The sequence below is a fragment of the Salvelinus fontinalis genome, chromosome 14, assembly GCF_029448725.1.
Source record: "Salvelinus fontinalis isolate EN_2023a chromosome 14, ASM2944872v1, whole genome shotgun sequence".
NCBI classification, from domain to species: Eukaryota; Metazoa; Chordata; class Actinopteri; order Salmoniformes; family Salmonidae; genus Salvelinus; species Salvelinus fontinalis.
In genome coordinates, this window is record NC_074678.1 from 35,582,383 (window position 1) to 35,726,561 (window position 144,179).

A 144,179-nucleotide genomic window follows, 5' to 3' on the forward strand; every position below is an offset into this window, starting at 1 on the left:
GATGTTTCTACAAATTGATTGGAGTCCACCTGTGGTAAATTTATTTCATTGGACATGATTTGGAAAGGCACACACCTGTCTATAAGGTCCCACAGTTGACAGTACATGTCAGAGCAAAAACCAAGCCATGAGGTCAAAGGAATTGTCCGTAGAGCTCCGAGACAGGATTGTGTCGAGATACAAATCTGAGGAAGGGTACAAAAACATGTTTGCTACACTCAAGGTTCCCAAGAACACAGTGGCCTCTATTCTGAAATGAAGAATTTGGGAACTATCAAAAGACTCTTCCCGTTTGCTTAGTTTGGACGTGCGGCCAGCTACGAAGGGCCTTGGTCAGGGAGGTGACCAAGAACCCAAATCGTCACTCTAGAAGAGTGCCAGAGTTCCTCTGTGGAGATGGGAGAACCTTCCAGAAGGACAACCATCTCTGCAGCCCTCCACCAATGAGGCCTTTATGATAGTGGCCAGACAGAAGCCACCCCTCAGTAAAAGGCATGACAGCCAGCATAGTTTGCCAAAAGGCACCTAGAGGACTCTCAGACCATGAGAAAAAATACATTTCTCTGGTCTGATGAAACCAAGATTGAACTCTTTGGGCTGAATGACATGTGCCACATCTGGAAGAAACTAGGCACCGCTCATCACCTGGCCAATACCATCCCTACGGTGAAGCATGGTGTTGGCAACATGCTGTGGGGATGTTTTTTGGCAGCAGGAACTGGGAGACTAGTCAGGATCGAGGAAAAGATGAACGGCGCAAAGTACAGAGAGAGTCTTGATGAAAATCCTGAGCGCTCTGGAGCAGGTTTCAGACTGTTTCAGCAGTCTGTGTGGTCCCTGGATCCTCAGGAAGCCCAGGCCATCTGTAATGAGCTGGTGGCCCAGACTGGAGACCTGCAGAAAGAAGTCACCTGTCTCAGGAACCTGCTTCAACAAGGACCTGAGCCCTAGGACCATGCCTCAGGACTACCTGGCATGATGACTCCTTGCTGTCCCCAGTCCACTTGCGGCTATGGAACCCTGACCTGTTCACCGGATGTGCTACCTGTCCCAGACCTGCTGTTTTCACCTCCCTAGAGACAGCAGGAGCGGTAGAGATGCTCTCAATGATCGGCTATGAAAAGCCAACTGACATTTACTCCTGAGGTGCTGACCTGTTGCACCCTCGACAACTAGTGTGATTATTATTACTTGACCATGCTGGTCATTTATGAACATTTGAACATCTTGGCCATGTTCTGTTATAATCTCCACCCGGCACAGCCAGAAGAGGACTGGCCACCCCTCATAGCCTGGTTCCTCTCTAGGTTTCTTCATAGGTTATGGCCTTTCTAGGGAGTTTTTCCTAGCCACCGTGCTTCTACACCTACATTGCTTGCTGTTTGGGGTTTTAGGCTGGGTTTCTGTACAGCACTTTTGAGATATCAGCTGATCTAAGAAGGGTTAAATAAATACATTTGATTTGATGACTGTGGGGAACGTTCACCTTCCAACAGGATAACGACCCTAAGCACACAGCCAAAACAACGCAGGAGTGGCTTCGGGACAAGTCTCAATGTCCTTCAGTGGCCCAGCCAGAGCGCGGACTTGAACCCGATTGAACATCTCAGGAGAGACCTGAGAATAGCTGTGGAGCGACGCTCCCCACCCAACCTTACAGAGCTTGAGAGGATCTGGAGAGAAGAATGGGAGAAACTACCCAAATACAGGTGTGCCAAGCTTGTTGCGTCATACCAAAGAAGACTCGAGGCTGTAATCGCTGCCAAAGGTGCTTCAACAAAGTACTGAGTAAAGGTTCTGAATACTTATGTAAATGTGATTGTTTTTTATTTTTAAAACATTTGAAAACCTGTTTTTGCTTTGTCATTATGGGGTATTGTGTGTAGATTTATGGGAATAAAAAAATTAATAATCCATTTTAGAACAAGGCTGTAACGCAACAGAATGGGGAAAAAGTCAAGGAGTCTGAATACTTACCGAATGCACTCTAAAATAAATGTATCTTTCATCTCTGTGTTTCATAATTGTCTTTAAATTCACACGAGACTGAATGTATCTTACCAGAGAAAGCATCCGAGCGAGCGAAACAACGCCCCTCTTCCTTTGTATGTGTAGGCCATCTAATTCTGTCTGGTCAAAAAGAGTATGACAATGTTGCCGCCCATAGCATTGAATTAAAGAAAAGCCAGCATCCATTTGGCCTCCCTTGATGAAAAAAAAGTTCAATAATAGCCAATCTGCCAGCTCAACTGTGAATGGTCCTGGCTCACCAAAACAAAAAAGTGTCAAGTCAAGCCAGTTTGGATTTGACTTTACATCGAGAGCAATAAGTCATTGACAGAAACTTGAATTGTTGCATCTCGTTGTTGTCGTCCTCATTGCCCATGAAATTAAGTTAGGCTAGCGAGCAAGCATTTTAGCCCGGTAGCTTAGCACAACAAAAAATACAATTGTTTACTGTACGACAGTCAAAGACCGTTTCGTCAACATGAGAGGAGGATGGCATTGGCGGTTTTCTACAAGTAGGGTGAGTCAACATGTTGTTTTTTCTATTTGAACACACACACAAATCAGAACCACGGACAGCCACATCATATTTAGCTTACGTTGATAGGACTAAATTGTTATCTTTTAGTTGTCACTGTATTAGACTAAAGCATAGGTGATTTGATGTTGAAGTTGAAATGGTGCTGGAAGAGTGGAGGCAGCTCCTGTTTGGGACTTGCGGTAACTCTCAGGGGTTCTAAATCAATAGTTGTTTAGTAGTCGGAAACCCTAACTTGCTTGACCATGCTGTAGGTCATGTAACTGTTTGTTAAATGCGATATGCTTTGTGGACTTCAGACAGAGATTTTTCTCCGGTTTTATGATGAAAAAGGTGTGGTTGAATTTATTCTGCCACTGTGTCCTCTTATTGTCTCGGCCTTAGGCCTATATATCACGGTGGCAAGGCATGTGAACTAACAGGTTACAGAACAAACAATGCAATTATCACAACACATATGGCTGTAATATGGCTTTGCTTCCCTTCCCCAGTGATTTTACTCACGCACTGCTACCGGAGAGGTCTCGAGATGGCTATGCATATTCATTACATGAGGCTAGTAGCATAGCATCTCTCCATTGAATACAGGCGGTTGACGTCAACAACCCTCATCGAATATATATATAAAAAAAACAGATTACAATAATGAGATGTATCCACTAATCCAAATAAAGGATAGGCGGGAGCTAGACAGACCATTCCACTTTGTGGACAACGACTCCCATTGTTAGGGTGGAGAGACATGCATCTTGTCAGTATATCCATAATCTTTGGCCCAGTTTTCCCTCTCGCACCGCCCGCCCCTCTGATCTTATTTTGGGTTTCAGGGGACATGCTTGAATTAATCAATTTGTTTATAGGTAACCATGGAAATCATACCCTGACTGGGAAACTCATATTCCATTAACCTCCCATCACAAAGAAAATACCAATGCATCCATTGGACATTAAAATATTGATTTAGTAAAATACTTAAAGTAAACAAAAACTACATAAAATGACTCATGATGTTTAAAACATTTCCTTAATTTTAAACAAAAGTATCTTAACTAAAAATAAAGCATTATGATAAAGAGTGGTAACACATATTTTGCTTTTTTTTCTTCTCATTTTGGATTAAATAATAAACTTTCAAGTCAGAAAATGCAATGGAAAAAAAGGTGCACACATGAAATATGTATACAGATTTGACACATCGTACATAGTAAGTTCCACTTTGTTAAACCCACTGATTGCGTAACAGGCTGCCTGTAAACGAATAAGACACTGGAATGATGTACCGACTTCGTAGTAACACTTCAGCTTTCCTTCTATGGGGAACACTGACTTCAAGACACTGACGCTCAGTATTTACACATTAATAAATTAAGGTTGTGATCCTTCGATTTCTCTTCATCTTCAAAGTTCAAGCTTGCGAAGACTCATTCTGCTGAAGGAATCTCTGGGGGGGGGGGGAGCACATAGTGTAAAAGTTAGTGAAATATGGGGAAGCCATACCGGATTGGACATGTATATCTATATAACCTTCCACCCTGTAGAGACCCAGTGCAGACAGGTTTACAGAGAAGGTTCCAATCACAGAATACCAAACTACCTGGTCAAGCTGTCCGTTTGCTGCATGTAACAGAAGCACAAGCAAAATATCATATTTATGTGTGTGGGGGTGGGGGAGGTGCATGAACAGTCAGAGAGAACACATGCAATATGACAAAATGCATATCATGAGAAAAAAGCTGCACACTGCTGGTGATAGTATCACTGCTCTTTACGTATCAGCCTCAAGGCCTTCGTCAGAGCTTTTGTATGCACATCACAAGAACACTCCAAAAGAGACATTATGTTCCTACTCGTCTGCACATGCCCACTCACCTGTGAGAGTTGACCTGCAGCACGGGTTTATAAAGCTGGGGTATCTTTCTGCAGATGAGTGGTTGTAGCGCCTCCTTCAGGCGATGGTAGTTCCTCTCCAACTCCCTCTGGTACTCCTTCTGGTCTGGACCAATCAGACTCTTATTTTTACGCAGGGCATCTTCACACCTGGTGATGGAGGAGAGGCGTGAGCACTGCACTTCAACATGCCTTGCACATAAGTCTAAAGGAACTTGGTACAAGCAATTTTGTATGATTATTTAAAATTTGACATTCATTCATGACCAGGAAATTGCGAGTCCATAATCGTACATTAAAAACACTGACTGTAAAGTAACAGTGTAATTTACCTCTTGGTGAAGTCTTTGAAGCAGAGGCGTAGTTTGTTGTGGTGTCTGTAGAGTTTAGGATCACTGGGGATCTCTGACAGGAACACCTGGGCCACCTCCAGAGGTCCCTGGTTGACGGTAGTCCCCACTGACCCCTGCAGCACCATCTGCAGCATCTTGGCATCAGATGGGTCCTGGTGGGTAGCGAAGGCCAGCTCTCCGGTCTTCTTCTGCATATCCTCTATGGCCACCTCGATGGGCATAGAGATGATCTGACACAGGGCCAGAGAGAGGAGATCAGACTATTAGACAACTGATTACATACAATGTATAGTAACTAAGAAGTGTATGTGTGTGCTGTGTGTCTTATGAATGTGTGTCTGTATGTTGATTCCTCTAAAAAGAGAGTAGTTTGGCCTACGGATGATCCGTCTAGGAGTCAGGTTGTAGAGGTCATGCAGTAATGGTGTGTTGCCTGTGGCGCTGCACGCCAGTCAGGTGAAACCCCCAGGGCCTCACCTCCTCTTTGTGGATGATGTTGATGCGGGTCTTGATGTAGGGAAAGGCGTGGGATGTGGTCAGGATGGTTTTGCGTTTGAACTGATCGTGCAGATCCCCATGCGCCCGCCCGTCCAGTGTGAACGGCGTGCAGTAGACAAACCGCCGCAGGTTGTAGTTCTTGTCAAAGTACGTGATGCGGTCCTTCATCTCGTATGTGTCGAAGTACGGCTCCACATACGTGATCTGGACATAAGCCTGGACACACAGCAGTGACAACTGGTTAATAACCTAATAACCAAAAAGGCTGTTTATTTGACCATGCTTTGATTCAATTTGTATTCAATTAAGGGATCATTTGGAATCACATCTTTACCCACACGCTCTCTCCCCCGCCCCATCCAAAACACACACCTTATTCGGGTCCTGTTTGCACTTGTCCACAGGATTGGAGTCCTTAATGACTTCCACCTGGTCTTCTCCATAGCGTTCGCCATAAAACCCCTAAGAGATCAAACACACAGAACACAAAGTCAACACAGCACACACGGAGTGCTCCACCGTTTCACAGAGAAGAGATCATTCCTAAAGACGCACTCCTCCAAACTGCCATTTACCTCGAGTCGGTGAGAGATCTCAGCCAGCTTGGTGATGGCAGGCTCTTTGTATACAAACTCCTGCTCGTCCAAGTCCCCGAATTTAGAACCGTACAATCCGACTCTGAAGTACGTACCAAACATTCTCTTCCCATCCTGTCAGACAGAAAATATGTTTTACTCTGTTCAGATATAATACGAGCACATTCATAGTACATGAAACATGTTGCTTAAACACAGCATTTTACACAGAAAGTCATTGGAACTGTAAGGATGAAGCACGGTAGTAACTCTGGTGACAGAGTTTGATTATGTCAGAGCCAGCTTATTGATACATTATAGTTGGAATCCATCCAACTCAGGGAAACCATAGAGTTCAAGTTCAACCATAGAATTTAAAGTTCTCTCATCAGCAAACACTTCAATTGCAACACCAAATATAAACAGAGACATACGACCTACAGCATACATATACTGATGTAAATGTTTGAATAGATCAACAACCTTCAGGAGGTACTATTTATAACCATGTTGACAAGTGATGTTATTTCTGATCAGATTGGAGTATGTGCAATGACCCATAAACTGTGTGTGTGTGTGTGAAACTGTGTGTGTGAGTGTTACTGTCTAAGGTCCCCATGGCCCAGAGCCCATCTGATGCACCTCTCACAAAGGCTCATGGGTAATCCTGACTCTGCACTAGAATAACTCAACCCATGATGCATCAGGATGGAACCAGGTGTTGTTTAACCAAAGAGTACAGATTTCGCTGAGAAATGGTTTATAATATAGAGAGTCGGCATAGACAGAGACTGGTGCTGAAAATGGGCATTCAAGAGGTAGAACCAGAACAGAAGCTCAGCTTGTAAACATGGAGTTCATCCATATTATCCACGTGAGAGCGACATAGAATAGCAGAGGCAGGTTGAGCTCAATGCCTGGAGGTGTCCTAAGAGAGACGAGAGCAGCTAAGGCAGAAACCTGACAATGTCACCGTTTAGAAGGCCAGAGATGGCGATGACGGACAGAGAAGTGGACAAAGAGCCAGGGAAAAAGGAACAGGAGTCCCGTGTCTAGCAGACAGAGCTCTGCCATTCAGGATCAGGAAGGAGTGCAGCCGTGGAAACAGGTGTGTGAAGAGAAGGGGGAGGATATATATGGCATCAAGTGGACTGAGCTAAACCAGGTCAACACAAGGCTGAAGGGTTCAGGCTCCCAATACTGCTCTTATTGCACAATTATTTACACAGCCTTACAGTAGCATAACACACTATATAGGTATACAGTACACAGTGAAATACAATGTCTTTTTTGTTGATCAGTTGCGCTGCCATTTGGCTCTGCTCTCGTCAGTGCATTGTTCATCGTAATACATTCCCCTTTCAAAAGTAACAGAAATTAAGTAACCCTCAGACTAGGAACTTACCACAACACACAATAAGTAAAGTGGGAAGGAAGGGTCGGCATGGCAACCGGGGAAATCAAAAGGAGAAAACAGAAGACATTTTAATCAGGATTCAGGTACTTCACTAGAGAAACTAACAAAACAAACATAAACCAAAACAAATAGAAATAACAGCAACAACCAACGGAAAAACACATCATTCCTTTTGACTTTGAGAAAGAACACAAACTCAAGAGACAAACTCAACGTGGAAGAGCCAACACATGCAACGAAGAGAAACAAGAGAAAGAGAGAGAGCGAAGGCAGACGTAGTGAAGTGGTGAGTTCCACAGCCCCTAGAAACACACTATTCATGGGGCTTGTACTCCCAGTGCTTTAGTTTCCTCAGTGAAGAATAAGAAGGAGTGCTCTGTCCTTATCATGCAACAGACCAGGTTAATACCAGTTAACAGAAGACCAGCAGTATGAATGAGAGAACTCAGGGGTCGATTTAGTTAGTCTTTTTCAAATAAAAGGGAGAAAAAAATGTACTAATCAAAATTAGGGTGGGACAAATTAAACAATCCAGATTAATTTGATTTGCACCCTCCTGAAGAAATGGACTGGATCCTCGAATGTCGATCCAGTCCGAACTGCATACGGTAATAGTTTGTGATTTTGTGGTTCATTTGTTTGTGTGAGTGTGTATTGAGAGAACAACCTGGGGAGTGTATCTTTTGCATGAATATTTGACTAAAATCGAACCCTGTGGCTGGAGATGAGATGAGCGAGCAGATGACCAGTTTGTCGTTGATGAGAGAGATGGTCTGAAAAGGCAGGTGTGCAGACAGGTGAATCATTCATTCACCAACACTTGTCATTAGTGTCACACTGGGGCTCCCATGCATGGCCTGCCAAAACAGTCACGTTAAAACAACCTCCTCTTCCACAGAAAGAGAGAAAGAGAAGGATGAGGAGGAGTAAGGGGGGTGCTGTCCGTAACATGGCATCAGCAGTCCCACAGTTGGTTGAATGGACGGAGGGACAGCATCCAGTCCAGGCAGGTAGATGTTAATGGATGGTACAGTTTAAAGTAACAGCCGAGAGCAACAACGCCCAGGACTAGCAGATAACTCATATGAAGTAGCCAAGCAGGAACCATGACTTAGTGACCGACCTACCTCCCAGCCAGTGCTCTGTGGTGACAAAGAGAACACAGGACAATAAAAAGAACACACGTTTAGTCACGTTGGTACAGTGCAGCCCCCCCCCCCCCGGCCACTAGAGGAACAACACCTCATGGCCAACAGCACACAGCCAGGAGATGTGGCTAGATAGAGTACAGCTACAGACCAACAGTTGCATGTCACGTGGCGTTGGGGACAACTGTGGCATTTTAGCTAACCTAATTCTCATACTCCCTCTAGCCTAAAACTCAGCCAGGCGAGTCTCAGGTCTTTAATATCATATCCCTGTGGGACAGGCCATACTGTACTGCTATAGTCACCCCATGCAGACTGTATTTAAATGAAAAGGCACTTTAAAAGCTATCCATAGAACAGGGAAGGCAGGTTCTCTTCCTGAATTCCCAGGGGGAAATAAAAGTTCCATTGGGAAAAACAGCAAATAATTGTTTTCATAAAAACATTTAATGCAAAGCAGTTCAGGTCATTGGTAGTTGTGTGTTTATGTGTGTATATGAACAGTGTGTGGGTTTAAATGAGTGTATAAGTGTGTGGCGTGAATTCATGTTTGTCTGTGGGTGTATGAGACCTCTATAAATAATAAGTTGTGTGTGTGAGAGTACGAATGTATGCGAGTGGGCTTTGTGACTGTGTGTCTGTCTGGAAGTGTACATATTTGGCATGTTCTTTTCAGCATGCCACCCACAGACAATGGGTTTCTGCTCCTAACACACACACACACGCTACAGTAGTCACAGAACATGACAAAGTCCTGTTCCTCTGTCTGAAACACACTGTCCCAGAACCCCAGATAGACACATGGCATCCAGGATAGACAGGCAGTCCTACACAACCTCCACATTGAGGTAGGGCACGTAACAATGTCCGGTGTCGGTCTGTTCTCTATACCTACAGTATGTACAGGAGATGGATAAAGCAGGTGGAATTACCTGGTGTACAATTTTGCCAAAGGCTTCCTGTAGTTTACCATGTATGGTGGCCAGCTTCTTGGCGTCCCGGCTGGCCTCGTGAATGGGGATCAGTACCTTGTACACCTCATTCACCGCCTCGTACATACCAGCCTGGGGGGAGGGGGGTTGGCTTATTCACACTGCACAGCTTTAAAGTTAAATAATATACTGAGGTTGGTGGAGTTGAGGTTAAACATTTCACTGGGATTGAAAGAAGTGTGTGAATTTGTCATAGCATGTTTGTGATGTGATTCAAATGTAGGTTTAATAATCTGCCCATCCATAATCATCACAGCTACTCACCATGGAGAAGGAGGAAGCAGCCTGGTCCAGCAGTCCCACCAGGCCAGCCTCAGTGAAGTATTTCCCAGAGCAGATACCCTCTTCATCAGGAGACACCACGTCATCAGACACTGCTGACTCCTCAAGCACGTTGGAAGAGATGTTCTGATGCAGAGAGACAAGTTAGACATGATCACTCATTATTTACACATAATACCGTAATGGGTTCATCATGGTATTAATGTTCCTTACAACATTTCACTCTGTATATTCAATTCATTCGTTGAGTCAGTTGTGATGGCACTCAGCTAGGATGAAACCTGCAGTGCTACATCTCTCCAGGTGAAGGTTAAAGGATGACTGCCGGGTCCAAACAAAAATACCCACATCTACACAATCCTAAAAGAGTCCTCTCCCTTGGCCTGACCTGGAAGGTGACACAGCCGACCGGCAGGTACTTGCGGTCCTCCAGCATGCTGAGGTATTCTGCCACCAGGGCGGCGCTGTGCACCAAACACTGGGCTGCCTCTGCGTGATTGGTCCTCTCAGAGTGTTTACCCGCCATGTTCTGCAGCCACGTCAGTCGCAGGTCTGGAGACGTCTGGTAACCCTTAGCGATCCTGGACACAGAAACACACTCAAGGAAAGTTCACTGTGTGCGTGTGTGTGTGTGTGTGTGGTTCATACCTGTACATGAGGTCTATGAGCATCTCTGGGTCCTCCTGGTGCTCCTTCATCTTGACTGTATCAGACAGGATCATGTGGAGGTTGAACACCAGATCCTGAACCTGGAATACAGATTAAGACGAAGCATGATTAATAAGATGGCAGCATCTCACATGATTGGATAAGGTACTTCCTGTCGTATCATCCATTTTCTGGGAGGTCTGACAAACTTTCATTGTTTTCATGGAGTTGTAGACTGAACAAGTAGTGCTTCAATAAATTGAACAAGTAGTCCTAATGTTCTGTACTACAATAACAAAAGGTCAGTAATCTATTGGTATCCAGTATATCTGCGTAGTGGTACCTGATCAGGGAAGGTGGTCTCCCTGAGTTCCAGATCTTCCTCTCCGTAGGTCAGGATGGTCTTCAGGGAACGTCGGAGGAACTCCTCGTTGAAGTTCTGAGACGTTCCCACCAGGGAGGACAGGGACATGGTCACCTGCATCTTGACACGCGCAAAATTCTACGGAAGGGACAGTAGGAGTGAGAACATTGAACAGGTACATTCACCTGTCCTGAAAAGAAGGAACCTGTGAGGAGAATCAATAGTTATAATGAAAATAGGAGCGTAGCTGGCTCTATGTAGACAGTCCTCTATGTATGCAGCTGGCTCTATGTATGCAGCTGGCTCTATGTATGCAGCTGGCTCTATGTATGCAGCTGGCTCTATGTATGCAGCTGGCTCTATGTAGACAGCTGGCTCTATGTAGACAGCTGGCTCTATGTAGACAGCTGGCTCTATGTAGACAGCTGGCTCTATGTAGACAGTCCTCTATGTAGACAGTCCTCTATGTAGACAGTCCTCTATGTGTGCAGCTGGCTCTATGTAGACAGTCCTCTATGTATGCAGCTGGCTCTATGTAGACAGTCCTCTATGTATGCAGCTGGCTCTATGTAGACAGTCCTCTATGTATGCAGCTGGCTCTATGTAGACAGTCCTCTATGTATGCAGCTGGCTCTATGTAAACAGTCCTCTATGTATGCAGCTGGCTCTATGTAGACAGTCCTCTATGTATGCAGCTGGCTCTATGTAGACAGTCCTCTATGTATGCAGCTGGCTCTATGTAGACAGTCCTCTATGTATGCAGCTGGCTCTATGTAGACAGTCCTCTATGTATGCAGCTGGCTCTATGTAGACAGTCCTCTATGTATGCAGCTGGCTCTATGTAGACAGTCCTCTATGTGTGCAGCTGGCTCTATGTAGACAGTCCTCTATGTATGCAGCTGGCTCTATGTTGACAGTCCTCTATGTATGCAGCTGGCTCTATGTAGACAGTCCTCTATGTATGCAGCTGGCTCTATGTAGACAGTCCTCTATGTATGCAGCTGGCTCTATGTTGACAGTCCTCTATGTATGCAGCTGGCTCTATGTAGACAGTCCTCTATGTATGCAGCTGGCTCTATGTAGACAGTCCTCTATGTATGCAGCTGGCTCTATGTAGACAGTCCTCTATGTGTGCAGCTGGCTCTATGTAGACAGTCCTCTATGTATGCAGCTGGCTCTATGTAGACAGTCCTCTATGTATGCAGCTGGCTCTATGTAGACAGTCCTCTATGTATGCAGCTGGCTCTATGTAGACAGTCCTCTATGTATGCAGCTGGCTCTATGTAGACAGTCCTCTAAGTATCCGTGTTTGCTGTGTGTTGTCCTGATGGTGTACTCACGTTGCCGATCTCAAAGTTCTGCCTCATGAGCAGGTAGAGTGAAGCGGAGGCGTGGGCTCGGATGGTGCCGATACTGCTGCTACAGTTCCTCAGCAGACGCAGACACAGGTCAGCACACTGCTCTGTTTCCTCTTCAAACAGCAGTTCGGGGAACTACACATGCACGCACAGACAAATGTACATAAGTATGACACAGGACAGACAAAGATATAAACAGACATTACAGTATGCAGATATTTTACAAATTGATTTCACAAAATCCCAGGAAAGCGCCACACGTCTAAGGATAAGGTGATTGTACACAGCTACTTATCTGACCTTTGAGACGAGAGCCCTCTGTGTAGCAAAGCAGTGCTGCAGGTAGAGGGCACTCTGGTTACAGGCCATGCTGTGGAGGAGCACCTTCAACACTCCACCCAGGATACTCTCCTTAGACTCTGTCACAGACACCGTCTACACAGACACAGATACACATAAAATAATAAACCAATCAATCAATCTTTATTGTCTCCAGTATGGACATTTTGCCTAAATTGTCTCAAATGTCCAACCTGTCTGTCTGTCTGTGTGTGTGTGTGTGTGTGTAGGTCTTTCTACCTGAACGATGATCTCCAAAGTGTCCAGAATGATCAGGTTTGCCTCGGTTGCCAGGTTACCATCAATAAGTGCTTCGTGCTCCAGCTCCGCTCTGGTTCTGTCACAGGAAACAGGAAGTGATAGATGGTCAGACACTCTCCAAGATGGCAGCCAGCCAGCTCTGTATTCACGAGGTCCCCTTGAATGACACAGCACTCATGCCAGTCAGTCACATTCAAGCCATTGCACACAGAAAGGAGCTCTTCCATGTGCAAAGTACTGTAGGGGGCTTGGGATGGATGGATGGATGGATGGAGGGGTTGAGGAGTAGAATGAGGGTGGTGGTGGGGGGGTTATGATTATGTTGTTACAGTTGTTGATGATGAGGAGTTACACACCTAACAACTAAAGGCTCCTGGGTTTTGGTTCGACTACCTGGGTTGCGTAGGACGCTGTCTCTAAACCTGCACAGTAATCACACGGTTCACCACAGAGTCCACAGTACTCACACGGTTCACCACAGAGTCCACAGTACTCACACGGTTCACCACAGAGTCCACAGTACTCACACGGTTCACCACAGAGTCCACAATACACGGTACTCACACGGTTCACCACAGAGTCCACAGTACACGGTACTCAAACGGTTCACCACAGACTCCACAGTACACGGTACTCACACGGTTCACCACAGAGTCCACAGAACACGGTAGCTACACACTGCATGAAATGGCATAGCTAGCACACAGAGAGGAGAGCAGGGGACCAGGAGCCCAAACGCACCTCCATCCCTTGCCCCACCAGGGTGGGAGAGAGATAGGCAGCAGAGGGGTAAGGCTGGAGAGGGGTTAGGGCCGGGGGGGCACCGGGGGATGTAGAGAAGTATACTTTGACCACTTCTCTGTAGTGTTGTAGTATGTTTCTTAGTTGACTAATGACATCAGTAGTACAAACGGGTCTGTTTCAGAAGAGACTTCATTTTAAAAAGGGAAAGTACACATGCTGTACAATCATCTACCTTTTTCTACTGTGTGAATTGTCACAGATTCTAATCATCAGATGTTTGAGAAGAGAACAACTTGACTAACCCTACCAGCTGCGTCAGAATCACATTGATTTCACCCATCTAACCCCAGAATAGGGAAGACAGACACATCAGTCAAGATCCAAAGGAGAAGCACGGCACACTGGTTAAAAGCACAGCAGGCCCACTGCAGGCACCAGACAGACAAACACCTCAAGCACCGTTACAGGAGAGGTCAGGGTTCGGAGGTAACGGGTCAGGGTTCAGGTCACTGAAGCAGCAGGGAGGAACTCAAAGCACTGCAGCACACTGACTCCAGGTTGACACCATTCAATACAATACAATACCTGAGTGACCTGTGGCTCCTACAGAGACACAGCACAGAGAACATATGGAGGAATGAGTTAACAGCACAAATCAAATCACACAGAGACAGAAGAAAAGGCACAGGTGTCTGACAATCATCAACCAAATACAATAGGAACCATTAGCATGCATTCTACTGTTGTAGAACCAGGACTTCAAAAAAGATGCTCTCTCTCTCTCTCTCTCTCTGTCTCTCTCTCTCTCTCGGTGTGGGCTTGTTCATTTCAATCAGATTCTCGTTTCTTCTAAGTACCCCACTATAAGGCCTGAGTGGATTGTGAGATGGCGACATATGCATTATCTTGGCCAGAAATTATCATCGGTGCATTGTGACGTCTTGACTTTGATTACATGATGCTGACCAATAGCAGCCTAAACACGTAGACTTTCTCAAACACAGTAAAAAGGTAAGCATACTTGTCCATCCTCTCGCTGTTCTGGCGCCAGTGTGTCATGTCTTTCCTCCAGCGCAGGTTCTCCTGGCTGCCGAAGGCACTGCCTGATGGACTCCTCTCTGCAGGAGAGGAGAAAGAGAAAATGGAAGGAGAGGAAGGGAGGGAAAGGGCAAGATAAGTTAAGGGGAGAGAGGTGGAATGGTCATTTTAAGATCATTTTTCCCAAAACGTGTGTGCGCTCCGTGTTACCTAGTGTACCTAGCTGTCCCCTGCTGCGACGGACCATCTCCTGGCGTGCCCCGATGCTCCCCAGTATAGCCTCCTCCAGCTTGACCTTCATGTCCTTGGACTTCTTGAAGGTCAGGCTGTTCATGCGCTCAAAGGCCTTCTTCCCCTGCATGGTGAACACAACATGGGCCTTTTTCCATGACGAGGATAGAGAAAAGTTACAGGGTTACTGCACCACACCACCAAAACAAGAGAGGTAAGATGGATCAGAAATGCCATAAGAGGAGGTGGAACACTGATGTGGAGTAGTACAGAGTGAAGACAGCTCTCATATTTCAAGACCAACTCATAGAACCATTTGAAAGTAGTTTCCATCCAGTCTTATCCAGGGATGAAATAAAGGACTGTCGGTGAGGCAATACACTTGACGTGCTTCTACGGAACTGAGGCATTACACTAGTACTACAAATTATATGAACAAAGTACAACATGAGTCCTTTTGTTGTGCTCCAGGTGCAACGTTACCTTGTACTCGAAGCAGGAGACACATAGGTAGAGCATGTCCAGCAGACGATTGAGCTGGGAGACAGACAGGTCAGAGAACCACTTCTGTAGGACACACTCATCAGCATTCTTCAGAACCCACAACAGACAGATCAACAGGCTGCGGCTGGACTCTGCTGAGAAGGTGCCATGCTGACGACTGGCCTGAGGGGGGGGTGTTGAGAGCGAGAGAAAAAAAAATGTGAACATTTTTTAGAAAATAAAGAGGGAGAACGAGAGAGCCTCAGAAAGAGGAAACAGGGAGAAAGTTGGAACAAGGAGGAAGGGATGAAAGAGAAATAGAGAACAGGAAGTGTAAGTTACCTGTGGGTTGAGCAGGAAGCTGCTGGGACGAGATATCGGAGCGGATGTCCCTGCTATTGCCATGGCAACGGTCTGACTGATCATGCTGTTGCCGTCCTCTCCAGACTCGTCCCCCCCGGCCCCACCCCCCTGAGCCCCGCCGGGACGACCCCACTGGTTATGGGACTCTAGAGGAGAGAAACCAATCAGGATCAACCAGCACAAAACAAATCACTGTTGGGACTAGCACTTTAGACTCGCAGACATTGTTTAATGTTTTTCAATGTGCTTTTCCTGAGAAGCACCTGAACCAGTGTGATGTCCATAGATTTTTAAAACCATTTAATCTTCCTTTAAATACTAACCACACAGACCATTCAAGTCTGGACAAACTCCACATAACTACTGCCTAACCCTGGAGGGTTGGGACTTGGACTATATTTAGTATGTAGACTTGCCTGTGAAGTCGTGAAGCTGGGGAAGTGTTTCCATGACGATGCCGATGAGCGGCAGGTAGAGCATGGCGACGCGGGCCTTGACCTCGGGGTCAGCGTAGCGGGGGTCGGAGTCATGGCTGGACAGCAGGTTATGTACCACACTGACCACCTTCTTATGTAAGCCAAACATCCTACAGCATAGAGAGAGAGCGGGTGGTAGGGAGAGGGAGGGAGGGGGGTTTAAAAGAACCTGTCTCAATAATTGTCCCTTTCAGACAATTTTTGTGAACTCAGTGCGGTTCGTAAAAATGTTGGTGCAGCGTGAACTAGGGCTGTGGCGGTCATGAAAATGTCAGCCGGTTTCACGGTAATTGACCTTTTATTAACGTAGAGACATTTAGTATCTCCTGGCCTCCACACATAGCATACAAGCCACTGATGCAGACCTTTGGAACATCTACATAAATAAATAAAAATTACCAAAAAAAATAACATATAGCCTAGACCATCACAATAAATCCATTATTTATTTTAGACAGGTCTATAGACACATGATATGAAGAGAATGTAGTCTATTTCAGAAGAACAGAAAAGCATAATCTGCGTTGTCCTGATCTGGCTATGCCAAATGGTGGGGCTACACTAGTTCATTTAGCAGACTAGATTTTCTTAGAATTCCATGGCATTATTTTATAGTAAGAACACAATTGAACAAAGCTGAATAAAATAAAGGATATTTTCTCAGAACGATTTGAGGTGCGCACAAGCGACAATTCTGTGATGAGCGGTTAACAAAGAAACACATACTTCAATATGCTTAATTTAGAATTATTTATGTAACTTAAGTTGTGATGCAAATGTTGGGCTATATGGTTAGATAATATGACAAGAACTTGATAATACCTCGAATTTCCCAGCGGCATCCCCTTTGTGTGGCAGTAATGCACCCAAACATTCCCATCTCCCGGCTGCGTTCTCCGAAGCACCTCTCACTCACATGGCTCTCCGTCACATGATCGGGTCTTTCTCACAGGCTACAAGTGAAGATCGACACATCGGGGACGCAACTACGTGCGTCCTTATCCAATTCCGAGGCGCATATTGAAGATATTGGGAGAACTGTACACATTTACTTCTCATCCGCCAACAAGATGTGTAGGCCTAACGAACAGCAAAATCACTAGCCTAAGTCAATCTACTATACCCCATAGTACAAAAGCTGACTCATTCTAGTCGGGGAGAGAAATAAATATTCCAAACATAGTCTGGGACAGTTGTGGGATGCGACAGATCCCAAATTAATACAGCCATTAGCTTAGACCCTTTAGTTTAAAATGTTAAACTATTAGGCTATTTCTATATATTATAAGAACAGCAATGCGCACACGGCAGTAGGCTGTAAGCGCAAATGTTCCATTAGCAGGAAAACACCATTCTCAAAACTGACCACAAATAGGATTATGCATGTCATGCTTTTATTATAAAGGCGCCTTTTTATGGTGAAAATGACCTTCCCCAAACTTCAAACTCAGCTCTACATATGTATGCCAGTTAAACACTACACCAGTTGTAAAGCGGATCAATGCGCTTCATTTTAAGAAGCTATTTGGCCACTTTGGCTTTTTTGTGTTGTTGTGATACAAACATTCTCAAAACATATAGGCCTATGGGCTAGGCTACATGAGGTGTGCGTCTATGATTTGAAAAAGTAGCAAAAAAAAAAGAAGCATGAACTGTTTCTTGCCTTACTGCACACAAGCTGGGCATCAAGTGATATGCTAAGATTGTCACCCACCAGATTATTCTTGATTTAATCTGGTCTTCACATATACTAAATAATATACAGTTGAAGTCGGAAGTTTACATACACTTAGGTTGGAGTCATTAAAACTCATTTTTCAACCACTCCACAAATTTCTTGTTAACAAACTATAGTTTTGGCAAGTCGGTTAGGACATCTACTTTGTGCATGACACTTAAATTTTCCAACAATTGTTTACAGACAGATTTCATGTGGATGCATTTCAGAACAACAGCAAAGGACCTTGTGAAGATGCTGGAGGAAACAGGTACAAAAGTATTTATATCCACAGTAAACGAGTTCTATATCGACATAACCTGAAAGGCCGCTCAGCAAGGAGAAAACACTGCTTAAAAACTGCCATAAAAAAGCCAGACTACGGTTTGCAACTGCACATGGGGGCAAAGATTGTACTTTTTGGAGAAATGTCCTCTGGTCTGATGAAACAAAAATAGAACTGTTTGGCCATAATGACCATCGTTATGTTTGGAGGAAAAAGGGGGAGGCTTGCAAGCTGAAGAACACCATCTCAACCGTGAAGCATGGGGGTGGCAGCATCATGTTGTGGGGGTGCTTTGCTGCAGGAGGGACTGGTGCACTTCACAAAATAGATGGCATCATGAGGAAGGAAAATTATGTGGATACATTGAAGCAACATCTCAAGACATTAGTCAGGAAGTTAAAGCTTGGTTTTCCAAATGGACAATGACCCCAAGCATACTTCCAAAGTTGGGGCAAAATGGCTTAAGGACAACAAAGTCAATGTATTAGAGTGGCCATCACAAAGCTCTGACCTCAATCCTATAGAACATTTGTGGGTAGAACTGAAAAAGTGTGTGTGAGCAAGGAGGCCTACAAACCCTGACTCAGTTACACCAGCTCTGTCAGGAGGAATGGGCCAAAATTCACCCAACTTATTGTGGGAAGCTTGTGGAAGGCTACCCGAAACGTTTGACCCAAATTTAAATTGTTTAAGGCATTACTACCAAATACTAATTGAGTGTATGTAAACTTCTGACCCACTGGGAATGTGATGAAATAAATAAAAGCTGAAATACATCATTCTCTCTATTATTCTTACATTTCACATTCTGTTATACGCTTTTCCCGTGGTTCATTTTCATGCCAGCCAGCCTGTTTTAAAGAGAAGCAATGTGCTTAATATTAGGAAAGTTGAGAAATAAATATTGTAGGCCTAGCCTATAGAAAGCTGATGGGCTCCTCCTCTTTTTAATAGAGGTCATCACTCGGTTCTCTCACACAATTACATAGCCTATAAAAATGTTGCACAACATGAGCTCATGGGCTCTCATGAAGTCTTTGATCCGATTTTCGAATACATTTGCATTGATGTCAGAGTGATAATATAGTTCTGAATACCAGGCAGTTAGCACATTTGGTAGGCTTGGAGAAGCCTAATTAAAGTGACTAAACGATCACATGGAATTTGACTGCCTCCATGACTCGTGAATGCCGGTGTGGCGGTAATACAGTTACTGTAACAGCCCTAGTGTGAACACTCCAAAGGAATTCCGACCCCTCAAAAGAGCCCCTGAAGCCAAACGAACTGAGACCATCTCGAGAGGGGGTCTGAGCTTGAATCGCTTGAATTCTGTGGCCCGGTAACCTTTTGTAGGGCAATGTGAATGCAAATCTCCCCAGGTTCGCTTGTCATTATTCTGGCGCCACACACTAGACTACTGCAACACCGTTTCCCCTGTCATAACCTCTCACATTGGTGCCACAAAAGAGAAAATGATGATGCGCAGGTTCACTGATAAAACATTCTGTTTTTGAATATTGATTAGCGATTGTCAAGGATGCACAGAAAATCCTAAACGTGTGGAGTTTTTAGTTGAGATTATTTGTTTGCATTATGTGATCTATAGAGGCTTGAATAGCGTGAGAAGATAACATGTTTGGTGAGAATCACAACATAGGGTTCAACATCTATTCTAGCTCTTAAAGGGGCTTATATTGTGTGATCAATTTTCAATTACAGCATTATTTAATCTGCAGTTATCCTTCTGCTCTTTATTCTGTGTCCAATAATAATTTACATCTTAATAGTATCTTCTGATTGCAATAATTGTCATCTTTTAGATTCCAAAATGTAGGTAGGCATACAGTATATCTAGCTGTCCGATAACATATTTTGATGAAATGGCTTGTCCTGCACTTTATAAAAACCCACAGTGCATTGAGTGAATGTTGGGAAAAGATCTGGGTTCCTTTCTAAACATAGCAGTGTGAATGCAAAGAGGACTCAGACCACAAATTAGGTGGTGAACTGGCAAAAGAGTTGAGTCCTTATTCCAAGGCAAGAGCCGTGTGAAGACAAAGACAACGGAGCTCTTTTGCTTCTTTAAAAACAAAAAAACAAATTCACTTTAGAGGCCTGAGATTGGTTATTTTAAAGAGGACTACATGTGAAAAAAATGTACTGACCATCAGCCTTGAGAGGGTTGAAAAAGAAAGAGGGGTCAAATGGACCTAACCCGTCTCACACAAACACAGTAACACATTGTACAGACCCCTTGAGAGGGTAGAGAGACAGAAACAGACATGCGGTGCAAATGACAATCTCTCTCTGTCACAAACACATTAACACAGTGTACTGACCCTTCGGCCTCTGGGTCCAGGATGACAGCCAGCTCAGACAGCACCAGTCCAGCCAGGTAGTGCTGCTCTCTGAAGGGGACAGACAGCTCAAACATGTTGGCTATCTTCTGGTCCTGCGCATGGGTGGAGAAGCCTGAGCTCTGTAGAGATGGAAAGAGGTAGGGAGAGAAAGACGAGCAGGGGATGATTCAGAGACATTTTCCACACACCTCGTAATCATCCAGATAGGATGTGGATGTGTGTGTCCAGTGTGTGTGTATCCGGTGAGCTTGTGTGTGTCTAGCATGTATGTACTGTGCATATCTGACCTGCGAGGTTGCGGAGGACACGCTGGGAGATGGCGAGGCGGGGGGCGTGAGCAGGCTGCAGGGCAGGTTAAGGGTGACATAGTGCTCGTGGCTGCAGACAATCCTCAGTAAGTCCAGTCTCAGAGACTCCAGAGTGGGGTTCTGCAGCATGTACAGCTTAGTGGACACCTGGGGACACATGGAATGATGTCTAGAAAACTGCCCAAAACAGGGTTCGATGGAAAGGCACTGTTGAGGCCCTTTACTCCCAAGTGATACCCAATAGTAATGAGCAGGACAGAGTACTGGTGTGGCTAAAATCATGTACACAAAGTCCAAAATCTATCATAGTGGTTTCAACACAAGCCTTTCAAATGAAAGTAGATTCTGCAGGGATGTTGTCATTGAGGTGCTGTTATGTTGGGGTGCTAAAGCAGTTTGTTCCCTCTCCCAGTACCTGTTTCCAGTAGGTCTTTATGAGGGAGAAGACGAAGCCTCGGTCCATGACAGACAGCAGGTCATTCAGGAAGAAGGCCAGGCTGGTGTTAAGACGCTCCACCAGCTCCAGGTCCTGATTGAACAGAAACACAGGGTCAGAGGTCAGGTTTGAGTGTAGAGAGCGCTACCCACTCTGATATACTTAAAACCCGATAAGGTTCATTCAGACCATTCACTGTATTGGAAGTAGCTGTGTGGTTAATGGAATTAAACATGCTGTGTTGATGTCGGCCACATCTTTATTGTCCCTGTGTGTCCCCGTGACAACGTACCTTCTGAAAGCGTGAGACAATGTCCCCAGCAATGGTGCTGACCAGGGCTGTGATGTCATCCATGAAGCGCTCGGGGAAACGGTTCTTCCTGGGCGACTCCAGCCGGTCGGTGAAGTACAGGTGATGGATGATGCTCTTCACCTGGGGGTGAGGTCATCAAGGTGAGACAGGGCCCAACACGTAGTGGTAGTCATGGGTCCTCACTATCTGCCCAAGTTACAAAGTCGGAAGCCCTGCCCAGTCCTACAATCTCTTCTTAAAATCTGATTTTAAACCGAACTCCAATCACACTAACCTTATGCCTTACCCTAAATTTAAATGAAAACCAATAATTTTTTGTTTTCATAAATGTTTCCGATAAAGCCAAATGTTTTACTTTGCAGCTTGGCCATGTAGTGGGAATCGTAGTTATGGTACCAGGATGAAAAGCATGACAGTGAACCCTTGTCACACTATCCTGCCAACCTGAACCATACGGTCTTTACTTATCACATTGTCCTTTCTAACACGGCTCCAGAAACTATGGTGGACATGTAACCAGGCCACAGCGGTACGGCTCGGCAGTGTGAAACTGTGTAGTGTTCTGTCTTACCATGAGCTCGAAGAAGAACCAGGCCTGTTGGAGAGCTCCCTCCCTGACGCTGCCACTGCTCACCACCCACTGTAGAGCCAGTTCCTCATGGAACAACTGAGACACAGAGACACACGGACCAGACAGTCAGACACGCGTAGTACAGCACATCAGACCTGGTTCAACCTGGCCCGGATTTAGTTGGTCACTGCAATGGAACAAAGTGCCAAGCTGAACCAAGAACTCCTTGACCCAGGCAGGTGGTCCTTCTTACAACAGAGCACCGAGAGACATTCCTCTGCATCACAATCTGGCATTATATAAACACTGTACTATGTGCCGAAATACAAAATCATTCTCAATACAGGGGTTCCTAAACCTTATCCCTTGATTTATTTAACCTTTAATTAACTAACTATGATGATATCTATAATATTAGTACTATAGAATGCCTACAATTATAGAGTCAATAGAGTGTTTCAATGAACTCTTGCAGACAGCTTTTGAGCGTAAGACGGTTAGGGAACCCCTGATCTTATTGTACATATGCCATATTTACTCAACAATCCACTTCGTGTGTCTGAGTCTGGTGGTAACAATGAAAATGGAGGCTTCATTCAAATAGAAACATCAAGTGAGTGCCATTTACCTGAACAAGGATAACAGTGCTACAGTTAGTGCCTGGTACCACACACACCTCCTGTGCAATACTGTCAACATCACACTTCAAATCACAGCCAAGAGCCGGGACATCTACACTACATCCAACAACTACCAAATACACAATCCAATCAAGAGGCACACATCCACAGACATACGCATAAACAGGTGAATAAGGTGAGGGGGCTCCGTATGGCTCTTCCCCCGTGAAGACAGTGGCTGGTACCTTTTTGGTGGGTAACCGTCCTGTTAAAGTTTGCAAGAAACTGGTGCTCTCAGTGTGCGAAGACATGCGGTTGCCACAGCGCTCCATGGCCTATGGGTGGGATGGGATGTGACAACAACAACAGGTTATTGAGGGGCTACGGTTATAGCTGTAGCACCTAGCAGAATTACACACACAGTTAACAAACATGAACACAAACAACAATCACACAAACACACAACAGCCCTCATCATATAACCTTAACTACAGTTCCACATAGTTACAGAATGATTGAGTTCCCTCATATTTATCTTTATTCTTACACACATAATCTGATATATATATTTTACACTTATGCCTCTAGATATGCAGTTTGTAGACAGTCTCAACCTGTGGAAAAAAATACCTCTGTGTACAACTTACCTCAAAGTAATGAATTTTACTGAATCTTTGGCCATGACTAGAGCCACAAAATAGCCTTCATGACAACCAATGAGGACAGCCATTGTCACAACACAGGACAAAACCAAAACAGGAAAAGAAGATGACAAAGTGCTCAAGCAGGCAAACACATTAGACAAACACATATACACCCACAGACCCCCAGCAGACCCCCACATACACACTAAGGGCTGGGCGATATGGCCTAAAAAGCAGCTAGATTTGTTCTAATTTATGGACAATTTACAATATCTAGATTTCGCAATTGTTTTCTCTAAAGGAGCTTTGATGCACAATTAATAGGTCAAATACACTGCATTTCAGACAGTCAGCATTAATCTAATGAATTCAGGGCTTCTGAAATTATACCTAATTATACCTATACACATTCCACAACCATAAGACCCACTAATAATTTAATCAAAATAATTTAACCTGTTTTGATGCAATAATCACTGATCTGGGTTTCAAGTCTATGACCTTTTTGTTACAAATGTAACCAGATCCATGCACATTCACTAATTACTTATAGCAGGCATTATAGAAAATGAACACAGGTCTCAAACAAATCTCTCATTAACAATCTCTCAAGCACAAGCCCACGTGTTAGTGACAAGCCAGCTAATTGTTATATTTCAAGTTTAGCCAACATGGATCTATTTACTAGCAAGCTAAAACAGTTGAATTGTTATGAACAAACCTGTGTCTCCAAGTGTTTGAAAAGCACGCTAGCTGTCCACTTTGTTCAGATGTTGAAATCAAGTGGCATAAGTTATTTCTCAGAATGAGAACGAGTTGCCAATTCCTTATGTAATTGTGTTTTATGCTTATTGCACATTTATAAAACACAGACTTGACAGCTATTATAACAGTCTTTGGCTAAAATGCTGCTAGCGGTACAACAAACTGAGCATACATTTTCCAGAATAAATGTTTATTGATCCTCCCATTCCAGTCTTGTCTGCTCTGCACACAATTTGAGTAGTTGAGATATAAAAAGGGTTAACTTCTCTATTACAGTAAATTAATGTCTCAATGTCCATATGACCGATTCGGTTGGACCAAACGTCAAATCCGAATAGCGAGTTGAAACCACTTGACAGAGAGGAAGTGATCTCTCATCTTTGTTGTTGAACGTGGCAGGGGCTTGGTGTGTGTGTATACATTGAAAGGTGCACACACCCTACAGTCATTGCACACAGCACAGAAGGAGCGAAGGAGACGAGACCAAAAAGACAACATGAGACAGACAGACAACCACACACACACACACACACCCCCAAACCCACCCAACACATTCCCAAACCCACCCAACACACCACCACATGCAGCAGTATCCCACATCATGGCGAACCCACGTGGTAAATGAGATTAATAGCAGCAGGAGGTCATGCATGGGTTTAAATGATCATGGTTAAGAAAAGGAAACAAGACAGGGAATGAGAGGATGAAGTCAGCAAATGAAAACTGGGAAATTAAGTTAGTGGTGCTAACCTCTGAACCGCCAATTACATTTTTTTTTTTAAAGGCAAGTATGAGAAGAATTCTTTTTTTAAATTGAGCCACATGTGTAGAGGTGAGTCTTGGCTAGAGGTTCACTGACACACCTCTCCTGCACTGGGGGTGTTACAAAGTGGAGAGAAATGAGGGGCAGCCCTGTGCACTTGTTTGACATGACTTCAAGCGGTTACTGACAACTCTACAACTTCAGTGGGCATAGATTTTTCTTCTCCAACCAACTGGACAGAGAGGTAAAAAATAGAAAGGTGATAAGTGAGAGAACTAAAGATGGCGGTTAAGGGTTCATGGAGGCAGCTGTGACTTCCTAAGTCTGGTGGTGCGTGTAGGTGAGTGGTGGTGGTGGTGGTTAAGAAGGGCAGGGTGCGAGGGGTGGTGGAAATTGGGGTTAAAGAGGGATATGAATGTTTGGGTTAAAGAGGGCAGGGAGTGAGGGGTGGTGGAGGTTGGGGTTAAAGGGGGTAGGGAGTGAGGGGTGGTGAAGGTTGGGGTTAAAGAGGGTAGGGAGTGAGGGGTGGTGAAGGTTGGGGTTAAAGAGGGTAGGGAGTGAGGGGTGGTGAAGGTTGGGGTTAAAGAGGGTAGGGAGTGAGGGGTGGTGAAGGTTGGGGTTAAAGAGGGTAGGGAGTGAGGGGTGGTGAAGGTTGGGGTTAAAGAGGGTAGGGAGTGAGGGGTGGTGAAGGTTGGGGTTAAAGAGGGTAGGGAGTGAGGGGTGGTGAAGGTTGGGGTTAAAGAGGGTAGGGAGTGAGGGGTGGTGGAGGTTGGGGTTAAAGAGGGTAGGTGGAGGTTGGGGTTAGAGGGTAGGGAGTGAGGGGTGGTGAAGGTTGGGGTTAAAGAGGGTAGGGAGTGAGAGGTAGTGGAGGTTGGGGTTAAAGAGGGTAGGGAGTGAGGGGTGGTGGAGGTTGGGGTTAAAGAGGGCAGGTGGAGGTTGGGGTTAAAGAGGGTAGGGGGTGAGGGGTGGTGGAGGTTGGGGTTAAAGAGGGTAGGGAGTGAGGGGTAGTGGAGGTTGGGGTTAAAGAGGGTAGGGAATGAGGGGTATTGGAGGTTGGGGTTAAAGAGGGTAGGGAGTGAGGGGTGGTGGAGGTTGGGGTTAAAGAGGGTAGGGAGTGAGGGGTGGTGGAGGTCGGGGTTAAAGAGGGTAGGTGGTGAAGGTTGGGGTTAAAGAGGGTAGGGGGTGAAGGTTGGGGTTAAAGAGGGTAGGGGGTGAGGGGTGGTGGAGGTTGGGGTTAAAGAGGGTAGAGAGTGAGGGGTGGTGGAGGTTGGGGTTAAAGAGGGTAGGGAGTGAGGGGTGGTGGAGGTTGGTGTTAAAGGAGGTAGGTGGAGGTTGGTGTTAAGAAGGGCAGGGAGTGAGGGGTAGTGGAGGTCGGGGTTAAAGAGGGTAGGGAGTGAGGGGTAGTGGAGGTCGGGGTTAAAGAGGGTAGGTGGAGGTTGGGGTTAAAGAGGGTAGGGAGTGAGGGGTAGTGGAGGTTGGGGTTAAAGAGGGTAGGGAGTGAGGGGTAGTGGAGGTTGGGGTTAAAGAGGGCAGGGAGTGAGAGGTGGTGGAGGTTGGGGTTAAAGAGGGTAGGGAGTGAGGGGTGGTGGAGGTTGGGGTTAAAGAGGGTAGGGAGTGAGGGGTGGTGGAGGTTGGGGTTAAAGAGCGTAGGGAGTGAGGGGTGGTGGAGGTTGGGGTTAAAGAGGGTAGGTGGAGGTTGGGGTTAAAGAGGGTAGGGAGTGAGAGGTAGTGGAGGTTGGGGTTAAAGAGGGCAGGGAGTGAGAGGTAGTGGAGGTTGGGGTTAAAGAGGGTAGGTGGAGGTTGGGATTAAAGAGGGTAGGTGGAGGTTGGGGTTAAAGAGGGCAGGGAGTGAGGGGTAGTGGAGGTTGGTGTTAAAGAGGGTAGGGGGTGGTGGAAGTTGGTGTTAAAGAGGGTAGGGTGTGAGGGTGACAGTGAGTTATTTCTTAAGGGGGTAGAGGAAGGTTCTGTTGTTGTTGAAGCACCTGCATGGTGTCAGTGTCAGAGACAGGGCTGGATCCCCAGGGGGTGCTCTTACACCCCATGGTGTGCACCCAGGAGTTGGAGCGGTCTAGACCCTGAGAGGTCAGGGGGTCGCAGGTCAAAGGGCACAGGGCAGGCAGGAGCAAGGGAACAACGAGCGAGAGGACGGAGCAGCACAGGGGAGGAGAGAACAGCATAGAGGTTTAAAGGTTAAGAGGGTTGAACCGTAAGCAGCAATGAGGAATAATATAGTTAGCTTGTTAAAGAACCCTAATCATTTCATTTACTCCCTGATTCACAAAAACAACAATGCATGAACAGATTAGATAGCATATCCCATCATGACAATCTGCACCCCTCCCTCGGTTCACAGAAAAGAGAGGGCCGGTTTAGTTTAGTATCATCATTCATCAGACAGGGGAAACCATAGAAATATAATTAAAGTAATGACTAGAGCATGTATCCCCATTCAAGTCTATGTGCCATGATGGGTGGTAATTTTATTTCTATGGGCCAGCATCCATTCCAAGCATCACGTTAGACCAGACCATTCAGAAAGACAGGAGTGTCCACTCACTCAGTCATCTGTCAAGTACTTTTGGGGTACCGAATCAACAATTAATTATGAAATGGGGTACCGAATCAATAAGTCATTTGATCAGGGTAACGAATCATTGTAGGATGTATTAGAGAAAGAACTCCATGTTATTAACTCATTTACAAAGTTTATCTGCAATACACTTGGCTACATGGGGCTCCAGACTAACGTTTTCCCCTGGTGTTACTGCTGCCATAAACTTGTTCAGTTGTTGACACTAGCACATGATTTGGTCGCACTCAAAAATATTTTTCCGCAGCATCACACAATAGAAAAAAAATAGGAGTAATCATCTAAGAATGTCTTTCACAGTGTTTTGTGTAGTCAGACTACTGAGATGATATTCAATAAATACATTTTCATCTAACATGAATCATGCATTCCTGCTTGGACAAGATTTTTTGATATGCAACCTAATCCAGTGATTGTCATGATTTTTGGGTTGAGAATTAGGCCATTTTTGTTATATTTACTGTCAAAATAGGGCTCCATGAACTTACCTTCATCTTTATGTGCACTAATATTACATACAGGTTTACTTCAATTTGTGCTATTTCACCATCTGAGAAGTTGGAAACTGAAAAAACATTAGCTAAATCTCTCACTCTATATAACACATACCGCTATTAGCCATTAATTAATCAAACAGTAAATTTAAAGTCCTAAAAAAAAATGACAAACGTTGCATCGGTAGTTAGCCTAGGTATAATAGCGCACTTGCGATGGCCGATGTGCATTTTGCGAACTCCGTATTTCAAAGCCATATCAGATATCTCGATTGCAAAACATTGTGCTTTGAGCTCAATATTGAGTGCTGAGAAAACAAGATTATACCTACAGAAAGCTGAGACCCTCCTCTCTTAGTTGCTTCTAAAGTTGTGTTTTTTTATACAATTGCATTCGGAAATGTTACACAATCAGAACGCATTTTTCAGGGTGCACGAAGGGTAGAGAGAGTGTGGGGGACTCGCTCATTTGGTCTATAGCAGCCGGCCCAAGCACAACAGGCTCGGCGGCAGCGCAGACAGTTTCATTACAACAATCATGAGGATAATGCACTTTCCTGTTAAATCAAATCATGGTTTTATCAGCACAAAAAACATGAATTGAGGTGACCAGGTAGAATGTGCAGCTTGCGCCAGTGCAGTCAATTAAACATTTTACTCCACAGCCAAGACAAAGGGTTGCAAAATGCGACTAAATGGTCTGGAGCCCTGCTACCCCTATTTATTGCTCTCCATATAGTATCATTCAGATTAGATTATTCTCTCATTGAAAGTAGAGGTCTAAACCACAGATGCATAAAGGACTGACTGTACCCCAAAAGTACTGACAAACAGAACATAATGTATGCCAGGTCTGGTCTGTGGGGTGTCTCTTACCTTACTGCCGATGATGGAGCGGACCTCGTCGTCAGGGGACGTGGGTGTTCCGGAGATGTCCGGGTTACTGTTGCTAAGGCTACGGGAGCGGTTGAGGTTTAGGCTAGCTGGTCGCTGGGCTGACCGGGCCATGGTGGCATAGTGGACTGAACCACCCAGCCCTCCAGGACCTGAGACAAAAACACACATGGAACAAAACAATGGAAGACAGGGACACTTGCTGCTCCTGATAAACGCTATTTTCCTAAAGTCACCTGACGTAGCCAATGGTCTTTATGACCTGGATGTAATGAATTTAACAGAAGTAAAACAGATAGAATGTAAACAAGAACAGACAGTGTACCTGGTGAGGGGAAGTTGGGGTCCATGTTGGGCAGTCTGAAGACGTAGTATATATAAGAGGAGAGCAGACTGTTTCTGCCGTGCATGTCCTGACTGGTGTCTAGGTACTTGTGGAGCCGATTCACTATGGAGGCCATCACCTCGAACGAGGCCTGGCCCAGATTCACTATAGACACACAGAGACAGACAGGAACACACATACTTAGGACTAGACGGTACAATACATCGTAGTAAGAGACAGTACAGTCAGTGGCAGCAATCCCTTGCTGTTTAGTAGTTTAGAATACGTAGTGGTAGGGTCACAACACAGTTGAGGGGGATACATTTCTTTCCCTTTAATGTTATTCTTTGGAATTAAATGGAGGGTTATATTATAGTTCACACAAGGCCTAAGTTGTACAGCTAGGCTTAGGTTACGCTAGGCTTAGGTTAAGGGGGATAGTAAACCTATCTGTCCTGCGATGACGGGCGGCCGCACCACCAGCACCACCAGCTTGTCCAATAGGAGGTGGAGGAATCGGACGATGGGCTCCAGCTGGGAGGAGTTTAGTGCTGCGATGCTGGACTTTAGCTCCGCCTCCAGGTTATTCTCCATGATGCGCACGTCTCCGATCCGCACAGGGAACATGTGCTCGTCCAGGGCATGCACCAACGCAAAGAACTTATCCAGGTACTGGTCCTGATGGAAGGAGGTAGGAGAGAGAGAGAGGAAAAGGAAGAGAGGAATGAAAGGACACAAAGAAAACCAAGCTTCAATAGAAGGGAAATAAATGTGAGCCCCCACTACACAATGAAAGTGCTGTAACTGTGCGATCTGTGGTTCCAGCCCATGTATAGAGACTACAGCAGAGTTGAGCCCAGCTCAGTCTCATCCACATAGACCGAGTGATTTATGATCACATTAGCACCAGGCTAAGCTGCTGGGAAAACACTCACCCTCTTCAACCCACTCCTCTCCCATCCCCACTACTCCCCCCCCCCCCCCCCTGGACAGCCAACAGAACAGAGAGATGGAGTGGGCTCTACTAAATAACACGAGTGAAGTTCAACCACTAATGAACTGAGGGAAACATTACTCTTCCCACTCCTTCCACGCTGAGGTATTCTGTCTGTCTGATGGTCTGATATCTAACACAGATACAGCGCAATCAGTAATTATTTGGACTTGGTTTTAAAATGAAACAATGACTACAAAAGGTTCAAGTGCAGATTGTCAGCTTTAATTTGAGGGTATTTTCATTGTATGCTACGACTACATCAAGCTTGTGACTCTACACATTTGTTGGATACATTTGCTGCTACTTTGTGCCCAGTAGAAATGAAATGGTAAATAATGCATTGTGTCATTTTGGAGTCACTTTTACTGTAATTAAGAATAGAATGTGTTTCTAAACACTTTTACATTGTGGATGCTACCAGAATTACAAATAATCATGAATGAATCGTGAACAATGATGAGTGAGAGAAAAAAATACTAACCTCCCCTGTTATTGTAATGGTGAGAGGTTAGCATTAGATTTAGAATGGCCCACTATCAAATGGGCAAAAACAGGGGCAAGACAAAATATACATGATCCATATGCACCGGAATAGCGAATGCAGCCCACTTTCCCCCGGTACGTTTTCACTCATGTTGGTAGGCTGCTCTGGTAATTTCGCTGCAGTGACAGGTGATATTCTGCCATAGGCTCTCCAACTGTTCGTGCAGCTACCCAGTGCTTAATTTGGGAAACCAAATGTAACATCGACAGTAACATGTTCACAACAAAGCATACTTGATGAAACTGTTGACAGCCCCTCTCTGCACGCTGGAGAATGGAATGAAGGAAGGGCGGCGAAAGAAATTCACGGCGGTGAGATCTTCTGTAGCTTAAAAAGCTAATGTGTCTTCACATTAATTATGATTTTTAAAATGTATATAAACTCCTTTTACTAGGCTATTCAAAATCAAATACAAATTCACTATAATTGTAAGCTAGATCTGAATTGTTCAAATTAGTGGATTCGGCTTCTTCAGCCACACCGGTTGCTGACAACTGTATACATCTGAGCATACCGCAAATCAATCTCCATAGACAAACACTGGCAGTAGAATTGCCCCTACTGAACAGCTCTGTGACTTTCAGCGTAGCACCGTCACAGGATGTCACCTTTCCAACAAGTCAGTTCAAATGTCTGCCCTGCTAAAGCAGCCCCGGTCAAATGTAAGTGCTGTTATTGTGATGTGGAAACGTCTAGGAGCAACAACGGCTCAGTCGTGAAGTGGTAGGTCACACAAGCTCACAGAACAGGACCACCGAGTGCTGAAACACATAGCGCATAAAAATCTGTCCTCGGTTGCAACACTCAGTAGCGAGTTCCAAACTGCCTCTGGAAGCAACGTCAGCACAAGAACTGTTCGTCGGGAACTTCATGAAATGGGTTTCCATGGCCGAGCAGCCCCACACAAGCCTAAGATCACCATGCTCAATGCCAAGCGTCAGCTGGAGTGGTGTAAAGCTAGCCACCATTGGACTCCGGAGCAGAGTAAACGCATTCTCTGGAGTGATGAATCACGCTTCACCATATGTCAGTCCGATGGACGAATCTGGGTTTGGCAGATGCCAGGAGGACGATACCTGCCCGAATGCAGTGCCAACTTTAAAGTTTGGTGGAGAAGGAATAATGGTCTGGGGCTGTTTTTCATGGTTCAGGCCACTTAGTTCCAGTGAAGGGAAATCTTAACTCTACAGTATACAATGACATTCCAGAAAATTCTGTGCTTCCAACTTTGTAACAATAGTTTGGGGAATTCCCTTTCCTGTTTCAGCATGACAATTCCCCATGCACAAAGTGAGGTCCATACAGAAATGGTGTCGAGATCGGTGTGGAAGAACTTGACTGGCCTGCACAGAGCCCTGACCTCAACCTCATCTAACACCTTTGGGATGAATTGGAATGCCGACAGCCAGCCAGGCCTAATCACCCTACATCAGTACCCGACCTGACTAATGCTCGTGGCTGAACGGAAACAAATTGCTGCAGCAATGTTCCAACATCTAGTGGAAAGCCTTCCTAGAAGAGTGGAGACTTATAGCAGCAAAGGGGGGACCCATGATGCCCATGATTTTGGAATGAGATGTACGATGAGCAGGTGTCCACATACTTCCAATTAATCCTCCGCTTAGAAAGAGCTGTCCATTTCATTGTGTTTGGCTTTGAAACAACATCCATAACGACCATGTTTTCCACTCAGTTTCAACCTTTTCTTCAAATTGATCAGAAGGAAGGGAGTAAAAGGTATTAAAACCAGGATTCTGTTTCAATGATAAGTCTGATGTGCTTTTCCATTGCATTGGAGTCCGAGTGGTTAGAGGGACAATAGAGTTGGGTACTACTAACACGTCCCGAGTGCATAAGACAACATTACCGTCACGTAGAATTTTACTGCAGTCACGACTGCCGGTGTGGTGTTAATACAGTCACCAGAGCAGCCCGAGTTGTCATCATACCAGAATTTTGACTTTGATACTGATAACAGGTTTAGTATCACCATACTCGATGCCATCACCATACTCAATGCCAAAATGTCACCACGGCAAAGTCTCAGAATATATGCACAGAATCTATGCACTTGACATTTTTCAATCTATGCATTAATGAATCAAGTAATACATTCCATTTGATTTAGTTTTTTACCAATCAAACAGCATAATAATTTAATAAAATGGTAAATCTCTAGTCTATTGATAAACTGGGTAAATCAAGATGTAGCCTAGGTCTATTCACAATATGTTATTATATATTGCATATATTTATTTAACTAGGCAAGTCAGTTAAGAACAAATTCTTATTTACAATGACGGCCTAGGAACAGTGGGTTAACTGCCTTGTTCAGGGGCAGAACGACATATTTTTACCTTGTCAGCTCGGGGATTTGATCTTGCAACCTTTCAGTTACTAGTCCAACGCTCTAACCACTAGGCTGCCTGCCTCTAACCACTAGGCTGCCTGCCTCTAACCACTAGGCTGCCTGCCTCTAACCACTAGGCTGCCTGCCTCTAACCACTAGGCTGCCTGCCTCTAACCACTAGGCTGCCTGCCTCTAACCACTAGGCTGCCTGCCTCTAACCACTAGGCTGCCTGCCTCTAACCACTAGGCTGCCTGCCTCTAACCACTAGGCTGCCTGCCTCTAACCACTAGGCTGCCTGCCTCTAACCACTAGGCTGCCTGCCTCTAACCACTACCAAATACAGGTAAGTGCATATTCAATAGGCCTGTTTTCATGCAATGAGCTTGTTTTGGCTGATTTCACGGCGCTACAGATGAAAAACAAATGTTTCCTTTCCATTTGGGACTCATTTTATTGCACTGGTCAATAACATTTGCATAGAAGAAGCAATTTCTTCTTTTATAAAAGTTTGCACCGTCTCTTTAAGCCCCATGACGTCATTCTCACACACAGTCAGCTCGAGGCTTGAGCAAATAAGGTCTTGACTGGGAGAGACGTGAGGTGGGGGAAGATGAAGTGAATGTAAAGTATTTGATGACAATTAACTTTGAAATCAGTAATATTTTTGCATTATGATTCGTATATCATCACAAACAAGGTACTAGGGAAGGAAACTAATGTTAGGTTCAGTTGTATACTTTGTTTTGCTTACAGTAATGAACGGTTTCAACATTTCTACATGCCGTGTTGCATTATTCAAGTGTGTTAACTAACATGATACAGCCCAGACTCCCAGTGAGTTCAGTGGTTCCTCAGGACAGACTAGTGTCACTATGAGAGGGGAGATAACATGATGCAGTCCAGACTCCCAGTGGTTCCCCAGGACAGACTAGAGTCAGTATGAGAGGGGAGATAACATGATGCAGCCCAGACTCCCAGTGGTTCCTCAGGACAGACTAGAGTCACTATGAGAGGGGAGATAACATGATGCAGCCCAGACTCCCAGTGGTTCCTCAGGACAGACTAGAGTCACTATGAGAGGGGAGATAACATGATGCAGTCCAGACTCCCATTGGTTCCTCAGGACAGACTAGAGTCACTATGAGAGGGGAGATAACATGATGCAGCCCAGACTCCCAGTGGTTCCTCAGGACAGACTAGAGTCACTATGAGAGGGGAGATAACATGATGCAGTCCAGACTCCCATTGGTTCCTCAGGACAGACTAGAGTCACTATGAGAGGGGAACTAACATGATGCAGCCCAGACTCCCAGTGGTTCCTCAGGACAGACTAGAGTCACTATGAGAGGGGAGATAACATGATGCAGTCCAGACTCCCAGTGGTTCCTCAGGACAGACTAGAGTCACTATGAGAGGGGAGATAACATGATGCAGCCCAGACTCCCAGTGGTTCCTCAGGACAGACTAGAGTCACTATGAGAGGGGAGATAACATGATGCAGCCCAGACTCCCAGTGGTTCCCCAGGACAGACTAGTCACTATGAGAGGGGAGATAACATGATGCAGCCCAGACTCCCAGTGGTTCCCCAGGACAGACTAGAGTCACTATGAGAGGGGAGCTAACATGATGCATGTTAACTCGAAATGACACAACGACAAAGTTCCAGTTTAACAAAGTTTACTATACTATGTGAACACAATACAAGTAGCCATCACACTCGAGGCTAGGTCCAACAACGACTCCACTTCCTGCGCATGCGCACTCTTGACTGAGTGATAGCCCCGTAATAACAGAAATATAGGGATACTTAAAACATGAACTTAACAATCTCACCCTTTTCTTTAAAGACAAATAAAACATCAACAACATAATTGAATGTCCAAGTATTATTCAAGATCCCCATTACAAATGGTGTGACTTATTTGTATTACTCAAGCTGCCACTTTCCATTACTGAGAGCCTGTAGGAGCACAAGACCGGATGCTCCTTTTTTAGTCAGACAGTCAGCAAGCTTATCCTTTGTGGTCGACCACAGAATCCGCTGGATTCTCTGTGCTTGAATAAGTTCCTTGATGCTGCTAATCTCAAAGTCTTTTCTCTGACAGACTTGGTTGACTTCACAGCATCAACTAATGAGTAGTTGACAGTGACACAAACTACAGGTAGAAAGTGCCGTTTTGTCCCACCAGTGTTAACCTAGCAAAGCATCACTGAAGACAACTAGTTTCAAAGAGTCATCTTTTCCAACATGCTGAAACTTTAAAGTCACTTTTTGTGATTTCAGTTTACGAACAACTTTGTTTGCCTCATGAATGGTTTGTACAGTGGCGTGTTTTGTGTTAGATGCCAAGTTGCAACCATGAAACCAGGTCTACTCTGTCTCGCAGCCCATAAAATTTGTCCTATCTTTGACCTCAATTGACCAGCTTCAATTCCACAGAGGGGAATTCCTTTGTACGGCTCTTGAAGAATCCATGTGGATAGGTTGAAGATTCTTGATATAGCTCTCCTGTTGCATCAGTATTTTTCCATCAACTGTAATAAACTCTATGCCAACATAACAAAAATGATCATGCTCCTCACGGCTAACCTAGAAAACAGCTTTGAGGTGTGGAATCACAGTTGAAGCAAAGGTCTGTGAGCCACCCCAGATAAAGTCATCAACATGACAGGCAAGTACTCCAGTCACATTGCAGTCTTGATCAAGCCAATAGAAGACTGCAGGATCCACTTGTGACATTTTTCCACCTGTATTCAGCATTGTTGCCTTGACTTTGTTGTACCAGTAGAGTGATCCATCTGCCAGTCCATACACACACTTCTTTAGTTTCCACAGTGTTCCTTCGCTTTTAGCTTCAGGCGGAGGTCGGATGTGAATGTCCCTTGACAGCTCTGTTCCCTGCAAAAATCCAGATTTGATGTCTATGGAATTAAGTTTCCATTTTTTCTGGCAGATCACTGACATCAGCAATCTGAGTGACTCTGAGGTGCATGTCGGTGAGTCTTTTGGGAGTTCTTTAGCAGCCAGCTCCTCAAAACCTCTAGCCACTAGACGTGCTTTGGGCACTATTCCAGTTAAGGATTCTTTAAGGGTACACACCCACCTTGTTGAGACACACTTTTGGCCAATGTCTTTGACTTCCTCGAACACTCCATTTTTCCTCCAATTACTGAGCTCATCTAGCTTAGCTGAGTCAAATGACACGTCCTTTGTTTCAAGTACATCATCATTTTGAATGTCATGCTGTTCTTCTCGATTTTCCATTGGTTCAATTCTGATATTATCTACAAGTGGCAGGTCAGCTGACCCTGTTGTACCAGAAAGTGTAGCTGGTTCAGAGTACTGCAAGTTGTACCAGCTCTTGTGTTTTGCATTTCCTGCTCGTCCAATGACGGTTGCTGTATGTGGAATACCACTTTCTCTGTCCGTGTATTTAACAGTTTGTCCAGTTTTCAGATTGGAACAACCATGTTCTCTTAACACATGTGGCTGTTGAATGTTTTCCTCATTTGAATGCTCAACAGTATTACCTGTGGCATGGTTGAAGGTCTCTGCTCCATTTCCTGTGTCAGTTTCAGTGTCCATATCATTGGATGCGACATCTGGTAGGTTTGTGTCTGTTACTGTGGCCTTTTTGTCATTTTCATTAGGAGACTGATTCTCAGCAACAGCCCCTCTATCTTGTTGATCATTTACTTTCCGCAATCTTGAGTGATGCACCCTGACAGTCATGCCTCCGTGCCTCACAAATATCACCACACCATCTTGACCAATGACTACTCCCGGTCCTTTCCACTCTTGACAGTCAACTCGTTTGTAGTACACTTTGTTTCCAGTTTCGTACTTCTCATCATCATTATTCCCTGAACTGCTGAGTAACTTCTGAAGTCTGTCAACTGTATCATGTCCAAACTGTTGGTAAAGCTTTAACAATACTTTGTGTTTTTCTTTAGTGGTCATGTTCTCTGTGTCAGTCAGAATCTCATTTTTGCATGGAGTCTGTGTGATGTCTTTGTCTAAAATGTTTACACAATAGTGGCCTGAGGTAGTAAGTTCAAGAGTCACTGGTTGTTTAAACATCACTGCCTGGTCATTTTTTATGTCTAGTACAGCCCCTGTCTTCTTGAGGGAAGCTTTGCTTAATAGTAAGGGGATATCTGTAGGGACCACCTCTGTTTCAATGTGACACTTAGTCTGACCAATTTTTGCTGGTATCTTAACTCTCTTGGTAGAATGGACAATTCTCCCATCTCCAAATTTGAAAGCTCTGTTGCTTGGTGTGTCAATCATATTTTGTACTTCTTTCATATTTAGTTCACTGACATAGCTATCAAGCCATTTTGCACCACACACTGTCCGTGTACATGCAGTATCAATCACAGCAGATCCTAAGGATTCAACTATAAAAATCTCAGTATCAGAAGCAGATTCATTTGAAAACAGTGTAATGTTACACTGCTCTATCTCTGTGTTTACATTTTCCTCTGTTAGTTTAACTTGTTCATTTTTATGAGGACAGTCTTTAACCCAATGGTAAGTGCTTTGACAAATAGCACATTTTGATCTCCTTCCATTTTTGTCCAGTGGATTTGTGCCTGGAAATGGCGCCCTCTTCTGGTTGTCTTGAGAACTTGACTTGTTGGCGCCTTTTCTGTGCTGCTCGGTGTAATATGCTGCGTCACTCGCTTGCATTCCATCTGTTATTGGCGCGACATACGTCTTCTCACCAAATATTCTTTTTAGTGCCGACTTCATAGATGCAAAAGTCAGCACAGTACAAGCAGTCAAAGCCAACTGTTTCTCCCTACCATCTAGACAAGCAGTATCTAGTAACTTGAACGCTAACACTGCATCTGGGAGAACCATGTCGTACTTGCGCATTCTATTGTACCTCTGTTCGAAATCAATGATGTAGTCCGCCATTGCAACCAAAAAATCTCTCGTAACACTGTCAAAGTTTGAATATGCCTCGTAGGCACGGTCTTTCTCTTCTTTGAGAAATACAGAATCCAGTGCTGTGATCAAAGTTCCCATACCGTCATCCTTGTTCAAATCCTCAACGGATATTTCCAGTGCTGTATCTCTCGCTCTTCCCTCCAGCGATAATACCACCGCAAGTGCTTGCTTTTTCACGTCCAGATTAGTAACGCGTATCCAGATTCCCAGTTCATTTTTCCAACTTTCGTACGACCTCTTCTCGTCGAAGCGAGGTGGCACGTTGTAGTTAGAAACCATCCTCTGCTACCAATGTTAACTCGAAATGACACAACGACAAGGTTCCAGTTTAACAAAGTTTACTATACTATATGAACACAATACAAGTAGCCATCACACTCGAGGCTAGGTCCAACAACGACTCCACTTCCTGCGCATGCGCACTCTTGACTGAGTGATAGCCCCGTAATAACAGAAATATAGGGATACTTAAAACATGAACTTAACAATGCAGTCCAGACTCCCAGTGGTTCCCCAGGACAGACTAGAGCTAGCCATGAGAACATGGAGCAGTCACTGAGCATCAGCTGTGCTGATAGACTTGATCCTCTCTCAAATCAGTAAAGGACGTGAGACATTTGACAGAAGTCCTGAAAGTACCAACAATTCTAGGACCACACCTGGTTTTCATATTCCAGTATCGAACAAATACAAATGTTTCGGAATACCGTGAAAAGTACGGTTGTGATGGGCTATACCTGTGTGTGGACAGTGGAAACGGATGTCACTTCAACGTTGAACACCCCTCTGTGGTTATCCACCCATTTCATCCCTGGTAGAGGAACGTCAGGGGAGAGAACAGAGTAGGACTGGGGAGGTTTCTCTAGAGACACCGGCAGACAGAAGCTTCCTGTACGCAGACGTCCATTCTGAAGCATGGGGATCCACTGAGGAAGGAGAGAAAAACATGATTAGGGCCTGAAAAACAATAAAGGCATGTTAATGTTTATACACGTGTGCTTGTATGAGGTGCGTGTGCATGTTACGTTTGCTTGCACACACCTGTGTGTGTGTGTGTCATGCACGTGCACATATCATTGTGCATAGTGTGTGTGTGTGTGTGTGTGTGTGTGTACATGCATGTGCATTTCCACACGTGTCCACAGTAGTTACCGTGTATCCCACAGGGGTTTCCAGGGGGGTGTTCTGTTTCTGCTGGCAGCTGACATGGTAGAAGGTGAACAGGACATGGTGGTGGTCAGTCAGAGAGGCCGGCAGCTTGATCTTCACCTCATCATGGAAGTCCGGGGACCTGCATAGGAAACACAACAGGCATAACAGAGCCAGAGTTGAATGGTTGGTTTTAGGAATCAATAGCTGTTAAGGGGTCAGGGCTGCACAGGAATAAACATCTACAAAAGTATTGAGAACAGGCTCTAAATGACACGGTCGGCTAGGGCCGCACAGGAATGAGAACAGGCTCTAAATGACACGGTCGGCTAGGGCCGCACAGGAATGAGAACAGGCTCTAAATGACACGGTCGGTTAGGGCCTCACAGGAATGAGAACAGGCTCTAAATGACACGGTCGGCTAGGGCCGCACAGGAATGAGAACAGGCTCTAAATGACACGGTCGGCTAGGGCCTCACAGGAATGAGAACAGGCTCTAAATGACACGGTCGGCTAGGGCCTCACAGGAATGAGAACAGGCTCTAAATGACACGGTCGGCTAGGGCCTCACAGGAATGAGAACAGGCTCTAAATGACACGGTCGGCTAGGGCCGCACAGGAATGAGAACAGGCTCTAAATGACACGGTCGGCTAGGGCCGCACAGGAATGAGAACAGGCTCTAATTGACACGGTCGGTTAGGGCCTCACAGGAATGAGAACAGGCTCTAAATGACACGGTCGGTTAGGGCCGCACAGGAATGAGAACAGGCTCTAAATGACACGGTCGGCTAGGGCCGCACAGGAATGAGAACAGGCTCTAAATGACACGGTCGGCTAGGGCCGCACAGGAATGAGAACAGGCTCTAAATGACACGGTTATTTAGGACAGAGGTTTATAGGAATAAACATCCTAATAGGCCAAGCCTTTTCTCACGGAGAAGACAAAATAGTTTGTTTGTTTGTGGATGAAGGGTATGAACCTCCTTCAGATTGAAGGAGCAGGACTGGAGCAGCGGTAACCTTAGCCCCAATGGGAAAGATAACAGTATTGGCTGGCCGCTGGGATTGTAGCTAAACATCCAAAGAGCAAAGGTGGATCCTTACCAAATATGTGATCACTTTTTTTCGCCTCAGAACATAGGAGACATGAACGGCGTGTGATAGAGCTGCTAAGACATCAGCTCACTCTATACCAGTTCATCTGCTTGTAAGAAAGGCCCTAAGCAGACTTCATACACAATTAAAGCTGAGTCTAAGAGCCTCACCTGGTATGATACACCACGGCAGTGTATGCCTCTCTGGTGTAGTCTCCACAGCTGGACTTCCCAAATATCACCTGCGGGAGAGAGAGTGAAGAAACAGATGGAGTACAGTGAACAGGGTTGGTATTAGAGGGGAACAGAGGAAACGAGGCAGCTTACAGTGGATAGTAGACAGACTTCTGTTTGTCTACAGGTGTTAAAACAACTTGTACAATACTTTAGTAACAGAACTCAAATACATGAACACCATTCATTATGCTTAACAATCCATTTCCAAGAATTCAGTCTAGGATTGTGCAGCAGTACCTGGTAAGTACTAAAATACCCCAATAACTTTATAATAAGCATTCTCTGAAAACTGTGTCAGCACAGACAGACAGACAGACAGTACCTACATGAGTACAATACATCACTGCTTACCGGCATAGCGTTGTTGGGGTCCTCCCCGTTCATAAACTGTACTTTCACTGTGATATTCCGGGCGGAGCCTTGACGGTTGGCGAAGTTCAGGCTGTGTGGGTTCACATACAGTAGGTTCCTGGAACACACACACAGACACATTTTGAAACCAAATAGAAAAACATGAGCTCAACCGACATAGCAGCAACTTTGACAGGTCATTGAGTGAATTTCACAACCTTTTCCCCTCACCATTCTCCTCAGGACATTACATACATACCTCATATAAATGTACTGTACATATCACAGCTGACCATAATACAAAACACTTGTACAGTAGTATCTGATTTGTACAGTCATCAATAGGTCAGTGTTTGGAGTGAGCAAGGCCATCACTGTTGGCATCTGTGGGCACTGATTGGTGGAGAAGGGAGGCTCGTTCTGTCAATCACTCTGGACACACACAAACTGTAGTTGCCCTAAATTCTCTGCTGGGATGACCCACCTCAGGGTGCAAGGGGTCAAAGCTATGGTCAACTGTACATGTTCAATACAGTCACTGTTCAAAATCAGAGGTATAGTGTTCATCACTAACTTGGACAAGACTAAACAACCAATGAAGATGTAATTTGCATTGATATTTTCCATCAAAGAAAAGTGTCTCTTGGACAATATTGAGATAGTCCATAGGTCCAACATCAGCTGGGCTTCAGTCGACGAGCTGGACACACACAGTGAAGGGTTTCCAGGGTGACAGCCACAGGAAGTCAGAGAGAGCCGCAGCACAGCGGCCTGACCACAGTGACGTAGATCCCTCCGCGTGGGAGGGTCACCAAGGACCACAGCTGTGACGACAGTCAAACCATGAGAATCCCTAATCCACTCATTCTCCCTTCGCTGTTCCCTTTCTCACTCGCTGGTCACGTGTCTCAATGGCCTTCTCACTCGCTGGTCACGTGTCTCAATGGCCTTCTCACTCGCTGGTCACGTGTCTCAATGGCCTTCTCACTCGCTGGTCACGTGTCTCAATGGCCTTCTCACTCGCTGGTCACGTGTCTCAATGGCCTTCTCACTCGCTGGTCACGTGTCTCAATGGCCTTCTCACTCGCTGGTCACGTGTCTCAATGGCCTTCTCACTCGCTGGTCACGTGTCTCAATGGCCTTCTCACTCGCTGGTCACGTGTCTCAATGGCCTTCTCACTCGCTGGTCACGTGTCTCAATGGCCTTCTCACTCGCTGGTCACGTGTCTCAATGGCCTTCTCACTCGCTGGTCACGTGTCTCAATGGCCTTCTCACTCGCTGGTCACGTGTCTCAATGGCCTTCTCACTCGCTGGTCACGTGTCTCAATGGCCTTCTCACTCGCTGGTCACGTGTCTCAATGGCTTTCTCACTCGCTGGTCACGTGTCTCAATGGCTTTCTCACTCGCTGGTCACGTGTCTCAATGGCTTTCTCACTCGCTGGTCACGTGTCTCAATGGCTTTCTCACTCGCTGGTCACGTGTCTCAATGGCTTTCTCACTCGCTGGTCACGTGTCTCAATGGCTTTCTCACTCGCTGGTCACGTGTCTCAATGGCTTTCTCACTCGCTGGTCACGTGTCTCAATGGCCTTCGCACTCGCTGGTCACGTGTCTCAATGGCTTTCTCACTCGCTGGTCACGTGTCTCAATGGCCTTCGCACTCGCTGGTCACGTGTCTCAATGGCTTTCTCACTCGCTGGTCACGTGTCTCAATGGCTTTCTCACTCGCTGGTCACGTGTCTCAATGGCCTTCGCACTCGCTGGTCACGTGTCTCAATGGCTTTCTCACTCGCTGGTCACGTGTCTCAATGGCCTTCGCACTCGCTGGTCACGTGTCTCAATGACATTTAAGGAAAAAAGGGGTACATTTTTCCAACTTGCTTGTTCTGTATTGAGGCATCCATGCTGATTTTAGAATGATGTAATTGCAATAACCTCCAGGCAGAAGCCATTCTTACACACCTATGAACCTGGCTTCCTTTTTAGCCACACGGTCAATTCTCTCCTCTTGGTCCTTCAGCCTCAACAGATTCATCTCAGGTTAATAAATGACTTGACTCATAGTAGCTGTGTGTGTTACCAAACCAAGCCATGCCTAAGCACTGTTTCAAAACCCCTGGGCCTCCCGCCCCCACACAGCCCCCTTTAACCCCAGCCCCCTCCCCTTCCCAGTGGGTACACAACCCCACCATCCTCATCCCCCTACGGGTACACAAAGGGAGCAGTTCATTGTTTACTGTGTCTACAGACTGAGAGATTAAGGCCAAGTCCTAGACACCAGGCAGGTGAAACACAGCGTGTTGGGAGGGCACAAAGCATGGCACGCATGGAGAGAGTGATGTCAGGGAACTCCAGCCCTAACAACACACAGCAGCTCAACAGAATAGGTTACTATTAGCTACAGTAGTAGTTATGAATCATGGCATGAGGGATCAAATCAACTAATCAATTAATCAACAATTCAACTGGATCCTAGAATTGGATGAATTAGGTGTATTAGTGCTTGGCTGGAACAAGAGCCTGCACCCAAACTGGCCAATCCTGCCGTTTGCCGACCCATGGCATGAACCATGGACATGTCAGTAAAGATAAGTTAAAAGACCCCTGGGGTCATTCTAAAAGGTCAGGCAGAGGTCAAAGTAAGAGGCCATCAGGGCAGGCCCGGACCAGTTACATTGACAGCACTCGTCTCCCACTGAAGGCCTGCTAGACGTCCCAATGTGAATACTGGACCCTGTATGTGCTCCCCACAGATGTAGGAAGGAGAACATACAGTGCCTTCAGAAAGTATTCACACCCATTTACTTTTTCCACACTTTGTTGTGTTGTGTTAAATTTAAAAATCGATAAAATGGAGATTTTTGTTGTCACTGGCCTAAACAAAATACCCCATCATGTCAAAGTGAAATTGTTTTTCGAAATGTTTACAAATTATTAATATAAAATAAAAATGGAAATGACGAATCAATAAGTATTCAACCCCTTTGTTATGGCAAGCATAAATTAGTTCAGGAGTAAAAATTTGCTTAACAAGTCACATAAGTTGAATAGACACACTGTGTTCAATAAGTGGTTAACATGATTTTTGAATGACTGCCTCATCTCTGTACCACACACATACAATTATCTGTAAAGTCCCACAGTCGAGCAGTGAATTTCAAACACAAATTCAACCACAAAGACCAGGGAGGTTTACAATGCCTCTCAAAGAAGGGGACCGACCCATTGGTAGATGGGTACAAATAAAATAAGACATTGAATATCTCTTTGATCGTGGTGAAGTTATTAATTACAATTTGTATGGTGTATCAATACACCCAGTCACTATAGAAGATACAGGCATCCTTCCTAACTCAGTTGCTGAGTCAAACCGCTCAAGGATTTCTTCATGAGGCCAATGACTTTAAAAAACAGTTAGAGGCCTAGGAACAGTGGGTTTCAACGCTCTAACCACTAGGCTACCTGGAGCGGCAGGCAGCGTTGGTCTAGTAACCGAAAGGCGGCAAGATCGAATCCCCGAGCTGACAAGGTAAAAAAAAAAAAATCTGTCGTTCTGCCCCTGAACTGTTCCTAGGCCGTCATTGAAAATAAGAATTTGTTCTTAACTGACTTGCATAGTTAAATAAAAGTAAAATAAAAAAATGGCTATGATAGGAGAAAACTGAGGATGGATCAACAACATTGTAGTTACTCCACAATACTAACCTAAATGACAGAGTGAAAAGAAGGAAGCCTGCACAGAATAAAAATATTCCAAAACATGCATCCTGTTTGCAACAAGGTACCAAAGTAATCCTGCAGAAAATGTGGCAAAGCAATTCACTTTTTGTCCTGAAGACAAAGTGTTGGATTTGCCCTAAACATAACACAATAAATTAGATGTGTTCAAGCATAGCGGTGGTGGCATCATGTTATGGGTATGCTTGTAATAGGGTAAGGACGGAGTTTAAGGAAGAAGAAAAAAAAAACGTAATGAAGCTAAGCACAGGCAAAACTTGGAGCAAAACTTGGTTCAGTCTTTTGTCCACCAGACACTGGGAGATTAATTCACCTTCCAGCAGGACAATAAACTAAATCACAAGGCCAAATCTACACTGGAGTTGCTTACCAGGAAGACAGTGAATGTTCCTGAGTGGCCGAGTTACAGTTTTGATTTAAATCTGCTTGAAAATCTATGACAACGACCTGAAAATAGTTGTCTAGCAATGATCAACAACCGATTTGACAGAGCTTGAAAAATTTAGAAAATAATAAAATGGGTGTGGAAAGCTCTTAGAGACTTATCCAGATTTACAAAGCTGTAATCGCTGCCAATGGTAATTCTAACATATATTGACTCAGGGGGTTGAATACTTATCTAATCAAGATATATTACTGTTTAATTGTTTATTATTTTTTTATACAAATGTATTTTGCGTAGATCGTTGACAAAACTGACAATTAAATCAATTTTAACCGCACTTTGTAACAACAAAATGTGAACAAAGTCAATGAGTGTAAACACTTTCTGAAGGCACTGTATAGGGAGTAGGGAATCATGTAGCCAGCATTAAGCTAAACAAGCACAGCTCAGAATCAGATAGGAAATGTGTTTGCTCAGAAACTCACTCTTACTAATAACATATTGCAGCCAGGGGTCTCTGCACTCTTTACACATGAGTAAATAGCCAGTGTATCTGCAGTGCTATGAACCAGAGTTACCTGTGTCTGTAACGGCATGGTGAGTTTAGTCATGCACTACAGTAAACTTAAATGATAAAATTTCACTCGGACAACTTTGCTCTGCAAAGGAGAAGCTAGCTACCTCTCCACAATATGTCAGGAAGTAACGCTGTTGTAGGGAAGTTGCTGTCCAACACACTTTCCTCGTCATCTACTGGCGTTTCATTTTAAACTTTTGGGGGTTTTCAAAATGTGTAAACACCATTATGAAGCATAGCTTTCTCATCAGTTGGATAATCAACCTAAAAGGCCAAAGTTGCTAGATGCCCCCCACTCTCTCCATCCACCACCCAATAGCAGTAAAGTAACTCACATATGATTTAGAGTTACTGAACCACATTGAAACATGCTGTCGAGACAGTTTGACCAAAAGCTCAAAGTAGTCAGATTATTGGGAGCATTAAGATAATCTTGGCTAAGTAGGAAGAACAAAGGACGCTAACAAAGAGAAACGCTGATTGCAGCCCTGTCAGATTACAGAACTAGAATGGAGTTCAATACGGAAACAGAAGGCCACAGGAATTTAGGCCCACCTTCGTAATAATCATTAGTGGATATACAGTATGTACAGTAATGATAAAGTAGTTTTGGAAGGAACAGCCAAGAACAAACCACTGACTAAGAGTTCCATCAAAATATATTTTACGAGCGGACACACTATGCCAAAGAGTGCTTGAAAAAGGTGCAGGCAAGTCAGCACGTTTCCTCCGGTTTTTCTTTTCAGTAGAAGTCACTAGATGTTCAGACAAAGATCGGAAAGACTAGACTACATTAAAACAGAATGATCAAACAATAACCAAGATGATGAGTTCATACATGTTCAAACTTAGCACATCACCCCCCCCACCCTAATACAAATTACAGCAAAACCCATAGCAATGATGACATCAATCCGCCAGTACATTCAGTACACCTCATCTAGACCCGGCAAGAGGCCCCAGGGAGAGTAACGCCGGGCTGATTCAGCAGGATGTTAAATCAAATCCAGAGACATCAACTGGATGCTGTATTATCAATCACGGTGAGGTGTGGCTGCTATGAGGTGAGATCTGAGATTGATTGGGACGAATGATCCATCAAATCTCTGATGGCCTTCCATTGTTGGCTTTCTGCTGGTCAGCTAAAGCAGAGTAGTGCAGATGGGAGTAGGGTGGGTGTAAAGAGGAGAGGGGGGCTGCTGTTGTGCTGAAGGGGTGTATTTGCTGTTCGCTCACTACATGATTTGTTTGTTTTTGGAGGGCGGGGGGCTGAAGGGGCTCCCAAGGGGATTTCAGGGGGCACAGTATCTCAAGCATAGCAGGGCTTAATGATCAACTAATCTCCCCTCCCCTTGCTGGATGGGGTATATAACACAGACCTGTCTGCTACTCTCAAATCATTCTAGCAGAGAGAGAGAGAGGGGGAGTGAGTGCGAGAGGTAGAGGGAGAGACTGAGTGAGAAGTCCAGACAGAGTAGGACAGAACAGAGGAAGAAGAGAGTGAAAGCATTAGAGCGAGACTATTTCTTGTCGTCTTCTTGCACACAGAGAGATTTAACCATGAAGCTCTTCTGCCTCCTGTTCCTGGTTGGTCTGTCTGTAGCCCAGGCAGCTCCTCGGGACTCTTCCAGGGTCTATCCCACCATGCCCTCTCAACTCCAGCCCCAGACTCCAGCTGAGGCCAAGTCCCGCTTTGCTATGCTGGACGATGTCCGTCTCCTGGCCAACGGTTTGCTCCAGCTGGGTCAGAGCCTCAGGGATTTTGTTCACAAGACGAAGGCCCAGATTAACGACATCTTCCAAAAGCTGACCAACTTCGATCGCTCCTTTTACCAGCTCTCCGTGGTCACGTCAGAGATCAAGGAAGAAGAGGAGGAGCTGAAGAAGACCACCACGTTCCTGAAGGCTAACAACGAGGAGATCCGGAACCTGTCACTGGAGATCAACGCCAAGATCAACAGTATTCTGCAGGAGAGGAGCTTGCTGCAGAGTCAAGTAGGGGGGTTGGAGGAGAAGCTGAAGGGACTGTCTGAGAGCATGATGCCGGGAGAGCAGCTCAGTGAGATCAAGTCACTCAAGGTACGCTGCTGTCCGTAACTCACACTAATCAGTACGAAGAGGAAGAATTTATTTTTGATTCAATGTGAAATGTTTTTTTTTGAATAAGATGTGTTTCTGCCGCATGTATTCAACATATTTCTGCATATTTAAAATTACATCCTACTAAATATTCCAATTGCTGAATTCATTGAGAAGTTTCAGTTATTAGCCTCAAGAAAACATACCATTTTAAATGAGTAGTAATGCTTTTAACTTCAAGTTATTGGAAAATGTCCTTTAAATGTGATCATTAACGAGACAGTGTCAACTGGTCTGTTTCAGGATGTGATTGAGGCTCAGGAGAGGACCATCACTGACCTGCTGAAAGCTGTGAAGGACCAGCATGATCAGCTCAACCAACAGAAAACTAAGATCAATACTCTGGAGGAAAAGGTACATATCTCTGCTGCTTAGAGGGTCTCCACTTCTATACAGTAGACCAAAGGTAATGGCCATTTATTGAAAACTACAGTTAGATTTCATCCCTGTCCAATCAGTGTATAGAAAGGACACAAATATTTAACAAGACAACGCCATAACGTTATGTTTGCCTGCTATTCCAGATCAGCATCGATCATTTCCAAGACGCGACTGACAAAGCAATGGCTTCCGACTCAGAGACCCCAGACATGTTTGAGTACCTGACAGGCAACTCCAGTGGTGAGGACACAGACCTACCCGTGGACTGCAGTGATCTTTATAACAGAGGAGAGAGGAACAGTGGGGTGTACCCCATCAAGCCAAATCAGTCAGAGCCTTTCAATGTCTACTGTGAACTGACCTCAGGTAAGACAACACTTTAAAGAAAGTCATTAGCCTACACTTTCTTCATAAAGTAATTGTGACTGAACAGCCAAACAAGTCTGAGATTCCATGTGTCAAGCTATTTCCCTACATTACATCGTCTGAATACGTCAATGGACATAGTCAAGATAAAAACAGGACTGAACAATCTCCTCTATAGGAAGAAGGGTCAAACCGGCTATCAGAAGGAAATAAGTGCAATCATCTTTCCCTAATCAGTAAGGAACTGGACATTGTTGTTGTTGTGATCCTCTCCATGTATTGACCACATCTCCCAGGAGGGTCAACAGTCATCCAACGCAGGGAGGAGGGGTCCGTGGATTTTGACCAGACATGGGAGAAGTACGAGAAAGGATTTGGGGATCTGGAAAGTGAGATTGATCTATTTCTTTATATCAGTACATTTTGTCAGTTATTTAGAGAGACAGTCAATAGATAAAGATAAAAAACATAAAATATCTTTATGGCTCAATTCAACTCAGTTCAGAGTTAAAATTCCTGTTGTATGTGTGTGTGTGTGTGTGTGTGTGTGTGTGTGTGTGTGTGTGTGTGTGTGTGTGTGTGTGTGTGTGTGTGTGTGTGTGTGTGTGTGTGTGTGTGAGAGTGAGAGTGAGAGTGTGAGAGTGTGAGAGACGACTATACCGGATTATCCCATCTCCTTAATTATCTTTTATAGTTTCCGGTCTACAAAGCAGCTTTTATAAAGCAGAAAACAGCCAATAGAACTAGTCACTCCACCGCCCTTAAGTACATCCTGAAGGAAACAGTCACTGTAGCTTATCAGGTCCCCGTTGACAGACTGACTTCCTCCATTGTTTGACTAGACAAAGCACCTGCAGCACTTCACTTCCACCAGCCTGGCTTGGACCCCAGCCCATAGATCTAGAGTCCTACTGCATTCCAACAAGGCCACGGGTCCTTTAGGCTATGAATTATTCAGTGTCCGTTTCTGTCGCTGCTCCTAGCCAATTATGTCATCACACCCATGACTACAGCCAGAGGCTAGGGGAAAAGAGTATTGAGTGTCGGAACTTGTTTTCACACTATTTACCACGAGTCAGGCTGTGGAGGCTGCTGAGGGGAGAACGGCTCATTACAACAGTTGGAACGGAGCAAATGGAATGGCATCAAACAAATGGAGACCATGTTTGATGTATTTAATATCATTCCACTTATGCCGCTCCAGTCATTACCAAGAGCCCGTCCTTCCCAATTAAGGTGCCACCAACTTCCTGTGGAGTCATGGCATACAGAAACAGCTGAAGCCAATGAAAACAAAGTACAGCATCAGAAAGTCAGAATTTTATTGTCCATTACAGCTCCAGATCGATTGCCAGTTGATGACAGAATGTTTGTCTGTTATCTGTATGCTTCCAAAAGAATAGCCTCAGTGCTTGTTGACTGTCCATTACAGCCATGTGAACATTCCACAACTGTGTGTGTTTCCTGTGAGTTGTAGAGGAGAGTTTGGAGTGTCTAACATTGTGTGTGTGTTATCTGTGTTATTGTAGGAGAGTTCTGGCTGGGCCTGATAAAGATCCACAGCCTGGCTGGCCAGGGTGACTCTATCCTGCGCATTGAGTTGGAGGACTGGAACGAAGACAGGAGGTCAGTAGAGTACCAGTTCACCCTGGAGGGACCCCAGGCCCACTACACCCTCTACCTCACCCACCTGTCTGGAGATCTGCCTAACGCCATGGGCAACCACACCAGGTTCTCGACCAAGGACCGAGACAACAACAACCACCAGGACTCAAACTGCGCCAAAACCTACACAGGTAGGTCTACTGACGACACACTCGGTGCAACTACAGGTACTGACGACACACTCGGTGCAACTACAGGTACTGACGACACACTCGGTGCAACTACAGGTACTGACGACACACTCGGTGCAACTACAGGTACTGACGACACACTCGGTGCAACTACAGGTACTGACGACACACTCGGTGCAACTACAGGTACTGACGACACACTCGGTGCAACTACAGGTACTGACGACACACTCGGTGCAACTACAGGTACTGACGACACACTCGGTGCAACTACAGGTACTGACGACACACTCGGTGCAACTACAGGTACTGACGACACACTCGGTGCAACTACAGGTACTGACGACACACTCGGTGCAACTACAGGTACTGACGACACACTCGGTGCAACTACAGGTACTGACGACACACTCGGTGCAACTACAGGTACTGACGACACACTCGGTGCAACTACAGGTACTGACGACACACTCGGTGCAACTACAGGTACTGACGACACACTCGGTGCAACTACAGGTACTGACGACACACTCGATGCAACTACAGGTACTGACTACACACTCGATGCAGGTACAGTCTGGTACCATACACCTGTTAAAGACATTTCCAAGCAGACAGCACAGAGATTGACTATGGGTTCTACACTTGTTATAGAATTTAATCTACTCTTTCCCCTTGCAGGTGGCTGGTGGTTCAACGCCTGTGGCGACACCAACCTGAACGGCAGGTACATGTGGCTGAGGTCAAAGGGTCGTTCCATGAGGAGGAAAGGGATCCACTGGAAACCTCTGGGCATCTCCTACTCCCTCAAGACCACCAAGATCTCCATACGACACGTCTGAAGCCGTCCCCCTGGCCTCAAGTTTCCACTAACCCTTCTATTCCTTCCATTACAACACATTGGCATGGTAACAACACATATGCCCCCCTCGCCCGGAACTTTCCATTGACCACCCCACCCTCCCAGTTACATGATGTTGTCATGGTAACAGAAAGTGCAGCTGGGTTGTTTGCAGCAGGAAAAAATAAAAAGTCAGCAGCCAATTCGTATCCATGTCAGAGAAAAGAAGACGATTTGTCAGTGATGCAACAACCACAGTCAGCCAATAAGGGGTCTCACAAATTGGTTCAAGAAATGCCAATAGAGTTGGGTAACACCTGGGAGGGGTCGTTTGGGTTCCTAACCGACAAGCGTTGATTTGGTCAGGACGGAATGTCAGATGGTTCTACACTGTCTGGTCTAGGCCATAATAACAGCACTGAGAAGTTACTTTCAACTGAAGCACGGATTATTTTTTTATTTTTTTAAAGATGCCAAAGCAATACATAACTGACACACCTCTCTGCTTTGGTATAATAAGTTAAGTGCATGTGACAACGACATAATCCTAACAGCCCTACTACCAAGCATGTATTACCCTGCTGTATTGCTGCCTGTTATGTGGCGGTTGCTGAATGTACTAAACATCCACAAGTTAGTAGACCAAGATCAACATGATGCATAGGTCTTCCAAAGTAGCATATGAGCTTAGTATTTTCACTGTCTTTTGAACTGTATTTAAAACCATTTTCCTAATGCTCCATTAAATGTCCTGCAAGGTTAGTAATTTACATTGATCATATCATTGGGTCATATTGACTCCTCGTCTCCTGTCTACTCGGTGTTGTCTTTCTGCTGAATTAAAATGGCTGTTACATATTTTGTGTTTCTTACTACTAACACTTTATAATATAACATTTATAAAGACAAAATAAAACACACTGAAAACACACATAGTCCAAGTCTGTCCTTTGTATTCTTTGCCAAGAAAAACAACAAACAAACTGGGCTGTTGATGTAATGGAACTCACTTCCGTCTACGTGACCAACCACAAGTCATCACACCCCTCTTTGGCTTTTAAACTAGTGATGGGGGAAAATGTAATCGATACAGTTATATACCGGGATATTATTTTTGACAATATCGCAATATTACTTTTGTGGTAGTTGGCTGTACCAAGTATTTTTCCTTGATAGCTTGTTCTCCACCTTTTTAAAGAAGGAGACAATTTTTTCCCAGCACTTTTATTTCCACTTGTTTTCTCATGGATCTCTTGTCCCTCTGCAGCTGACATATCCTGAATCGCAATAAAATCACAGTATCAATTGCTATACAGATAGAATTGTGAGAACCGCAATACATATCGTATCAGCACCTAAGTATATTGATAATATCCGTTCATGAAGTCCATGGCAATTCCCAGCCCTACTATAAACTCAACAGCCGAGTCTGATCGGCCCACAACGATCGTTGACAACGCTCCTGAAACAATCATTTGCATTAACGGTCTTATGCCACTGAGGAGCCAACATACAGTACACTGTGCATTGGCTACTGTACCCAGATCTACGGCTTATCCAATCAACACGAATGTAAATGTACATATGAAAAACTCCAGAGCTCACAGCGTTTATACTCCATCATTAACAAAGTAGCCTGCAGAGTTACTAAACCAGTCACTACTGCAGCAGAGTCACTAAAGCCGTCAGGATCTCAGCTAGCAAGGTCAGTCATTTTGGGGGACAACAGTTGTATTTATTGGCTTTTCATTTTATTTTAAATTGGCTAAAAGCCAGCTAACGGAAACTCTGGCCCCATGTCAGGTAAAGAGACCATGTCAACAGTCCCTGATAAGCCCCCTCTCTCTCCCATGTCAGGTAAAGAGACCATGTCAACAGCCTCTGATAAGGGCCCCCTCTCTCCTTTTCTCTGTTTCTTTATCTCTCTCTATGCCCCTCTCTCTAACCATCTGTCTCTCCATGTCACAAAGTCTCTCTGTCTGTCTCCCTCTCCTCTGATAAGAGCCTTCTCTCTCCCTCTAACCTTGACTAAAATAGCAGCAGGGATTAGGACACACAACACAAGATTGTGTGCAGTAGTCTATCAGGCAGTGTCAGGGAGGCCTGTATATTGTGTTGCTGTTCTTACAGTAGTGTTATCCCCATGGCTCAGAGGAAAGCGAGAGTAGAAGGGAGAAAGACACTTTAGTTCCTCTGAGTTGTCCTCCAGGCATCGCTGTGTTTGATCAGAACAGGCAGGTGGAAATACACCCTTTCAAAAACAGGACTTTGTGTCACATTACCTTGAAGGACTAAGAACGACATCAACCTGTCAGGAAACAATGTCAATGCCCTGTAGGTGGTGTTGGACTGGAGCTCTATAGACTAATATCTATGCATGTTCTCTTGCAGTGGTGTTCAGTGGGTTGTGTTATTGGTAGAGTTGTGTTTACACAGCTGTAGGTAATATCGTTTCATTACCTGTAGGCGGTGTTGGGTAATGTAAGTGGTATCGTTGCATTACCTGTAGGTGGTGTTGGGTAATGTAAGTGGCATCGTTTCATTACCTGTAGGTGGTGTTGGATAATGTAAGTGGTATCGTTTCATTACCTGTAGGTGGTGTTGGATAATGTAAGTCGTATCGTTTCATTACCTGTAGGTAGTGTTGGGTAATGTAAGTGGTATCGTTTCATTACCTGTAGGTGGTGTTGGATAATGTAAGTGGTATCGTTTCATTACCTGTAGGTGGTGTTGGATAATGTAAGTGGTATCGTTTCATTACCTGTAGGTGGTGTTGGATAATGTAAGTGGTATCGTTTCATTACCTGTAGGTAGTGTTGGGTAATGTAAGTGGTATCGTTTCATTACCTGTAGGTAGTGTTGGGTAATGTAAGTGGTATCGTTTCATTACCTGTAGGTGGTGTTGAGTAATGTAAATGGTATCGTTTCATTACCTGTAGGTGGTGTTGGATAATGTAAGTGGTATCGTTTCATTACCTGTAGGTGGTGTTGGATAATGTAAGTGGTATCGTTTCATTACCTGTAGGTGGTGTTGGGTAATGTAAATGGTATCGTTTCATTACCTGTAGGTGGTGTTGGATAATGTAAGTGGTATCGTTTCATTACCTGTAGGTAGTGTTGGGTAATGTAAGTGGTATCGTTTCATTACCTGTAGGTGGTGTTGGATAATGTAAGTGGTATCGTTTCATTACCTGTAGGTGGTGTTGGATAATGTAAGTGGCATTGTTTCATTACCTGTAGGTGGTGTTGGGTAATGTAAGTGGTATCGTTTCATTACCTGTAGGTGGTGTTGGGTAATGTAAATGGTATCGTTGCATTACCTGTAGGTGGTGTTGGGTAATGTAAGTGGTATCGTTTCATTACCTGTAGGTGGTGTTGGATAATGTAAGTGGTATCGTTTCATTACCTGTAGGTGGTGTTGGGTAATGTAAGTGGTATCGTTTCATTACCTGTAGGTGGTGTTGGGTAATGTAAATGGTATCGTTGCATTACCTGTAGGTGGTGTTGGGTAATGTAAGTGGTATCGTTTCATTACCTGTAGGTGGTGTTGGGTAATGTAAATGGTATCGTTGCATTACCTGTAGGTGGTGTTGGGTAATGTAAGTGGCATTGTTTCATTACCTGTAGGTGGTGTTGGGTAATGTAAGTGGTATCGTTTCATTACCTGTAGGTAGTGTTGGGTACGTAGACATCCCTGGGGGGGAACTCCAGTATCTCTCTGGTAGGGCGAACCCTGCTGTCTGGGTAGGGCTTGACCTGCTGGAGGTCAGGGGTCAAGCAGTAGTGGGGGTTCTCTGGGGCCGGGGATATGTCGATCTTCAGCTGGGCTGGAGGAACAAGACAGCATCAACACGACATCAACACACAGACCTCAACTAAAACCCGTTTCTCAGGCCAGACTCAGTCTTACGCTAGCTGCTAGCTCAGATTTAAGTCCGTCTGGAGAAACAACAACGCCCCTTAAACTCATTTATATGACAATATAAAATAAGAAGATCTTTGTTGAAGCACTGGTGGTGGTGGTGTACCTGTGATTGGCCTCAGTCTCCTCAGCACTGAAGACGGCCTCCTCATGTCAGCCAGGAACTTATACAGGTCCTCATCACTCAGTCTGTCTCCCTCCTGTCAAAAATGAACAAACCAAAACAAAAGTCAGTTTAGTTTGTGAGACGAGTAGCAGAGTGTGTTGTGTGTCATGACTGAGTGCGGCTCAGTCGGGAAGAAAATGATTTAACATGAGCATTTCTGTGTGGTGTGTGTAGACGGGTAGTGTATGTATTGACCTGTTTGAAGAAATTGGTGACGGTGAGGGTTGCAGGTCTGAAGCTGGTCAGGCTACATGATTCATCTCCACTGGTGGTTCTCTCTAACGAGCGCCGTCCGCCAATGCTCGAGTTCCTCCTCTCAGACCACGACCCTTTCCTTTCTGGGTCGGGGGTCAGCAGAAAGTCACAGCCAGGGTCAGAGTTATAGAATCATCATGACGTCACAAGGTCAAAGGTAATACTCTCTTATATGGTCAATGATCCGTTTAATTTCATGTGATCAAAAGTTGAACTGAGTAGACAGGAGTCCCAGCACTGATCTGCCCCTGTGGTGTTCAATACCACTCAGTCCAACTTTATTGATCCCCCCCAGAGTTCTCACCTGGAGGTCCCATCTCCAGCTCAGTGTCTCTCTCCAGACTGCCGGCGCTGTTCACGATGTTCATCAGGTGGATGGCTGTCCAGGCAAAGGGCATCCGGTACCGACCCAGACGTGTGCAGAACTGCTCCGACTGGCTCCGCAACTTGTCCAACTTCTCTTTGTTCTATATATGGTAGGAAAACAATCAATACATCTCCTCCATCTGTTCTTCTCTTTGTTCTATATATGGTAGGAGAAACAATCAATACATCTCCTCCATCTGTTCTTCTCTTTGTTCTATATATGGTAGGAGAAACAATCAATACATCTCCTCCATCTGTTCTTCTCTTTGTTCTATATATGGTAGGAGAAACAATCAATACATCTGCCTCCATCTGTTCTTCTCTTTGTTCTATATATGGTAGGAGAAACAATCAATACATCTCCTCCATCTGTTCTTCTCTTTGTTCTATATATGGTAGGAGAAACAATCAATACATCTCCTCCATCTGTTCTTCTCTTTGTTCTATATATGGTAGGAGAAACAATCAATACATCTCCTCCATCTGTTCTTCTCTTTGTTCTATATATGGTAGGAGAAACAATCAATACATCTCCTCCATTTGGAGATCTACCCATCAACATCGACCACTGATGTCAGTCTATTGTTCATTTGACCATCAGGTTGAGAAGGATCTTACTTTGGCTGCATCAGACTCTTTGAAGACCATGTACGGTTCTGCACACTCGCCTATGTCTCCCTGCTGCAACACCTTCTCCAGCTGGGGACAGTCAACACAGGAGAGGTTATCAGTCACAGACCCCCCCGCCACCTCACGGGAGAGGTTATCAGTCACTACCCCAACACAGCCAGACAGAGGTGATGCTGATCCATGGGAGAGGAAGTCATGTGTGTGGCTCTGTTGTCTCCATTTTGATTCTCTCTCACTATATTTGTAAAGTGTATTGACAGTTGAGAGAGACCCTGTGATGATTGACATTGACTTGACTTACCTGTATGACGAGGAAGACGTCCTGGGAGGGGTATGTAATGGAGAAAATTGCGGAGCGGGCGAGAGTAGAGATGGCTGCTGTCTGGATGTGGGGGCGCAGCATCCCTTTAGTCTGCTCTGAGTTCAGGTCAAAGAAGAAGTTTTCCGATATCTGACAGAGAGACACATGAGCATTATACTAAAATACTGTAAATGACAGACAGCAGACTAATATTTGTATTGTAGGCTACCAGCTCGGTTTGGCAGGTAGCCTAGTGGTTAGAGGCAGGTAGCCTAGTGGTTAGAGGCAGGTAGCCTAGTGGTTAGAGGCAGGTAGCCTAGTGGTTAGAGGCAGGTAGCCTAGTGGTTAGAGGCAGGTAGCCTAGTGGTTAGAGGCAGGTAGCCTAGTGGTTAGAGGCAGGTAGCCTAGTGGTTAGAGGCAGGTAGCCTAGTGGTTAGAGGCAGGTAGCCTAGTGATTAGAGGCAGGTAGCCTAGTGGTTAGAGCGTTGGACTAGTAACCGAAAGGTTGCTGGATCGAATCCCCGAGCTGACAAGGTAAAAATCTGTCGTCCTGCCCCTGAACAAGGCAGTTAACCCACTGTTCCTAGGCCGTCATTGAAAATAATAATTTGTCTTAACTGACTTGCCTCGTTAAATAAAGATTCAATTAAAAATACATTTTAAAAATTAGTGATCTCCATTATCACACTGTATGCATGTGACTGTACCTGTGTTTCTCTTCACAGTCCCTGTTGTTCCATAAGGTGTATTTTTACCAGTTTTTTAAAAATCTGATTCTACTGCTTGCATCAATTACCTGATGTGGAATAGAGTAGTCATGGCTCTATGTAGTACTGTGCGCCTCCCATAGTCTTTTCTGGACTTGGGGATTGTGAGGAGAACTCTGGTGGCATGTCTTGTGGGGTATGCATGTGTGCTAGTATTTTAAAACAGACAGCTCGGTACATACAGCTTGTCAACACCTCTTACAAAAACAAGTAATGATTAACAACCACACTGTCTGCTGTTCCTGAAGTGTGGTTCTGATTGAGAAATAAGTTGCACTATCCCAATACCACATCTTAAAAATAAAAATGTTCTTTACTGTAAATTGACTGAGAACTCACATGGAAGACGAGGCGACTTGAGAGCAGAAACTTGACTTTTTAACAACAGTTACTTCTACCCTCTAGTGTTTATTGGGAATGAGAAAGGATTGAGTGGAGAGTCACTCATATAGATATATGGAGCATTCAAACAAGGACAACAGGTCCAATACAGACACTTTTATAGCCCAGTCATCTAGTTCACATGCACTTTAAATGGGTTTTCAGAGACTGACCCAACAACTCAGGGCCGAGTGGCATTGAGGAAAACACAACAGCTTACCTTTCTCTTTTCCTTGACATCATATAAGGCCAAACAGGCGAATATGGGCTCAATTTCAATCTCAAACCTTCAAGGGGAAAAAGGATTGGGTCAGCAGAAGGCAGGTAAAAAGACAGTTAAAAGGCTTTGTGTGTGTGTGTGTGTGTCCTCCACTTACTTCAAGGACAAGCACTTGACGAGTAGCCTCTGGCCAAAATGTTCCTTAGGGACGTCAGGCACACAGTGGCGCTCTATGGGTTCTTCCTGAGGACGCAGATCCAAATAATAATTATAGGAAAACCATGAACATAATAACAGTTATTGGAATGTACTGTGTAGGAGCCCTGTATCTAAGGGGGAAAAAAACATCACACTTCAGTAGCACGTGCTTCATAGCATTACTATGGATGACGATACGCATTAATGTGAGGAGACCGACATGCACTACGCCAAAGCAACAGCTGGCCTGACACTTCTAAAGGCACTATCTGGAGGATAGTGTGTGTGTGTGTCTATACCTCATCGAGGGCGGGGTGCAGGGCGAAGAGCTCACGGTGGCGGTGGGACTTGCGGTGCTCCTCGTTGTGGCGGTCTATCTCCTCGTTGGGGGCCCGGTCAAGCAGGTGGGGCAGGACGGCGTCGGGAACAGAGTTCTTCAGGTCAAAGATACTACAGGCCCAACTGCCCCGCGGGGTGTCATCTATGGACATGGACCTACGCTTTAGATCATCCTGGAAGACGACAGAAAAACACAGGTCAGGGACTAAACATACCACAAAAGATGAAGCGTAAGACGGCCGCCCCGTTGCTACGGGTTACCTGGTCAACCGCCCCATTGCTACGGGTTACCTGGTCAACCGCCCCATTGCTACGGGTTACCTGGTCAACCGCCCCATTGCTACGGTTTACCTGGTCAACCGCCCCATTGCTACGGGTTACCTGGTCAACCGCCCCATTGCTACGGGTTACCTGGTCAACCGCCCCATTGCTATGGATTACCTGGTCGTCCTGGTAAGTGCTAACGTCTGGCATCTCATCGGCCTCAAACACCTGTTTGGGCAGACCTTTCTGCCTCTCCTTCTGCCTGTCCAGGGTGTTAGGGTTAAATCCTGTACCAAGCTTATGGTATCTGTTGAAATAAGCAGAACATGAGTGTTAAGCTAAACAACTAGTAGCTATGTGTTAAAATGTTTTAAATTGGGGGTGTTAAAGTTGAATGAATTGGTCTTATAAATGGAAAAGCTCCTTAAATAACAGAGAGGAGCCTTACTTTCTGTTGACGATGGCCCAGTCCTCAGTGTAGGACCTGACACAGTCTCTGACGTGGGCGTCATTGTCCCTGGAACACAAAGAGACACAGCATTTCAGTCCCAGTTTCAACACCAGGGGTGTATTCATTGAAGCTAAACGTTCAGATAGAAACGCAATCAATAAAGTAAACGCAATGACCTATTTTACCTGACAAATACTAATTTCTGTCAGTTCACGTCTGTTTAGACAACACATTTATATCTTACCAGACCCCAGGCTGCAGCCATCAGACACCATCAACAGACAGTGTTAAATCAATAACGCTAATGAATCGCTATACTGCAGCAAATGTCCTGTCTGTATAGAGGATGGTAGCAATGGCAGCCATAGTAAGATAGTTTTATTAATTGTCTTGCAACCTCTAACCCTGGCAATTTGACTGGTAAACTCATGGATACTCATGGGCTGCCTGGTATTGTGGTGAAATAATTTCCATGGTAATGTAGAACTTTCATTTAAAATGATGCTAACCAATGTGGCTCATGCAATGGAATGTATTTTTTGTATTGTCAGCTGAGTTTATTCAACAAATCATAGCACAGTTTGATGGGTACACTTCCTGCTTTGCCTCTATGAGTACACTTGCAATGGCCGCCAGTCCACCCATTATACCATCATTGACTTTTCCCGACGCCCGTTCTATTTATATGGTAGTAACAGGAGCCACAGCAATCTTATCTCTACTAGCCTATCAAGTGAGAGGTAATTCTATAGATGCCGTAAAGGAGTCAATGGAACGCAGACATTCCACTGACCAGATTGTAAAATCGGGTTTGTTGAATGTGCACCAAAGTGGATATTCGTCAAATCCATTAAGATTTAGGGAATTGTAACAGGCCCACAATGTGGTTACTTAAGTCCAATTTTGATATATTTGGCTGTTTTTGCTGCATAACATGTAAAAGTGGTCCTTTTTCAGGTTTAGAAGAAGTGACTGCTAAATGCTAACTCCCATTCATATAAGCTGGTTAGCATAGCTAAATCGATGGTAGTGGTCAGTCGTTTTTAACTGTAACGCAGGTGATTGGTGACGATGACATAAACGTGTTGGTGTTGACATCCATGCAATCATTATACACCGATGTCTACCTAAACATAGTGTGAAATACACATAAACAACAGCCGATATGAAGGCTAATTTTGCTGGGGGGTAATGAGGAGACAAGTGATATTTCCCCCACGTGTTTCCATAGCAATTCAATTGTTTTTGTAAGGTTCAATGTTTTCTTTTGACTGCATCTATGTGACACACGCCAAACCAGATCAGTTATTTGCTTTATTCATTGGGTAAATCAATGTGTGTAAATCAGGTTAGAGGATCTGAGAAACATCCATTTGCTGTACTAGAGTTTGTTAGACCAGATGTAGGACTACTTCTATAGCTAGAGGGCCCCAACAACATCTCTACTGGTTCAGTATGGTGCTTCCTGCCTTCCCGATGAGGGGATATCTCCATCAAGCTCCAGCAGTTGGACAGATGTGGAGTGTTACAGTGGGGTTTTCCACAGTTTGGTTAGGGTTTTGATTTGAGGGGTTGTGAGCTTTTGTAGTACACTGTACTTTGTTTCCCTTTTCTTCTTTTTTTTTGTAGTGTAAAGCAATTTGTGACAACTGTATGTAAAAAGAGATTTATAAATACATTTTATTGGTTGATTAAGCTGATTGATGCTCCTCAGTACCAACTCTAACCCAGCCAGTAGAGCCGTCCCCAGCAGCACCTACCCTTCCTCAGGCACGGCCTGTCCCACGGTACGACACTCTCTGGGGGTGTATACCACTTCGATGTCATCCGGGGGGAAATCGATGAGGTCCCTCAGGGGGCCCGACTCGATGATGGGGGGATGGGTGATGAGGTACTCCTCAAAGTCCACCGGCTCCACTGCCTCTGTGAGAGGAACCTGGAAACAGAGAGGAAAGGCTGTGTGAGTGAGTGCCAAATCAGATCTTAATAGGCCTGCCTATGAAACTGGGTTAGCTGCCAAAAATAAATCATCCCCAAAAAGTCCAGCTGGATTACTAGCAAAGAAATATCAACACTTAGCTGTCAGACAATCCTGTGGCTTGATGCATGTCACAAGACAAGTTCTAGCCCTGGAACCTTTTTAAAACAAATCAAAACTTTCAGGGAACCATATATTTTATATTGGCAGACAGACACTTTGGATCACTGAGGAAATGCTCACAAACCCTGATGTAACTGGAAAAGCAAGTACTGGCAAGCAAACCACCTCAGGCATAGTCTAATGGCTTTATAGGCTTGCTTCTGTCTATTTCTAAAACAAAGCACCCAGGGGGAGTCTAATTCCTCACTAAGTACAGTTAAAGCTTTTGGGGGGAATTTAGAACACAAACACAATCCGTTCACAGTTGAATTAAACAGTCAGCTTTAGCCTAATTAAGGATGGTTATTTGCTCCTTCAGCTCAGCGGTAGTCGGGACTAGGGAGAGAACACCATTAGGGCTGTATTATTTTGGCACAAGGTCGCTAAAAGTCAATGGGCTGCCTCAGCAAACACTTACTGGTGGGATGGGCCAGGCCGTGTAGTCCCTGACCACACTATAATAGGGGTGAGAGGGTGTGAAGAATGGACCTCAACTGTTAGCAGATACACTCCAACCCTATTTCCCTCCCTGAACACTAAGATGCATTGTGTGTAGGTACTTACGGTGTTGCTGGCGGCGGCACCCACGTTGAGGTTCTTGAGGAGCTGTGGGGAGCCCCCATACTGACCAGCGATCTGTTTTCTCACCTCGGCTGCTACAGTTCTGCAGGGAAGAGAGGGAGAAGCTTAGCAGTGAATGTCAAGCTGTTGTGTTACATTACGGCAAACAGGTAACAGACTCAGATAAAACATGTAAGCCTATAGCTTGTGGCTATATATCTTATCTATTCGATCTAGGCTTTGCTTATATTCAACACAGTCACAGACGATGCCTCCAGGCTGCTTACGGTAAAGCCATCTCATACACGAGTTTGAAAAGGGCAAGCGAAAGACAGGGCAGTGTGTAAGCGGAATACGTTATTAGAGAAGGCCATTAACTGCAGTGGTCTGGTCACTCCGCAGGTCAGGTACAGTAGTCAAGTCCAGCAGTTCTGTTGTGGGCCAAACATTACTATTATGGTCCCTGCTGTGGCTCAGGGCTCTCTCTCTCCCTGGCCCTGCTGGTGGCCTTACTGCCCCCTCTGATACGGCACTATATCACACCACAGAGAGAGAACAAATAAAATCCCCTGGACCTCCGTCAGCAACACAAAGCGCTTGGCTAGGCAACTGCTGCTGACTGACTGCACCACTCTGTGTGCCTTTAAATCACAGCCACCATCAAAACCCGTCCTCGTGCCCTTGAACAAAACAACTACGCAGCACTAGCCCAGAGAGGGAGGAACAAACAAACAACAAATTACAAAATGTCACATGAGGAACTTGAAGAAATGGAGAGAGGATGAGAGGGTGACCAGAGGCAGGTTAGGTCAGAGAAAAGGTAACAGGAAGCTAGGCCAATATCATGAATGAATTTCTGAATCTCAGGCAAGTGTAAATATAGCTTATAACTTTCCAACTCAGGAAAGACATTATGATGTAGGCTAGGCCTAGATATACTGGTGGCTACTGCAGTGCTGTCACCTGGATAACAGGCAGATGCAATGAACCAGCTACAATACATAGCACGGTTCTGCTGCTAGGGCTTATATTCAGGACCTTTATTAAGCCTGCCTGGTCACTGCTCAGGACAGGAGAGAAGGAACAGACAGCATGATACAGGCAGGCTAGTGCGCTCCTTGCATCATTTAGAACACTGGAGGAACACAAGGTCACCTCACACACACTTAAAGCTGCAATATGTACCTTTTTGGACGACCAGACCAAATTCACATAGAAATATGAGTTATAGATCTATAATTGAAAGTAAAACCAAACTGATAGTAAAAAGTAATATAAAACTGAAAGTAAAGCAAAAACTAAACTTAAATGGGAAGCATAGAAAGAGCTCAGAAAAAAAATCTACCACTTTTTAGACATGCTTTCAATGAGAATTACAGATGTATACAAAACATTTCTATGTGAATTTGGTCAGGTTGCCCCAAAAGTTACCTATTGCGGTTTTAAATGGAAAACTCAATCAGACATTGTTTTGGCCTGACTTAATGAGAAAGATCTGAACCTCAGTCTCAACTCCAAAGCTGAAAAGGGACTTTGAACAGGCCTCACGGTCTCTAAAGTCTTCCAAAAAGTTTAGACTTTCTGAGATGACATTTGGGAAGCAAAGACTGAACAGAAATACTGTTGTTCAGATCAGACAATATACAGAATAGAGCCATACTCCCCCAGTCCTCCTAATAAAAAAAGACAGCCAGACTCACACCAACAACAGAAGACATGATGGATAAAATACCTGCTATTCTTACTCTCATTCTGTCAGTAATTTCTAAATATTACCAGATGTCATCACATTGCTTTATCCATCTGATCTGAATAAACTAAAAGCAGAGCTTTCCAAAAACCCTCACAGATAAACCATGATCCTTTGGGGGTGGTGGTGCTCCTTCATCAAGCATGGATGTCTGAGATCAACCATAATGTATGTGTGTGTTTTACTATACTTGTGAGTACCAGAAGTAAATTTTTTCAGTCCTAACTTGCATAATGCTATTTTAGTCTTAAAGGTTAGGTTTAAGGTTAAGGGAAAATCGGATTTTAAAAGGGGAATCAATTGTTGTTCCCAAAAAGTGCTCAAGTATAGTAAGACGTGTGTGTGTGTGATTATTTTCTATATAAGGGTTATGTTCATAAATCACTTATTTGTTTCCCTCTTCTTTATTTGTGCAGACATTCTTGGTCGGCCTATGTACCTTATGTTAACAACAACTGCTTCATAGACTCCTTTTTACACTCATAGCTTGGAAAATGTCACAATACTGCAGACACTAGTCGCTCCTAAACTGAAACCAACCCCACAGCCACAATAATCATTATGAATAGGCCTATAATTTGCCTCCTGGCACAGACTGCTGTCCTGTAAAACGTTTTATGGGGGGACTAAATACTGCTTAAAGGTGTCTTATTCATTTGCTCTACCACATACGGGTTAAGTGTGATTTGTGCAACATAATCTGGCTAGCTACTTTATGATGATTTGGCAGTTTCAGTTTGACAATAACAATCAATCAACAGTTGGATGTTGTGATGGCTTGTTTATGATATAGCAAAGGGGTAACCAAACTCTTTCTCGCATGTGAGATATGACCCATTTTCTACTCCATTGTTTTACATCCAGCTTTAATTCCACTGGTATGCACAGCAAGCAACGGAAATTGACACAAAGCCCTTTGTTCGTTTCAATAGACGTATTTGATCTGAATGCATACATTTAACTGGGGCAGATAGGTTTGATCATGTCGGGCTTTTACAGGTAAACTAGTTAACATTCTCCATGACGATTTTAGCTACTGTATTGTTTGCTACGGTGTCAATGAAGTCTCGTCGATGTGTCAGTGGCAACCACCCAGCCGTAGCCACCAAAGTAGCTCAGTTGTCTAACGTTACTACGGATTTTCTAGTAGTCTACACGCAATCCAATGAATACTTAGCTAAATCCTTGTAAAGAAAGATAATGGTTGGAATTGATAGTACGATAGATGTCAAAGGTACATTTCAAACCCGTATGTAACCGCACGAGACAAAAATAACATTGCGAAAAACAGACCCCTGTTCTCTATGGGCGGGTCACTGGAGCATCTTTGATATGGCTAACGACAGCTAACTTGGATGGATGCTAGCTGGCTGGGCCTTAATTGCCAATGGCTTTGCCTTGAAATAGAGCGCAGAGGACGATAGGTTTTTAAAGATTGAAAACGGCATAGCTTGAACGGGGGACTCTGTCAGTGCAATCACTGTAAAAGTTAGAAGTAACTCCCTTACCTGCTGATTTTTTGGGCGAATGCGCGGCGCTCAGCCATAGCTGTAGCCGCTGATGTGCTTGGATTCACAGGCTTTCCACTACTCTCAGCTGCTGGAAAAAAGAGACTGGGAATAGCTACCGTAAACCTCATAAAGCAGGCGCACACGAACACACCCTGCCAGAGGTTAGACAGACTGTAGTTGTATGACACCAAAAACGGAATTAATACAAGTTTCATAATGCCATTTGGCACATATTTACTGTTGAATAAAATTTAATTTTCAAATAGTTTATCACAACCTCAATGGATTATTGATTATCATGCAAGTCCCAATACATTGTCTGACTATAAAGCATTTCTGGGAATGGAATGTTTTGGCACCCTAAAAGTGAATTGTAAGTAATGGATCAATTTAAAATTAGGTCAGCACCAACAATTTAACTGAAATGAATGAATGTGACTGTAAAAGAGATTATGTGCTTGTAGTAGCCGCGCAGCACATTTACGTTGCAGAATGATGCAAACACCGCGAGAGTCGCGTGCTTGGCTTGTGGTTTTGCTTCCTCAAAATGTAAACACTGGGAGCTAGCTGGTTAGCTAGCTAGATACACAGTAAGTATCAAACTGAAATACGAACTTTTATGTTAAATTATTTGACATGTATAAATGTATTCGAACGAGTCTCGGATGTATGTTGTTATACCGGAGACTGAACGCAAAGTTAAGTTATTCGCGTGACTGCTAACTAGCTGAACAATGTGTAAATTAGCTCGCTAACGTTAGCTAGCTAACTGTTTGCGCTCTTGCCAACTCAATTGCTTTCATTGTCCAGCCAAACATGTTTGCCATGACCCTTCCATAAGGAGTTGGATGGGGGTAGAGATTAGGTAGCTAGCTGGGGGTTTAATGTTGGTAAACTGCTAGTCGGCAACACTGTAACGTTACCGTTTCAATTCAAGCCCTTTGTCTTTAACTAAAACGACAAAATAAATGAATGTCTTGTCCTTTCAAATTAAGCATTTCAGGAAGACAGTGAGATTGTTAACTACGCTGGGATGAGTTCAATTTCCCGGTGGTCAAAATGGAGAATAAAGGGACTGATGAGGTGGAGAAATTGAAGACAAAGTTCTTGTCAGCATGGCACAATGTGAAGTACAGTAAGTGCATCGTAATGGTTATTCGAGACTCCCCTTTAGGCTCCTGTTATCCTCTACAGGTTGCTGTCTCAATCCTTCTGATTTAAGTTAATTGACCACGGAAATTTAAAACAGTCTTTGTAAGATTTAACAGATGTCAGCTGAGTTGTCACTCGCTTCAGCACATGATAGATGTGATAATTATCAGAGCATGTGTGATTATTCTGATAAGATAATAATCAATTGTGGACTGACTGCAGCTTCTCAAGCATGTGTTTATACTCCATATCATTTCTATACGGATCCTCTGTCTGACCCTAGCAATACTATCTGTGTTTCAGATAGATGATGATAACACAGGTATACCTTGTACTGTGGAAAATAAAAGGCCACTCTAAAATGTGCAGTTTTGTCACAAAACACAATACCACATATGTCTCAAGTTTTGAAGGATTGTGCAAATGGCATGCTGACCCCAGGGATGTCCACCATAGCTTTTGCCAGAGCATAAACTGCCTCCAACTTCGTTTTAGAGAATTTGTCAGTACGTCCTACCGGCCTCACAACCGCAGACCACGTGTATGGCATCATGTGGGCGAGCTGATGTCAACGTTGTGAACAGGGTGCCCCATGGTGGAGGTGGGGTTATGGTATGGGCAGGCATATGCTACGGACAACAAACACAATTGCATTTTAACGGTGGCAATTTGAATGCACAGAGATACCTTGACGAGATCCTGAGGCCCACAATCAACAGCCTGATCAACTCTATGCGAAGGAAATGTGTTGTACTGATGGGTTTTCTGATCCACACCCCTACCTTTTTTAAGGGGTCTTTGACCAACCGATGTGTATCTGTATTCCCAGTCATGTGAAATCTATAGATTGGAGCCTAATGAGTTTATTTCAATTGGCTGATTTCTGTATATGAACTGTAACTCAGTAAAATCTTTTGAAATTGTTGCATGTTGCGTTTTATATTTTTGTTCAGTATAATAATATATGCCATTTGGCATATGCTTTTATCCATGATCTACCAACTAAGCTACTGAGTTCATTCACAACTACCCACCCTATGGCTAATTAACTATTTCATTCTGATCTTTAGGTTGGGCTTTGAAGTCAAAAACCTACTTTAGCAGAAATTCCCCAGTGTTCCTCCTGGGGAAATGCTACCATTTTAAGGCTGACGGTAAGGTAACACACACACAAACTGAATTTCGGTCTGCATTGCTGTGTTCCCTTTCCGAATAGACTCTTACTCACTGGCTCCTTTTCAATATGTGATTGATCTGATTGAATGTGATTTCATTGATCAGATGAGGATAGCCCAACAGAGAGCTGCAGCACTGAGGTCTGTGATGCACCCCCCGCCACAGGGGGTGACGACGTGGAGGCCTTCCGGAGGGACTTTGCTTCCCGTGTGTGGTTGACCTACAGAGAGGAGTTCCCTGCCCTGCCAGGCTCCTCCCTAACCTCTGACTGTGGCTGGGGCTGTATGCTGAGGGCGGGACAAATGATGCTGGCTCAGGCCCTCATACTACACTTCCTGGGCAGAGGTCAGTGGGATGGCAGTGGGCCAGGGTTGTGTTCATTAGGCACTAAATGGAAGAAAACCTTTTGAAATGGGGACTACCAGAGGTGTATTCAAACGGAAGCAAACGGCGAGGGACTAACCTGAAATTGTCCAATAAGAATTTATATTGCTACAGTTTCTATAGTTGCTTTCTTGCAATGGTTTGCTATGTTGTGCACTGATGAGTACACCCCTGGTCCAGTCAGAAATACTTATTTTAGTTTTCTATTGAAAAAAATATATATACATTTTCTGTTGCGTGCCCTAATGAATGCAATCCAAGTTTATAGTATGACCCTTATAACTCTTACTAAAAATGGGAAAGTCCTTGGTTCCTCATTCCTTTGTCAAACAATATCTGAGAATTTCATAATTTAATGAGTTTCGTCATTGAAGTGCATTCTCTGTTCTTCAGAGTAGGATCTCTTGAGATTCACACTAGTGAATAGGAAACTAATTTACTACCATTTTAATGCAACCATTTAGAAAACAATATTTAACTTGTTCTTCCACTGAATGTGAAATACAGTATGTCATTAAATAAATCTTTTAAGCTATAAAATGACTAATGGCCACTTAAAGAACTGAAATTGATCAATAAATATCTTTCATTCACTCTGCAAGGTCATTATGTTACTGCCTCGTGCCCAAGTCCGTCTCCTTTATGGCATTGGCCACTCACACCCTCGCCACCCCAGGTGCCCACCCTGTTTGTGGGGCTAAAACGCTGTAAAAGTGAAATACTGGACATACTGAGAGGCCTATAATTGGACTATTATACAATAGGGTTTTCTCATTCTCTTATTTAAAGTCAAACTCGACTATCTGTTTTAGCAGAAGATTTAAGCCAGAACTTTATTTCCCTAAGTTCTGAAACTTTATATTCTAAGAGTCTTTGGTCTGGAGAATGTGGTCCAATGTCTGAGGCGTTGTCATTGACAACAGGCCAAATACTTGTGTATATATTTTCAGTTTGATCATTTCTGCGGTCGAGTTGAGAGCCAGAACGCCAGTACCATTTGCTGTAGCTTTCTTGTGCTGAATGTGGCTTACATTTAGTTTTCTCAAGATATTGGCATATTTGCTGAACATAAGTGCCTCATACAAATGTTTTAATATTTAAATGATTTCCTTCGATAGCAGAGTGTTCAACTAACAAAATGGAAAAGATATACCAGATGTTAAAAAAATCCCTTCGACCCTCCTCTGTCTGTGTGCCACAGAATGGACGTGGTCGGAGGCGTTGGCCCTCCAGCCTCTGGACACAGAGACCTGGACCACCAGTGCAGCCAAGCGTCTGGTGGCCAGCCTGGAGGCCTCACTGCAGGGAGAGAGGCCCTCGGACCCAGGACCAATGCTTCATGCTCCAGGGGCCCCTGGAAGAGCGGAGGAGGCTGACATCCACCAGAGGGAGATCTACCACCGCACCCTGGTGTCCTGGCTTGGTGACAGTCCTCAGGCACAGCTGGGTGTCCACAGACTGGTGGAGTTAGGCCTGGTGTCTGGGAAACGGGCAGGGGACTGGTATGGCCCTGCCGTGGTGGCACACATCCTGAGGTGGGTCTGGTTCTAGGGTTATATTAATGCTGTTTCACACATCCTGAGGTGGGTCTGGTTCTAGGGTTATATTAATGCTGTTTCACACATTCTTGGTGGCCACCAAATAACTATCTTGCCCTCTCTTTCGCTCTTAGAAAAGCTGTAGAGGAGGCAACAGACCCTGGGCTGTCGGGCATAACTGCTTATGTCTCCCAGGACTGTACAGGTATGACAGATGAACCTCCTCTGGGCCCAGGGTCTGGGCATCTCATCAGGAGAAACACAGTGTAGAAGGACAATGTATATAGAGCTAGAATGGAGAGAGAGCCAGGGAGGAGAGAGACGGAGGAGAGAGAGAGACTAGATGGACAGAGAGGATCGAGGAAGGATGGGTAGAGAAGGGGATGGGTCGAGAGAGAGAGAGCCAACCCCCCCTGTCCTAAATCGTCCTCCCTCCAATAACCTGGATTTTGAATGAAGTCATTATTCTCAACAGCGAGTGATTGGGACTGGTTGTGTGACGGAGAGAGGAGAATGTTAAGATGAGAGCTGCAGGATCTAGACTCTCCCAGTGTGTGAGGGGATCAGTGTGGGTTCAGTAGTAGGGCACTATAAGAATGAGAGATGTGGACAGCAGCAATGGATTACCCTCTCACTACTGTACAGAATGCAGACACACTTATGATTGGAGACCTGGGTGAGAGAGTTGAGTACAGAAGTTGCTCTATAGCTTACCTGTGCAATAACACTCGACTGCATCTGTTAGAAATGTTCACTTTATAATAAGAACATTCATGATCATTGCAAATGTCCTTCAGTGTGTGATAGCAGGGTTTAGAGGCAGGCAGATGACCAGGCAGGCGTTTGACCCCTGTCTGACCTCTGGTATTGATCCCCTATAGTTTACAATGCTGATGTCATCGATAGCCACCAGTCGTGTGTGGCTGGGGGAGCGGATGCCCTGCCCCTTACTGACAGCCGGGCGGTCATCATCTTCATCCCAGTTCGACTGGGAGGAGAGAAGATCAACCCAGAGTACTTCAGCTTTGTCAAGGTGGGAAAAACAATAGCCCTAACCCTTGTAGGATGATCATGTCTAGAATGTAGATTTGAGTGAGTTGTGGTTTTAAAATCACTAATTGTGAATGTCCAGAAAACACATACACTTACTACCGCTATGTAATATCAGACAAAGGGATCTCTAACCTAATCAGAGAGCCTGTGTGTTAGCAAAAATACATACGCAGTACTATATTTTGAATTCCAGATTCAGGTTAAAGGTCGTGTCTGCAGGGAAGTGACCTAATAAAAAGCATGAGCAGACACACACCCAGAAATGTTTGAAGAGTAAAGGTGAATAAACTGTATGAAAATAAAGTCCCACACTATACTTAATGTCCTCCCAACAATTGAATGGGTGAACTTCATCAACTCTTTAACCACGCCTTCAGTTTAGATTTTTTTCACTTCGTTGCTGTAACGTTGCTGATGAAGTTTACCCATTCAATTGTTGGAAGCACATATAGTGTGCAAATTTCTTAATTTATTTTGTCTTAAAGGCCCAGTGCAGTCAAAAATGTGATTGACCTGTGTTTTATATATTTTTCCACAATGAGGTTGGAATAATATTGTGAAAATGATGATAATGCCCTTTTAATATAAGAGTTGTTTGAAAGGACCGCCTGATATTTCAGCCTGTTTTGTTGGGATGGAGTTTTGGCCTGCCTGGTGACATCACCAGGTGGTAAATTAGTTAGACCAATAAGAATGAGTTCCAAACTTCTCTGCCAATAACAGCTATTTTTTCAGTTTTCCCAGACAGTCTTATCAAAATTATTGGATGAGAAATTGCTCTTTGCTACGAAGCTATTTTTGTTACATTTTACCATTTTAATGTCAAATAATTACAGTAAGGTACTTACTTGTTACACAGAAATGATTTGCTATTAAGAAAAAAAGGCTTTACCAGCACAGCTACTCATGAGTAGTAGTTCCCCCTTCTCAGCTAATTTAGATATGATAGCAGGGAGACAGTAGACAGCATTACCTGTTATAATGCATATGGCTGAGTATAAACCTAGAGACAGTATTAGCTACAGCGGTACATAAACCTGTTATAGTGCATATGGCTGAGTATAAACCTAGAGACAGTATTAGCTACAGCAGTACGTAAACCTGTTATAATGCATATGGCTGAGTATAAAGCTAGAGACAGTATTAGCTACAGCAGTACGTAAACCTGTTATAATGCATATGGCTGAGTATAAACCTAGAGACAGTATTAGCTACAGCAGTACGTAAACCTGTTATAATGCATATGGCTGAGTATAAACCTAGAGACAGTATTAGCTACAGCGGTACATAAACCTGTTATAATGCATATGGCTGAGTATAAACCTAGAGACAGTATTAGCTACAGCAGTACGTAAACCTGTTATAATGCATATGGCTGAGTATAAACCTAGAGACAGTATTAGCTACAGCAGTACGTAAACCTGTTATAATGCATATGCTGAGTATAAACCTAGAGACAGTATTAGCTACAGCAGTACGTAAACCTGTTCTGTATGGCTGAGTATTTGACCGTGTGTCCCCTGGTCTCCATCCTCCTCAGAGCATATTGAGTCTGGAGTACTGTATTGGTATCATCGGGGGCAAGCCCAAACAGGCCTGCTACTTCGTGGGCTTTCAAGGTTAGTGTTTCACCCAGAAACCAACCAGAGGACTAAAGACTAGAGGACAGTGGAGATAATTTACCGTACTTTCCCCCTCCTCTCTTCTCTCTGTATAAAGAGACTAAGGTAATCCATTCGTGTTTGTGAGGAGAGGAGTGTGTGTGAAACAGTTCTTATTTTATTTTCTCTGACCCATCAAAGCCCTACTCATTTATCACAAGGGGTAAACATCCGAAGTTGTGTCCGTAATTGATTTCCATAGGAGACATTATGCATATCATTTCATTCTCATCCATCCAGCAGGGCCCCAAAGTGAGCCACTCTCCATCACCTTCAGTGGACGGGAGGAACCTTCAGTTGTACATCTTGGCAGTCAATATTTACACATTTACATTTTACCAATTTGAAATGAAGTGCCGGATGATGTCTAAATGACAAGCAATACATTCTCCCTGCCAAGCGTCGACTCCGGCCCGCATACATCATATGTAAATGGACGAATATAATTGCGTGTTTGTAAAAGTAATTTCCCCAAACAAAAATCTAAGGACAGCCCCCTTTCTGCGGCCGGGAGGAAAAAATGTGCTTGTACAACAGCATTTGATTATGCAGAGTTGAATCCACCCTGGTCGATATTAAAAAACAGGAGGTGTATTTGACTGTAAGAATGCTAACAGTAGCCTAGCGAAATGACTTTCCTGCATAGAAATTGGAGGGAAGGAGTATGTCGTCGCTCATCGGCGTGGTAGCGTTTGTAATAATCAGATGTTTTTGAATAACTTGTCTTTTGTTTTGTCCTTGCAGATGACAGCTTGATTTACATGGACCCTCATTACTGTCAGTCTTTTGTGGATGTCAGCACTAACCATTTCCCTCTTCAGGTAATGGGAAATTACACTGAGCTGACTGGGGCTCAGTAATGTGAATTTAATAGTTTCTGTTAGTACTTAAGGGTATGAATCCTAAAGCAGCCCCCGTTCAATTACTGAGTCCCTGGCTGCTGATTTATTTGCTACTCAGATATGTGAGGCTGCTGTGGAGGAGAAATATGGAGAATATAGAGAGGCTCAGATACTATGATCCTGAATATTTCAGCAGTAGAACACATAAAAACCTGCATTTATCATTGACTACTGCATTGAAACTTCTCCTGATGCTTGGCTGTAGAACCAGCACACAGTGGGACAAGAGACCAGAAACAGAGCTATATTTTTTTATTTTCAGCAGTCTGAGTGTGTGACAACAGATGAATTTGAATTTCATTGCATTCATAAAACATAACATTTTATATTCATAAACTTTCCTACCTATTTCATACTTATCTTCAATACTTCACTGTATTATCACGATCAATTAAACCATATTTTTTTTAATAACCAGTGATAATAATTGTTGTCAATTTGACACAGCGAACATTTTGTATTTTTAGTCGTATCATTGCCCGTCGCCAAAGAAGATGCCTTTCAGTAAGATGGACCCCAGTTGTACCATAGGCTTTTACTCTAGAAGTGTCCAGGACTACCAGACAATCAGCCACGAACTGTCCAAGGTGGGTTAACTAAAGGCTTTACTATTTAGTCAAAATCATCTTAGTTTATTTCTTAATCATTGTCATCAGATAAATTAATACCCAATAAGCATAGAAAGCATAGAACGTGAGTGAGAGGAAAGCATATATGTGTTAACTGTAGATAAAAGTGTCTGCTATAATGACCGTATTATACAGTAGTTTGAATGTCTAAGAGAAGTTAAATGAACTGGCCATCTGGTGGCACTATTTAGCTGTTAATCTGAGGCAGTCCCCTCTCCCTGCTCCCATCCCTGCCCTACAACTGTGTCTGTTGCTTTCATGCAGGATGCTCGCTTCTTAACTCAATTCAACTTTTTAGGCTTTTATATAACGTTCTTTGTGTCTGTCTTTGTGTCTGTGTTTGTGTATCAGGTGTTGCTGCCATCAGCGAATGAGAAATACCCAGCATTCACTTTCATGCAAGGTCACGGAAGAGATTACAACCTTTCGGCGGAGTTGACCCCGGAGAAGAGGGAATGGCCGTTTATCCGTGACCCACAGAGAGCAGCCGCTACCGCTGGAGACTTCGTGCTGCTCTGAAGGTCAACGCCGCGGTCAAAGGTCATGGTCAGAGACTTTTAAAACGACCAGCAAAGTGACTACCAGACAGACTGATACCTGCTTATCCAAGGCCAGGACTCTATATTCCACAATTCTGAAAATACATAGCCAATATAAAATAAATCTCACACCAGCATTCATGACTTAATACACAAAACCTAAAAATACTAAAATTGATATCTTATACTGTAGATAGTTGCTGTTAGTTTTGATTGTTCTGTGTAAATCGGTAACATAGGGCAAAGGATCAAACAAACATACCATGGGTCTGTAAGCGCTATGAGGTTGTATTGAGGGTTATGCGATGTACTGTATCTTGTACACTGTGCATTATTGATACAGATGGAGAATTGGGTGCCTTGGCTTATTGGAAAACAAACTCTCAGCCAAATATAAAACACATTTGCCTTGTAAGGAAATCAGTTCTGCACTTTAGGAGATGGTAGTCATCAGAGGTTATGTGTGAGGAAATCACTGTTGTTCTATAGCTGGGCCCTATAACACAGTGAAGTGCAATAGGAGAGTGTCATTCACAGACTATTTTTAGAAGTGTTTAGAAATACTTTGATAGTCCTGGAAGATTTAGTGGTCAAATATGTTCTAGGGTTACACTCTTATGATTTCGAGACCACATTTACATTAGGAGGAAAAGTTTTAGGTTGCCAAATCATTTCAACACGTCTTTGAATTTTCAAACAGCCATTTGAGAATTTCTGATTATTGTCCTTGAAACGATACAGTACTTTGGTTCATGCATTTTTTTTTTTTTTTTTTTTTCTTCAAAGCAAATGAATTGTCTAATTTCCAATGTCACAGTCAAACCCGTCTATAGAGGTGACCGGTACAATGCCTTGCTTCTCTTTGTACTTTCACAATAATTACGAACTTTAAATATACGTTACCCACATACTAAGTTAATTGTGGTAATTGAGTAATCTCATTTAAATGGTGATATTTGTAGAAGCCACAATTTCTTATGTGGGTTGAATGTAATTGAAATGTTCAACTGTAAATGCATAAAGACAGCTACATTCTACCCGTGTTGCAAAATGTTCCCAAAATGCATATCTTTATCACAGTATTGATTCTCACACTGCTGTGCAGCAAAGTAGAATAAAGTCATAAAACCTTTTTGATTTTCTCATCTGATCTGTGCACCTCTTCACAAGCATTAAAGAGAAAGATATCTCTTGGAAAATATATTTGTTTTGTCTCATCTTGCCATGCATAATACAACACTTGTTGTGTTGAAAGCCTGTTTATTGCCCAGTCAAATGTACTAGATTAAAACTAATCGTATGTGCTAACCATCTCTACAGCCCATTAACCAGCCGGCGGGAAAAATGTGACCCTCTGACACAGGCTGGGATTGTGTCCGCCCGCGGAGGAAAAGAAAATATCCTCGTGCAACGACGCACTGTTGCCATGGGTAATATTTCTTGTGTCCCCATCGTTTGAGCTATGCTGTACATGTTTTCACGTACAATACAAATTATTGTATTGTGAGGAGCTTGGCCTTGGGTTAGGGGGTCAGAGGTCCCATTTTTGGGGGGAAAGTTGCCCTTCTGAGAGGATGCCACGGTAGGGGTGAGGATGGAAAGAGACCGAGAGGAAGAATCAGGGATCTGTTCTCATGTCCGTTCACTGAGCGAGAGGAACCAGAGAGCTGGCAGAGAACATAATAGCATCATTTTAGAGGAAGTGTCTGAACAGTACATAACAGGCTGTTTTTAGGGCCAAACCGGCTGGCTGTGTGGATGGAGAGATGGACATTGAGTCATCAAATATGCAGCAATGTTTTGGTGCTGTGGCTGTGGAGAGGAATGACATGGGAGGGGGGACGTTATGAGGGGAAGGATTTGTGGATTTTTGTCAGGCCCCAGGTGAACATGAAAGAGTGTTGTGCTGGGGGGCACGGGGCTTGCTGCTGTGTGCTGTAAGGGACTGCTGTGTTCACCATGTATTTACAGGGATGTATGAATATTTGATTAATGAGTCATGGATGGGCTCGGGGGAAATACACTAAGTAGGCATGCAGCGGCTGTACAAAGCCACACACACACACAACCATGCCCTCCTGTTTAACAGAGCACAGCTGCCAATAGTGTCATTGACATTGTGGATTCCAGAAAATCTAATCTGCCCAGCCGAGCACATTCCTCACATGAAAGGGACTCCATGAGAGGCATCTTTCTGTCCCAGAGTTTGGAGCTCACAGATAGACGCTCAATAAAGATTTTATTTTGGTGTCATTCACGGGAGGAAATGGCTTGTGTCGCTGGTCACGCAGCCCTTGGGCGACTTGTCGGTTAATGCGCGGGAATGGAATGAAGCAGAGTTTTGGCGGAATCGGCAGCACGCAAGTTCTTGGGACTAGGCCTACAGGTTTGACAGAGTCTCTGAGGGCTAGAGTAAGACCCTTCAATACAATGTGTTTGGCTCAAGATGTGTAAAAAAAAAAAACATTCACACAGAAAAATATGAAAATACAGTATTTAAGCCAAATCAGCATAGTAAATCCAACCCTGTTACATTCCACTATTCTACTGTAGATGTTTGAGATTAGTCTTATTTAATTGTGCACTTGTTAAACCCTTAGATCATTGCGGTGCAGCATAACCTTTGATCTTGCAGTGCCATTAAACATGTTGCATTTATAATGCAGAGAGCTGTTTAATTTGGATATTGGCCATCTTCATGAACTCAGCGCTGTGTATACCCAGCCAGGTCTGCTGCAGCCCAGAGCACAGGATGATGGATGGTAGGGGGCACATCCACTGGAATTAAATCTGGTCCAACAGATTACAGGAAGATCAACAGGGTGTATGTGTGTGCACATGTGTGTGCGCGTGTGCGTGCGTACAGTACGTTTGTGTGTTAAGGCAGCCGCATACATACAGTGCCTTCAGAAAGTATTCACACCCCTTGACTTTTTCCACATTTTGATGTTTTACTGACTGAATTGTAAGATATTTTGTGTTACTGGCCTACACACAATACCCAATAATGTCAAAGACATTTTTACAAATTAATAAAAAATTAAAAGCTGAAATGTCTTGAGTCAATAATTCTTCAACCCCTTTGTTATGGCAAGCCTAAATAAGTTCAGGAGTAAAAGTGTGCTTAACAAGTCGCATAATAAGTTGCATGGACTCACTCTGGATGCATTAATAGTGTTTAACATGATTTTTGAATGAATACCTCATCTCTGTAGCACACAGTGAATTTCAAACATAGATTTAACCACAAAGATCAGGGAGGTTTTCCAATGCCTCGCAAAGAAGTGTACCTATTGGTACACTATTGGTAAAAAAAGAAGTAAACTCTGAATATCCCTTTGAGCATGGTGAAGTTCTTCATTACACTTTTGGTGGTGTATCAATACACCCAGTCACTACAAAGATACAGGCGTCCTTCCTATCTCAGTTGCCGGAGAAGAAGGAAACCGCTCAGGGATTTCACCATGTGTCACGCCCTGACCTTAGAGAGCCTTTTTATGTCTCTATTTGGTTTGGTCAGGGTGTGATTTGGGGTGGGCATTCTATGTTTTGTTTTTCTATGATTTTGTATTTCTATGTTTTGGCCGGGTATGGTTCTCAATCAGGGACAGCTGTCTATCGTTGTCTTTGATTGGGAACCATACTTAGGTATCCCTTTTCCCTCCTTTCTCTGTGGGAAGTTAACTTTGTTTGTGGCACATAGCCCTTAAGCTTCACGGTCGTTTTTTGTATTGTTTATTGTTTTGACGGCATCATCACCTAATAAAAGGAATATGTACGCTTACCACACTGCGTTTTGGTCCACTTCATTCGACGTCCGTGACATTATGAGGCAAATGGTAACTTTAAAACAGTTACAGAGTTTAATGGCTGTGATAGGAGAAAACTGAGGATCGATCGACAACATTGTAGTTACTCCACAAAACTAACCTGAATGACAGAGTGAAAAGGAAAAATATTCCAAAACATGCATCCTGTTTGCAACAAGGCGCTAAAGTAAAACTGCAAAAAATGTGGCAAAGCAATTCACTTTATGTCCTGAATACAAAGCATGATGTTTGGGGCAAATCCAAAACATTACTGAGTACCACTCTTTATATTTTCAAGCATGGTGGTGGCTGCATCGTGTTATGGGTATGCTTGTCATCCGCAAGGACTAGGGAGGTTTTTTTGGATAGAAATAAACAAAATATAGATAAGCACAGGCAAAATCCTAGATTTAATCTGCTTTCCAACATACACTGGGAGACAAATTCACCTTTCAGCAGGATAATAACCTGAAACACAAGGCCAAATATACACTGGAGTTGTTTGCCAAGATGACATTGAGTGGCCTTTTTACAGTTTTGACTTAAATCTACTTGAAAATATACGTCAAGACCTGAAAATCGCTGTCTAGCAATGATCAACAACCAACTTGACAGAGCTTGAATAATTTCAAAAATAATGATGTGCAAATATTGTACAATCCAGGTGTGTAAAGCTCTTAGAGACTTACCCAGAAAAACTCACCGCTGTAATAACTGCCAAGGGTTATTCTAACATGTATTGACTCAGGTAGTTGGATATTTATGTAATCAAGATATATTAGTGTTTTATATTTCAAAAATATTTTACACATTTTCAAATTTTTCTTCCACTTTGACATGAAGGATTATTTTGTGTAGATCGTTGACAAGAAATTAAATCAATTTTAATCCCATCTTGTAACAAAACAAATTGTGAAAAAAGTCAAGGGGTTTGAATACTTTCTGAAGGCACTGTAAACTCGGTTTGCTCCAAGCAGAACTCGGCATAGGGAAGTGAACATCTGTGCTCGCATACCTTCGCTTGAAAATATTACTATTTGTCCCTCTTGAGAACCAAAAGCAACAACATAGCCAGTATACACTTCCTCAAAATAGTCCTAATTAGTCTAAGACAGGGCTCTCCAACCCTGTTTCTGGATAGCTACCATCCTGTAGGTTTTCACCCCAACCATCATCTAGCACACCTGATTTAGATACTTAGCTGGTTGATAAACTGATTCAGGTTAGTTACAACAGGAGTTGGAGGCTTGGAGTGAAAACCTACAGGAGGGTAGCTCTCCAGGAACAGGGTTAGAGACCCTGATCTAAGATAAATCAAGAAATCTGTCATTAATTTGGATGTTTTTATAAGGAGGTCTTATTCGATTAATTTGACATCTATCTAAAATGTTTGGTGCAGTATTTCTCAAGTGAAAAAATGTGCATGAAAACTAGTTGCCTCTTGTTGAATGAAAACAAGCACTTCATTAAAGAATCCCGTCCATAGTTGCCACTCCTAGGAGTAATACTGTTGACCAATCACCGACGAAGGGGCGTAGACTTTTGCTACCAAACTTCGACTCACCTCAAGAAAAAATGTATTGTGCACGAACAGCCTGAAAAGAAACCTGCCAAACACCAAACTGATCAAAAACGTCACAAAATGTTGTTATAATAAATGTATAATAATATAATGCATATATATATATATAATAATATAATATACAGTGCATTTGGAAAGTATTCAGACCCCTTGACTTTTTCCACATTTTGTTAAGTTACAGTCTCATCAACCTACACACAATACCCAATAATGACAAAGCAAAAACTGTTTTTTTGTCGATTTAAGCAAATTTATATGAATAAAAACAGAACTCTTACAGTTACATAAGTATTCAGACCCTTTACTCAGTACTTTGTTGAAGCACCTTTGGCAGCGATTACAGCCTCGAGTCTTCTTGGGTATGACGCCACAAGCTTGGCACACCTGTATTTGGGAGTTTCTCCCATTCTTCTCTGCAGATCTTCTAAAGCCCTGTCGGGTTGGATGGGGAGCGTCATTGCACAGCTATTTTCAAGTCTCTCCAGAGCTGTTCGATCGGGTTCAAGTCCGGGCTCTGGCTGGGCCACTCAAGGACATTCAGAGACTTGTCCCGAAGCCACTCCTGCATTGTCTTGGCTGTGTGCTTAAGGCCGTTGTCCTGTTAGAAGGTGAACCTTCGCCACAGTCTGAGGTCCATAGCGCTCTGGAGCAGGTTGTCATCAAGGATCTATCTGTACTTTGCTCCATTCATCTTTCCTTCGATCCTGACTAGTTTCCCAGTCCCTGCCACTGAAAAAACATCCCCACAGCATGATGCTTGGACACACCTACTCATTCCAGGGTTTTTCTTTATTTTTAACTATTTTCTACATTGTAGAACAGTTGTGAAGACATCAAAACTATGAAACAACACATATGGAATCATGTACTGTAGTAACTAAAAAAGTGTTAAACAAATCAAAATATATATTATATTTGAGATTCTTCAAAGTAGCCACCCTTTGCCTTGATGATAGCTTTGCACAATCCACTCTTGGCATTCTCTCAACCAGCTTCATGAGGTAGTCACCTGGAATGCATTTCAATTAACAGGTGTGCCTTGTTAAAAGTTCATTTGTGGAAATTATGCAATGGACATTAGACCAGTGGAAATCTGTTCTTTGGTCAGATGAGTACAAATTTGAGATTTTTCGTTGTAACCGCTGTGTCTTTGTGAGACACAGAGTAGGAGAACGGATGATCTTCGCATGTGTAGTTCCCACCGTGAAGCATGGAGGAGGAGGTGTGGAGGTGCTTTGCTGGTGACACTGTCTATGATTTATTTAGAATTCAAGGCACACTTTACCAGCATGGCTACCACAGCATTCTGCAGCGATACACCATTGAATCTGGTTTGCACTTAGTGGGACTATCATTTGTTTTTCAACAGGACAATGACCCAAAACACACCTCCAGGTTGTGTAAGGGCTATTTGACCAAGAATGAGATGCATCGGGGGCTGCATCAGATGACCTGGTCTCCACAATCACCCGACATCAACCCAATTGACATGGTTTGGGATGAGTTGGACTGCAGACTGAAGAAAAAGCAGCCAACAAGTGCTCAGCATATGTGGGAACTCCTTCAAGACTGTTAGAAAAGCATTGGGGCGGCAGTGGTTAGTGGTTAGAGGGTTGGACTAGTAACCGAAAGGTTGCAGATTGAATCCCCGAGCTGACAAGGTAAAAATCTGTTGTTCTGCCCCTGAACAAGGCAGTGTTCCTAGGCTGTCATTGAAAATAAGAATTTGTTCTTAAAACTGACTTGCCTAGTTAAATAAAGGTAAAATTAAATGTAAAAAATTCCAGGAGAAACTGATTGAGAGAATGCCAAGAGTGTGCAAAGCTGTTATCCAGACAAGGGGTGGCTACTTTGAAGAATCTAAAATCTAAAATCTATTTTGATTTGTTTAACACTCTTTTTGGTTACTACATGATTCCATATGTGTCATTTCATAGTTGTGATGTCTTCACTATTATTATACAATGTAGAAAATAATAAAAAATAAAGAAAATCCTGGAATGAGTAGATGTGTCCAAACTTTTGACTGGTACTGTACATATCATAATATATGCACCGTTTGTGTGCTTGTGTGCATGCCTGTGTGTATGTGTGTGTTCATTCATGGATTGTGACCTATGTACACACTGACATGCAGTGTTAATGTGAAGTCCTCCTCTCAGGTGTCTGGATCCGTCCCCTCTCAAACCATCCCTGTTCCTACGCCAGGTTCAGCGGTGATACATTTACGCTCGGCCCTCGCCCCTCCGTCATCGTCCACCTTTGTGGAATGGAATGCAGTGCTTCTTCAAACAGGTACCTCCACCACTTTGAAATCTCATCTTGGTGTGATAAGTCTAACAGGCTAAATATATTAGCTCTAGCAGTCGTCAGAACATAAATACTGCCTGGTGCACGAATGTCTCCGTTTCAAAGTGTGTCCGCTCCCACATCCGTCCCCTCTTCTCACTCCTGTCTTTTCCTGCCCTAACCTGAACCGTTCTGTCCTGTCCCATCCTGTCCTGTCTCTCTGTCCTGTCCTATCTCTCTGTCCTGTCCCATCCTGTCCTGTCTCTGTCCTGTCCTGTCCTATCCTGTCCTATCCTGGTTCAGTTGTTTGGGCTCCTGAGGAGTGCTGAGGTGTCGCATGCCTCATGTCTCTGCTGGCCATATGCCAGACACTCGACATGATGCAGCCATACATCAACAGCCACTAAGATCGTCCTCCTAGAGATGTCCAGCAAAGACCTCAAGAAAACTCTGAAGAATTTAAATTAAATATTTAAGATGTGGTTAAATTCTATTACAATGTGACTTTGTGTTGGGAATGGGAGGCGTCCGTGTCCCTTCTTTCTGCTGAGCGCTGTCATGGCAGGAACCCAAAGAAATGCCTCCTAGCCGGTGTTGGCTTACCTTGCTTGGCTGTGACAACACGGAGGGCACTGGAGTTAACATTTAGATAACGGACGTGTGTGTCGGTTTCGATTTCCATTCCCGGTGACAGGGAATCTCGGGCGAATCGAGAAGCACTCCAGTGTTCCCGCATCTCCCGTGTGTTGTGGAGGAACACCGAAATTCCTCATTCCCATCTCCTCTCAGTCCTGGCCAGCCATCTGTCAGCTTTCGCTAACCAGATGCATTTGCAGCCTGAGAAGAAAGTAGCCAGCACCTCACCAGGGCTGAAGGCATGGGATATTACCTGCTATGTAGCTGTCGACTCAGTTTTCCTGCACTGCTGTGTTGAGAGGGGTGGGAAGTGTGTGTGTGTGTGTGTGTGCATTACACACACACACGGTTCGCTCCACCACTAGCTTTATCTTTCGTAGCCATGTCGGTGAATCAGTCTCTGCCACAACCGTACAAGCTTTCATAGTCCTGCTCACTCTACATAGAGTGCATTCGGAAAGTATTCAGACCGCTTGACTTTTCCCCCCAAAAAGTTACATTATAGCCTCATCCTAAAATGTATTAAACAAAAAATTTTACTCATCAATCTACACAATACCCCATAATGATAATGATTTCCACTGGTCTAATGTCCATTGCTCTTGTTTCTTGGCCCAAGCAAGTCTTTTCTTCTTATTGGTGTCCTTTAGTAGTGGTTTCTTTGCAGCAATTCGACCATGAAGGCCTGATTCACAGTCTCCTCTGAAGAGTTAATGTTGAGATGTGTCTGTTACTTAAACTCTGTGAAGCATTTATTTGGGCTGCAATTTCTGAGGCAGTTAACTCTAATGAACTTATCCTCTGCAGCAGAGGTAACTCTGGGTCTTCCATTCCTGTGGCAGTCCTCATGAGAGCCAGTTTCATCATAGCGCTTGATGGGTTTTGTGACTGCACTTGAAGAAACTTTCAAAGTTCTTGAAATGTTCCGGGTTGACTGACCTTCATGTCTTAAAGTAATGATGGACTGTCGTTTCTCTTTGGTTATTTGAGCTGAACTTGACATATTATGTCAACTGTAAACTGGTAATCTCTGTATACCCGTCGCAAGACCCACTGGTTGATGCTTATTTATAAAACACTCTTAGGCCTCACTCCCCCCTATCTGAGATATCTACTGCAGCCCTCATCCTCCACATACAACATCCGTTCTGTCAGTCACATTCTGTTAAAGGTCCCCAAATCACACAGATCCCTGGGTCACTCCTCTTTTCAGTTCGCTGCAGCTAGCGACGGGAACGAGCTGCAACAAACACTCAAACTGGACAGTTTTATCTCAATCTCTTCATTCAAAGACTCAATCATGGACACTCTTACTGACAGTTGTGTCTGCTTTGTATGATGTATTGTTGTCTCTACCTTCTTGACCTTTGAGCTGTTGACTGTGCCCAATAAAGTTTGTACCATGTTTTGTGCTGCTACCATGCTGTGTTGGTACCATGTTGTTGTTATGTTGTGTTGCTACCATGCTGTTGTTATGTTGTGTTGCTACCACGCTGTGTTGTCATGTGTTGCTGCCTTGCTATGTTGTTGTCTTATGTCTCTCTTTATGTAGTGTTGTGTTGTCTCTCTTGTTGTGATGTGTGTTTTGTCCTATATTTATATTGTATTTAATATAAATAAAGTATCCCAGGCCCCGTCCCTGCAGGAAGCCTTTTGTCTTTTGGTAGGTCGTCATTTTAAATAAGAATTTGTTCTTAACCTACTTGCCTAGTTAAATAAAGGTTAAATAAAATAAAAAAATACAATTATGGACTTGGTCTTTTACCAAATAGGGCTATCTTCTGTATACCACCCCTACCTTGTCACAACACAATTGATTGGCTCAAACGCATTAAGAAGGAAAGAAATTCCACAAATTAACTTTTAACAAGGCACACCTGTTAATTGAAATGCATTCCAGGTGACTACCTCATGAAGCTGGTTGAGAGAATGCCAAGAGTGTGTAAAGCTGTCATCAAGACAAAGGGTGGCTACTTTGAAGAATCTCAAATAGAAAATATATTTTGATTTGTTTAACACTTTTTTGGTTTCTGCATGATTCCATGTGTGCTATTTCATAGTTTTGATGTCTTCACTATTATTCTACAATGTAGAAAATAGTAAAAATAAAGAAAAACCTGGAATGAGTAGGTGTGTCCACATTTTTGACTGGTACGGTATGTGTTTGAGAATGTGTGTATGCATACATATTCACGTGTGCACGTGAATAGAATTGTGCGTGATTGCATGTGTAAGTACTTGTGTATGTGCACACAGGCAAGATCACACACACACACACACACACACACACACACACACACACACACACACACACACACACACACACACACACACACACACACACACACACACACACACACACACACACACACACACACACACACACACACACAAACTATCCTCCTGCGGCTGTAGGGCCTAGCTAGCTGCTCCATGATCCTGATGCTGCAGAGAGACGCCATAAAGCCAGACTAATTAAAGGGGATCCGGCTGTAATTACCTCAGTGAATCAACTTAATCAGTACCTGCACCTGTTAAAGACTCAACCTGATGGTGTAATCAAACCTTTTTTTAATAACTCAGAAATTTGAATTATAAAAAATGATATGCCTGGTAATCGCTTGGATTTCGAAACACTTTTACCAATGAGTGGACCATTGTCCGAGATAAATATGAGGTTAGAGGAGCGGAGCCAGGAGACTGGATGTCAGGGAAGAAAATGTCAGGATAGTGGAACGTCTCTGGTGGCTATTGGTGTGCATCCGCCCATGGAGTTAGGGCCAAAGAGTTAGTTATTTACACAGCGTAGTGACAAGGTCACATACAACCAATCTGATGTGGAGGTGAGAGGAGTGTCACAACAACAGTATAGTGAAGACACTGTGTGTGTGTTCTTAAAGTATACCATAACAACTGCAAAACACAGATAGCACATTGGATCAAATCATTAATGTATTAATGTGCCCATTATTCTAAGACTTGGTCCCCACACTCCGTTGAAATATAGGTCTTCTCAACACATATACCTAATATACTAAAAAAGAACATTTAAAATGATTCAGTGGCTTGTGTGAACGCATTAATTTTCAGTACTAAAAATATATTTTTAAGCAGGTCTCAGGCCCTACTTTTTCTCTGGCTGAAATGCATAATGGATTCCCATCTAATCCATTATAGCCGGAGAGAGAGAGTCTTCATCCCTCCTCCACCCGGGGTTGTTCTTCTTTAAATGAAGTTTTAATAAAGCACGATGGAGGGTGTCCAAGGTCAATTACAAGACTCTGTCCATCCCCCCATCCAAATTCTACATGGTGCTTAGTTAACCATAATATGTGTCAGTCATACGGCAGTGGTCTGTTTCAACTCCACACGTAAATGTCGGCTATGCAGACTACACACGAAGGCTGAACCTATCCAACACTTCTGTGTCTGTTTACTGTTGACTATTTGTCCACCTGATTGGCAACTCAGGTCGCTACTGTCAGTGACAAGCGAATTAGAGAGCTCACTGTCGCCAACGCTCATTCGTCAGTGCTTGAGGTGGAAGGATATCTCTTTATGCATCAAGAATAAGTTAAAAGTTACTGTAGAGCGGTAGAGAGAGGTGAAGTTATAAATTTTCTCTCCGTGGTGGTTGGCAGGTAGGAACTGGCGAGGGTGAAACCATGGTCCGCCACCCTATTTAAAAGAGTAAGGAGGATTTAATGTAATGGTGATTATGAATACACTTATGTATTCATTTAAGCTATAAACGACGGGCCGAGTCGGCACAAAAAAACAAACTGCCTCGCTTCCGGCAGCCATTTTAATTAAATGCCATGGATTGTCAAATTTATCGATCCTCCACCCTGACATGAAGCCTGAGGGATGTCTTGAGCCATTTCCATATTTTTACTGGCCTCTCTCTAATGTGAGATGAGGGGAGGGAGATGGAGGGAGGCTCGGCTGGCTAAATAGGCATGGCTGTTATGGGAAAGAGAGGAGGAGGGATATGTCCTGAAGCTATAGCCCCAGTGTTATGGGACTACGCCCTCTACCCTTTCCCTTTCTCTCTCCGCTCTCTCCCCTTGTCTTCCCCATCTCTCCTCTCCCCTCTATCCCCCTTCTCCTGTTTCTCCATTCTCTTCCCCCCTCTTCTCTCTCTCGCCTCTCGTCTTTCTCCCCCACTCTCTCTTTCTCCCCTTTCTTCCCCTCTTTTTTTCTCCCCCACTCTCCCTCTCACCCTCTCTCCACTCCCACTCTCCTCTCTCTCCCTCTCCCTATATCGCCCCTCTCCTTCTCTCTCCATCTCCTCTTTCCCCCTTCTTCCCTCTTTTCCTCCTCTCCTCTCCCCTCTCCTTCTCTCTCCATCTCTTCCCTCCTCTTCTTCCCCCCTCCCCCTCCCCTCCTCGCTTTGAGCTGTATAGAGATGGGCCTTTGACAGCCCTACAGCTGTTCTCCTAATTGTTCATTAAGTGTTCTATTGATTCCCTGATTTAGAGTACATGTGTCTTTCAGACGCTGCTCTCGTGTGAAGTGGCAGGCCCTAACACACACACACACACATCCCGGGCCAGATGACAGGGCCGGCTGATGCAGAGAATGCGAGCTGCCACTTCCAATCGAGGGCCCCCCCCTCTCTCTCTCTCTCTCTCTCTGAGGGGCTGACGGTGCCCGGGAAGCAGCCCTACAAGGCGCTAGGCCGGCAGGCAGGGTTTTATTTTCTAAACTTTTAGCATCAATCAATTAAAGTGGCGACAGCAGCATGGAAAAATATTTAATTCCTTGTTAAGCGCGGCGGCCCCAGATTGCACCTGGCTGAAAAGAGAAGCTGTTGTGCGAGTTTATTAGAGCTCTGATACCCTCACTGATTACCAGGTTAGTCCTATCTATGAAGAGCACAGCTTGACTGGCAAAATAATACAGAGAGAGAGGAAAGAGGGAGGGATAGAGGGAAGGAGAGTGCTTTCATTCGCCTGCATGCAGCGTCGACTTGAGGTAATATTTTTGCCGACGAGATCATCTCCAATTCAGGATTATGGCATTCACTAGGATCACAAGGATCTCTTGGCAGAAGGGTCCAGATTTAATCTACAGACAGAACTGAGAAAACAATATAGAACCTGGGCTCCTGCATACATCTCATATGGTCTTATCTCAAATAGACTAAGATAAAACTGTAAATGTTATTTGAATTCCCATAATGGACACATCTACCGTACTGTGTTTTATGCAACAAAGACGCTGCCTCAGATCTCTTGCTGAGGGCTCAACATACAGATGTAGGATTTTAATTTGAGCCAGTTTCCCACAGCAGGAAAAGTATCCTGCAGCATCAGGAAATCTGAATTATTATGTGGATTATAATAATGGATTTTTTTTGTAGGGGTTGATACATTTTTCCTCAGGGCAAATCAAGTCTGGCATTTTAAAGTAGAAATTATAAACTTTAGAAGCCTTTTTAAACCTTGAATACACTACAAGTTTGCATTCTCAGCAACAAAAGGATGATGATCAAATTAAGATCCTACATCTATACACAGCCAAGTCCGCGTGACACTCATCTTCAACCAGCCTATCCCACTCCCACTGTCATGATAAAAATAGATGAAACACTGAATAAGATCAAACCTGATGTTACATTGGAACATGTTTTTTTCTCTACGAAGTTGAATATGAAAATCTGAACACGTTTAGTAGGCTAAAGTGTAATTCATTTCAGTGCTATTATAAATTATAGTAGAGAACACACTGAATAGAAATAGTAATAGTATTGTAAATCTGGTCAAGGCCAAACCAAAGGTAGAAAAATCTGGAGAGAATCTGTAGCTGTCTCTTTTGTTCTAAAGCCCCACAATTTGGCTTTCAAATTGGACTGAGCGCTTCACTGAGTCAAGTCATATACTCCCTCTCGCAGTAGCTGGTGGTCTCTCCATTTCCTGGGCAAGTGAAGAACCTCCGCCGTCCGGCTGGGCCTCTCTCTCTCTCACCACTCTGTCACGAGTGGAGTGATAATGTTCTCTGTAAAACACAATCACTCAGGGAGCTCCTCTCCTTTCTGTAAGGCTCCAGAAGCCCAATCAATATGGCCTGGCTAGGTGACTTATCATCTGGCGTTGGAAGGGCAGGCAGTCGGGCGGTTCTGATGCAGACGTGCGGCCTGCGGCCTGACCAGCCTGGCTCTCTATGGACAAGTAGGATTTAGTCAGACTGGATACCGCTGCTGAATGGAAATGGAATTTTTAGAAATTAATTTTTAGCAACACTTTAAGTTGCTCTATAACTGTGTAGTAACACTGAAGTTACACTAGTTAAAACATTGTATTTAACGTGTTGTTACATAGTACTTTGGTAATTGCATTGTAACCGTATAGTAATGGAGTTCTGCATGCTTTGCAACACTGTACAGAAGAATGATTTATACTCACTATACAACTATTACTATACAGTATATTAGCTTAACTCTTGCTCCCAGCTCCCTCAACAGATATCTACAGTAGTGGTCTGGTCAAGTCAGCACCTTGATGAAGGTTGAAAAACTCTGGACTAAAAAGCCATGGCCTTTGGGATGTACACAGTAACCTCCGAATGAGCAAGATATCATACCCAATCAGGCCTGTGCACAGCTACAGCCATTCTTTAAGGCCATAGGATGATGTGTGGTCATGAACCATTGTCTCTTGGCCTTGCTTGCATCTGCAGTTTTGAGGCAATACTTCCAAGGTCTTTACCTAACGCCATCAGCAGTGTAGCTCAGTTTTTATACGTTGGAATCAGGCTGGTGCTACGTTCGTGGAACATTCTCCTAAATTGTTGCCATTGGACGCCTGAGACAATGTGCTGTTTTCCCCCCAAAGTATTCTACTCAACACATATTACACATGTTATAGAAATATATATTATTGTAAGTAAGCTATTCCGTTTCAATTGATTTATATGACAATCAATATTTGCCAGTGTAAGCAATGATAGGCTACATAGTATGTCTTTATTTTGCTTTCTCAAACGAGAATAGGCTCAGCAGCGAAACCATTTAACCCATTTCAAAAATATAATTACACAAATACTCAATTGACCAGTTTAAGTGTGTGTTCAGTAATTCATTAAATGAATTATTTTGGTGCAGGGGATAAATCTAAATTGCATCATGTCCTATTAAACATGTGTTCCATGTAGTAGCCAGTGTTGTGTTTCCTGGCTTCTGTATAAATGGTTTAGTCTGCTTCTGAAATGACACCCTATACCCTATATACTGCACTGCTCTATCCCCTATCAGAGCCTATACGGCTTTAGTCAAAAGTAGTGCATTGTTAGGGCACAGGGTGCCATTTTGGAAGCACCTTTAGTCTAAAGGCTCTCTATCTGACCAGCTTACCAGCTCACGGATACTCATCCCTAGACAGTTAAAGCCACAGTGGTAGAAATATACTTTTTTACCTGTGAACGCTGAATAAGTGGACTGATTAGAGTTTAACCTGGAAGAAACCCTGCTAATGCTTCTGTTTACTAACATTTACATTTCTATTCCTCATCTATTAGAGACTTAGGGGTAAAAAAAAACAGTTGTGGATGTTGATGTTAACCTTGATGATGTTTCCTGCCAAGCCTGCCATAGTAATGGTCTCTAATTACCTTAGTGAAGAGAACATGTTGACATTTCCTTGGTGCTCGTAGCCGGAGTCTTGTTTGAACCATTATGTTAATTCATCCATTATATATCTGGGGTGTTTATGGGATTGACACCAGTGATGGTACAGGTAAATGGTCTGTGAACACACAGAATTGATTCCAGGAGGCTGAGGGAGGAGGAGGCAACAGGATAGGATAGTCACTGCTGCTGAGCTGAGCAGTGCCTCCTGCCTCCTAACTCCACTCCTTTCTCTCTCCCCTTCTCTCCCCCCTTCTCCTTCCCCTCCCCGCTTTTCCCCAGACTCGTCCGGCCTGTCAAATTTTCCCAGATAGCATCAGCAGGCCTGTTGGGGGCCATCAAAAAGGTGCCCAAACAAAGTGTGAAACGCTGGCCGCTTACAAAAATGAGACTATCAGAATCAATACAGTTTGGTCCCTTTCTCCCAACACCAGAGCACACACATCGAAGCACATCCACCACCATCACCATTACCATCAACACCACCCACCCCATCATCACTGCCTTGACTTCCTGAACCGCGATCTCTCTTTTCCCCTCTGATAGAGGTCAGAACTATAGACACTGAAGATTTCTACCATACACAAGACAAAGAAGCTACACTGCAGGAAGATCAGACTCGTCTAATGAAGGTATCATTTGACTGAAATCTTAGCTATATAAAATAACTAAAATGTTAATCATGTTTGGTATACTCGGTGTAACCCTAACTAACCCTACCCCTAATATCATATAGGCATACCCTACATAATACCCTACTCAACACACCTGTCAGGACACACAGGGATAATAATAATTACCTGGATAGCCCATACATCTGGCTGCATAATAAATCAGCTGTATTCATCCAGAGAAAATTCACATTTTTTTCCTCCCCAACGAGATGGAATTTAAATACGAGGCACAGGCTAATAAAAGGTAGGCCTGTCACACTGAATCAGCTGGACCTGTGTCAGGCTTAAAGTGTGAGTCTATCCTCTCACATATCCATCTCTGATACCATATTATGAGCCACAGTGCATCGAAACAGGGGATAGATAGGATAGAGGATAGAGAGGCCTGAACCTTATATTCTCCTCTCCTCTCTGATATTAATTCAGGTCCCAGAGAGAGAGGAGAGAGTGTTTGGAGCACCACGGCTTCATTTTCTCTCCCTGGCCCCAGAGGGACACCAAGATTGATTTGCATGCCTCTATCCTCTGCTACCTGCTGCTAATGTATTATTGTGGCAAGCCAGCTTCCCAACAGCAACTTGGAGGACTCTTAAAACTAAATGGTGTCTGCGGGTGGTTTAGATGCACAACAGGTGCGCATACACAGTCTTTGAAGTTAATTTCTCAGGTTGATTACAATATGGCTGTCCATAGTTGCAAATAAAGTGTGATGATTCACCTGAGGTGTCAAAAACCCAACTATAGGTGTCAGTTTTTCTCACCAAGTGTGTTGTCCCGTGCCCATTGACTAAAAACTGCTAGCCAGATAGTGTGAACAAAAGAGATTGCGCCTGTACGTATATAATGTCTTCTCCTACCTTTGACAATAAGGTATTGTCTACTATTTGTAATATCACGATGACAAATGGTGACAAAAGCAGTTTTGATCCATATGAACATGTGAAATAGCATTACATGGTAAGTAATGTGGTATGATACAGAAAACTGATAGAGGACAGATATAGGCCTGTTGTCCATGTTGTTTATCTCTCTGTGGGTGTTGGGAATGGTCAAGGTCATGAACCTGTTGAAACAGAGGTCATCAGTGGGTGGGGGTGGGGTGGGTGCAGGTAACACCCATTATCTTTCCTTTGTCCCCTAGGTTGACGGACACAATTCTTCTGATTATCTATTATCATGTTATCAGACATAAATTTAACAAGCTGTTGAGAGCTGCTGGGAAATCAATACCTTTTAAATGCTGTTTATGTGTGATTAACTGTTAATATCCTCACAAATGATTTAATATAATAAGGTCATTTGTCTTTCACGGGAGCCCGGTACCCTGCAAAGAATAATAGAATAATAAATGAGGACACTAGTAAAGAGGAGATGTCTGATGCTTTCCCCAGCTCTAGTTTTATCACCCACGTCCTCTTCACAGCCACAAAGCACTATGGTTATTTTATACAAGTCATAAAATTAGCCTGAGATGGAATTAGCAGACTCGCGGCTCTTTATAGGTCAAGCCGGTAGTTTATGAGCCCGCGACTCCCTAGCACTATTGTCAGGAGCCTAGTTAGAGGGGTCTTTAAGCATGATTTAATATGTTCATGCCTCGGAAAATAGTTAAATAGCTAATTAAATGGAGGAGTTAATTTACATATTAATTGACCTTCCAGTAATATTTATATTGATACCTACATGAGGAGCCCTTGTCTTCATTGCCTTTCATCATAGTTAGTCTGAGCAAATATGGTGTAACTTTTTTTGTTTAAACTCAAGTTTCTTTTTATTGTCGCTGGAGAGCACCAGTGTATTCCCGGGCCGCGGCAGGTAGCCAGGAGCAGAGAGTCAGGCAGGAGCAGGGAGTCAGGTAGCCAGGAGCAGGGAGTCAGGCAGGAGCAGGGAGTCAGGTAGCCAGGAGCAGAGAGTCAGGCAGGAGCAGGGAGTCAGGCAGGCAGGAGCAGGGAGTCAGGCAGGAGCAGGGAGTCAGGCAGGCAGGAGCAGGGAGTCAGGCAGGAGCAGGGAGTCAGGCAGGCAGGAGCAGGGAGTCAGGCAGGAGCAGGGAGTCAGGCAGGAGCAGGGAGTCAGGCAGGCAGGAGCAGGGAGTCAGGCAGGCAGGAGCAGGGAGTCAGGCAGGAGCAGGGAGGCAGGCAGGAGCAGGGAGTCAGGCAGGAGCAGGGAGTCAGGCAGGCAGGAGCAGGGAGTCAGGCAGGCAGGAGCAGGGAGTCAGGCAGGAGCAGGGAGTCAGGCAAGAGCAGGGAGTCAGGCAGGAGCAGGCAGGCAGGCAGGAGCAGGGAGTCAGGCAGGCAGGAGCAGGGAGTCAGGCAGGAGCAGGGAGGCAGGTAGCCAGGAGCAGGGAGGCAGGTAGCCAGGAGCAGGGAGGCAGGCAGGCAGGAGCAGGGAGTCAGGCAGGCAGGAGCAGGGAGTCAGGCAGGAGCAGGGAGTCAGGTAGCCAGGAGCAGGGAGTCAAGTAACCAGGAGCAGGGAGTCAGGTAGCCAGGAGCAGGGAGTCAGGTAGCCAGGAGCAGGGAGTCAAGTAACCAGGAGCAGGGAGTCATGTAGCCAGGAGCAGGGAGTCAGGTAGCCAGGAGCAGGGAGTCAGGTAGCCAGGAGCAGGGAGTCAAGTAACCAGAAGCAGGGAGTCAAGTAACCAGGAGCAGGGAGTCAAGTAACCAGGAGCAGGGAGTCAGGTAGCCAGGAGCAGGGAGTCAGATAGCCAGGAGCAGGGAGTCAGGTAGCCAGGAGCAGGGAGTCAGGCAGGCAGGCAGCTGGTTGGGGTTTGTGTGGCAGAGCCCCCTTTTGTTGTGGGATAATGGGGTGAAGAGCCATAAACACCGATGAGAAGGGGCCTTGAGGGCTTTCAGGGGAGGTGGGGGACACAGGGGAGACTGGGAGAGTAGGAAGGGGGAGGAAGGGGGGACAGGGGCCGTGTCAAAGCTGCTGTTAATTATATCTCTAATCACCAATCAGTGCAGAGAATTCCCCCAGGGCCCAACATTATCCCAACCTGTCCAGAATTAGCACAACAGTGTACCTGCAAGGTTATCCACACCATCACCACCATCTTCCTCATCACCCCACTTGGCGCCATTTCCTACAGCCGCCATTTTTGTTCTAGTCCTCCAGAGGACATGATGATGATGATACAATCCGTTTATTATTTTGCGTCCATTACCATTTAGAAATTGAAATATGCTCTAATATATCTCTCACTGAATTTGTGCTGCAGCATGTTGCTTTGTCATGTTGATGTCCGCCGGGCGGTCTGGATAGCCATTCATTAAGAGATAATGATGACACATATCAACGATGATTAATAGGAAGCACATTGTTTGTTTTCGACGGGGGGTGTGGTCCATTCTGCTCCGCCATGTTGTTTGCATGGTAAGTGTGTCTTATACCCTATTATGGGGTGGATCATTTGTCACTAGCTGTCTTCCTTTTGTCTCTGACATTCTCCTTGGATAATGGCCCTTCAAATTGATCTGCATTGAGGGCCACATTGAACAAAGGCTAGCCTAAATGGCCTCTTTTAGCCCGTGTAAACTGAAAACATGGCAACAACTAGCAGTGCAAAGGGTAGAGAGTTAGGAGGGTGGGTGGTTGGTGTATGTAGTGCAGAGTTCAAAGAAATGACACAAAGGTTTTATCATTGGTTATTTCACTGTTGAATGGCTATATGGATGTCCATTCTGAATTGTGTTGTCAATATCCTGGACATCACAATATTGTTCAACCAAAATGTTCAAGAAAACTGATTCTCGTCGAGGTATCTAACACTCAACGACATGGTGATTGATACGTGGGAAAACTATCCGGTGCGCCACACCATCGTCCATCTCCCAGTGGACATCTCTCCCGCTGGTCCTTACAACACTGAGCCAGACCTGATCCCTACTGCACCACCCAGGGACCAGCTGCCCAACACCCCAACCATGTCCCTAGCCCCTCAGCCCATCAGCGACACCGTAGGCCATGGCCAGGCAGACATCATCACTCACTATGGTTAAGTAGGCTGACAGAAGAGGTATGATAAATGGGTATCAGTGCAAATTGAATATTGTTACGTCCCATTGTTTTTCTCATACATGATCATGTTTAATCCTGATTTAGCAAGGATGTTCAGACCGTAGAGATACATCATCTAAATCATCCATATCTACGGTTCAGATTCAGACTTAGTCATCACTGGTAATGTGATCTGGTGTAGCAGGACAATACTAGATGATGTGGTCACTAAATTAATTCAGGGTTCAACATCAAATCGGCCATGTTGTTATATGAGGCTTGTCTAAATGGTTCTAACCCTGTAGACACACAGACCAGACCAGGGAACAGTGACCAACAGCTGGACCCCTGTCATTTTTCTCTGGGTCTCTGTTGTTTAACCAACGATTAGCTGCAAAATGACCCAGCCTCCAGGATGCTAGCCAGGCCCCACTGTCCACAGCAGGTTGGTTATCACCTCAGAGACTAGCTATGAGCTTACTAGCGCACTAGGCTAGCTGTATCATCAGAGACTGGTCATTAGCATGCTAGCGCAGCAGGTTGGTTATCACCTCAGAGATGTTAACCTCATTTGCAAGCCTGCTAGCATTTAGCATGCTATACTAGCTGGACTTCACTGTACTGCAGTGGTGTTGAACAACCAGAGGTCCAATGGGGAACAAGTGTACAGGGCCAGAGCCTGGGAGATGTGATTTGTGAGGTAACAATAATGTTGCCAGGCCCCCTCCACCCTCCATGGCCCAGCCGATATCCAGTGTCTACTCCAGCAGCATTTCCAACTGAATAACTCTATAAAATGGACACCTGCCACCCGACCTGCATGTATCACCACGGTCCAAGCCTTTGTGGCGAGCAGCACAATCGCCCGGCAGTCACGGCCAGTTGCCCGCTGATGTATCAGATGCGATCCCAAGGCAAGGGTTCAGCGCCCAAATGTTCAAGTTATTTGTTCTTGTCATTAAACTAAACTTTATTGTGACCCTCTCTGGCTGTTATTGCACCGGTAGCGCTTCTCTTGGACCGGACTTTATCATTTCTACTGTCTATGAATCTCCAGGGCTTTGCCACTGCACTTCACTTAGCTATAATTCCTGCTGTGTGCCCTCATACTAGGAAAGGCCAGGGGAGAGATGGGGAGAGATGGGAGGAGGGTGGAGTGGAGTGGAAAAACGGATATGACAAAAGCAAGTGTTTTTCAATTTGCTTCTCAGATTTGCAATTTAATAAACACTCTCACAGCATGCACACACTCACACAGTGTCAGCAATTTCTGTGCCTCAGTATTTGTGTGCGTTCACTCTGTTCATTTCTACATAGCCTGTTGTAGAATGGTCAACAGTGTGATTGCATTATGATCTGATTGTCACCATGTTGAACATTTACTAATTCCATTTTTTTTTTTTACAGGCCTACTATAGAATACAGTATACTCTTAACCCACTTCTACAGGATCACCAGGCCTCTGGCTACTTCCCTCCTTTGTCATCCATCCAGCCCCATCTAAGATCCAAACCATTAACCTGTGGCCATGGTGAGAACCATTATTATTCTTTTTATTATGGAACTTTACGTCAAAGTTTTCGTTGAGGTGAAAAATGGAAAGTGTGGTGCCTGTTAAACTGTAATGAAAAGGGTTGTGATCCATGAGTGTTGCTTTGCCTCAGTGTGCTTTACGGAGGACAGAGAGAGGGCATCCTTCGCTGGGTTTTTGTCATTTACCCACATCTTTCCATTATTCCATATGCTCCTACCTTTCCATATGGATTCCACTCTCTCTAAGTGTTATCTGTGTTATTTAAGAAAAAGTGATTTCAATCGGAATTAAAAAATGTATTTGTCTGAAATGTGTTTGTGGATCATTAGGACGCTTTGACTGTTACAAAAACATTGGCATTTCCTAGTTACGCTCTGGACAAGAGGTGGTTGTTTTTACAGCATGTGTATTTTCCAACGGTTCTAGAAAATATAAACTGCAGATAAACGATGTGACATAAAACCGTAGCCCTTGTCCTGTCAAGCCTGGGTGGCTTCCAGGCTGAAACTGCCTTCACCTCCTGAATAGATAGAGGTAACATCCTTTTGTCCTCTGTGGAAAAAGAAGAAGATGTTTTGATGTGCTTTAGTAAGATGGTTGGATGGCTGGATTATGGCATTTTGCATCTTTATATGTATTTGTGCGGATCTGATGACACACTCCGCCAGCAAACCAATTTCAGTGGCAATAGGAAGCCTGGGTATGCCTGGGCATCGTGTTGTCATAGGTTCCCTGAAATGATTCTAGCATGATCAATCTACAATATTAATATGAATATCAACATTTCTGAGATTCATGTCTGATCTCAGATAAACACACAAGACAATAATAATTGTGTATAAAATTTGAATGTTTTTTCAGCCATTGTGGTTTGTGTCTGTGAGATGTATTAAAATCGAGTCCACCGCTGTTGGTCAAGCCTAAGGTCTGTCGCTGGTCTTAGGGAACCAACCATCACCCCTACATCTCCAACAACCCTTCTTCCCAATGAGGTAAAAAAAAGCACGTTTTTGCTCTTTAAGATGGCGGGACATAACCCGTCCATGGAACATAAACATGTCTGCTAGTTGGTGGAAGATGGATAGAGGCACACATGCCTGCCTTCATAAAAAGGTCTTTAAACCCTCGTTCAGATCTCCTTCCCATTCCCAAGGAAGGATGAGATTAAAGGAAGAAACAAGGGGAGCCGTGCGCCCGCCCCGCAGGCTTCTGGGTAAACGTAATGGATTGGCAGGAAAGTTTAAAAGCACCGAGGGGGGAGGCCATTATGCAGAACAGGGTTGGCTGATAGTAATCTGCGCCTTGTCTCTCAGCCGCCAAAGACAAAGAACACACGCCGAGGCCCTGATTGCTTCTTAAGAAGCTTCTCCCCATACTCCGCCATGATGGATTTCCGTATTTTGACTGTTAATATGTTTGAATGAAAATTATTTATACATTTTGGCGAGGTTGAGCGCCTCTCGCCGTGATTACTGCCTCGGAGAATGAGACCGGAGGAGCAGGAAATGTCCATGTCAGAGCCTGATGCATACCCAGATTATAGGCTGATTGCAGCTCAGATGAGCGCCGATGGAGAATCGTTCGCCCATGCCTGTGACAACTCCCTGTCCCTGACAAGGCCTTTTAGTTTTTCTGGTTATTGATGCATTCTGCATAAATGCAATCCGCCAGTGGTGTTGGTTGGCGGGATGGTTGGTAGGCTAGAGGGATGAGGTGATGGAGGGATGGGGGGATAAGGAGGTGTGGGGGGTATTTAATAAACTCTGAGGCAGGGTGGCAAGCGGCGGAGAGGGAGAGAAACCTGAGTGTTTTTTATCCGCCTCAGTTACTCGGCATGCCACGTCGACTAGGGAGCTGATCAAAAGTGAATGTCATGCAGGGGGATCTGCATGTGTGATGATGAAACCCAAGTAGACATTCATCAGGAGATAGCGTGGTGCTGGTTAACCAAGGAGATAGCGTGGTGCTGGTTAACCGAGGAGATAGCTTGGTGCTGGTTAACCGAGGAGATAGCGTGGTGCTGGTTCACCGAGGAGATAGCGTGGTGCTGGTTCACTGAGGAGATAGCTTGGTGCTGGTTAACCGAGGAGATAGCTTGGTGCTGGTTAACTGAGGAGACAGCTTAGTGCTGGTTCACTGAGGAGATAGCTTGGTGCTGGTTAACCGAGGAGATAGCGTGGTGCTGGTTCACCGAGGAGATAGCGTGGTGCTGGTTCACTGAGGAGACAGTGTGGTGCTGGTTAACCTAGGAGATAGCGTGGTACTGGTTCACTGAGGAGATAGCTTGGTGCTGGTTCACTGAGGAGATAGCGTGGTGCTGGTTCACTGAGGAGATAGTGTGGTGCTGGTTCACTGAGGAGATAGCTTGGTGCTGGTTAACCGAGGAGATAGCTTGGTGCTGGTTAACTGAGGAGACAGCTTAGTGCTGGTTAACTGAGGAGATAGCGTGGTGCTGGTTCACTGAGGAGATAGTGTGGTGCTGGTTCACCGAGGAGATATTGTGGTGCTGGTTCACCGAGGAGATAGCGTGGTGCTGGTTCACTGAGGAGATATTGTGGTGCTGGTTCACTGAGGAGATAGCGTGCTGCTGGTTCACTGACGATGAGAAGAATAGGTTGTGGGGAAGAGAGGAGTGGGAGATTAAGGGATTGGTGGGGGAGGGGGGGGGGGGTAAGGGTCTTTACCATCAGCAGGGAGGCAGTGTGTCATGGAGGTCAGATAGGGAATGGAGTCGTGTCTGGAATCACATTACAGATGCTGTGGATCCAGAGATAGTCGGATGTAGAGACATGGCCAGGGAATCCATGCTCTGTCTCTGTGAGCTCCAAATTGATACAGCAAGAAGTTAACGGGGCCTCCAAGGGTCTTCACTTCCAAGGACCCCTCAAAACCCCTTCCAACGAAGCCTAAATAATAGCGTATACATAATTCCATGTTCTCCTCTCTCCAGTTTTGATTCTATAGTCATAAACATTTTTGATTGGATTTCTCAAAGTGACCTCTGGAACAAAATGAAATGTTCTTATGCCATAGGACCAACATAAATACTTCAATAGCCACCAACTGAACCTCAAACTAACCTTCCACCAAGTTAGACCAACCTGAACCCAAGCCACTTCACAGTAAAATGGCATAAGCAATAAACAAGAAACAAATCTTCACAAACTCCCTCCCCTTCCCTCCCCTCTCCTCCACCCCTCTCTCACCTGTTACCCCCCCCCCCCCCCCCCCCAAGTAACAGGCAGGCGCTGTCTCTGTCTCTGTCTCTGTTTTGGGGCCGGATTTGAATAAGAGCCTTGTTTTATGAAACTGTGTAATTGGAAGGCAGTGATTTACTGCAGTGTATCCAGGGACTGCATCCAACAAAATATCTGGAAGCAGGGAATAATCACTTCCCGGCCTGCCAACGCATTCTATCTGGACACAGGTATATTTTAACCACCCCGTGTTGACAGTGTTGACTATTAGCCAGCAAATAAATTATTCAGTACTCACAAGGCAGGAGAAAAATTGAAAAATCTCCTTTCTCCCCTACTAGCCTATAACAGGACAAAGCCTGCGTGGCGGGGATGGGAGGGCAGAAAAAAAGAGGCAGTCATTTTTTGTTCAATTACAAAAGGCAAATATTTATTATTTATAAGTACTTTCCTTGTATGGGTTTAAATGTTATTTATGGACCTGTTGCATAGTGATTTCCAATGTAACTCATTATTTTTAGCCAGAGGGTGTTGTAAAAGAGCAAGGATATATTTAATGACACTCTGCTAGTCGGTGCAATTACAGTGTAATCATTATGTAAAATGTGCTATTAATTAAAGCAATTTCTAGGCTAAGGAACATTATTTTCTGCAGGGCTCTTCTCTGCTCCTCATCCCTCAGAAAGCAGCCAGCCAGCGAGCCTTCTGTTTTTCACGAAATACCTCTTTTATGTTGTGACTTGACTACATACATATTTATAAAAGAGATTTTCATCATGCACAGATTTAACCACGGCAGATTATTAATGTGGGGGATGTCCCACAAAAGGTTTGAAAGGCAATTAGGTTTCTTTCCAATCTTATCTTTCTGTTTTCGTCTTTTGGTGGTGATGACTATATTATAAAGAGCAATGTATTCAGAAACCATAATTATGCTTCTTTATTTAGGAAAAAAAGTATAATTCCTATTTCCACATTATTCTACATCTATAATATGCAGTTCAGTAATATACAAAGTATCTTAATGGTATATTTTATATATTGAGTTTAATTCAATGAGATTACAGAACATAGATATATCTTTGCATGCATTTTTACAAATGCAGTAACAAAATAGCTTCTCAAGTTATGTGATAATGCAGCCATACCAACGGACTTTACAAAGTCTTTCTTTAAACTTCCAGAATCTAATTGTCTTGTTCATCAGAAAGAAAATGTTGGTGTTGCAGAGATAATGTGGCCCTAATGTTACTGCTGAGCAGAGGGGTCATTGGCACTTCCATTGCTCTTCAGACGGAATCTGTTTTATTTACTTCTTGGTACAAAGAAAACGATTAAGAAAACAATTACATTTCAAGAAGAATACAATCCCTTTACATTGCAAATGCGAATGTTTGCTATTCAGAGAGTATTGGGCTGTAGACATAGATCTGTTACATTGGACAGTACACCAGAGGACTGAACAATGTCTATGGGTTTAATCCTTCCCTTGTTAGTGAGATGTTTACTCCTTCCCCTGTTAGTGAGATGTTTACTCCTTCCTTTGTTAGGGAGATGTTTACTCCTTCCCCTGTTAGTGAGATGTTTACTCCTTCCCTTGTTAGTGAGATGTTTACTCCTTCCCCTGTTAGTGAGATGTTTACTCCTCCCTTGTTAGTGAGATGTTTACTCCTTCCCCTGTTAGTGAGATGTTTACTCCTTCCCCTGTTAGTGAGATGTTTACTCCTTCCCCTGTTAGGGAGATGTTTACTCCTTCCCCTGTTAGGGAGATGTTTACTCCTTCCCCTGTTAGGGAGATGTTTACTCCTTCCCCTGTTAGTGAGATGTTTACTCCTTCCCTTGTTAGTGAGATGTTTACTCCTTCCCTTGTTAGTGAGATGTTTACTCCTTCCCCTATTAGTGGGATGTTTACTCCTTCCCCTATTAGTGAGATGTTCACTCCTTCCCTTGTTAGTGAGATGTTTACTCCGTCCCCTGTTAGTGAGATGTTTACTCCTTCCCTTGTTAGTGAGATGTTTACTCCTTCCCCTGTTAGTGAGATGTTTACTCCTTCCCCTGTTAGTGAGATGTTTACTCCTTCCCCTGTTAGTGAGATGTTTACTCCTTCCCCTGTTAGTGAGATGTTTACTCCTCCCTTGTTAGTGAGATGTTTACTCCTTCCCCTGTTAGTGAGATGTTTACTCCTTCCCCTGTTAGTGAGATGTTTACTCCTTCCCCTGTTAGTGAGATGTTTACTCCTTCCCCTGTTAGTGAGATGTAAGATCATGTGATCAGTAATATACTGCTACAGTATATGCGTTGCTTGTTTTTATGTTGTTGATATATGCATGTTATGCAACACTATATGCAACACTATTTGTAAAGATATAACTGGTACAGTTTATTTAAAAATGTTTTATTTAAACTTTATCTAACTAGGCAAGTAAGTTAAAAACAAATTCTTATTTACAATGACGGCCTCCACCGGCTGTGAAGGTTGTCAATGTCGTTCTCCTCCTCGGACGAGGAGGAGCATGGATCGGACCAAGATGCGGAGTAGGAGGTATTCATGATTTTAATGGCAAACCAACAAACACTACAAATTAACAAAACAACAAACGTGACTAACCTGCAACAGTCCTGTGTGGCCCAAACGCTAACACAGGAAACAAACACCCACAAAACACCAGTGAAACCCTGGCTGCCTTAGTATGACTCTCAGAGACAAACGATACACACCTGTCTCTAATTGAGAATCATACCAGGCCGAACACAAAACCCCACATAGAAATAGAAAACATAGACTGCCCACCCAACACTCACGCCCTGACCAATAAAGACATATAAAACAAGAGAAAACAGGTCAGGAACGTGACATAACCCCCCCTTAAGGTGCGAACTCCGGGCGCACCAGCACAAAGTCTAGGGGAGGGTCTGGGTGGGCATCTGACCACGGTGGTGGCTCAGGCTCTGGGCGAGGTCCCCACCCCACCATAGTCACTCCCCGCGTCCGTATCCCCCTCCCAATGACCACCCTCCAACTCAACCCACCTACATTTACATTTACATTTAAGTCATTTAGCAGACGCTCTTATCCAGAGCGACTTACAAATTGGTGCATTCACCTAATGACATCCAGTGGAACAGCCACTTTACAATAGTGCATCTAAATCTTTTAAGGGGGGGGGGGGGCAGAAGGATTGCTTTATCCTATCCTAGGTATTCCTTGAAGAGGTGGGGTTTCAGGTGTCTCCGGAAGGTGGTGATTGACTCCGCTGTCCTGGCGTCGTGAGGGAGTTTGTTCCACCATTGGGGTGCCAGAGCAGCGAACAGTTTTGACTGGGCTGAGCGGGAACTGTACTTCCTCAGTGGTAGGGAGGCGAGCAGGCCAGAGGTGGATGAACGCAGTGCCCTTGTTTGGGTGTAGGGCCTGATCAGAGCCTGAAGGTACTGAGGTGCCGTTCCCCTCACAGCTCCGTAGGCAAGCACCATGGTCTTGTAGCGGATGCGAGCTTCAACTGGAAGCCAGTGGAGAGAGCGGAGGAGCGGGGTGACGTGAGAGAACTTGGGAAGGTTGAACACCAGACGGGCTGCGGCGTTCTGGATGAGTTGTAGGGGTTTGATGGCACAGGCAGGGAGCCCAGCCAACAGCGAGTTGCAGTAATCCAGACGGGAGATGACAAGTGCCTGGATTAGGACCTGCGCCGCTTCCTGTGTGAGGCAGGGTCGTACTCTGCGGATGTTGTAGAGCATGAACCTACAGGAACGGGCCACCGCCTTGATGTTAGTTGAGAACGACAGGGTGTTGTCCAGGATCACGCCAAGGTTCTTAGCGCTCTGGGAGGAGGACACAATGGAGTTGTCAACCGTGATGGCGAGATCATGGAACGGGCAGTCCTTCCCCGGGAGGAAGAGCAGCTCCGTCTTGCCGAGGTTCAGCTTGAGGTGGTGATCCGTCATCCACACTGATATGTCTGCCAGACATGCAGAGATGCGATTCGCCACCTGGTCATCAGAAGGGGGAAAGGAGAAGATTAGTTGTGTGTCGTCTGCATAGCAATGATAGGAGAGACCGTGTGAGGTTATGACAGAGCCAAGTGACTTGGTGTATAGCGAGAATAGGAGAGGGCCTAGAACAGAGCCCTGGGGGACACCAGTGGTGAGAGCGCGTGGTGAGGAGACAGATTCTCGCCACGCCACCTGGTAGGAGCGACCTGTCAGGTAGGACGCAATCCAAGCGTGGGCCGCGCCGGAGATGCCCAACTCGGAGAGGGTGGAGAGGAGGATCTGATGGTTCACAGTATCGAAGGCAGCCGATAGGTCTAGAAGGATGAGAGCAGAGGAAAGAGAGTTAGCTTTAGCAGTGCGGAGCGCCTCCGTGATACAGAGAAGAGCAGTCTCAGTTGAGTGACTAGTCTTGAAACCTGACTGATTTGGATCAAGAAGGTCATTCTGAGAGAGATAGCAGGAGAGCTGGCCAAGGACGGCACGTTCAAGAGTTTTGGAGAGAAAAGAAAGAAGAGATACTGGTCTGTAGTTGTTGACATCGGAGGGATCGAGTGTAGGTTTTTTCAGAAGGGGTGCAACTCTCGCTCTCTTGAAGACGGAAGGGACGTAGCCAGCGGTCAGGGATGAGTTGATGAGCGAGGTGAGGTAAGGGAGAAGGTCTCCGGAAATGGTCTGGAGAAGAGAGGAGGGGATAGGGTCAAGCGGGCAGGTTGTTGGGCGGCCGGCCGTCACAAGACGCGAGATTTCATCTGGAGAGAGAGGAGAGAAAGAGGTCAAAGCACAGGGTAGGGCAGTGTGAGCAGAACCAGCGGTGTCGTTTGACTTAGCAAACGAGGATCGGATGTCGTCGACCTTCTTTTCAAAATGGTTGACGAAGTCGTCTGCAGAGAGGGAGGAGGGGGGGGGGAGGGGGAGGAGGATTCAGGAGGGAGGAGAAGGTGGCAAAGAGCTTCCTAGGGTTAGAGGCAGATGCTTGGAATTTAGAGTGGTAGAAAGTGGCTTTAGCAGCAGAGACAGAAGAGGAAAATGTAGAGAGGAGGGAGTGAAAGGATGCCAGGTCCGCAGGGAGGCGAGTTTTCCTCCATTTCCGCTCGGCTGCCCGGAGCCCTGTTCTGTGAGCTCGCAATGAGTCGTCGAGCCACGGAGCGGGAGGGGAGGACCGAGCCGGCCTGGAGGATAGGGGACATAGAGAGTTGGGACGGCGCGATACCATCCGAGTAGGGGCAGTGTGGGAAGTGTTGGATGAGAGCGAGAGGGAAAAGGATACAAGGTAGTGGTCGGAGACTTGGAGGGGAGTTGCAATGAGGTTAGTGGAAGAACAGCATCTAGTAAAGATGAGGTCAAGCGTATTGCCTGCCTTGTGAGTAGGGGGGGAAGGTGAGAGGGTGAGGTCAAAAGAGGAGAGGAGTGGAAAGAAGGAGGCGGAGAGGAATGAGTCAAAGGTAGACATGGGGAGGTTAAAGTCACCCAGAACTGTGAGAGGTGAGCCGTCCTCAGGAAAGGAGCTTATCAAGGCATCAAGCTCATTGATGAACTCTCCAAGGGAACCTGGAGGGCGATAAATGATAAGGATGTTAAGCTTGAAAGGGCTGGTAACTGTGACAGCATGGAATTCAAAGGAGGCGATAGACAGATGGGTAAGGGGAGAAAGAGAGAATGACCACTTGGGAGAGATGAGGATCCCGGTGCCACCACCCCGCTGACCAGAAGCTCTCGGGGTGTGCGAGAACACGTGGGCAGACGAAGAGAGAGCAGTAGGAGTAGCAGTGTTATCTGTGGTGAGCCATGTTTCCGTCAGTGCCAAGAAGTCGAGGGACTGGAGGGACGCATAGGCTGAGATGAGCTCTGCCTTGTTGGCCGCGGATCGGCAGTTCCAGAGGCTACCGGAGACCTGGAACTCCACGTGGGTCGTGCGGGCTGGGACCACCAGGTTAGGGTGGGCGCGGCCACGCGGTGTGAGGCGTTTGTATGGTCTGTGCAGAGAGGAGAGAACAGGGATAGACAGACACATATTTGACAGGCTACAGAAGAGGCTACGCTAAAGCAAAGGAGATTAGAATGACAAGTGGGCTACACGTCTCGAATGTTCAGAAAGTTAAGCTTACGTAGCAAAAAATCAATAAAATTAAAAATCTTATTGACTAAAATGATATAGTACTGCTGGCTGGTGAAGTAGCCTGGCTAGCAGTAGCTGCGTTGTTGAAAGTGAAGCTGGCTAGGTGACCTCGACAGTTTCTCTAAACTACACAATTATCATGGATTCAAGGACAGCAAAGACAACTAGCTAACACTACGCTAATCAAGTCGTTCCGTTGTAATGTAAGCTTCTACAGTGCTGCTATTCGGTAGAAGTTGGCTAGCTAGCAGTGTTAGCTAGCAGTGTTGGCTAGGTAGGAGGACGGCAGCGAGGCAGGCGAAACTAGCTGGCTAGCTAACCGATAATTACTCAAAGTTACACAATTATCTTAGATACAAAGCTAGCAAAGAAAACTATGTAGCTAGCTAACACTACACAAAACAAGTCGTTCCGTTGTATTGTAATCGTTTCTACAATGCTCTTCGGTGGCAGGCTGGCTAGCTAGCAGTGTTGGCTACGTTGCGTTAATTTCGAACGAAAATAGCTCGCTAGCGAACCTCAATAACGACGCAATTATGTTTGATAAAAGACGGCTATGTAGCTAGCTAAGATCAAACAAATCGAACCGTTGTACTGTAATGAAAATGAAAATCAGACCGTTGTACTATAATGAAATGTAATGAAAAGTTATACTACTATTCGGTAGACGGTGGACGTTTGCTAGCTGCTGGGCAGATAGCAGTGGACAACGAGACGACGAAATACGATAATTACGCAGTTATCTTTGATACACAGACGGCTATGTAGCTAGTTAAGAAGAAATTGCTAAGGTTGGACAAATTAAATCGTTGTACTATAATGAAATGTAATGAAAAGTTATAAAAGTTATAAAAGTTATACTACCTGCAGAGCGAATGCAGAGCGAATGCAAACGCGACCACTCGCCCCAAACCTAAATGAAGGGGCAGCATCGGGATAAGGGCCAGCACCGGGATAAGGGGCAGCAGCTCCGGGATAAGGGGCAGCAGCTCCGGGAGAAGGGGCAGCAGCTCCTGGAGAAGGGGCAGCAGCTCCGGGAGAAGGGGCAGCAGCTCCGGGAGAAGGGGCAGCAGCTCCGGGAGAAGGGGCAGCAGCTCCGGGAGAAGGGGCAGCAGCTCCGGGATAAGGGGCAGCAGCTCCGGGATAAGGGGCAGCAGCTCCGGGATAAGGGGCAGCAGCTCCGGGATAAGGGGCAGCAGCTCCGGGATAAGGGGCAGCTGCTCCGGGATAAGGGGCAGCTGCTCCGGGATAAGGGGCAGCTCCCGACTGAGTGGCAGCTCATGACTGGAGGGCAGCTCATGACTGGAGGGCAGCTCATGACTGGAGGGCAGCTCATGACTGGAGGGCAGCTCATGACTGGAGGGCAGCTCATGACTGGCTGGCGTCTCTGGCAGCTCCTGACTGACGGCTCTAGCGGCTCCTGACTGACGGACGGCTCTACTGGCTCGGGACAGACGGACGGCTCTACTGGCTCGGGACAGACGGGCGGCTCTAATGGCTCGTGGCAGACGGATGACTCAGATGGCGCTGGGGAGACAGATGGCTCAGATGGCGCTGGGCAGACGGATGGCTCAGATGGCGCTGGGCAGACAGATGGCTCAGATGGCGCTGGGCAGACAGATGGCTCAGACGGCGCTGGGCAGACGGATAGCTCAGATGGCGCTGGGCAGACGGATGGCTCAGATGGCGCTGGGCAGACAGATGGCTCAGATGGCGCTGGGCAGACGGATGGCTCAGACGGCGCTGGGCAGACGGATGGCTCAGACGGCGCTGGGCAGACGGATGGCTCAGACGGCGCTGGGCAGACGGATGGCTCAGACGGCGCTGGGCAGACGGATGGCTCAGACGGCGCTGGGCAGACGGATGGCTCAGACGGCGCTGGGCAGACGGATGGCTCAGACGGCGCTGGGCAGACGGATGGCTCAGACGGCGCTGGGCAGACGTATGGCTCAGATGGCGCTGGGCAGACGGATGGCTCAGATGGCGCTGGGCAGACGGGCAGTTCAGGCGCCGCTGGGCAGACGGGCAGTTCAGGCGCCGCTGGGCAGACGGGCAGTTCAGGCGCCGCTGGGCAGACGGGCAGTTCAGGCACCGCTGGGCAGACGGGCAGTTCAGGCACCGCTGGGCAGACGGGCAGTTCAGGCACCGCTGGGCAGACGGGCAGTTCAGGCACCGCTGGGCAGACGGGCAGTTCAGGCACCGCTGGGCAGACGGGCAGTTCAGGCACCGCTGGGCAGACGGGCAGTTCAGGCACCGCTGGGCAGACGGGCAATTCAGGCACCGCTGGGCAGACGGCAGACTCTGGCCGGCTGAGACGCACTATAGGCCTGACGCGTGGTGCCGGAACTGGAGGTACCGGGCTGAGGGCACGCACCTCAGGGCGAGTGCGGGGAGGAGGAACAGGGCTCTGGTGATGCACTGGAAGCCTGGTGCGTGGTGTAGGCACTGGTGGTACTGGGCTGGGGCGGGAAGGTGGCGCCGGATATACCGGACCGTGAAGGAGGACACGCGCTCTTGAGCACCGAGCCTCTCCAACCTTACCAGGTTGAATGGTCCCCGTAGCTCTGCCAGTGCGGCGAGGTGGAATAGCCCGCACTGGGCTATGCAGGCGAACTGGGGACACCACCTGTAAGGCTGGTGCCATGTACGCCGGCCCCAGGAGACGTACTGGAGGCCAGATACGTTGGGCCGGCTTCATGAGATCCGGCTCGATGCCCAACCTAGCCCTCCCAGTGCGGCAAGGTGGAATTGCCCGCACTGGGCTAAGCACGCGTACTGGGGACACCGTGCGCTTTACCGCATAACACGGTGTCTGACCAGTACGACGCCCTCTCACTCCACGGTAAGCCCGGGGAGTTGGCTCAGGTATCCAACCCGGCTTCGCCACACTCCCCTTTATCCCCCCCCCCCCAAGAAATTTTTGGGTGAGCCTCTCGGGTTTCCAGCCACTCTGCCTTGCAAGCGCCTCATAATGCCGCCTCTCCGCTTTCGCTGCCTCCAGCTCCGCTTTGGGGCGGCGACACTCCACTGGCTGTGCCCAGGGTCCTTTACCGTCTAGGATCTCCTCCCAAGTCCATTCCTCTTCTCTCCATTGCTTTGGTTCTTGCCGTCCTTCTCCAATCCGCTTGGTCCTGGTTTGGTGGGTGTTTCTGTAAAGGTTGTCAATGTCGTTCTCCTCCTCAGACGAGGAGGAGCATGGATTGGACCAAGATGCGGAGTAGGAGGTATTCATGATTTTAATGGCAAACCAACAAACACTACAAATTAACAAAACAACAAACGTGACTAACCTGCAACAGTCCTGTGTGGCCCAAACGCTAACACAGGAAACAAACACCCACAAAACACCAGTGAAACCCTGGCTGCCTTAGTATGACTCTCAATCAGAGACAAACGATACACACCTGTCTCTAATTGAGAATCATACCAGGCCGAACACAAAACCCCACATAGAAATAGAAAACATAGACTGCCCACCCAACACTCACGCCCTGACCAATAAAGACATATAAAACAAGAGAAAACAGGTCAGGAACGTGACACCGGCCAAACACTCCCCTAACCCGGACAACGCTGGGCCAATTGTGAGCCGCCCTTGGGACTCCCAATCACGGCCGGTTGTGATACAGCCCGTGATCAAACCCGGGTCTGTAGTGATGCCTCCAACACTGCGATGCAGTGTCTTAGACCGCTGCACCACTCAAGGACCCAATACAGTACAGTAGACTAAGGCATATGCGACAGTACACACTGTGTGTTCGGCCCTATATGATTATGTATATTATGTAAATATATGCTAGGAAGCAAAGTCCACTTTGTCAGCATAATTTTGTAAATGTATGATACCCAATATCATCAGATTATTATTGATTATGACAATAATGCGTGCTACGAGGCTTTCGGGAAACTTACCCACCTATTTATAGAGACCCATAGACCATATTTATAAAAAATAATTTAACCTTTATTTAACGTGGCAAGTCAGTTAAGAACAAATTCTTATTTACCATGATGGCCTACACCGGCCAAACCCTCCCCTAACCCGGACGACACTGGGCCAATGGTGAGCCTCCCTATGGGACTCCCAATCACGGCCGGTTGTGATACAGCCTGGATTATTCTACATCAGGTCAGACGCCCTCCCTCCCTGATCCCCAGCAATCCTCTCTCAAGAAGGGTTTCCATTCATTCATAAACCTGTAGAATATCCCTATCTAAGATCCCTATCTAAGATCACTATCTAAGATCACTATCTAAGATCCCTATCTAAGATCCCTATCTAAGATCCCTATCTAAGATCCCTATCTAAGATCCCCATCTAAGATCCCTATCTAAGATCCCTATCTAAGATCCCTATCTAAGATCCCTATCTAAGATCCCTATCTAAGATCCCTATCTAAGATCCCTATCTAAGATCACTATCTCTGTCTTTCTAAACCAGGGGTGTCAAACACATGTCCAATCCGGCCCGCAGGTGGTTTGAGTCAAAAATGAAAGAGGGAAAACTAATTCAATATACTTCAAAATGACTAAAACGAAATTGTGACTGTGTAGAAATGGTAATGGACCTACATTCATACAGTTTCTTGACTGTGTCCAGCTTGCTAATAATCAACTATGTGAAAGCTAGACAGTCAGGGAGCATAGAAAATTCCCCAAACAATGGATAGACTATCTTTAGCAAATTTTGGCTGTTGAAGACCGAATGCGGCCCCCGGGGAAAAATGTGTTTGACACCCAGAGATGTTTGACACCCGACGATGATCTATACCATCTCTGGAAACAACCTCAGTTGGGACCACAATGCCTTGCTGTTATCAGGACTGACCAAAGGAGTTGAGCTCCTTCTGTCCGTGTCTAATCTGCTGACTGTCTGAGGGCCTTACTGTGGCTCGTCCATGGAGGGCACACTCTAACCTTAGTAATCCGTCTGTATTGTCATTCTATAAGCTTATCCACACCAACTTTTGTATGTATGTTTCTAAAGAATTTTGTAAATACGTCACAGAAGTTTTTCATAGAACTAACCTCATCAGAAACATGATGATGATGATAATCAGGAACCAGTAGTTTACCAGGGTGTGTCATACCTACTACCATTTGCTTAGATTGTTCTGCCAGATCAGTGCTCATCCAACAGGCCAACAAGTCTCATCTGCAGTGCATATCCACACCGTGTAGGCATAGATACACACACATGCACACTCCACAGGCTCCAGCCACAACCTCCCATACTCCCTCCCCTTATCCCCACCCCCCTCTCATCATCATCAGATTTTTTCAATTTGCGAAGTATCAGCAGGTTAATATTATTATCAGGCAGACGAGAGGCGGTAACATGATCCTTATCACAGGTAGGAATTACTAGATTTATACTGACTGGTTTATTTGTGCCGGCCAGACGGATTGTGGCACGGCCTTTTAATCCATTAAACCGCGGTGAGGTGTCAAATTAGGCTGCTTCATTAATATACCATACACCAGCACATTATGACTGGAGTGATAGAGGGAAAATAGAATTAGAGAGAGATAGAGAGAGCGAGAGGGGAGAGACATTCAGAGAGAGAAATAGTAGTAGAGGGAGGGAAGGATAGGGGGAGGGAGGAGGAGAGAGAGAGTAGTAGATAGATGGAGGGGGGTAGGGGGAAGAGAGAGAGAGTGGTAGATAGATGGAGGGGGAGGGAGGAGGAGAGAGAGAGTGGTAGATAGATGGAGGGGGAGGGAGGAGGAGAGAGAGTAGTAGATAGATGGAGGGGGGAGGAAGGAGGAGGAGAGAGAGAGAGAGTGGTAGATAGATGGAGGGGGGAGGGAGGAGGAGAGAGAGAGAGAGTAGTAGATAGATGGAGGGGGGAGGGAGGAGGAGAGAGAGAGAGAGTAGTAGATAGATGGAGGGGGGTAGGGGGAAGAGAGAGAGAGTGGTAGATAGATTGAGGGAGGGGGTAGGGGGAGGAGAGAGAGAGTAGTAGATAGATGAAGGGGGGAGGAAGGAGGAGAGAGAAAGAGAGAGTAGTAGATAGATGGAGGGGGTAGGGGGGAAGAGAGAGAGTAGTAGTAGATAGATGGAGGGGGTAGGGGGGAAGAGAGAGAGTAGTAGATAGATGGAGGGGGGAGGGAGGAGGAGAGAGAGAGGGAGTAGTAGATAGATGGAGGGGGTAGGGGGGAAGAGAGAGAGTAGTAGATAGATTGAGGGGGGTAGGGGGGAAGAGAGAGAGTAGTAGATAGATGGAGGGGGGTAGGGGGAAAGAGAGAAAGTAGTAGATAGATTGAGGGGGTAGGCGGGAAGAGAGAGAGTAGTAGATAGATTGAGGGGGGTAGGGGGGGAAGAGAGAGAGTAGTAGATAGATGGAGGGGGTTAGGGGGGAGGAGAGAGAGTAGTAGATAGATTGAGGGGGGTAGGGGGGAAGAGAGAGAGTAGTAGATAGATTGGGGGGGGTTAGGGGGGAAGAGAGAGAGTAGTAGATAGATTGAGGGGGTAGGGGGGAAGAGAGAGAGTAGTAGATAGATTGAGGGGGGGTAGGGGGGAAGAGAGAGAGTAGTAGATAGATGGAGGGGGTAGGGGGGAAGAGAGAGAGAGTAGTAGATAGATGGAGGGGGTTAGGGGGGAAGAGAGAGAGTAGTAGATAGATGGAGGGGGGTAGGGGGGAAGAGAGAAAGTAGTAGATAGATTGAGGGGGTAGGCGGGAAGAGAGAGAGTAGTAGATAGATTGAGGGGGTAGGCGGGAAGAGAGAGAGTAGTAGATAGATGGAGAGGGTAGGGGGGAAGAGAGAGAATAGTAGTAGATAGATGGAGGGGGGTAGGGGGGAAGAGAGAGAGTAGTAGATAGATTGGGGGGGGGGGGGTAGGGGGGAAGAGAGAGCGTAGTAGATAGATTGAGGGGGTAGGGGGGAAGAGAGAGAGAGTAGTAGATAGATGGAGGGGGGTAGGGGGGAAGAGAGAGAGTAGTAGATAGATGGAGCGGGAGGGAGGAAGAGAGAGAGTAGTAGAGGGAGGGAAGGAGCTGACTGTTCATCAAGTAGAGATTATTATTATTCCTTCTCCTAGAGATGAGCAAATTATAAGCACACACACCTTCTTTATCTGTTTGGATAAGAGGGGGGCTGCCGTGTGGGCCGGGTGATGGATGACTGTGTTTACAGATGAGGGTGATAATGTTAAGCAGTGCAGCATTAAGCATCAATTTGCCACAGAGCCAGACCCGGGCTCCAGGCCGGGTTGGTCAGACACTAAACGAGCCCCAGACTGATGAGGTCTCCCTGGGCACCAGATTGCCTAATCTTCCCCTACTCCTCCAGATTGATAGAGTCACTGCTCACGGCGGAGATTGCAATGAGAGGACTAAGGTTGACTCTCTGTGTTATCTGTGGTTATTGTACAACAAGTGAAGGCCAGGGTCAGTGGGCATCTCCATGGAAGAATGACTTGAGGGATAATGGAGACATGGATGAAATTGGGGGAGAACAACAATGGTCCCAAATTATTTTGATATGTAGATATTATGATCCCTAGGATTGTTGGTGAGTTCCTAGAAGGACTTTTTGTTTGCAGTTTCAGCCCTGACTGTAGAAGGAGGGACATGTAATGTTGCTCTTTTTGTCTTTTCGTCAATGTTTGCTGTGTGTGTATGTAGCACGGCATCACCATGATGTTTGGCAGCATAATATCTATCAGCAGATTCCCCAAAATGAGTTTTTATTTGTTTGATTGAACCTTTATTTTAACAGGATATATATATATATATATATATATATATATATATATATATATATATATATATATATATATATATATATATACAGTGGGGAGAACAAGTATTTGATACACTGCCGATTTTGCAGGTTTTCCTACTTACAAAGCATGTAGAGGTCTGTAATTTTTATCATAGGTACACTTCAACTGTGAGAGACAGAAAATCACATTGTATGATTTTTAAGTAATTAATAGTCTTCCAATGGGAAGACCCATTTGAGACCAAGCTTTACAGGTGCTTTGTAAAGTAGGGCCTTGTAAACAAACGTAGAGTAATGTAGAGATCTACGGGTCTTTAACGAAGTCCAACCAATTTTTGGATACAGGATAACAGAAGGTCACTCAGTTATATGTGTTGTCTTGTCTCATGATGATAATACATGTACAGGTAACTGCCAAAATAAAGGGAACACTGTAAATGAGGGATACAAAGTGTATTGAAAGCAGGTGAGACCATTATTTTGGCTACCATGGCTAGAAGATCTCAGTGACTTTGAAAGAGGGGTTTTAAAGGGTGTGTGTGTGTGTGTGTGTGTGTGTGTGTGTGTGTGTGTGTGTGTGTGTGTGTGTGTGTGTGTGTGTGTGTGTGTGTGTGTGTGTGTGTGTGTGTGTGTGTGTGTGTGTGTCAGCCACCAGAGCTCAACACAATTGAACACTTATGGGAGATTCTGGAGTGGCGACTGAGACAGTGTTTTCCACCACCATCAACAAAACACCAAATTATGGAATTGTTCATAGAAGAATGGTGTCGCATCCCTCCAATAGAGTTGGTAGAATCTAAGGTGCATTGAAGTTGTTCTAGTGACTCGTGGTGCCCAGCGCTCTATAAAGACACCTTATGTTGGTGTTTGCTTTATTTTGGCAGTTACCTGTATATCTGCAGGAAAACGTTAGGATGAAATATTGACTACATATTTTCCTTTATTATTATCCAAGTTACTGAGAAAATGGATGGGTTTCTTTCTGAGACCTTTAAACAAGTGTAGCTACTATAAAGAGATCCTCTGTTCCTCAACCTATCAGCATTTACGTTGTGTAATAATTATTTTGTATGGAATGATTACATTATGTTTGTGTTGGAGTGTTACAGGTTGTGCCCTTGGTCGTAGTTTGAGATTCGTTTTGAGTGTTATTTCAGATACTATTGTTTCGGGTATCTACTTATACAATACGTTGTGACACTAATTTAATAGCACCAAGCATATTTAAAAGATGTTCCTTTGCCTAACCAATGGGGTAAACAGGAAGTAAACACTGAGCAGACTAAGTCTGTATGCACCCAAAGTGAGTTTAATAAACAGCAGAAACTTCAGTTTTTTCCCAGTCAAAATACATCAATCTTCCCAGACTCAAAGAGCAGAAAGAAAAATGAAAGAAGAAAGGTTAAATGTCTGCATTAGAATGTGTGTCCCCAAGCATGTTAAAGAGCTTGGCATGGGGATGGGGGGCCTCGACGACACCTTGTCATCCTTCTCCTGTCACAGGAAATAGATTGATGGATCACTTCCTGGTGTCACTGCTGTGGACTGGTGACAATCAGCCAAATGATAGTGTCTGCCTGCCTACATATCTGTAATTGATAGCCCAAACTCCAAACACTCTCTTCTCCAGTTGCTATGATGGAACATTGGATTGAAATCACTCCCGATGAGGTGGAGCCAAGACCATTTGTTATTTACCTCCCTCCCTGCTCGCGTTCTGCTCTGCACCATTCCTCCGTCTCCCCCCGACCGCCCCTCTCCCTCCCTCCCTCCACCCCTATCCACGCTCCTTCGCCTCTGCCGGAATTTTCGCCACAAGAACACATTATGGTAATCCAACAGTATGTGTGTATAGGAATCAATCAAGGGAAAAGCCATCCCAAGAGTTATGACACGGCAAAGTCTGTTTGTAACTTTTGATTAATGGTAGATTTTCGGTTTTCTAAATTGAGAACGAGGCGGACTGTGGAGGACAGGGGATGGGAAATGGTGGGATGTTGGGATGGGTTTGAACCCACCCAGTATTTCCATTTAGATGTGGGAGAAAGAGGAGGGGACACGCACGCTGCTCGCAGGGCCTGCTGCACCCACTGGCCCTGAGCTGAGCCCATTTCCCTGACCATGTATGTATGTCGTCGTCGTAGCGATGGATGCCCCCTTCCCTCAGCCTCTCATCAGCATCACCAGGCACCTTGGAGCCGCAGCATCGAGAGCCTGGGAGGACTGATTTATAAAGTTGTTTTGGCAATTTGCTGTTATGTTATTTCCATGCCATATAAATACATATATCTATCGCAGCATACAGGTATTATCAGGGCTGTAATGGATTAGCATCAGAAAGCTGTTAAGGGGATACTTGGGATGTTTGGCAGGACGTTAGTGGATAGGCGCTTTAACACAAGATACTAATGTGGACATTAATCCTGCTGGTATGAGGGGAAAAGCCAGAGGAAAGGTTTTGTATTGAACAGTGGGTGTTTTTGTACACATGAACTGTACATGTTTCCTTATCAGAGGAGGCTGGTGGGTGAAGCTATAGGAGGACGGTATTTGGTATTTTGGTATTTTATTAGGATCCCCATTAGCTGTTGCAAAATCAGCAGCTACTCTTCCTGGGGTCCACACAAAACATGAAACATAATATAGAATTACATAATCCAGAACATCAATAGACAAGAGCAGCTCAAGGACAGAACTACATCAATTTTGTAAAAAGGCACACATACCTACATATCAATACATACACACAAACTATCTAGGTCAAATAGGGGAGAGGCGTTGTGCTGCGAGGTGTTGCTTTATCTGTTTTTTGAAACCAGGTTTGCTGTTTATTTGAGGAATATGAGATGGAAGGAAGTTCCATGCAAAAAAGGCTCTATATATACTGTATGCTTTCTTGAATTTGTTCTGGAGTTGGGCACGGTGAAAAGACCCCTGGTGGCTTGTCTGGTGGGATAAGTGTGTGTGTCAGAGCTGTGTGTAAATTGACAATGCAAACAATTTGGGATTTTCAACACATTAATGTTTCTTTTAAAAAGAAGAAGTGATGCAGTCCGTCTCTCCTCAACTCTTAACCAAGAGAGACTGGCATGCATAGTATTTATATTAGCCCTCTGATTACAATTAAGAGCAAAACGTGCCGCTCTGTTCTGGACCAGCAGCAGCTAAATAGGTCTTTCCTTGCAACACTGGACCACATGACTGGACAATAATCAAGATAAGACTAAACTAGAGCCTGTAGAACTTGCTTTTTGGAGTGTGGTGTCAAAAAAGCAGAGCATTTCTTTATTACTGCTAGACCTCTCCCCATCTTTACGACCATTGAATCTATATGTTTTGACCATGACAGTTTACAATCTAACGAGACGCCAAGTAATTTAGTCTCCTCAACTTGTTCAACAGCCACACCATTCATTACCAGATTCAGCTGAGGTCTAGCACTTAAGGAATGATTTGTACCAAATACAATGCTTTTAGTTTTAGAGATGTTCAGGAGCAGTTTATTACTGGTCATCCATTCCAAAACAGACTGCAACTCTTTGTTAAGTGTTTCAGTGATTTCATTAGCTGTGGATGCTGATGCATATGTGGTTGAATCATCAGAATACATGTACACACATGCTATGTTTAATGGCAGTGGGCAAGTCATTGGTAAAAATAGAAAAGAGTAGAGGGCTTAGAGAGCTGCCCTGCGGTACACCACTTTACATGTTTGACATTATAGAAGCTTCCATTAAAGAAAACCCTTTGAGTTCTATTAGATATATAGCTCTGAATCTACGATATGGCAGAAGTTGAAAAGCCATAGCACATTTTCAACAACAGGTTATGGTCAATAATATCAAAGGCTGCACTGATATCTAACAGTACCGCTCCCACAATCTTCTTATTATCAATTTCTTTCAACCAATCATCAGTCATTTGTGTCAGTGCAGTACATGTTAAGTGCCCTTCTCTATAAACATGCTGAAAGTCTGTCTTTAATTTGTTTACAGAGAAATAGCATTGTATTTGGTCAAACACAATTTTTTCCAACAGTTTGCTAAGAGCTGGCAGCAAGCTGATAGGTCTGCTGTTAGAACCAGTAAAGGTCGCTTTACCACTCTTGGGTAGTGGAATTACTTTGGCTTCCCTCCAGGCCTGAGGACAAAGACTTTCCTGTAGGCTCATTGTAATGGCTGGAATGGAATAAATGGAACAGAGTCAAACATGTGGTTTCCATATGTTTGATATCATTCCATTAAATCATTCCATTAATTCCATTCCAGCCATTACAATGAGCCTGTCCTCCTATGGCTCTTCACACCAGCCTCCATTGTTCCTTATCAAAGAGAAAGTAACAAGGATAATTTTTGTTGGTACAAAATCCATTATTTATCTCAATTACTCTCATTACAGATAAAAAAGGTTTGCTCCTTCTTTAATAATTCAATTATTATGTTTCCTAGTTAAAACTGTTGCAAGTCTCAAGGCCCATGGAAGGAACATTTTAGGTTTCTGAATTGTGTTGGTTTAAGTACAATCTTTACCCACGCCAACACATTACTCCCAGCTTAAACATAACAACACACAGATCCAAGAACCCTCAACCGTATTGGAACTTCTGCAGATATTTAGGTTTGCAAATCTCCATTATGCCCTTTCTAATGTTGTCATTAGCAATCAGCTCACTGTGAAAACAGGGCGGCGGGGGGGAGGGAAATCATTTGAACCTGTGTCTTTTCCATAGATCATCCGGTGCTGAGGGGGGTCAGGGGTGACAGCTCGGGTCAATACCGCAGGCCTGGAGGGGCGCGTGGCATTACCCACGGGGGTTTGGGGTGGGGTCGCCAAGGATCAGCCAGCGTTACCGTGGAGTCGGCACAATTCTGACAATGGGGGGGGGGGGGGGGTTAGATAGTAGATAGTTGCTGACAGTGCCAGCCCCAGCTCCTGGGTCATACATGGTCATTGTTGACACCCTCCTCCTCCTCAACCCTACCTGCCTGTCCCCTCAGAGCAGGATGGTGTGACAGGGGGCTGAGGTATTGAAGGGTGTGACGGGCCATCAGCAGGCGCCTCTTTTCTCTCTGTCCTCCTGTCCTTTACTGCCAGCCTGCTCCCTCCTTTTACGCCACTCACTCAGGGGGCATGGCACCGCACCACGCCGCGGGCCTGACGCAAGGGATATCGAGTTATTGATCCAGTGTTTCTGTCTGAGAATTGTGTTGTGTCAGTATGAGTCAATGAGTTATCGATACAGTGGACTTCAACAGCCCACCATTGATCCCCAAACACCAACTGCATGCAAGTCAGGTAAAAACACACACTTCAAAACAGTGAAGGCTTGTTTCTAGGCATTTGTTTGTTTCCATACAGTTTGTCAAGTTTCCTCCAAAGACCGCCAAGGACTCCTCAAATGAATATGGTACAGAACTACTCCATAAGCCGATGTGTTGACATTATGAGCACCTTTGATATGTATATACACTTACCTGACAGTTTATTAGGTACACTCATCTAGTACCGGGTCGGACCCCCCTTTGCCTCCAGAACAATCTGAATTATTCAGCCATGGATTCTAAAAGTAGGAAATGTTCCACAGGGATGTTGGTCCATGCTGACGCGATGGCAACACAAAGTTGCTGCCATCTGCCTGTCCCTTGACACCAGGCTGGATGGGTCCATGGACTCATGCTGCTTACACCAAATCCTGACTCTGCCATCAGCATGACGCAACAGAACCGTGATTTGGCAGACCAGGCAATGTTTTTCCACTTCTCAGTTGTCCAGTGTTGGTGATCGTGTGTAGCAGATAGAAGTGGAACCCAGTGTGGTTGTCTGCTGCAATAGACCTTCCATAACAAGGATCGACGAGTTGTTCCGAGATGCCGTTCTGCACACCACTGTTGTACTGCGCCATTATTTGTCGGTTTCTGGCACGCCTGTTAGCTTGCACGTTTCTTGCCATTCTCCTTCAACCTCACTCATAAACAAGCTGTTTGCGCCCACTGGATGCTGACTGGATGTTTGTTGCAACATTGTCGAGAAACTCTAGACACTGTCATGTGTGAAAGCCTAAGAGGGCAGCCGTTTCTGAGATACTGGATCCGGCGTGCCTGGCACCAACAATCATACCACGCTCAAGGTCATTGAGGTCACTTGTTTTGCCCATTCTAATGTTCAGTCGAACAGTAACTGAATGCCTCGATGCCTGTCTGCCTGCTTTATATAGCAAGCCATGCCCACTGTTTGTAGGAGCGATCCATTTTCATGAACGGAGTGGTGTACCTAATAAACTGTCCGGTGAGTGTGCGCACACTAGCGAGGAGATATGATGATAATGTTTTGGTTCTCTGAGCAGAGTAATAGAAAATCTAGATGGATTTAAAAGACAGTTACAGATGTGAAGACATTCCAAATGGAGACGTTTCCAGGTAGGGACCATTTGGAATGGAAAATAGGTCATAAACTCCATTTGTTCCTCCATGTCCCCATCTCATGACAAATGGCTTTACAACTTGCTTTGCCTTAACTGGTTCCAGAAGGATTTAGAAGTTTTGTAACTTGTCAGTGGGATATGAAGTTCATGCCATTGTTTTCTCTCATAGTTCAATATGTTCCTAGTCATTCAGACAGGGCTGATAGAGAGGATTTGGGTTATTAGACCTCTGGTTATTAGACCTCTGGTTATTAGACCACTGGCTGAGACCCAGGGTGTTCCTATTGGGCAGGGGCCGAATGGGGATAACTGGTGGTAGAATAGGTTGTATGTGTGTGTGTGTGTGTGTGTGTGTGTGTGTGTGTGTGTGTGTGTGTGTGTGTGTGTGTGTGTGTGTGTGTGTGTGTGTGTGTGTGTGTGTGTGTGTGTGTGTGTGTGTGCGAGGGTGTGTCTAGGCACATGCTTTCTTCTCTGTGTGTTAATCCACTTTCAGTCCACTGCCCCGGGGGCCTGAGAGAGCATCAGATCTCATCACCCAGAGAGCCTCACTCACTTTGACTCCATCACTACCAACTGTCTTTAAACTGCACAAAACATCAACTCAATCTGCTGTCCAGCCCACCTGATAGGTTTCAGACAACTGTAACTTCTCTGTGGAACCTGGAATAATGGCGGCTGAGGCCGACAGGACAGAAGGACGAAATACAAAGTGGGGGAGGGAATGGCCGTGGACATACCTGTAGGCCAAACACACACTATACTATCCTATCCGCCCGTCCGTGGAAAAGCCATTTACGGACCGCCAAGAGGTCAAGCTCTAAAGTGTAGCAGAGAAAAGACAGTGGGTCTGATGTGTTCTCTCTCTCCAGGCCTGGCTGCGATGAGATGTGATGTGTCCTCTCTCTCCAGGCCTGGCTGCGATGAGATGTGATGTGTTCTCTCTCCAGGCCTGGCTGCGATGAGATGTGATGTGTCCTCTTTCTCTCCAGGCCTGGCTGCGATGAGATGTGATGTGTCCTCTCTCTCCAGGCCTGGCTGTGAGGAGATGTGACGTGTCCTCTCTCTCCAGGCCTGGCTGTGAGGAGATGTGATGTGTCCTCTCTCTCCAGGCCTGGTTGTGAGGAGATGTGATGTGTCCTCTCTCTCCAGGCCTGGCTGCGATGAGATGTGATGTGTCCTCTCTCTCCAGGCCTGGCTGTGAGGAGATGATACGTGTCCTCTCTCTCCAGGCCTGGTTGTGAGGAGATGTGATGTGTCCTCTCTCTCCAGGCCTGGCTGTGAGGAGATGTGATGTGTCCTCTCTCTCCAGGCCTGGCTGTGAGGAGATGTGATGTGTCCTCTCTCTCCAGGTCTGGCTGTGAGGAGATGTGATGTGTCCTCTCTCTCCAGGTCTGGCTGTGAGGAGATGTGATGTGTCCTCTCTCTCCAGGTCTGGCTGTGAGGAGATGTGATGTGTCCTCTCTCTCCAGGTCTGGCTGTGAGGAGATGTGATGTGTTCTCTCTCTCCAGGCCTGGCTGTGAGGAGATGTGACGTGTCCTCTCTCTCCAGGCCTGGCTGTGAGGAGATGTGATGTGTCCTCTCTCTCCAGGTCTGGCTGTGAGGAGATGTGATGTGTCCTCTCTCTCCAGGTCTGGCTGTGAGGAGATGTGATGTGTCCTCTCTCTCCAGGTCTGGCTGTGAGGAGATGTGATGTGGAGAAACCCATTCACTCTGCAAACCCAAAAACATATGCAGAGTAGAAAAATATTTGTATACCACAGATGATCTTATTACTGGCCTAGTAAACTGACCTGTATTAACATCATCCCCAGCAAGTGACACTCAAACACAGGCAAAAAGACTTAGGGAAAGACACCTCTATCTACATAATAGGAAAAAGGGGCATATGCACCATCCTCTGGAATATGAAATATATAGAAATGTAAATCAGGGTCACAAAGAGTGTTTCTTGGTAGTCTTAAACAAATCTACTTTGAAACAAAAGTATACACCTCACACACATGATTATGCACGTAAAAAAAGAAGATACCTGTACCATGTCAGATATAGAGATGAAATGTATTACGTTTTGAGTTTGCTTCCCAATATTACACTTTACAGTACCAGTCAAAAGTTTGGACAAAATACTCATTCAAGGGTTTTTCTTAATTTTTACTATTTTCTAAGTTGTAGAATAATAGTGACGACATCAAAACTATGAAATAACACGTCTGGCATCATGTAGTAACCAAAAAATTGGTAAACAAATCAAAATATATTTTATATTTTAGATTCTTCAAACTAGCCACCCTTTGCCTTGATGACAGCTTTGCACACTCTTGGCATTCTCTCAACTAGCTTCATGAGGTAGTCACCTGGAATGCATTCTAATTAACAGGTGTACCTTGTAAAAAGTTAATTTGTGGAATTTCTTTCCTTCTTAATGCGTTTGAGCCAATCGTTTGTATTGTGACAAGGTAGGTGTGGTATACAGAAGATAGCCCTATTTGGTAAAAGACCAAGTCCATATTATGGCGAAAACAGATCAAATAAGCAAAGAGAAACAACAGTCTATCATTACTTAAAGACATGAAGGTCAGTCAATTCGAAAAAATTTATGAACTTCGAAAGTTTCTTCAAGTGCAGTCGCAAAAACCATCAAGCGCTATGATGAAACTGGCTCTCATGAGGACAGACACAGGAAAGGAAGACCCAAAGTTACCTCAGCTGCAGAGGATAAGTTCATTAGAGTTACCATTCTCAGAAATTGCAGTCCAAATAAATGCGTCACAGAGCTCTAGGAACAGACACATCTCAACATCAACTGTTCAGAGGAGACTGCGTGAATCAGGCCTTCATGGTCGCGTTGCTGCAGAGAAACCACTACTAAAGGACACCAATAAGAAGAAGAGACTTGCTTGGGCCAAGAAACACAAGCAATGGACATTAGACCGGTTGAAATCTGTCCTTTCGCCAAATTTGAGATTTTTGGTTCCAACCGCTGTGTCTTTGTGAGACGCAGTGTACTGTAGGTGAAAGGATGATCTCCGCATGTGTGGTTCCCACCGTGAAGCATGGAGGAGGAGGTGTGAGGGTGTGCTTTGCTGGTAACACTGTCATCGATTTATTTAGAATTCAAGGCACACTTCACCAGCATGGCTACCACAGCATTCTGCAGTGATACACTATCCCATCTGGTTTGCACTTAGTGAGACTATCATTTGTTTTTCAACAGGACAATGACCCAAAACACACCTCCAGGTTTTGTAAGGACTATTTGACCAAGAAGGAGAGTGATGAAGTGCTGCATCAGATGACCTGGCCTCCACAATCACCCACCTCAACCCAATTGAGATGGTTTGGGATGAGTTGGACCGCAGAGTGAAGGAAAAGCAGCCAACAAGTGCTCAACATATGTGGAGACTCCTTCAAGACTGTTGGAAAAGCGTTCCTCATGAAGCTGTAATCAAGGAAAAGAGTAGCTACTTTGAAGAATCTATTAACTAAAATATATTTAGATTTGTTTAACCTTTTTTTGGTTACTACATGATTCCATATGTGTTATTTTATAGTTGTTATGTCTTCACTATTATTCTACAATGTAGAAAATAGTAAAAATTAAGAAAAACCCTTGAATGAGTAGGTGTGTCCAAACTTTTGACTGGTACTGTAGATCACAGAAGAGTGAGGTATAACAAAACAGAATTTCTGTCGTAAAAAAAAAAAAACTTTTACAAATATGAAATTATTAAAAATGTATTTATTAATTCAGACTGACATTTGGTATAATGACACTCTTCAATTTAATGAACCAGTTGAGATATCATAGATGATGTGGTTCATGATAAGAGGAACTATTCCACACTGATCACTCCTCGCTCACTGCTATACCCATAGAATAGGAAATTAGAATACATATAATTTTATAGGATATTCTATGGCTATATCCCTACCCACCCAGATAGCAATCTAGCCTCCATGCGCACCATGACATATTATAGAAGCATAGTTTGTTTTGTTATAAGAATAATAACTGTTCCACACTGAACTCTTCTCTGTGTTAGAAGTCTTCCAATAGCCCTATCAGTATTTCCTTCTTTGTTCCCATCTCCAAACATTTTGGTTTGTTGAAGGGTCATCTCTGTATCCCTCCGTCTCTGACCTAGGTAATGAATGAATGCAATTACCAGGCTTGATTGGTTGGAAGGTCATTGAGAATCCTGTAATTTTTCACTTATGTTACGCTGCTGTTTGTGATGAATGTAGCCAACCTTAGATTACCCTGGGCATTAAAATGCAACCGCAAATGAAGCTGTTCATTGAACACTGTGAGGCCAGACTGTAAGTCTGTTTATACAGATTAACAAATGAAGCTGTTCATTGAGCACTGTGAGGCCAGACTGTAAGTCTGTTTATACAGATTAACAAATGAAGCTGTTCATTGAGCACTGTGAGGCCAGACCGTAAATCTGTTTATACAGATTAACAAATTAAGCTGTTGATTGAACACTGTGAGGCCAGACCGTAAGTCTGTTTATATAGATTAACAAATTAAGCTGTTGATTGAACACTGTGAGGCCAGACCGTAAGTCTGTTTATATAGATTAACAAATTAAGCTGTTGATTGAACACTGTGAGGCCAGACCGTAAGTCTGTTTATATAGATTAACAAATTAAGCTGTTGATTGAACACTGTGAGGCCAGACTGTAAGTCTGTTTATGCAGATTAACAAATGGAAAGATGTGTTGTGGTGTAAAAATATAAAAAATATCTCTTTTTCCTTTCCAACAAATTTTGTGATAAAAAATAATAATTTTAACAGTAATTTCCATTATTTAATGTTTTTGACTGTTTTTGCTTTTCTATACTTCACTACTTGCTAAATGGAGTCATATATAGTTTGAAGTGTATTTTAACAATGTCAACCTGTTCATTTATGTGTCCTTTTAGATTTCATCTCATACATTTCTGATACAGCCTTTGAAATAGAGCCATGCTAAATCCTGTTTACACATCACCGTCATGTAAATACACTGGGTTGGTGGCAATGGGAGATGCAAGACACTTCTCGGACCAGTCATGCATTATGTTCCTCTAATCATCCGACACAGTAACTTACAGTAGCTCATTAAAAACACTGCTGTCAAGGGCCTCCCGGGTGGCGCAGTGGTCTAGGGCACTGCATCGCAGTGCTAACTGCGCCACCAGAGTCTCTGGGTTCGCCCCCAGGCTCTGTCGCAGCCGGCCGCGACCGGGAGGTCCGTGGGGCGACGCACAATTGGGCTAGCGTCGTCCGGATTAGGGAGGGTTTGGCCGGTAGGGATTTCCTTGTCTCATCGCGCTCCAGCGACTCCCGTGGCGGGCTGGGCGCAGTGCGCTAACCAAGGGGGCCAGGTGCACGGTGTTTCCTCCGACACATTGGTGCGGCTGGCTTCCGGGTTGGAGGCGCGCTGTGTTAAAGAAGCAGTGCGGCTTGGTTGGGTTGTGCCTCGGATGACGCATGGCTTTCGACCTTCGTCTCTCCCGAGCCCGTACGGGAGTTGTAGCGATGAGACAAGATAGTAATTACTAGCGATTGGATACCACGAAAATTGTGGAGAAAAGGGGATCAAATTTATAAAAAATAAAATAAAAAAAAATACAAATAAAACACTGCTGTCCTCCCTCTGTTACCTCACTCTCTCACTCTCTCTCCGTGTTATTCTCTTTCTATCTGTCCGTCTGTCCGTCTGTCATTCTGTCGGCCTTTCTCAATAGCAAGGCTCTGCTCACTGAGTCTGTACATAGTCAAAGCTTTCCTTACGTTTGGGTCAGTCACAGTGGTCAGGTACTCTGCCAATGTGTACTCTCTGTTTAGGGCCAAATAGAATTGTAGTTTGCTCTGTTTTTTTGTTAATTCTTTCCAATGTGTCAAGTAATTATCTTTTTATTTTCTCATGATTTGGTTGGGTCTAATTGTGTTGCTGTTCTGGGGGTCTGTGGGGTGTGTTTGTGTTTGTGAACAGAGCCCCAGGACCCGTTGCTTAGGGGACTCTTGTCCAGGTTCATCTCTCTGTAGGTGATGGCTTTGTTATGGAGGGTTTGGGAATCACTTACTTTTAGGTGGTTGTAGAATTTAACGGCTCTTAACTGGATTTTGATCATTAGCAGGTATCGGCCTAATTCTGCTCTGTCTGTCTGTCTCTGTCTGTCTGTCTGTCTGTCTGTCTGTCTGTCTGTCTGTCTGTCTGTCTGTCTGTCTGTCTGTCTGTCTCTCTCTCTCTCTCTGCCCTAACTTTATCTCTCTTCTATCCCCACTCTTCTTCTCACCTTCTCTCTCTAATCTCTCTTTTTCTATTATGTACCCACACTGTCTTACCTCACCTCTCCCTCCCTCCACCCCCCACCACATTCCCTCCCTTTCTCTCTCAGTGGACATACTGTCTCCTGTGTAGTTCATGGGGTTGGTGTTCTGCAGGTTGAATTAGTGTTCTGTCAGGGTTGTTCTGCTGCAGGGGCTTGGCAGGTGCCCCACTCCAACTCCACGGCCGATCAACTACACGTCCATCTGTCCAGTGTAGAGGGATAAGGTGGAGGGGTGGAGGAATGGAGGGGTGGAGTGGTGGAAGGAAAGAGGGGCGAATGTATAAAGGGGTGGAGGGGTGAAGGGGTGGAGAATGGAGGAGTGGAGGATGGAGGGGTGGAAGATGGAGGATTGAGGGGGTGTGTGGTCAGAGACTCTGTGGCAGGTAGCCAGTCAGGCGGTCAGTGAATGGATGGACACAAGAGGTCTCTGCCTTAATCTTTCCCTCCCTATCTCCCCCTCTTCCTCTTCCTCTTCCTCTTTCTCTCTCTCTCTCTCTCTCTCTCTCTCTCTCTCTCTCTCTCTCTCTCTCTCTCTCTCTCTCTCTCTCTCTCTCTCTCTCTCTCTCTCTCTCTCTCTCTCTCTCTCTCTCTCTCTCTCTCTCTTTCTCTCTTCCATTCTCTCTCCCTCTATTGTCTCACTATCGTTCTCTGACAGGTGAAGTGAGGCTGTGTCGGACGACGCCCTTTTGAAGTGGGACAACATTTTCTCTCAGTCCCAGGGCAGGCTCTATCAGGCCTCTTCAGTGTTAGTGAGGTCCTGTAGTCCCAGGGAAGGCTCTATCAGGCCTCTTCAGTGTTAGTGAGGCCCTGTAGTCCCAGGGAATGCTCTATCAGGCGTCTTCAGTGTTAGTGAGGTCCTGTAGTCCCAGGGAAGGCTCTATCAGGCCTCTTCAATGTTAGTGAGGCCCTGTAGTCCCAGGGAGGGCTCTATCAGGCCTCTTCAGTGTCAGTGAGGCCCTGTAGTCCCAGGGAAGGCTCTATCAGGCCTCTTCAGTGTTAGTGAGGTCCTGTAGTCCCAGGGAGGGCTCTATCAGGCCTCTTCAGTGTTAGTGAGGTCCTGTAGTCCCAGGGCAGGCTCTATCAGGCCTCTTCAGTGTTAGTGAGGTCCTGTAGCTCTACTAGCTGTGTTCAGTCACCCCTCTCACCAGCCTTAGTCCATCATAAATGGCACCCTACTCCCGATATAGTGCCTTATGGCCTTGGTCAAAAGTAGTGCACTATATAGGGAATAGGTTGCCATTTGGGACACAATCCCTCATATCACCATGCTATGCAAACTGGAGATGACCACAAAGCCCTCTCCTCAGACTCTACAGTAACACTGGGCAGCTGTGCCAAAGGAATTATGACTTTGCAATTTATTTACAAACTACTTTGTGTATTATATGATTATTATATATTTACAGTATGTTCATTATCTTTTCTGTTTCTAATAATGAAATCTAAAATATACAAAATGTCTATCTTATCTGTTTTTAAAACTAAATGTTTTTATTATTTGTAAGGAAATGTGCACAACTAAACTGGTTGTTGCATGCATTAGAAAACGAGAACCACAGCTTAAGCGAATCTCATTAATTTGATCATGCTTAATTTAATCAATTGCCACTCTGCTGAAAGGTCTAGTTCAGCTATTGATTACCATGTTTCAAATCTTTCCCAACAATAAGCTGCTTCAGGGGGCCGATCATCACCTGCCTTTTAGTTCTTTAATCAGTTTCCTCTAGTTGCAATGTGTGCAATGTCTTTGGTAGAATGGGGGACCCCCCCCCCACCCCCACCCCCACCCCACCGACGTGGCCCTCCAAACCCCCTGGTCCCTGTCCCCAGCCTTAATCCAATTTGTTCAGTCCCTCTGTCTTCAGCCGCTGCAAAATTAAAGCTGTGCTCCCACAAAAACACCTCACATTTCCAAGGTATTGGCTGGTCTGCTAGACTAGAAACTTCATTTATTCTGGCTAACTTCTCAATTATCTAGCCAGTAGTGGAGATGTGTAAAAAGTACAAAAATCAATACCATTCCATTCCCCTCGTATTGGAAAGGGAAAAATTAATGAGATAGGACACGCTCTTAATCAGAAATAAATGTTTTAATTCGGATAATGACGCAGAAGGATGACAAATGCCGAGTGCTGCAGCTCCTCACAAGAAGCTGTTTCAATTGTATTGTAAATATAAAAGGTATTGATCTGGGAGATGTACAAACCATATTGCTTACAAAAGCCATTCATGGAGGGCTAGGAAAACTATTAAGCGCCGGGTCAGAAATCAATAAACCACACTGAGATGTGGCTGCGCTTGGCCTTTCTGGCACCTTGGAAAGCAGAAAGGCAGAGTTAGTGACAGAAGCGTCTCTGGTGGAGCAATGTTAAGGATTAAAGGGTCAGGTGGTTCATCTGACAGGTCTGAGGTGGCTGCAGACCCAGGCCTGACAGCCTGCCATTTAAACAGACACTGACTCATCAGCCTGCCACTACAGTTATTGTTGCTCTGTGGAGGTCCTCTGCTGACAGATCCCATTCTGGAAACACCTTTCTCTCCCATTCTCCCTCGCTCCTTATATTTTTCTCTCTGTCGCCTGTCTCTCTCCTTTCCGGATCTCGAATCTGTCCGAGGTTGTTTTGCATCCGCCTCGGATGAGTTAGTTACATCTGCGTGTGTGTGTGTTCGGCAGTCAGAATCAACTTTTAAAGACCCGACAAGGTGTTTGTGTTGGGATCTCTCTGGTTGGAATGCAAAAGGCCCTGCTTTCTGTTGTTAGAGCGTTGTATGTTATGATGTACGTTAACACCAAGTGTAGGCTGACAGAATCTGTTTTCATCAGGATCTTCAAACATGTAGACAATAGCAATACATAGCAATATATAGCACTACATAACAATAGATAGGAATACATAGCTATACATAGCAATACATAGCACTACAACAGATGCCCAGGTTCCTACTATTTACAGGAATCACTTCTCGTAATAAATAATAAGTGGTCATGTAATTTGTTTTTTTTACAGAGAATTTTGTTCATAGCTGTTGAAAATATAATAGCTTTTGTGAGATAGTTTTTTTCCTCATTGGTTTATGAGCAGAGGCTGTGTGTGAGAGTCTTAATTGCTGAACCGGACTATTTATATTGACCCCCCCCCCTCCATTTGTTTTGAACACTGCTGCTACTCACTGTTTATTATCTATGCATAGTCACTTCACCCCTACCTACATGTAAAAATTACCTCAACTAACTTGTACCCCCGCACACTGACTCGGTACCGGTACCCCCTGTATATAGTCTCGTTATTGTTATGTTATCGTGTTATTTTTTATTATTTTTTATTTTTTACTTTAGTTTATTTGGTAAATACTTTCTTAACTCTTCTTGAACTGCATTGTTGGTTAAGGGCTTGTAAGTAAGAATTTCACAGTAAGGTCTACACTTGTTGTATTCGGAGCATGTGACAAATAATATTTGATTTGAAACGGGTAACGAGGGGAGGAAGGTTGTGTGTGAGAACCTAAGGGTAACGAGGGAAGGAAATCACAGAAAGACTTACGTTTTGTATTTGTTTTTGTATTTATTATGGATCCCCAGCTACTGTTCCTGGGGTCCGGCAAAATTAAAGCAGTTAAATGTCTTAATGTCTGAGAAAGAAAAAATAAAGTAAAGTTATTGTCACGCCCTGGCCTTATTATTCTTTGTTTTCTTTATTATTTTAGTTAGGTCAGGGTGTGACATGGGTAATGTTTATGTTTTGTTGGTTTTGGGTGTTTATTTGGTAAAGGGGTTATGGGGTGTAGTAGATGGTTTTGTGTTGAGTGTATATGTCTAGTGTTGTCTATGTTGGTTAGTTATCTAGGAGAGTCTATGGTTACCTGAATGAGTTCCCAATTAGAGACAGCTGATTTCGGTTGTCTCTGATTGGGAGCCTTATTTAGGGTAGCCATAGGCTCTCATTGGTTGTGGGTAATTGTCTATGTAAGAACGTTAGTAGCCTGTATGTTTGTGCACAACGTTTGTAGCTTCACGGTCGTTTTGTTATTTTGTTGTTTTGTTAAAGTGTTTTTGTGTCGTGTTCATCTTCGTGTTAAAATAAAAGAAGATGGCTTATTTTCCAACTGCTGCATTTTGGTCCGTTAATCCGCCACACGATCGTGACAGAATTACCCACCATAGGACCAAGCGGCATGGAAGGCGGCAACAGGACCTACCTACACAGGATCTCTGGAGTTGGGAGGACGAATTGGAAAGAGATGGACCTTGGGATCAACCTGGAGAATATCGCCTCCCTCGTGAAGAGCTGGAGGCAGCGAAAGCCGAGAGGAGGCGATATGAGGAGGCAGCACGGAGACAAGGCTGGAAACCCGTGAGTACACCCCAAAAATTTCTTGGGGGGGGCCTTAAAGGGAGTGTGGCGAAGTCAGGTAGGAAACCTGCGCCTACTCCCTGTACTTACCGTGGAGAGCGGGAGTACGGGCAGACACCGTGTTACGCAGTAGAGCGCACGGTGTCTCCTGTACGCGTGCATAGCCCGGTTCGGTACATTTCAGCTCCACGTATCGGCCGGGCTAGACTGAGCGTTGAGCCGTATGTCATGAAGCCGGCCCAACGCATCTGGTCACCAGTGCGTCTCCTCGGGCCGGCGTACATGGCACCAGCCTTACGCATGGTGTCCCCGGTTCGCCTACATAGGCCGGTGCGGGTTATTCCACCTCCCCGCACTGGTCAGGCGACGGGGAGCATAGAACCAGGTAAGGTTGGGCAGGCTCGGCGTTCAAGGGAGCCAGTACGCCTGCACGGTCCGGTATTTCCGGCGCCACCTCCCCGCCCCAATCCAGTACCACCAGTGCCTCCTCCACGCACTAGCTATATGGTGCGTGTCTCCAGCCCTTTACCACCAGTGTCTAAACCACGCACCAAGCCTCCTGTGTGTCCCCAGAGTCCTGTGCGTCCTGTTGCTGCTCCCCGCACTAGCCCTGAGATGCGTGTCTCCAGCCCGGTGCCACCAGTCCCGGCACCACGCACCAGGCCTACAGTGCGCCTCAGCCGGCAGGAGTCTGCCGTCTGCACAGCGTTGACTGAACTGCTCGTCTCCCCAGCGCCATCTGAGCCATCCGTCTCCCCAGCGCCATCTGAGCCATCCGTCTCCCCAGCGCCATCTGAGCCATCCGTCTGCAATGAGCCTGCAAAGCCGCCCGTCTGCCATGAGCCTGCAAAGCCGCCCGTCTGCCATGAGCCCACTGAGCCGTCCGCCAGACAGGAGCCGCTAGAGCCGCCAGCCAGACAGGAGCCGCTAGAGCCGTCCGTCAGACAGGATCTGCCAGAGCCGCCAACCAGACAGGATCTGCCAGAGCCGCCAACCAGACAGGATCTGCCAGAGCCGCCAACCAGACAGGAGCAGCCAGATCAGTCAGCCAGCCATGAGCAGCCAGATCCGTCAGCTAGCCATGAGCAGCCAGATCCGTCAGCTAGCCATGAGCAGCCAGATCCGTCAGCTAGCCATGAGCAGCCAGATCCGTCAGCTAGCCATGAGCAGCCAGATCCGTCAGCTAGCCATGAGCAGCCAGATCCGTCAGCTAGCCATGAGCAGCCAGATCCGTCAGCTAGCCATGAGCAGCCAGATCCGTCAGCTAGCCATGAGCAGCCAGATCCGTCAGCTAGCCATGAGCAGCCAGATCCGTCAGCTAGCCATGAGCAGCCAGATCCGTCAGCTAGCCATGAGCAGCCAGATCCGTCAGCCAGCCATGAGCAGCCAGATCCGTCAGCCAGCCATGAGCAGCCAGATCCGTCAGCCAGCCATGAGCAGCCAGATCAGTTAGCCAGCCATGAGCAGCCAGATCCGTTAGCCAGCCATGAGCAGCCAGATCTGTCAGCCAGCCATGGGCCGTCCCTCAGTCCGGAGCTGCAGTCCCTCAGTCCGGAGCTGCAGTCCCTCAGTCCGGAGCTGCCATTCCTCAGTCCGGAGCTGCCCCTTACCCTGGAGCTGCCCCTTACCCTGGTGCTGCCCCTTACCCTGGTGCTGCCCCTTACCCTGGTGCTGCCCCTTACCCTGGTACTGCCCCTTATCCTGGTACTGCCCCTGACCCTGGTACTGCCCCTTACCCTGGTACTGGTCCTTAGTCCGGAGCTGTCCCTTAGTCCGGAACTCCCCCTTAATGCAATGGGGTTAATGTGGAGGGGGGTCGTTTGGAGGAAGCCTAGGAGGTGGTTAGGTACTGTGGTGACGTGGGGACTACGACCAGAGCCGGAGCCGCCACCGTGGAGGGGAGCCCACCCAGACCCTCCCCTAGACTGTGTATGGTGCGCCCGGAGTTCGCGCCTCAAGGGGGGGGTTATGTCACGCCCTGGCCTTATTATTCTTTGTTTTCTTTATTATTTTAGTTAGGTCAGGGTGTGACATGGGTAATGTTTATGTTTTGTTGGTTTTGGGTGTTTATTTGGTAAAGGGGTTATGGGGTGTAGTAGATGGTTTTGTGTTGAGTGTATATGTCTAGTGTTGTCTATGTTGGTTAGTTATCTAGGAGAGTCTATGGTTACCTGAATGAGTTCCCAATTAGAGACAGCTGATTTCGGTTGTCTCTGATTGGGAGCCTTATTTAGGGTAGCCATAGGCTCTCATTGGTTGTGGGTAATTGTCTATGTAAGAACGTTAGTAGCCTGTATGTTTGTGCACAACGTTTGTAGCTTCACGGTCGTTTTGTTATTTTGTTGTTTTGTTAAAGTGTTTTTGTGTCGTGTTCATCTTCGTGTTAAAATAAAAGAAGATGGCTTATTTTCCAACTGCTGCATTTTGGTCCGTTAATCCGCCACACGATCGTGCCAGTTATGGCTGTCTGTCCAGTAATTATGTTGTGGAGGGGAGCGAGCTGGGCGAGCCAGGCCAGATGACTTAACCCCAGATCTATGGACTCCATTGCCCAGCCTGGAGGTCAGGACCCGCTGGCCGCTCCTGAGCTCTATTGACCAGGCCTGGGGATCCAACAGGATCCGACGGCTCCATGGAACTGGTGTGGCAGAGCAGGCAGGAGCAGGCATCACTAGCCGAATAAGAGAGCAAAGCCATCTTAACAAACAGAGCAAATTGATAAACCATTGGGAGTCTCAGAGAGACTGTATCTGCTGAAGAGCCAAGGGGGGATTAGGCAGTGAGTATTGCCATCTTCAGCGACATCCCATCCGGACCGACCCTTAGATAGATAAATAAATAAATGGGTATGCGTCTGTATACTAATGAGAGAACAAACGCATCTTGGTGGAGAAAAGAGACTGAGAGTCAGAGGGGACATAGCTGTTACAGAAAATCCCACGCCATCTCCCCCGCCGTCGATCTGCGATGATGAGATTTAGAAAGGGTCAACGGCACCTATCAGCAGGTGAAGTGTTTAAGCAGGGGTGAAAGGATGAGTGGGGGGATTTGGTTTCCTACTACCTCCCTCCTCCCCCTCTTTAGGTGTCATCCCATGTCACTCTCATCTCACAGGCTGATGATGAGGGGGCCAGGTCCCGAGGTGGCGATGCACCCCCTCCACTCCCCCTCCTTTGGTCACTTGACCCCACTGTGTAATTCCTGCCTAATGCCCCCGTAGCCAACAAAGCCCCTGTATCTGTGGCGTATCCATGGCGTTTCCGTGGTACCCTCAGACCCCACTTGACCCTTGGAGGTCCAACACAATGCAATTGGCCCTGTCATTATATCTGTCTGGCCCTCCGTCCCATCTCCCCTCATTTCCCCCCATCTCCCTCCATCTCCTGCCATCTCCCTGCCCGACGTCCCTACATGCACTTGGAGGACTGTATAAATTGATTTTCAGCCAGCCGTCTGTGTGGCGAGGCACCTCAGACCTGGATCCTGGATGCAGCATAGCGTCGTGAAAATTAGAAAAAAAATGGGCTTGCAGAAAGGTCATCTGATATTAGATCATATCCAAGGGAAATGGGCCCAAACAGGCAGGGGAAATACTTATCTACACCAACATCTGTATTTCCATTTAACACCGGGGACAGAGAAGGAGCTTTTACTTTACTGTGAGGCGGTGTTTATCTACAAAGGCTTTGGCAGACTGATGTGACTCAAACTGGGTAATGCAAACTGCAAATAGATTCATAAGCTCTTTTTAAATGAATTTGAATACATTGTTTACGTAACCACTTTAATATATTCTTTCTTTATTTTAGATTGTGGAATTACTTTTTGTTTTTGTAAGTAAAATACATTTATTATAATTTCACTTTTGTTCAACAAGAGAAAATACAAATACATTCATACTAACATTTAATCTAAAATGTATAAATGTAATGAAAATATCTAACACAGTGTTGAGTCTTGTTAGGCCCTCCACATAAAGTGTGACATTCATAGCTACAGTATCTAACGCTTCTTTAATACCACATTCTGTTTACACAGGGACCTATGCAGGTTCTTGGCTTTGCCTTTAGTTTTACAGCAGAACAAACAGTCCATTTCTCACAGAGCTGATGTATATGGTGACCGTGACTAGTCCATAATTCAGCCTAAAGAATACAGCCAATTTTCTCCACTTTGTTGTCTCACGACAGAAAAGACCTTGCGCTGCTCTGCGGCGGTGAGCAGTGGTTGGTTGGCCGATGCTGCGAGGTGAGAAGCAGAGCGGCGAGCGAGAAGCACGGGGAGGTAGAGACAATTTATGATCCTGTGACACCGGTAGAGAGGTGATTTATAGTTTCATTTGCTGTGGTAATGGACAGAGGATAATAACATGTAAAATATTAATCAATGTGTAGCAACAGCAGACATAATTTGCTAAGCTTGTTATCCGCTCCTCTGCCCCTGACAACAAGGAGCTGTAAGCCCGGCGAGCCGGGGGGGGCAAGCCTATGGCCCCCCTATAACCTCCCTATTGGCCCCCCTTTTGGGTTAGGGCACACCGGAGGCCCAAACAAGGGGGACTGTTACTGGAACCTGTATTATGCTAAGAGGGATCTGGCTGTCTGTGACATCATTTCCTCCCATCAGCCATTGTGTTTTGTAAGCCAGGTATAACCTTTTAATTATATACCTCAATGGGTATAACCCTTTAATTATATGCAGGTTGACGTTTATTGTCATGAGTCTTGCCCTGGAGGCAGAACTGAGCGGTTTCCGCTAGATGGGCCAGCTGCAAAATTGTCTATAATTAAACAATTTCTGACATTTAAAAAAAAAAACTTTTTGGTCTTAATTTAAGGTTAGATTATAGCATTAGTGTTAGCAGTGTAGCTACGGTTAGGGTTAAGGTTAGGGTTAGGTTTCAAATCCGATTTAATGACTTTGTGGCTGTGCCAGCTAGTGACCACTCTACAGAGCTGCCTCCAGTACATGAGTCATCTCAATAAATGCCAACCTGCTAATTATATACCTCAATGGGTATAACAGATACATGATCCTCCTGGCAGCCATTTAATGAGGGATAAGCAGAGTGTTGTGGATGATGTGAACATAATGAACGTGTGTTCAACAGCTATGATGATGAACAGGGTGTATGATTAGGCCTATTAGGAGTTTAGATTTTAATTAATTCAATCATGTTGGATAAAACAGTGATAGTTGGAGTTAAATAATCTCAGGCAAAAAAACAAAATAATGTCAATAATATTTTTCATTGATATTATCAATGTAAATTGAGATGCATTACATATAAAATACTATTTAAAATGTTACTTTCAAAACTGGAGATGTGAGTTGATATTCATTATTATTGTTGTAAGTGTGTTCTGATAACATTATAGTTGTTGAGAGATGTGATATCACTAATTACACTTTTTTTTCTCTCTTAACCACATTATTTATTATATAACAATTGTTATATAATTCATAAAATTATATTGTCATTTAAATCAGTAATGAATAAGATATATAATCAATACTAATATGTCATAAAATAGTTAATACAAAACAAATATGTTATTGATTTGAATACTGTAATTATAGTGGAGGGAAAATAGAGAGTAGTATTTATGACAATGGGCTAACAAAAAAGTGGGATGCATTTTCATCAACGTCTTCAATGGCTTTATGAAATGAACATGTTTTCCTATTTTTGAAAAGAGGACCACCAGCGAGCAAAAAGGCAGGGCTAGGTTAACATCCTGCTTTAGCCAGCACAGAGAGAAAGCCTCTCTCTCTCTCTCTCTCTCTCTCTCTCTCTCTCTCTCTCTCTCTCTCTCTCTCTCTCTATCCTCTACCTCTCTTTTTAAATTTGTCTTTCAACAAAAGCTTTTTTTGTAGAAGTGTTTTTGTCCCCCACCATCATACCCCATCACCCCCTCCCAGTGGAGGCAATCTGTGTGTGGTGAGGGGGTTGGAGGGTGTTGGAGGGGGTTGGAGGGTGTTGGAGGGGGTACACTGGCGTTAGATGTATGGAAGGTCATCCTCAGAGATGAGCCCCTCCGATGAGCCCTTAACAAGAAATCCTTTCAAAAATTCAATTACAGCCGCAGAAATTAATAAATCCTTTCTGTTGGTAGGGAACAAACATTTGTCAACTTGTCAATTTTTCAGCATTTCTCCCTGACCCCGGTCAATTACATTGCTTGTAAATAGTTTTTATACATGTTCAAATAATTGCTCATCCTAATGTTCAGTGATCTGTATTCGTCTCGCTCCAGCAGCCCCCATCGCTACAACGCCAGCCCGGCACGAGCCACCCGGAGCCATTTGTCGCGGCGGGCGGGCGTGCGGGCGGGCGGGCGGGCGGGCGGCTGTAAGTGAAATTGAAATTGAAGTTATAATTGATATCGAGGCCCATCACCATAATGGGTTCATCATAGCGCCATCTAAAATATTAATTTTCTAATTATGGATAAATGATCAGACAAGCTGAGCCGGCGCTGGCTGTGGAGCCCCTGGGAGCCCGAGCGATGCGGATGGGAGGACAGGGCCTTGTAAAGCCCACAAATCTTCTCTAATCCTCTGCTCTCTATCTTCCGCTACACTCTGCTCCTCGCTGCACAGCACAGCGCCCCGGCTCCCTCCATTCCCCCCCATAATGGATAAATAATAGTTAGGAATCAGGCTGTTAAGCTCAATTTTCTCTACTTCAGTCTCTCTTTCTTCCTCTCTTTTTATGTTTATGTGGGGGTGCTGGTGTGTTGGTGAGAGCATTGTGTGCCTTACTTGTTTTCTCTCTCCTCTCCTCTCTCCTCTCTCCTCTCTCCTCTCTCCTCTCTCCTCTCTCCTCTCTCCTTCCTCCTTTCTCCTTTCTCCTTCCTCCTCTCTCCTCTTTCATTTCTAATTTCTCCTCTTTCCTCTCTCCTTTCTCATTTCTCCTTTCTCCTCTCTCCTCTTTCCTCTCTCCTTTCTCCTTTCTCCTTCCTCCTCTCTCCTCCTTCATTTCTAATTTCTCCTCTTTCCTCTCTACTTTCTCATTTCTAATTTCTCCTCTTTCCTCTCTCCTTTCTCATTTCTCCTTTCTCCTCTCTCCTCTCTCCTTCCTCCTCTCTCCTTTCTCCTCTCTCCTCTCTCCTCTTTAATTTTTCATGTCTCCTCTCTCCTCTTTCATTTCTAATTTCTCCTCCCTCCTCTCTCCTTTATCCTTTCTCCTCTCTCCTTTCTTTTTTCCTCTCCCTTTAACCAAATTCTACCACAGTCGGTTGGTGTATCAGAGGGGGGGCCCTACAACACAATTTAATTGCAATCACTTATGGAGCTGACGAGGCTACTTAGCAATACATCTATTTGCACAGTATAGACCCATATAAAGGCTGACTTTATTATACATGCAGACATATTACACATAATGGATTCAGAACAGAAATACACAATCATTTTCACAGTATAATTTCAAAATGTTCTCTACAAATTCGTCCTATTCATATTCAGTTCGAATAGCCAGCGCATTAAAATTAACCTTTCCACTCAGGAGGTAAAAGACAAGGGAAATGTCCTTTTTTATGTGGTTATTTAGGAAGGACAGCAGATCACACATGAAGTCCAGGAATTAAATATGCTGTGGCAGAAAGTAAATTTCCGTTTTATGTGGCAATACTTTCTGCTAATTGTTTCCCTGCACCTTGATCCGATAATTAGGACTTTACTAATTACCTAATTACCACCGAGCAGAAGGGCAGGTTGACGGCAACATTTCAGCCATCGTTCAAACACTCATTATCCTGCTGAAAGTCACTCTCTCTCTCTCCTCTCCTCTCCTCTCCTCTCCTCTCCTCTCCTCTCCTCTCCTCTCCTCTCCTCTCTTCTCCTCTCCTCTCCTCTCTGTCTTCACTGTTCTCTCCTTTCTCTCTTCTCTCCTTTTCACCTCCATTCTTTTGATTATAGATCTCCCTTACTCATATCCTTACCACTTTTCCTCTCCTCTCCTCTCCTCTCCTCTCCTCTCCTCTCCTCTCCTCTCCTCTCCTCTCCTCTCTGTCTTCACTGTTCTCTCCTTTCTCTCTTCTTTCCTTTTCACCTCCCTTCTTTTGATTATAGATCTCCCATGCTCCTCTCCTCTCCTCTCCTCTCCTCTCCTCTCCTCTCCTCTCCTCTCCTCTCCTCTCCTCTCCTCTCCTCTCCGTCTTCACTGTTCTCTCCTTTCTCTCTTCTCTCCTTTTCACCTCCCTTCTTTTGATTATATATCTCCCTCGTTCCTATCCTTACCACTTTTCCTCTCCTCTCCTCTCCTCTCCTCTCCTCTCCTCTCCTCTCCTCTCCTCTCCTCTCCTCTCCTCTCCTCTCCTCTCATTGCAGTGGGCTGGAGGACGGTAGGTAGGGAGGTAGTCAGGAGAACAGCCCTCTGCCACCCCCCTGCATTTGTCAACCTGTCCATTACAAAGGCAAGTTTGCCACATCACAACTGCCCCTCTGACAGGCAAGTTTATATTGCAATGGAATCCTGCATGTTGAGGGGAGTAGAGGGAGGGGAAGGAAAAAGTTGAGGGAGGGAGGGAGCAAGGGGAGGGTGTATGGAGAGAGGGAAAGAGAGAGAGTTAAAGGGGGAATGAAAGTGGTAATTTATAGGTGGTGGGTTTGATTTGCACTGGTGCTCTTGTCTCCCAACGAGATATATGTCAGAGGAGCTTGGAGGACGGGGGAGCCGGAGGAGAAATGGATGATAGCAAGGGCTCCTCTCCTGCCCACGCTCCCCCAGCGCCCCAGGCCTCTCCTGGGCCTAACTCAGGTGCATGGAGCCCTACTCATTTCACCACACAGTGGGGCCTCCAGACGTGGCACTGCTACGTGCCCTGGGGACAACCCGCCCCCTACCCCCACCCCTTCTACCGTCCTCCCCCCTCTCCCCACTCCAGGGTATCCTCTATCAGAAGGGATCTCAGGCTCCACGGCCATTTGACTCAATCTGGGACAACACAGTGGTTAATCACTAATCCAATTCTGGGTCCCGTGTGATGGCCCGTGTGACGGCCCGTGTGGCGGCCCGTGTGACGGCCCGTGTGGCGGCCTGTGTGGCGGTCCGTGTGTTGATCCGTGGGCCGGTCCGTGTGGCGGTCCATGTGATGGTCCGTGTGTCAGTGGGGAATGCTTTGTATAGTTGTCACACTTCATTGGCGTCTTCACCAGAAATTACCTTTTGTTTCCGGGTTAATGATCTCACTGAGAGCACCGCGGGCCGGGCAGGGAGAGAGGTAGTGGAGGGGAGGGAGAGAGAGAGGTAGTGGAGGGCAGGGAGAGAGGTAGTGGAGGGGAGGGAAAGAGGTAGTGGAGGGGAGGGAGAGAGGTAGTGGAGGGGAAGGGAGGGAGAGAGGTAGTGGAGGGCAGGGAGAGAGGTAGTGGAGGGCAGGGAGAGAGGTAGTGGAGGGGAGGGCAGGGAGAGAGGTAGTGGAGGGGAGGGAGAGAGGTAGTGGAGGGGAGGGAGAGAGGTAGTGGAGGGGAGGGAGAGAGGTAGTGGAGGGGAGGTAGAGAGGTAGTGGAGGGGAGGGCAGGGAGAGAGGTAGTGGAGGGCAGGGAGAGAGGTAGTGGAGGGCAGGGAGAGAGGTAGTGGAGGGCAGGGAGAGAGTTAGTGGAGGGCAGGGAGAGAGTTAGTGGAGGGCAGGGAGAGAGGTAGTGGAGGGCAGGGAGAGAGGTAGTGGAGGGCAGGGAGAGAGGTAATGGAGGGGAGGTAGAGAGGTAGTGGAGGGGAGGGCAGGGAGAGAGGTAGTGGAGGGGAGGGAGAGAGGTAGTGGAGGGGAGGGCAGGGAGAGAGGTAGTGGAGGGGAGGGGAGGGAGAGAGGTAGTGGAGGGTAGGGAGAGAGGTAGTGGAGGGGAGGGGAGGGAGAGAGGTAGTGGAGGGGAGGGAGAGAGGTAAAGGAGGGCAGGGAGAGAGGTAGTGGAGGGGAGGGAGAGAGGTAGTGGAGGGCAGGGAGAGAGGTAGTGGAGGGCAGGGAGAGAGGTAGTGGAGGGGAGGGAGAGAGGTAGTGGAGGGCAGGGAGAGAGGTAGTGGAGGGCAGGGAGAGAGGTAGTGGAGGGCAGGGAGAGAGGTAGTGGAGGGCAGGGAGAGAGGTAGTGGAGGGGAGGGAGAGAGGTAGTGGAGGGCAGGGAGAGAGGTAGTGGAGGGGAGGGAGAGAGGTAGTGGAGGGGAGGGAGAGAGGTAGTGGAGGGCAGGGAGAGAGGTAGTGGAGGGCAGGGAGAGAGGTAGTGGAGGGGAGGGAGAGAGGTAGTGGAGGGGAGGGAGAGAGGTAGTGGAGGGCAGGGAGAGAGCTAGTGGAGGGGAGGGGAGGGAGAGAGGTAGTGGAGGGGAGGGAGAGAGGTAGTGGAGGGGAGGGAGAGAGGTAGTGGAGGGCAGGGAGAGAGGTAGTGGAGGGGAGGGAGAGAGGTAGTGGAGGGCAGGGAGAGAGGTAGTGGAGGGGAGGGAGAGAGGTAGTGGAGGGGAGGGGAGGGGAGGGAGAGAGGTAGTGGAGGGGAGGGAGAGAGGTAGTGGAGGGCAGGGAGAGAGGTAATGGAGGGGAGGGGAGGGAGAGAGGTAGTGGAGGGCAGGGAGAGAGGTAGTGGAGGGCAGGACAGAGGTAGTGGAGGGCAGGGAGAGAGGTAGTGGAGGGCAGGGAGAGAGGTAGTGGAGGGCAGGGAGAGAGGTAGTGGAGGGCAGGGAGAGAGGTAGTGGAGGGGAGGGAGAGAGGTAGTGGAGGGCAGGGAGAGAGGTAGTGGAGGGGAGGGAGAGAGGTAGTAGAGGGCAGGGAGAGAGGTAGTGGAGGGGAGGGAGAGAGGTAGTGGAGGGCAGGGAGAGAGGTAGTGGAGGGGAGGGAGAGAGGTAGTAGAGGGCAGGGAGAGAGGTAGTGGAGGGGAGGGAGAGAGGTAGTGGAGGGGAGGGAGAGAGGTAGTGGAGGGGAGGGGAGGGAGAGAGGTAGTGGAGGGCAGGGAGAGAGGTAGTGGAGGGGAGGGAGAGAGCTAGTGGAGGGGAGGGAGAGAGGTAGTGGAGGGGGGGGGAGGGAGAGAGGTAGTGGAGGGCAGGGAGAGAGGTAGTGGAGGGCAGGGAGAGAGGTAGTGGAGGGCAGGGAGAGAGGTAGTGGAGGGCAGGGAGAGAGGTAGTGGAGGGGAGGGGAGGGAGAGAGGTAGTGGAGGGCAGGGAGAGAGGTAGTGGAGGGGAGGGGAGAGAGAGAGGTAGTGGAGGGCAGGGAGAGAGGTAGTGGAGGGGAGGGAGAGAGGTAGTGGAGGAGAGGGAGAGAGCTAGTGGAGGGGAGGGAGAGAGGTAGTGGAGGGGAGGGAGAGAGGTAGTGGAGGGCAGGGAGAGAGGTAGTGGAGGGCAGGGAGAGAGGTAGTGGAGGGCAGGGAGAGAGGTAGTGGAGGGCAGGGAGAGAGGTAGTGGAGGGGAGGGAGAGAGAGAGGTAGTGGAGGGCAGGGAGAGAGGTAGTGGAGGAGAGGGAGAGAGCTAGTGGAGGGGAGGGAGAGAGGTAGTGGAGGGGAGGGAGAGAGGTAGTGGAGGGCAGGGAGAGAGGTAGTGGAGGGCAGGGAGAGAGGTAGTGGAGGGCAGGGAGAGAGGTAGTGGAGGGCAGGGAGAGAGGTAGTGGAGGGCAGGGAGAGAGGTAGTGGAGGGGAGGGAGAGAGAGAGGTAGTGGAGGGCAGGGAGAGAGGTAGTGGAGGAGAGGGAGAGAGCTAGTGGAGGGGAGGGAGAGAGGTAGTGGAGGGCAGGGAGAGAGGTAGTGGAGGGGAGGGAGAGAGCTAGTGGAGGGCAGGGAGAGAGGTAGTGGAGGGGAGGGGAGGGAGAGAGGTAGTGGAGGGCAGGGGAGGGAGAGAGGTAGTGGAGGGGAGGGGAGAGAGAGAGGTAGTGGAGGGCAGGGAGAGAGGTAGTGGAGGGCAGGGAGAGAGCTAGTGGAGGGCAGGGAGAGAGGTAGTGGAGGGCAGGGAGAGAGGTGGTGGATGGGAGGGAGAGAGGTAGTGGAGGGCAGGGAGAGAGGTAGTGGAGGGGAGGGGAGGGAGAGAGGTAGTGGAGGGCAGGGGAGGGAGAGAGGTAGTGGAGGGCAGGGAGAGAGGTAGTGGAGGGGAGGGAGAGAGGTAGTGGAGGGCAGGGAGAGAGGTGGTGGAGGGGAGGGAGAGAGCTGGTGGAGGGGAGGGAGAGAAGTAGTAGAGGGCAGGGAGAGAGGTAGTAGAGGGCAGGGAGAGAGGTAGTGGAGGGGAGGGAGAGAGGTAGTGGAGGGCAGGGAGAGAGGTAGTGGAGGGCAGGGAGAGAGGTGGTGGATGGGCGGGAGAGAGGTAGTGGAGGGCAGGGAGAGAGGTAGTGGAGGGGAGGGCAGGGAGAGAGGTAGTGGAGGGGAGGGAGAGAGGTAGTAGAGGGCAGGGAGAGAGGTAGTGGAGGGCAGGGAGAGAGGTGGTGGAGGGGAGGGAGAGAGGTAGTGGAGGGCAGGGAGAGAGGTAGTGGAGGGGAGGGGAGGGAGAGAGGTAGTGGAGGGGAGGGAGAGAGGTAGTGGAGGGCAGGGAGAGAGGTAGTGGAGGGGAGGGCAGGGAGAGAGGTGGTGGAGGGGAGGGAGAGAGGTAGTGGAGGGCAGGGAGAGAGGTAGTGGAGGGCAGGGAGAGAGGTGGTGGAGGGGAGGGAGAGAGGTAGTAGAGGGCAGGGAGAGAGGTAGTGGAGGGCAGGGAGAGATGTAGTGGAGGGCAGGGAGGACTGCTGAGGGGAGCTGCTAAGGAGGAAGTGGTCAAAATCAACCTTTATGGTCCAGCATAACATACAGGTTACAAAAATGCATTCTGTGTACATATTATGACATCAGTTGTCTTCCAGTAAGTAAAAATATGATCAATATATCTTATCACTCTTTAGGTATTTACGTTATTTACGTCATAAAATAAAATGTACAGAATAATATTATCCAGTAGTTGTTATGGTCCTGTGTAGCTCAGTTGGTAGAGGATGGGGTTTGTAATACCAGGGTTGTGGGTTTGATTCTCATGGGGGACCAGTATGAAAATGTATGCACTCCCTACTGTAAGTCATGCTCTCACTATTAAGTCATGCTCTCACTACTGTAAGTCATAAACAAATACATTTCTCTCCACAATAGTCCAAAGACACATATGGTACAGGTATACAACTCCCCACGTATCCAGATCTATATCTCCCCTGTCTAACCCTGACCCCATGTTGGGAAGCTGGGCCCTGGGTCCTGATCAGATGGGATCCCGGAGGCTGCTAGCCCAGCCAGCCGTGGTGCATCTGCTGCTGTGACTATATCACAGAGTCTAATTGGCATGAAAAGAGGCACACAGAGCACCAAAGGAGAGCCAGCAGGGCTTCCTATTTTCCCAGTGGACATCTCATTTAGCTGGGCTCATACAGAGAGACTGAGCCCTGGATGGGAAGCATGGTTTAACAGCTATGACAGGGACATGGAGACATGTCTCACACCAATGCTGCTTTAGTGATGCTGATTCGACCACAAGGGAGAGAGACAGTATTGATGTATGTGTTTATATAGAGATTCAATTCAATGCATTTTGCCATATATGGAATAGACTACTAGAGTACATGTACGCAGAAAAGAATAAACCACTCTGATATCTACACTGACATCTACTAACATCAACAGTGTTTTCTTTTCATCCTTAGTGGTAAAAACTCAACCCTCCTCTTGGTGTAATTGAGTTTTGGGAG

At 45.5% G+C, this 144,179-nt stretch overlaps 3 protein-coding genes across 19 annotated transcripts; 2 read left to right on the forward strand and 1 right to left on the reverse strand.

Annotated features, from left to right (window-relative positions):
- Positions 1-2,862: 2,862 nt before the first annotated feature.
- Positions 2,863-65,320, reverse strand: dock7 (dedicator of cytokinesis 7). Of its 17 annotated transcripts, XM_055861546.1 has the most exons (50): positions 65,212-65,306; positions 61,957-62,056; positions 61,013-61,188; positions 59,250-59,318; positions 58,979-59,108; positions 58,498-58,710; positions 58,158-58,243; positions 58,001-58,067; positions 56,633-56,782; positions 56,320-56,400; positions 55,640-55,802; positions 55,276-55,418; positions 55,021-55,114; positions 54,657-54,819; positions 40,771-40,888; positions 40,354-40,424; positions 39,091-39,229; positions 38,676-38,864; positions 29,535-29,766; positions 29,089-29,253; positions 28,746-28,915; positions 26,768-26,860; positions 22,859-22,948; positions 21,994-22,089; positions 21,402-21,542; positions 21,089-21,202; positions 20,653-20,820; positions 20,345-20,484; positions 15,943-16,112; positions 15,506-15,672; positions 15,164-15,346; positions 14,660-14,828; positions 14,433-14,529; positions 13,997-14,014; positions 12,647-12,743; positions 12,368-12,502; positions 12,050-12,202; positions 10,689-10,847; positions 10,346-10,446; positions 10,086-10,278; positions 9,680-9,823; positions 9,356-9,487; positions 8,403-8,417; positions 5,859-5,984; positions 5,656-5,745; positions 5,263-5,499; positions 4,765-5,015; positions 4,415-4,582; positions 4,140-4,159; positions 2,863-3,986 (listed from the first exon to the last, which is right to left on the reverse strand). In XM_055861546.1, the coding sequence occupies exons 1-49, from the start codon at positions 65,247-65,249 to the stop codon at positions 4,144-4,146; spliced, it is 6,420 nt and encodes a 2,139-aa protein (XP_055717521.1). In that variant the 5' UTR covers positions 65,250-65,306; the 3' UTR covers positions 2,863-3,986; positions 4,140-4,143. The 17 variants fall into 17 exon arrangements, with proteins under 17 accessions (XP_055717521.1, XP_055717513.1, XP_055717518.1 ...); XM_055861538.1 differs by lacking the exon at positions 4,140-4,159 and having other exon boundaries at positions 14,669-14,828; positions 65,212-65,320; XM_055861543.1 differs by lacking the exon at positions 4,140-4,159 and having other exon boundaries at positions 14,660-14,804.
- angptl3 (angiopoietin-like 3) lies at positions 46,858-51,923 on the forward strand. Its single transcript, XM_055861566.1, has 6 exons — positions 46,858-47,548; positions 47,852-47,962; positions 48,133-48,355; positions 48,652-48,744; positions 49,885-50,151; positions 50,833-51,923. Exons 1-6 carry the CDS (start codon positions 47,030-47,032, stop codon positions 50,991-50,993), a joined length of 1,374 nt encoding a protein of 457 aa, XP_055717541.1. The 5' UTR covers positions 46,858-47,029; the 3' UTR covers positions 50,994-51,923.
- A 389-nt stretch (positions 65,321-65,709) lies between the features above and the next one.
- atg4c (autophagy related 4C, cysteine peptidase) lies at positions 65,710-75,380 on the forward strand. Its single transcript, XM_055861567.1, has 11 exons — positions 65,710-65,804; positions 66,210-66,349; positions 67,437-67,520; positions 67,648-67,887; positions 69,128-69,461; positions 69,599-69,669; positions 70,346-70,497; positions 72,058-72,136; positions 72,923-72,999; positions 73,548-73,667; positions 74,061-75,380. Exons 2-11 carry the CDS (start codon positions 66,274-66,276, stop codon positions 74,226-74,228), a joined length of 1,401 nt encoding a protein of 466 aa, XP_055717542.1. The 5' UTR covers positions 65,710-65,804; positions 66,210-66,273; the 3' UTR covers positions 74,229-75,380.
- The last annotated feature ends 68,799 nt before the right edge of the window (positions 75,381-144,179 follow it).

Bases quoted from the DNA above. Each gene is read 5' to 3' on its own strand.
- angptl3 (XM_055861566.1), top strand. From the start codon at position 47,030: ATGAAGCTCTTCTGCCTCCTGTTCCTGGTTGGTCTGTCTGTAGCCCAG. The intron at 47,963-48,132 runs GTACATATCTCT...CTGCTATTCCAG, and splicing joins TCAATACTCTGGAGGAAAAG to ATCAGCATCGATCATTTCCA. The intron at 50,152-50,832 runs GTAGGTCTACTG...TTCCCCTTGCAG, and splicing joins CTGCGCCAAAACCTACACAG to GTGGCTGGTGGTTCAACGCC.
- dock7 (XM_055861539.1), bottom strand. From the start codon at position 65,249: ATGGCTGAGCGCCGCGCATTCGCCCAAAAAATCAGCAG. The intron at 38,865-39,090 runs GTAACTACTGTG...CTCCTTCCTCAG, and splicing joins AAACCCCTGTGGGATACACG to TGGATCCCCATGCTTCAGAA. The intron at 20,485-20,652 runs GTCAGATATGCA...CCATCTCTACAG, and splicing joins TGTCCTCCGCAACCTCGCAG to AGCTCAGGCTTCTCCACCCA.
- atg4c (XM_055861567.1), top strand. From the start codon at position 66,274: ATGGAGAATAAAGGGACTGATGAGGTGGAGAAATTGAAGACAAAGTTC. The intron at 69,462-69,598 runs GTGGGTCTGGTT...TTTCGCTCTTAG, and splicing joins GTGGTGGCACACATCCTGAG to AAAAGCTGTAGAGGAGGCAA. The intron at 73,000-73,547 runs GTAATGGGAAAT...TTGTATTTTTAG, and splicing joins CTAACCATTTCCCTCTTCAG to TCGTATCATTGCCCGTCGCC.